The 136,788-nt window shown below is 41.9% G+C and overlaps 1 protein-coding gene across 2 annotated transcripts; it reads right to left on the reverse strand.

The window, feature by feature from the left end:
• Positions 1-41,241: 41,241 nt before the first annotated feature.
• Positions 41,242-84,902, reverse strand: ONECUT2 (one cut homeobox 2). 2 transcript variants are annotated; one of them, XM_015122065.3, is made up of 2 exons: positions 83,317-84,902; positions 41,242-43,244 (listed from the first exon to the last, which is right to left on the reverse strand). In XM_015122065.3, the coding sequence occupies exons 1-2, from the start codon at positions 84,545-84,547 to the stop codon at positions 42,958-42,960; spliced, it is 1,518 nt and encodes a 505-aa protein (XP_014977551.2). In that variant the 5' UTR covers positions 84,548-84,902; the 3' UTR covers positions 41,242-42,957. The 2 variants fall into 2 exon arrangements, with proteins under 2 accessions (XP_014977551.2, XP_077830885.1); XM_077974759.1 differs by lacking the exon at positions 41,242-43,244 and adding an exon at positions 79,018-81,137.
• Positions 84,903-136,788: the final 51,886 nt, after the last annotated feature.

Below are 136,788 nucleotides of genomic sequence, written 5' to 3' on the forward strand. Positions count from 1 at the left end.
ACATTCTAGGAGTCAGAACGCAGTCACATGGCCACATCTAACTACAAGGGAGGCTGGGAAATGTAGTCTTGCTATAAGCCCGGGGTGAAAGGGGAATTGTCTGATGAACACATAGCAGTGATTGCCACACTGTCAACAAGTTACATATGTTGACTATGCTGACACATGAGCACTTAAATATTAAATCATATTAAATAGACAAAGCAAAACACAGAAACACTAATTAGGACTGATTACTAATAACTGTATACTTGCAATTATGTATACTGACCAACTCAGAAGTGATTTTAAAGTATTGTGGGCTTTGTAGTTGTATGTTTTGTCCTTACTGTAAAAAGAAAAATTCACAGGGCAGATAAAACTGTGGTTATGGATTCATGTGACCAGATGTGGAATTGCATTATGGTGTTTACCTTTTTGAAACTTTTTCATTGAAAACATAGAAGCTTGTTTGCAGCAACATGGATGAACCCGGAGGTCATTGTGCTAAGTGAAATAAGCTAGATATGGAAGGACAAATACTGTATGATCTCACGCATATGTGGAATCTAAAAAAGTTGAACTCATTGAGGTGGAGAGTAGAACAGCAGTTGCCAGGGGGTGGGGGCTGGAGAAAACAGGGAGACATGCTCAAAGGGTTCAATGTTAGTTATAAGATGACCAAGTGCTGAAAATCTAATGGACAGATGGTAATGGATGTATTAATTAATTTGATCGTGGTTATCATTATACAATGTCTACATATATCAAATCATCACATTGTAGACCTTGAGTATATTCAGTCTCTGTTAGTTAAATATTTTAAAATAAAAAATTTAAAAACATAAATGGAGTATCAGTATGAAAAAATAAAAAGAGTTTTCTCAGTTCTATTTTTCTGATTATAAAATAAATACCTGTTATTGTAGAAAATTAGAAAAGTGTTTTTTAAAGTATGTACTATTCTTCAGCTCACTGGTAAACACTGATGATACCACTTTACAGTTCTTTCTCCTAGGCATATATTTATATATTTAAGATGCTGTAGACTATTTTGCAGGCAGCATTTGTCATTTATCACTATTGCATAGGTATTTTTCCTTGTCACTAAAATTATTTTTCAATTTTAATGTCTTTACAATATTTCATTATATAGATGCACTAAAATTTAAGCCACTCTCTGGGTGAGGGACATTGTTCCCATATTTTGCTGGTATAACTCACTCTCTAAGGATTATCTTTTACAAACAGCTTAGCCCACATTTTTAATTACTTTATAGGATGAAGTCCTTAAAAAGGAATTACCAGGTCAGAAAACATGAGTGGTTTCAAGGTTCTTGATACACATTGCCCAAACTGCCTTCCGGAAAGGTCATATAATTTATATTCCTCTCTCAGTTCACTTTTATAGTATCCAGTACTATTAATATTTCTATTTTTTGCTGGTTTGATAAACAGGAAGCTATCTCTGGTGACTTTATTTTTAATTTTTTGGATTCCTTTTGTAGCTGAGTAGCTTTCTTATGTGTATTAGCCAAACATTTGTATTTTCTCTTTTGTAAATTATCTATTCATAACCTTTACCCATTTTCTATTTCTTTTTTCTTATTGATTTGTATGAATGCCTTGTATAGTAAGAATATTAACCTTTTGCCTGTCATGTATGTGGCTAATATTTTTTCAGTTTATTGTTTGCTTGTAATTTTTTGACATCTAGATGTTTACAATCTTTGTGTGATCTAATATGTTAGTCCTTTCCCTTGTGATTTCCTTCATTATTTTATACTTAGAAACTTCTTTCAATGCAAGGATTAAATAAATACTTATCTACATTTTCTTATGGTTTTCCAAGTTTTTCAGGTATTATAATTTTAATATGTCAGTTTATTTTATTTTATGATGTGAGATAAGGATTTAGATGTTTACACCACCAAGAGAGTGAATTTTTTCCAAATCACATTCAAATAATTCATTCATTTCTCACTGACTTGTAATACCTCCTTTATTAGCTATGAGGCTCTTATTAAAATGCAGATTTTAGAATCTATAAAGTGAAAAATAACAATCCATCACTGGCCACCCAGAGTTGTCATGAAAATATGCAATTTATTTTTAGATAAATCTATAAATCACATGTATAAATCTATGTGAATAGAATAAGATAAATAGGTTGGGCGTGGTGGCTCACTCCTGTAATCCTAGCATTTTGGGAGGCTGACAGGGGTGGATAGCTTGAGCTCAGAAGTTAGAGACCAGCCTGGGCAACATGGCAAAAGCCTGTCTCAACCAAAAACACAAAGAATCAGCCGGGCATGAGGGTGCACGCCTATAGTCCCAGCTACTCGGGAGGCTGAGGTTGGAAGATTGCTTGAATCTGGAAGGTGGAGGTTGCAGTGAGCCGAGATGGTGCCACTGAACTCTAGCCTGGGTGACACAGTAAGACTCCCTCTCAAAACAAAAATGAAAACAAACAAACAAAAAACCCCAAACAACAACAAAAAACAATAAATGGATGCCACTTTTGGGGGTGGGGATCAGTTTTAAAAAGCAGATGAAAAAATGACAGCAGTAGGTAAGTTCAAATTAAAAACGAGGAGGATGACCTGAATTCAGGTTTAGGTCTGTTTTCCTGGGTAGCTGACCTGACCTGAACGAAGTTCTCCCAAGAAACCTTTGGCCTGGGGACAAAGGCAGCAGTGAGCCGGGCACTGAGGCTGACATGGAGAACGTGAGTCACGGGCAGATTTGTTACTTAATTCCTAGAAAGCTCTTTCCCATGAGCCAAAACGTAGGGTTGGAAATGGGCTTGGGTTGAGAAGGTAGGGAAGGAAATGGGGAGGAGACATGGAAAAGTGGCTGCACATTTTTGTGGCATTTTCTTTCAGCATACAGACTATTAAATGACAGCCGGGCCACTTTGGGATGCTAAGTAACAGGTAGATTGCTTGAGTTCAGGAGTTCAAGACCAGTCTGGACAACATGGCGAGACTCCATCTCTACAAAAAATACAAAAAACAGCCGGTTGCGATGTTCTTCGCCTGTAGTCCCAGCTTCTTGGGAGGCTGAGGTGGGAGGATCGCTTGAGCCCAGTAGGCAGAGGTTGCAGTGAGCTGAGATTCTGCCACTGCACTCCAGGTGGGCAACAGAGTGAGACCCTGTCTGAAAAAATAAATAAATAAATAAATAAATAAATGAATAAATAAATAAATGAAAGTGTTTTTCAAAAGTTGACATGTTCCAAATGTTTAATCAGATCTGGGCTGGTATACTCTTGTCTAACGCCATCTGAGGTTTTTCTGGAATTTTGGTCTGACTTCGGTTTGGACAGTGACTCATGAGTGGAAGATCCCTTACACTCCACTTTCCTATGGATTTGACCACACCTATAGGCTGTAAAATAAACCCCAGAGTTCCGCTGCTCACAGCCTTCCGTTTTCTTAGCTTTCCTTTTTCCATTTCAAAATAAAACTAAGTCATATTGCTTAGTATTCAAATGCTATGAGTCCAGACGGGAGATTATTAAGTGTTTTTTTTTGTTTTTTGTTTTTTTCATGGAGGACAATGGTAAAAGATCTAATATCCATGCCACATAGCCCTGGGTAATTTTTTTTTTCTGTCATCTTTAAGAATGATGCACAATGTGTGAATATGGCCCACAGTTGGGGCCTAATTATGATTCTCCAGCGAGTGCACTGCATTTTGGAGGAAGTCTTAAACGAGCACTTAAGCAGTAATGCCTCTGAGCACACCACTGTGGATCTGGAAGAGGGCTTTGATTCCTGCACCCGGAGCCACCGACGCCCACGCTGCTCCCACAAGCACTTTTATCACCAAGTTATTAGACCATTATGGTCTACGATTGTCTTTTACCGCCTTTGATTTTTTTCTGTTGTCAGACGTGAGGAAAGTGATGTGTAATACGATCCAAAATGCTCTTGTTTGTTTTAATCTGCTGTTTTAATATATTATGGCTTCCTGCCATTACCCTTCTCTAGCAGGGCCCTAGGGTCCCTTGGAGACAGTGGGAGCCTAGAATGTGCTGGGCACTTTGGGGATTTGGTGCAAAGCGGTGGCATGTGTGCTCCTGCCAGGGGGGACCTCAGAGCTGGGAGTAGAGCTGGCAGCTGGGTCCAGAGGCTTTGGAGATCACTGTAAAAAAGAGTGGCCTGGGGACTGGGCAAGTGGAACTTGCTCTCCAAGAGATGTCTTCCAACTGTGAGTTCCAGCAGGTGTTTGTATGGATTTGGGGTCCAAAGCCTTCTTGGGCTTCAGGTGGGTTTAGGGCAGCTTCCCCAAACCCAGCTTGGCAATGGTGAGAAGAGATACCCGCTCCAAGAAGTGCTTCAAAATGGAGCTTTAGGGTGAGGTGTGGTCTTGGGTGATGGCATCTGTGATGATTACACACAAGTACAAAACACTCTAGTCTTGGCTCTGTCACTTAACTGAGCACATCCTTTCCCTCTCAGAGCCACTTGGTCCCCTGTGTCTGAATGAAGAGTATGAGATTAGGCCCTTCATAATCCCCAGCCTCCCATCAGCTCCCTGGCCTTCATGGTATATTAACATAGGAAGCTGTTCCTGTTTCTCTTCCATCTTATGAGAAACCATTGGCTTCTCAAGGTCAGTGGCCAGCAAGCTGGGGAAGGCCAATGAACAGGGCTATCTTTGCTCTAAATAAAGTTTTAATTGACATATAATAATTATACATATTTATGGGCTACGTAGTGATGATGTCATACATATAATGTACAGTGATCAGATCAGGGTGATTAGTGTATCTTTGCTTTTGCAGTGATCACCAAAATCATCCTGGAAAGACCTCTGGGAGAGATGGCAGAGCTTGGTCCACTCTGCATGCCAAGCTGGCTGCTGGCAAGGAGGTTGATCATCTCTGATGGCCTTCAGCCACAGAGCAGCCACACCCTTAATAAGATATCCCTGCCTTGAAACCTTCGTTTAATCAATGAACGAATACTCAGTGAGTACTGAGTGTGTGTCAGCACACCAGCTCTTTTCCTTTTCGTATCCGCCCTGTGAGACATGCAGGAAGGGTGTTTATGTCCTCTTGACAGGTGAGGCTGCTGAGGCACAGTGTTGGGGGCCATCGCCAGAACTGAGAGTGACTATGCAGATACTGGAATCCACTTCCCTTCACCATTAGACCAGTGCTTTCCCACTCTATTGTAGATGGCACATTACAGAAAAACCCTCACTTCTCAATTCCACCAAACACTGATCATTAAGGGAGAAGACAGGAGTCATATCTCTACACATCTCATTAAAAAAGTTTCAATTTAAGAACTCTGGGCTGGGCATGGTGGTTCATGCCTGTAATCCCAGCACTTTGAGAGGCCAAGGTGGGTGAATCACTTGAGGTCAGGAGTTTGAGACCAGCCTGGCCAACATGGTGAAACCCCGTCTCTACTGAAAATACAAAAATTAGCCAGGCGTGGTGGTGAGCACCTGTAATTCCAGCTACTCAGGAGGCTGAGGCAGGAGAATTGCTTGAACCCGGAAGGTGGAGGTTGCAGTGAGTCGAGATTGTACCACTGCACTCCAGCCTGGGTGACAAAGCGAGACTCCAACTCACAAAACAAAACAAAAACCTCCGGAGAGGAAAATTAGAACATACCCATGTGTGTTTAAATTTCTGTTGTGATGGATCACTGTTCGTCAGTGTAAAACACTGTGTCTGGCCACAAGTAGCAATAGAAAATAAAATTCAAAAGTCAAAACCTTGTTCATTATCTTGTGGGTAACAATGGCTTTAGGGGAGGAGGAATAGTTCCCTTAAAGGTAATTGATCCTTTAGTGCAAGATGGCAGATGAATGCAAAATTCCAGTGAAAGGACAGTAAAGATATCTATATCTAAAGATGAAAAATCCATAATGGCACTAAGAATGAAAGTGGGGACAGCATCAACAGCCCAGAGATTCTAGTTTCTGTAAGAGATGCAATAAATAAATCACAACAGAGCTGTATCTAAGAATGAACTGAGCTGCCTAGAGAAGGCTAGAGCTCCCTGTGTGGATGCTGGTGCCCTGCTGACATGGTTTGGCTCTGTGTCCCCATGCAAATCTCATCTTGAATTGTAATCCCCGTAATCCCCATGTGTCGATGAGGGGACGTGGTGGGAGGTGACTGGATCATGGGGGCAGTCTCCTACATGCTGTTCTCATGGAAGTGAGTGAGTTCTTATGAGATCTAATGTTTTTATAAGTGTTTGACAGTTCCTCCTTCACATTATGTCTCTCCTGCCGCCTTGTGAAGAAGGCGCTTGCTTCCTCTTTGCCTTCTACCATGATTGTAAGTTTCGGGAGGCCTGCCCAGCCATGTGGAACTGTGAGTCAATTAAACCTTTTTCCTTTATAGATTACCCAGTCATGGGTATTTCTTTATAGCAGTGTGAAAACTTACTAATACACCTATAAAGCCTTTTTAAATTTGTGGCCCTGGGTTGGAGAAAAGGGTGTAAGGAGGTGCCAGGTATCAAGAGCTGAGTTGACTGTCAGCCACCACAACCATCCCAAATCAGGTAAGAGGTGAGGTCATGTGTGGAAATGTACACCTTCTTGGAGGAAGCCCACCATGCTTCCCATATTAGTCAACTCAGTGTTTCATTCATGCAGATGAATGCGTAGTAGCCAATGTTGCCAATCCAAGGTCAACAGACAATGAAGGATACAAGTTGCACACAAGAGAAGACTAACATTAACATGAACAACAAAACCCAATGGAAAAATGTATTTCAAGAATGGAGAGAACTTTAAAAATCTTCCTAGACTCCTCAGAGACATCCAGGATCTAGATTTGTAAAACAAGAACAGGCTACTATGATATCGAATATTCCCAACACAAAGATGATAAGTGTTTTAGATGATGGATATGCTAATTATTCTAATTTGATCACTGTATTGCAACATCACTATGTACCCCATAAATACGTACAATTATTATGTGTAAATTAAAAAATTTTTTTGGCCAGGTGCAGTGACTTATACATGTAATCCCAGCACTTTGGGAGACTGAGGCAGGAGAATCACTTGAATCCAGGAGTTTGAGACCAGCCTGGGCGAAACAGTGAGACCCTATCTCTAAAAAAAAAAAAATTAACTGGGCATGCCTATAGTTCCAGCTACAAGGGAGGCTGAAATTGAAAGATTACTTGAGCCTAGGAGGTCAAAACTGCAGTGAGCTGTGATCATGCCACTGCACTCCAGCCTGGGTGACACAGGGAGATCCTGTCTCAAAAAAAATTTTGTTTAAGAAGAAACAAGAAGTAGAAGAAAAAAAGGAGCAGGCTACTATGAAAAATAATCTCCAGAAGACAAACAAGAGTAATTGGAAATTAAAGATAAAATTGCCAAAATTGAAAATGTAATAAAATGACTGAAGATGAATTTGCTAACATCTCTTAGAGCACAGAGCAAAATAGTGAAAATATGAAAAGTATGAGATTAAAATTAAGAGACAAAATATTATTCCAAGAGATCCAGCATTAAAGTGATGAGAGAAAGAACAGGAGGAAAGAGGAAATGAACGCATAAATTGAAGTAGTGTGAGCTTAACAGTTAAAGAAAAACAGAAGCTTACAAATTCAAAAAGTGCACTGATTTCTGAGCAGGAAAATGAAAACAGACCCATATCTCTAGGTGAAGCAATGCACCACAGAGATAGGGAGACGATTCTAGACTGGGCCTGTCCAACAGAGTAGCCAGGTGTCATGTTTGGATACTGAGTGCTTGAATGCAGCTGGTCCACATTGAGATGTGATGTGAGAGTAAAACACCCACGGATCTCAGAGCCTTAGGATGAGAAAAATAATGTGAAATATCTAAATAATAACTTTAAAAATAGTGATTACAAGTTGAAATACTATTTTGGATATACAGAAATGGGTTAAATAAAAATACACTATAAAATTAATTTCCCCTATTTCTTTTTACTTTTTTAATGTGACTACTAGAAAATTTTAAATTACTTATGTTGCTCACATTGTATTTCCATTATACATTGCCATTCTAGCAGCATCCAGAGAGAGAGAGAGACAGAGAGACAGGAAAAGAGAGAGAGAGAGAGATTATCCGCAAAAAAAGAATGAGGGTATGATTGATTTCAGATTTCCATAAAAAAGCAGGAGGACAGAAAATTATAGTATTTATTTATTTATTAAATTTTTATTTTTTTATTGTAGAGTGATATTGTTTGGCTCTATGTCCCCACCCAAATCTCATCTGGTAGTTCCTATAATTTCCACATGTTGTGTGAGGGACCCGCTGGGTCTTTCCTGTGCTCTTCTTGTGATAGTGTGTGGGTCTCACAAGATCTGATGGTTTTAAAATTGGGAGTTTCTCTGCACAAACCCTCTCTTTTCCTGCTGCCATCCAGGTAAGATGTGACTGGCTCCTTCTTGTCTTCCACCATGATTGTATGGCCTTCCCAGCCATGTGGAACCGTAAGTCCAATAAACCTCTTTCTTTGGTAAATTGCCCAGTCTCAGGTATGTCTTTATCTGCAGCATGAAAACCAGCGAATACATAGAGACCCAGGCTATGTTGCCCAGGCTGTTCTGGAACTCCTGGCCTCAAGCAATCCTCCTTCCTCAGCCTTCCAAAGCACTGGGATTACAGGCATGAGCCATAGCGCCTGGTCAAAATATTATAGTCTAAATTTATTGGAGGAAGAAAAGATCTTAAATCAAAATTTAATATTCAGCCAACCTATTAATCAAATATGAAGGCGAAATAAGCACTTTTCCAGCCATGCTGGATTCAGAGTGAATTCAGGATCTTTATCTACCAATCATCCAGAGTCTAGGAGAGAAAGCCGCAGCCATGGTCCAAGAAACAGTGCCACGCTTCTAGGTGTGAAACAGAGAGGAATCTCGGGGGACACTTCCACAACAGGTCTAGAAACATGGCTCAAATCAGAATATGAAGTCAGAAGACTCTGAATAAAACTTCTAGCATAGAATGGGGGTCAGTTAACAGGCAGGACAATGAAAAAGGTAGAAAATCCCAGCCCAGTGGGAAAGAAACAGGTGTATTTTTTCCCCCTCTGTTTAGGAAAGAAGAAGCACAATTTGAAATGCCAAGAAAAAAACCCTGAAAAACCAGAGAAGAAAGGTTTGGTTCAAATGTGAAATCAGCAAAAATGTGGCCTGGTTTTGAGCAATTGATGGAATGTAAGAAAAGAGAATCCATTTGACCTTCTCCTGGGAACATTCTTCGAGAGAGAGTCAGCTAGCAACATATGATCATATTTCCTTTTCAGTGGATCTGATTATACTCTTTCTATAGTGATCAATAATTATATAATCACATTTACATAGTTATAACTAAATGTTTGCGAGTTTCAATTTTTATAATCAAAACGGAAGGCAATTATAGACTAGAATGTGCGTCTAACGATTGACACTGTGTACGTGATGCTCAAGCTAGGGGAATTCAAGTTGTGAGCAAGAAGGGGAAGGGCAAGTGTAGGTACAACCTTCTTCATTTGACTTTGGGATGAGACAAGAGATATTGTGTAAAGGAGATGGGACAAAAATAAAGGATTATGTATATTATTTAAAAATAAAAAGACAACTAATTGAAGAACCAAATACAATAATAAAATGAAACTCAAAATCGAGAGAGATGATTGAAAATATTGCAAGTGAACTAAATTCCTCCTCTATTAAATAGTGCAAGTGACTTGATATTATCTAATCATGGCAAGCCCAAAAACTGAAATCTATGCATATTGTTTAGAATTATGGTGGTAACTTACCAGAAGAATTAAAAAAAAAAGCTTAAGAGAGTTTCTTCCAAAGTATAGGACTTGCGTGGGAGACAGCAGATAGGTGTTTGCTTTTTATTTCATATCAGTGTGTACAGTTTAATTTTTTTAACCTTATATATATAATGTTATATTATTTTTGAAAATACACTTATAAAAATTGGTGTTAACAATAGGTATAAAGAAAGCTCTAATTAAGGACTTGTTTGTCTCTGCTGATGACATTTGCTAGCTTGGGTCTTTAGCTAATGACGTATCTCCTTGTCTTTGTGGGTCCCTGGTCTGTGGCTGAGCTCCTGTTCTGTGCACTGACACACTCCATCATTCTAAATCAACATGTGCACTTAACAGTGCTATTTAAGCCTTAATAAATATTGTATCATCATTCATGGGGGGTGGTGTGGAGAGAGACAGCAGCTCACATACAAGAGAGGGACTTTTCTTGTCAGGGCCATTGTGTATATACATGTCAAAGAGATGGACACAGAGAGGAAGCAAATTTTCACTGAGGCTTTTGAAAATGGAATAAGGAAATTTATAGCATCCTCACTCATTTCTTCGGGGAAGGGAGGAAATTCAAGGGCTCTCTGGGCTGTCCAGGGCTCATGCTTCTGGTCCCAAGCTAATCTGCCTTAATGTGTTGGTTCGTCGGCCCTGCATATTCTCAGCAGCATGAGCACTCAGAGGCCACAGTGTCTGGGCACGTCTCCAAGCTCTCCCATGAGAAGGGGCATCCTTGCCCCTCCAATCTAACTCATCATCAGGCCTTGCCTTGGCCAGGGAATGGTGGGCCCCAGCAAAGCTAGGTCTCCAAGACTCAAAACAGAGACTCAGGTCCCCACTTTCCAAGAGTCCTTGGACAATGAGCTGACTGCTGGCACTTGGCTAGTTCCGGACCTCGCTGCTCTTTGTGGGATGGTCCCTGGATCCCCTCTCCCTAGGATTGATCCTTCCCATTCTCATGTTTCCACCTGCCTCTAAACCTCATGCTCCTTCTAATTTGGGGGCCTTTTCCATAGAAACTCTTGCCCTTTCACTTAGTTCTTGCCAAGTGGTTGGAATAAGTATTTGGTTTTCCAAGGTAGCTACTATGAAAGAATCAATACACATTTGAATGCATGAATTCTAAACTGTTTGTTAAAAAATCAGTTACTGAGTTTTTATGTTCCTTACAGTCAGATCTATCGGTGTTCCAGTGTCTTCTGATCATCTATACCTTGTTGCCGATCCCAATACAAGTTAGTGCAAAAGCCTTCATATGTAGAATTTCTCATAGAAGTCTCTTGTATTTGTTAGGACTCTTTTTGATTCCAAGCCACAGAAACACAAATCAAATTAGCTTAAGCAACAAAGGGAGTTTATCGGCTCTTAGCCAAGGAAGTCAAGGTGGATATATATTCAGTCATAGCTGAATCCAGAGGCTCAAACAGGGTTTCCAGGGATCTGTCTCTCTCACCAACTTGGTTCTGCTTTGCTTTGTGCACTGCCCCACTTTCACGTGACTTTCCCCATGTGCGATGGAAGATGGTTTCTGGAATCACCATTTATACTTGTATAGTGTGTGATACAAAAGGAAATCTAATTATCTCTTATTTTCTTTGTATATTAAATCTTTTTATTTTTTTGAGATGGAGTTTTGCTCTTGTTGCCCACGCTGGAGTGCAATGGCACGATCTCAGCTCACTGCAATCTCCACCTCCCAGGTTCAACTGATTCTCCTGCCTCAGCCTCCCAAGTAGCTGGGATTACACGCGTGAGCTACCATGCCCAGCTAATTTTATGTTTTTAGCAGAGATGGAGTTTCACCATGTTGGTCAGGCTGGTCTCGAACTCCTGACCTCAGGTGATCCGCCTGCCTCGGCCTCCCAAAATGCTGGAATTACAGGTGTGAGTCACCATGCCTGGCCTGTATATTAATTCTTTTCTTTTCTTTTTTTTTTTTTTTTTTTGAGACAGAATCTCACTCCTGTTGCCCAGGCTGGAGTGCAGTGGCGCGATCTCAGCTCACTGCAATCTCTGCCTCTCGGGTTCAAGTGATTCTCCTGCCTCAGTCTCCCAAGTAGGTGGGATTACAAGCATGCGCCACCATGCCCGGCTAATTTTGTATTTAGTAGAGACGGGGCTTCTCCATGTTGGTCAGGCTGGTCTCGAACTCCCGACCTCAGGTGATCCTCCAGCCTCAGCCTCCCAAAGTGCTGGGATTACAGGGGTGAGCCACAGTGCCCAACCTAATTGTTATGGAAGACTAGCACCACTTCTTTGTACTAATACTCTATATGGGAAATAAGTAACGTGATAGCCTCCTTGAGCCAGGTGCCCCTCTCTGCAGGCAGGAACAATCACCGACAGCTCCAGCAGCATCACACCTCAGTATTATTTTAGTTAGTTCATTTCAACTAAATTTACTTCAGAATGTATTTGTTGAATGTGTATTGTGAGCCAAGCCCTGTTCTATGCATTGAAGATACAAAGATGAATAGGCAGAACACCTCCTTTCAAGGTGTGCAAAATACAACTAAACACTTGAACAATTACAGCACAATGGGATAAATGGTATGGTAGAAATCTAAATAAAGTATGAAGAGAGCACTGGATTGGGGGGAGGAGATAAGGGATTGTTAGGGAAAAAGAGGATATCTGAGCTGCACCTTGAATGATGAATAGCTCTTCAATTTGTGCCCCCTGCTCTGTGTTCCCTTTTTTTAAAAATTTTTTTCATTTCTTGCCTTCTTTTGGGTTTATTATTAATACTACTGTTCCATTTTTTTCTCCTTATTAGTTAAAAAGTATTCCATTCTTCTTTTCTATTCATGAGAAGCTACTCTAGAAGTACAATATGTACTCTTGAGTTATCAGAGTCTAATGTTAGTTTCTGGTTTTGTCCCACTCCTGGAGAAGCTTGGTTATTTTGACTGTGTGCTGGGCATTGTGTTTGAAAGACTGTTTATAGAAATCTTTATGACCTCATATGATGTTATCTTCCCCCAGAGAGATGTTTGTTTGTTTGTTTCTGCCACAATCCTTGGGGATGCTAGTAGTTTTGGGCAGCAAACTTGATGCACACTCAAGGTTTGACACTTTCTTGGCTGAACAGATGACCACATGTGGACTGATTTACTTCCAGGTATCTAAATGCCTGCAGTGCAGTCCTTAAGCATCCTAGCCATTGGTAGGCCCCAGTCTATCTTTTGTCCCCTTAACTTTTGAGAGGCTGCCGAAAGCACAGCCCAGCATCTCACCTCTTCCGCATCAGCACAGGCTCCCAGGTGAAAGCTTCCCCAAGCGATGTTTATCTCTCCAGGTGCCTGGCCACTCCCACACTTTGGTTAGCAGTTTTTCACCATCTTATTAGGGGTTGTTGATGCTTTTAATACAATATTTCTGTATTTCACCCAGATTTCCTCATTATTTCCTGAGGAAGGATTTGTCTGAACTACCTAGTCTTCCTTTACTGATAGTGAGTGCCTCAATAGGCAAATGGGATAGAGAAGGATATTCTCAGGCAGTGGGAAAATACAGGGAGTTGAGAAAGTGCATAGGAGTTTTTGGGGAGAAGTAAGCGGTGACACATGGCTGAAGCAAGAAGGAGAGAAGTGGGACAGGAGGCTGGGAAGCAGGAAAGATGCCAACTTACAGTGTTTACACTATTCTGTAGCCAACTGAAGAGACTTCAGGTTTTCAGAGCAAGAGAACGCCATAATCAGACCCGTGCTTTGTCATTTTAACTTTAGCTGTGGTATGGATAATGTCTTAGGGGAAGGGAGGGAAGATGAGAAAGGAACAAGACCAGCTAGAAGATGAACGTCCGAAAGTTTGATGAGGAGGGAGGGGAAATGAGGTCAGAAGGCAGTAGACAGAGTCAGGAAAAATCTTGGGGGCAGAAGCTGTGAGACTTGTTGACGTTCATAAAATTCCTTGTTGAGCTTTATATGTTGACATGCAGTCACTGTTGAGTCCCGTCACAGACATAGAGCAAGAGGATGAATTTATCAACTTACCTGTAACTAAAATGTCCTGGCATTGTGAATGGTCAGAAAATCAGTTCTCTGGAGCTCTAAGATCTGCAGAAAATCAAATAACCATAGAGGAGTGAGAAGGTAGAGGGCATACATATACTCATCCTTTGTCTCATTTTGATCTTCTCTGGCAAATGTGGAAAGTCCCCTACTGTGACAAAGCCTTTTTTTCCAACCCCTTATGCTGAGGAAGCCTGAGCAAAGTAAGTTTAAGGTTCTGTGATGGAGCAATCATCCAGCTCATATAGGAAAAGGCAAGAATCAGTTGGAAAATTGGCTGTTGTGAACTGGGGCTTAGTCACCTTGACTCTAGAAAGAATCATCTTTACCCTACTCCCACCTTTCCTTGCTGCTTTTATTCTTCTCAAACAGAGATCTTTGGAAGCATCATTCAGCACAGGTAATTTTAGATGATAACTTCAGTGTTCTTGAGAGGCTGTCTGTACCTGATGGCAAGAGCTGCAAATAGCGTGACATCATCAGTAACCAATAATGCAGTCATTGGTGCAGTCTCTTACCAGGGAGGGAAGGCGGTCCTGGGAATTTTTCTCTTGGAATTGCCTTTTGAAAGCTTGCAGCCCACTGTGACTTGGGGCAGGCTACTTAAACTCTTTGTGAGTCATCTATGAAATGGAGGATAACAACAGTTCCTCTCTCAGAGTTTCTTGTAATAATTAAAATGAGACACGGCTGGGCACAGTGGCTCACACCTGTAATCCCAGCACTTTGGGAGGCCGAGGAGGGCAGATCACTTGAGGTCAGGAGTTCGAGACCAGCCTGGACAACATGGTGAATCTCTGTCTCTACTAAAAACACAAAAATTAGCCAGGTGTGGTGGTACATGCCTGCAATTCCAGCTACTCAGGAGGCTGAGGCAGGAGAATCGCTTGAACCTGTGGGATAGAGGTTGCAGTGAGCTGTGATCACACCATTGCACTTCAGCCTGGGTGGCAGAGCAAGACTCCATCTCAAAAAAAAAAAAAAAAAAAAGAGATACTACATGTAAAGTACCTGGGACAGTGCCTAGTGCATAGTGAGTTCTCTATAAGTATTAGCTATTATTTTCCTTTTGAATGTCCTCATGGCATCAAATCTTTTACTTATGCAGCAAACGCTTTTGAGTACAGCTATGTGGAACACATCATGCTAGATTCTGGGGATATGAAAAGGAGTAAAATTCAGCACTTACTTCCAAGCAACTCACAGTGCAATGAGGACAATAGCAAGTCAAGGGGTAGACCTCCAACCGGAAGGATCATGGAAGGGCATAGGAGAGACCTTCAATCCAAATATAGGCCTTGAAAGGTGACTAGGAGTTCATCAGTCAATGAAAGGTATTCCAGAAAGAAGGAAGAGGGTATATAAAGGGCTAGGGGCAAACAAGTGGTTGTGGCCTGTAGGTACCAGTCAGTGGCTCTAGAGTGGGAGACTGGATGGTAATAGGTGGGGCTGATGGACAGATTTCAGATCAAGAAAAGCCATGAGAGACACACTAAGACTTTGGAATTTATCCTAAAATGTTTATTGGAGAATTATTGGAATTGTTTTAGGAAGTGACAAAATCAGATTAATGATTTAGAAAAAGTGATCTGGCTGCAATGTAGACACTGAGCTGGAGAGAAACCATCCTGTAGGCAAAAAGATCAGTCAAGACACTTTTTAAAGATCCAACATTGAAATGATGGATGAGGGTCCTTGAGCCAGGGCAGTGGCAGAGGGACAGAAAAAGAGGCAGATCTGAGAGATATTGAGCAAGTGAAATGTCGCCAACCAGGTAAAGGATGAGGGACAGAGAGAAGCCGAGGAGAACTCCCAGTTTCTGAGGACCTGGTGTAAAGCCAAGGAGGCAGAAAGTGGGATGAATCCCAGACAAGGGTGTTTCCATGTGCGTGGAATGGAAGCCCACAGAAGCAAAGGAGTTAAGAGCTTGGGCAGAGTGTCACTAGAGATTCAGTTCCATGCTCTAGACTGGATAGAAATCAAGATGGCAGGAGGCTGGTGGATTGAGAATGAAACAGGTTGAAAAATACTCCTTTGAGAATGGATATTATTTTGACTATAGTTTAAAGTGATTTCTAGTCAAAGCTTAAGAAAGTGGGTGATCAAACAGGAAGCTATAATATTAAAAGCAACCACAAAACCAAGCTCTAACATTGAAATAGACAAGCTGGTTTTCTTTTGTGATTGTTAAACAAGCACTGCAGTTAGCCCTATGAAAGATCCATTGATCGGATCTTTCATTAATTGTAATTGGATGGTTCATTAATTGTAGCCAATGTACACATTTTGAGCCATGGCAGTACTGTTGGAATGAGGGCTTTGTCCCATAAGTTGACTACTGTAGATGTGTAAGTCCTAGAGTACTTATTTCAGACACATTCACATGACTTTAGAATGTTATTTAACCATATTATGTGTGTACCTTGACTCCCAATTGGATTATGAGCTTCTGAAGGAAAGTGGATTAACTTTTTGTGTGTTTTTGGCTGTTAACACAGATGTTGGGTCCAAATGAGAGTGCTCATAATTATCTGTGAAAAGAATAAGAAGACAGAGTACTTATCTTGAGAATAAATAGACAGTAAATGCTGTGCTGTCTGGACTTTTCTCAACAGGAAAGCTTTGGAAGCGGGCATTTTTGATAGTCTCTATTGCAAATCATTGAATGCAGCCATTGAAATTCAACTGCAGTGCCAGCACATTTGAAAGAGGCCTGATAAAAATGCAAAGTCTATGCTGCCTCCAGTGACTTCAGCCAAGTAAAATAAGCCTGGAGGGGAAAATAAACCTTTTTCTAAAACTTCACACAGGGAAAAAGTTTCCTAAGTTTTTGAGAAATGACTAGTATTTCCAAAATGGATTTGGAGTGGGAATGCGAGAAGCCAAAGGTAACCACTATGAAAAATAACGGGGCAATTGGGAAGCACAGGTTACCTTAATCAGGCTTGGAGAGGATGTGATAGAAATGTAAATCTAAAGCTGCCTCTAGATCCCCTGGCTAAATAGAAACTCCTAGAGGCAGAATCAATTTTTCACTGTTCGATGATGACTGCGTTTTCTATAGGTTGAAAGCACAGAGGTAGGAAAGTTTCAAAGTTCTCAAGAAATAATAGGTGAATGAATTAAAAATCATTGCTTTTGCCAACCCACCCTGCCTGGCCTCTTTCTTCCCCTGGCGAGAGTTTGGTGTCTCCATACCGCTCTGCCCGTCCTGGACACAGTGTACAATCCCAGCCACTAATTAGCTTGTTATTGTTTCCCAGTTTAGGAAGGAGGAGAGGCAAAGAGATCCAGGGCTACTGGAGAACAGGCCAGGATGGGGGCTTTCATGGGGCGTCTCTAGGGAGAGCCTGAAAAGGCAAGAGAGAGGACATCAAAGATAATTCCTTCTGCTTCAGAATTTTGTGGAGGGTCTGCTCTACATCACACGTGTGTGTGTGAGTGTATGTGTGTTTGTGTGTGCATGTGTGCATGCACATTAATGATCTGATGAATTTTTTTTTCTTCCTGAGCTGAGGATTGGAGCATATTTAGGGAATGCTGGACAAAACTGCTGAGATTGGAACTTCTGTAGGAACTCTGACACCATTGTCTCCATCGCAATGGGAGATATATAGAAACAGGTAGCTTTTCACAAAGGTGGGGCTGCTTCTGCTGAGTCCAAGCTTGGCAAAGCCAAAGGGAGGAAGGGAAGCAGCTTGTGGCTCTGTTCACTGCAAATGAACTCTTCGCCCCTGTCTAGGATTGAGCTGAGCTGAAGATTTTGAAAAGATGGGAAACGCAGGACAGAAGGTGGAAAAGAAGAAAGATAGCCCACTCTTTAAGTGTGGGCTGCACATAGGGACTTCCCTCCAAAGAGGACAGTAAGGAAGGGGAATGGGGAAAGAGTAACTTCACAGTGGAGGAAACTGACAAGCACTACCTCAGCCAGGTGACTAGGTCAACATCAACAATGGTAAGTCATGTCAATAGTGTATGCCGCTGATATGATGTGATAAGAACGGGATTTTACTTCTGTGGGAGCCCCCAAACCCATAGCCTTAGTCTAATCATGAGAAAAACAGCAGATAAATTCCAATAGGAGGACAGTCTATGAAATACCTGACTGGTACTCCTCAAAACTGCCCAGAGTGTCACAAATAAGGCAAGTCTGAAAAATTGTCTCAGCCTAGAGGGGCCTAAGGAGATAAGATGCCTAAATATAACATGGAATGAACAGGAAAGAACATTAAGTAAAAACAAAAGAAATCTGTCTGAAAAAAATATGGACTTGAATTAATAATCATCTGTCATTATTGGTTCATGAATTGTAACAAATGTACTGTCCTAATGTGAGATGTTAATTATAGTGGAAAATGGTTATGGTGTATGTGTGAACTCTCAGTACTATCTTTGCAATTTTTGTGTTTTTGTTCTTTGTTATTGTTGTTAAAATAAACTTTTTTGTTTTGTTATTGTTGGTTGTTTGTTTGTTTTTTGACAGAATCTCGCTCTGTTGCCCAGGCTGGAGTGCAATGGCAGGATCTCGGCTCACTGCAACCTCTGCCTCGGAGGTTCAAGCAATTCTCCTGCCTCAGCCTCCTGAGTAGCTGGGATTAAAGGTGCATGCCACCATGCCCAACTACTTTTATTGTACTTTTAGTAGAAACGAGGTTTCACCATGTTGCCCAGGCTGGTCTCGAACTCCTGACCTCAAGTGATCCACCCACTTTGGCCTCCCAAAGTGATGGGATTACAGGCATGAGCCACTGTACCCGGTCAAACCTAAAACTGTTCTAAAACATAAAGTTTATTTTAAAAATCAATGTCCACATGAAAATATGCTCAACATTGTCAGCCACTAGGAAACTGCAAATGAAAATGAGAATGAGATAAGGCTTCACACCCATTTAGGATGGCTATAATCAGAGAGACAGACAATATCAAATGTTGACAAAGATGTGGAGAAATTGGAATCTTTCAGCGTTACTGGTGGGAATGTAGAATAGTGCAGCTACCAAGACAATGCATGGGGAAAGAACAGTCTTTTCAACAAACGGTGCTGGGAAAATATGCAACAGCTAGACCTCTACCTCATAACATATACAAAAACTAAAGTGGATCAAAGATGTACATGTGAGGGCTAAACCTATAAAATTCGAAAACAGGTGTAACTCTTCATGATCTTGGATTAGGGGATCTTAGATATGGCAGCAAAAGCACAAGCAATCAAAGAATGTGAACTGGGGGGAAGAAGAATGACTGGGAACTCCGCGGAAGAGCTGGAATCCACATCTGCCCCTCCCTGCCTCCTGACAGCCAACTTGCATGATGCTGGTGCTACAGAAAAAGCTGGCACCCTTCATGGAGCTGCTGTCACCAGACCAGGATTTGGAGCAGCTAAAGGAGGAGCAAGGGCAGGAGCTGCAGGGTGGACTGCTGCCCTGCACCAGCAAGGGGGTTGGGGACAGCACGTGTAATCTGTGACAGCACCAGTCACCAGTGCCCTGCACTGTGCTTCCTAGGATTAAAAAAAAAAAAAAAAAAAGCCTGCTGATTTACTTTTGATTTCCAGTTCTTGTGCAAAATGTCTCTTATGTTCATATGAACCCCCAAATAAGCAGGGAAGAAAACTCTGGGAAATCAAGATCTAAGCAGACACAGCCCAAAGCTACCACCACAGGCCATAGCATTTCCTCATTTCTTCTTCTTTTATTTATTTTTATTTTCAAGACAAGGTCTCACTGTCACCCAGGCTGGAGTGCAGTGGTGTGATCACAGCTCACTGAAGGCTTAACCTACTGGAATCAAGCAATCCTCCAACCTCACCCTCCCAAGTAGCTTGGACTACAGGCATGTGCCATCATGCCCAGCTAATTTTTGTATTATTTATAGAGATGGGGTCTCACTATGCTGCCTAGGCTGGTCTGGAGCTCCTGGGCTTAAGTGATCTCCTTGCCTTGGCCTCCCAAAGTGTTGAGATTACAGGTGTAAGCCACGGGACCCAGTTTTCCTCTTCCCTCCCCCTCTCCTCCCCTCCTCTCCTTTACCATTTCCCTTTCTTCTTTTCTTTTCTTTCTTCTTTTCTTTGCTTTGCTTACAGGATCTCACTCTGTAACCTTGAAGTCCTGGGTTCAAGCGATCCTCCTGCCTTGGCCTCCTAAAGTGCTGGGATTACAGGCATGAGCCACTGTGCCCATCAGCATTTCCTCTTTTTTGCAGCTTAATCCCATTTACAATTCCATGCAGTATCCGAATTCTCTCTTCTAGGCCTTTGTTTCTTCCACTGCACTTATAACTTTCATTTATTATTCTACATGCTTATTTTTTTAATGGTTTCTTATATGTCTCTGCACTACTTATCTACAAACTCCCTGAAAGAAAGGACTTTGTCTTACGGACATTTGAATCCTCAGAATCTAGGATTGAATAATCATGATGACAATTATGATGATCAACAATAAGAATAGCAATCACTTGGAGAGCCCACACCGTGTGTGAGGCCCAGTTGTAGTAGTTTATATATATTACCTTTTGCCTGATTGAACATCAAGTCCAATACCTGGCAGAGAGCAGGCGTTCTGCTTTTGGTCATAAACCCCCAGGGGGTTGGAGCTCATTGGGAACCTTAGGGCTCAGCTCAGTTGCCTAATGACCCATGGGAGTGGACAAAAAGGGATTTCCTAGTGGCTACTCCTTGTTCTGAGGTGAAAAACATATTAGAGGCCGGGCGCAATGGCTCACACCTGTAATCCCAGCACTTTGGGAGGCTGAAGCAGGTGGATCACTTGAGGTCAGTAGTTTGAGACCATCCTGGCCAACATGGTGAAACCCTGTCTCTACTAAAAATACAAAAATTAGCCAGCGTCATGGTGCATGTCTATAGTCCAAGTTACTTGGAAGGCTGAGGCAGGGGAATCACTTGAATCCAGAAGGTGGAGGTTGCAGTGAGCCGAGATCATGCCACTGCACTGCAGCCTGGGCGACAGAGTGACACTCTGTCTCAAAAAAAAAAAAAAAAAAAAAAAAAAAAATTAGAACGTAATGGGGTTTTGCAAAATCCCTTCTCTTACCTCAAGGAGCTATGTATTCTAGAGAAGATTTTGTCCTGACCCACCTCTGAGGACATTTGGCCCTCAAAAGCACTGCCATTGAGAGCATAAGACCCACCCGGGGGCTCTGTGTTGTCAGTCCAACCTCTCTGACATCCCCAAATGGTCTTCCCAGCAGTCCAGGCCCATCTGTCTGACAGTTAGGCTTATTGTCCATCATTTGCTAACTCGGTAGGAATGAACTTGAGCTTCAGGACATTGGAGTTGGCCAACTTTGGAATCGAATGCTATTGAATCTTCTTTAGAAGTTGCTTTTAAACACTCTTTGCTAATATATTGCTGATAGGCCTGTGTTATTTGTGGTTCTATCGCTTTATTGATCCTTGTGTCCCACGGGTGAGCTGAATGACTGAGGAAGCAGGAGCAGTGCCATGATGAGCATGTACGCCTCTCAGAAGAGTCTGAACCCTGCGTGCTTCTATTTCTATAGGTTTTTTCACCTTGATTTAGGCTGAGACTGCTTATGGAAAAAGAAAACACCCTTCAAGTTGAAGTTATAAAAGTTAAAAAAAGTTTAATAATGGAAGACATCAAACAATCCATTAAAATGAATGGCAGCAAATTCAGGAGCGAGGAAAATTCTCCCAGAGGGCAGGAGAGGGTCTGTCTTTGGGTCCTCCCACTTTTCTTTCTACTTACATCCCCTACTTGAAGCCTTTCTAGCCTAGACACCCAGGCCACCGAAGCTACTTCCTGTGAGGAAGATGGTCTGATAGATTCATATGGAAGGTAATGGTGATTTAATATGCTAATCTTAGCATAGGTTATGTGCATTTTCAAGAAGAGTACCTTTTAAATGAGGGATCTAGGAAGCATCATGGCCTGCTGGTTTGAGTGCGGACTGGGAAAGTCTTTCTGGAAAGCTGTCTGTCAATATCTGGTCAAGTTTACAATACACCTACCTGATATCCAGCAGTTCCACTCCTGGTATTTACCCCACAGATGTTCTCACTCAGGGCCATATAGAAGCATGCACAAGGATGTTCTCTGTAGCAAAGTTTATGATGATAGAGAGTAGGAGGCAGCCTGGGGATCCCTTGCTGGATATGATGGTTGGGAACAATGTGGTGATGCATTCTGTGGATTTCTATGTAGAACCCAGAAGCAATGCATCACAGTGCACGCGGTAATATAAATGGACCTCAAAAACAGGGTGATGAGTAGAAACCATAAGGTAGAGTGAGATGATCTAACATAATACTAGTCACATAAATTAAAAATACATGCACCCTACAATGTAGATTCTATGTGAACACATACAAACAAAATGATAACATTGCTATGAGAGAAGGAAATGTGTATGGAGCAGAGTGTTTCATTCTTGGACTACTGACACTCGGGGTTGGAGAATCTTTGTAGTGCGTGGTCATCCTGCGCATTATAGGATGTTTAGCAGCATCCCTGGCCTCTACCCTCTAGATGCCAGCAACACTTCTTCAGCTGTGACAACAAAAATTGTCTCTGGGAGAAATCCAAATGTCCCACTGGGAGAAAATCACCCCTGGTTGAGAACTACCTATGTAAAAAACGAGGCTAAAAAGGGAAATATATATATATATATATATATTTGCATATATATATGCAAGAGATGTACTTTAAAAGAAAGATAAACAAAAGTGAATACCCAAAAAGGACAATATTTAATGCCCCCTCCCCCCAATACACTGTGATTGGTAGGGTTTTAGACACAGTATTAGAGCAGGTATCACTTTTATGTCATATTCCATAAAGGCTACTGTCCATTCTGTGTGTGTATAAGGTTTTCCACTTTGCATGCAGGAGATACAAACTCATTCTTTGTTCTTAGACTTGTGGTTTTTGAAAGCTGTCCCTGAAAGAAATGTCTGAGCATAGCTTGATCCTGAGTAGCTAGATGGCCAGATTGGGTTTGGAAGATGCAACTGCTTATCTGACGGGATAATAGTTGCCTCATTGGTACAGTGGACCATGAACGTCCTTCTTCAGCCCATCAAGGACAAGGACCTGGGACCTCCTGTCTTCTGTCCTGCTCTTCCCTGTGGGTAGAGGAGAGACTGGGGGGCTGCTCTAACCCTGCTGAGTAGAAACATTACACGGTCCACTCTCGACTGCTGTTCCTTCTCTGCTGGACCTGCTGTAGAATGCTGAGCAAGAAGAGGCCCAGCCAGAGGGAGGCAGCTGAGGAGCAGCGGGCAGTCATTAAGTATGGGAAGGAGGATGGTTTTGGAGGCTGTCCATGGTTCTGATTTGACCTTCTCACGGCAGATCTTAGAGAACGTTGATATTTTATATTGCACATTTTTCCTTAGGAAATGAATGTCTCTAGTTGTAGGATAGGCCAGTTCTGGGAAGAGGTGGAGTAAGGGGAGGCATGTAAATGGGTGCCTTGGGTTAGGTTCCCTGGGAAGCAGACTCTGAGAGGCCAAAATTTACATGTGGAGGTTTATTGGAAGTGCTCTTTGGAGTAACTCCTCCCCGCCTCCCCATGATGGGTGAAGAAAGAGTTGGCCTGCAGATTTTGGGGGGAAGCTCAACTTGCGGGGAATCAGCTTTACCAATAAAGCTGATTTTTAAAAAGGCTCTCATTTTTGTGTCTTATTTCTATTCGATCTAAACTCAGAAAGAGAAAGCAGGAGTGTTATTTACTGGTCTCCTAAAAATTCAGCCAGGGTGGTGAAGGTGAAGATGATGATGACAACAATGGCAATGATGATTTTTGAGACCATTTAAAGCTCAAATGAGGTTACCCAAAGGGCCCCCGTTTGGAGATGTATTTGTAGCCAACAGTTTATGCCAATACCAGGCTCTTTCTATCTGGTTTCAATGTGACAGCTCTTGCAATCCTGTGAATATGCACAGCCAACAGTGATATCTTACCTGCACTTCTGTATGCTTCCGTGTGGTTTGGGACATCCCAAATCATTGGTTGTAAGCTCCATGGAGTTCCACACACATGTCCTGAATGGAGTTCTCCAACGGTGAAATAAAGACTTGGAAATGTGAGCAAGTTCTGAGCAGCCATAAACCACAGCATCACAGCTGTGAATGCATTTGTACTGGAGATGCTGGAAGGGTGTTAGCACTAGTTACCTTCACTTCTACCCACATCAGCTGCTTAGCAATCAGAATGTTGAAAGAACACATGAGTCAGAGTCCTAAGCAGTGAGTACTAGGATAAGCTCTGCCATTGGCTGAAGGAAAACTCAACACGAATAATAGCTTAGCCTTGGAGTCAGCCTGTCTAGTGTGTGACCTGAAGCAAGTTACTTTATTTCTCTAAAGAGCAGTTCCTTCATGTGTATTGTGGGGATAATTACAGTACATGCCTCACAAGATAGAACAAGATGAGATAAATCATGAAAAGTTCAGCACAATAATTAGCAATAGTAAATATCTACACATGTAAGCTGTTATTATTAGGTGAGGCAGTGGAAGATGATTTAAACTTCTAGCATTTAATTATTCAATGGGAATAATAATAATGCCTGCACTATAGGCTGCAGGAAAAATGAGATGAATAAATGCACACATAAAGTGTCATAATATTGAAATTAACATATTGTCTTCAATCCTTTCTAACACAGGGACTATGTTTTTTCTTTGTTGCAATGACTGTGACTTATTTTAATAAACTTTGGCACAGACCGCTTGGTGTTACTCATGTGTCTGTTTGTTCAAGTTGTAATCTGGGGGCAGTAAATCATCCTAACCAAGAACAGGGAGTTGGTGAACATTACCTCAGAGTGTTCTCACTGCAGGATGGTCACTAACAGTGCTTCAGCCATCCACATCTCAGTCCACTTCGACAGTCACCTATCACTGTATCATGGAAAATGTTATAAATGGATTCTGGTGACTGGAAAAATCAAAGGTATTTGAGATAGGTGGGTTGGGGAAGCCCTAACTCTACTCTCTTGCATGCACAGAGTATAAGACTTCAGTGAAACCCTTAGCCTGCTTTAGGGGATGCAGGAGAGGTTTGATCCCTAAAAGATCCTGTGTTCAGTCCTCAGTCTAGAATATTACCTGTTGTCTGCTGCTGCCCAAGGACTAATGAAAGCCTGCCTCCAAAATGTTCCTAGGTCTATCTGGAATATGGTTAGGACTCCCAATAATACAGAGACCTCACACTTCACAAAACTCCCACAGTGAGTGGTATGTGTGGTTCTGTGACTGATTTGCTAAATTAAGCATGTTAAGTAAATACCTGTATGTGGCAACATTTAGTCTCAGACCCACTTTCTTTAAAATCTGGCAAGAAGTTTGTGGGGAAGTAGTTGACTCTTGCCCATCTCAAAACCTTTGGGTGGCTACCATTAGCTACCACAAGAACCTAAATGTTGTGCATAACCAAATTGGCTTAGTCGGTGCATGACAATTTTTATGAATAGTCAATTCAGGGCAAAACCAGCAAGTTTATAAATTCTTCTACTAGTTGCACTTCCATTGTCAAAGCTAATTGTTAAGAAATGGCTTAGGTCTTGTGGCATGCATCGCCACAGTGCCATGATGCAGCTTTCTCATGTCACTAGGGGAATTCATGTTTAGTTGACACTTTCAGGTGGGCTTTGAAGCTGATGATCCTGGCTCAAATCCTAGCTCCACTACTGTATTACCTAGACCAATTATCCTAACCTCTCTGAGCCTCAGATTTCTCTTTTATAAAATGTTGGTTGTCTTTAATAGCGATATATTCATATATACACACAACTTTGTGAACCAGGCAGAACAGTAGTACAGTTGATATTCTTATCCCCAATTTATAGATGGGAATTTAAATGACCTTCCCAGAGCCACATATCAGTAAGACGTAGGCCTAAGACATGACTGACTCAAACCGCTGGTTTCTCTCTCAAATCAGAGCTAGAAGTACTCCTGGAGGCATGATTCAGACACTTACATATTGATAATCTGAGAAAAATACTACCTGGGGTAGTTAGGTTAGTTACCTGGGAGCAACTACCTGGGGGCAGAAATGTAATCTACTCCTACAAACCTAGATAATTTGGTCATGCATTGAGTTATGCTCAGATTTAGTAATAAAACTGTAGTACTTGGAAATCTTAATGAAATGAGAGAGCCCTTTTTTGACTAGCTCTGTTTAGCATTATCCCTATTTCTTCTGAACTCTCAGCATTTTTTTGTTGTTTGTGTGACTTATTTGGAATATAGCTGATATGGCTCCATAGCAGGAATGGCTTGGTAATGTATGTTCTATCACTGCAACCCGAGGAAGCATGCCTTACTAACTTCCAGGTCTCCATGGTGCAGCACCGAGTGACCAGTTGCACGGGGTCAACTCTGACATCTGAGTTTGAATGCTAATTCTGCCTCTTGGTCCTGACGTTGCTGCACCCTGCCCTAGCCTATGTCCCCCGCATGATTGTTGTGCAGATCAAGGAAGGAGGATTCTGGAGGTGACAGCATAGTGGCTGCCTCTACGGTTGGCAACCACCATCATTAATTCTAGAAATAATTGTGCTCAGTGAACCATCGTGGACTGACCAATGCTTCCTCATGCTTCATGGGTCCACACGGATTTATTTCTTTTAATTTTCTTCTTGCAAATGATTTCCCCCCTCCTAGCATCACTTAAGGAGGGAAGAGTTCAGGGAGAAGAAAAAAGTGAGAGAATGGATTTGCAAGGGCAGTTACCAATAACTTAAAGCATTTTGACTAAAGGAATCTCTTTTCACTCCTACCCCAGTGAGGCTGGACCTATGGTGTCCTTCAGTCAGTAGGATGCAGCAGAAGTGATCATACCTGTTCCATGCCTTGGTCTTAAGGGGTCTTGTGTGATTCACTTGATCTCCTGGAACCCTACCCAGGCCAGCCTGCTGGATGATAAAGGACAGCAGAGCTCAGTTGATTAAACTAAGGCCATCCTAGACTGGCCAGCCCCCAGCGAACTGGGGAGCTGACTACAGATGCATGAGTGAGCCCAGCCCAATCAGAAGAACTACCCAGTTGAGACCAACCCAAATTGACAACCAACAGAATTATGAGTTATAAATACAGTTGTTTTTTAAGCCACTATGTTTTAGAGTGGTTTCTTCCCACTAACTCACTCTAGCAAAAGCTAACAGATACACCAATGTTTGAGGCCCACCCTTATGGAATTGGATGAATTGATCTGGCATGGACTTTAGGTAGAGTATATTGTAAAAGCTCTCTGGGTGATTCTCATGTGCACCCAGGGTTGAAAACCACCAGTCTAGATGAAGACACTCAGTGCTTCACGGGCTGGGTTATAGGTGAGTTAGACCAAGGGTTAACCCAATGGGACTCCTTTGAATCTTGTGGATATCTAAATTTTTTTCCCATAAGTTATTGGGGTACAGGTGGTATTTGGTTACATGAGTAAGTTCTTTAGTGGTGATCTGTGAGATTTTGGTGCACCCAACACCTGGGGAGTATACACTGCACCATATTCATAGTCTTTTATCCCTTGCCCCCCACCCACTCTTCCCCCCAAGTCCCCAAAGTCCATTGTATCATTCTCATGCCTTTGCATCCTCATAGCTTAGCTCCCACATCAGTGAGAACACACGATATTTGGTTTTCCATTCCTGAGGTACATCACTTAGAATAATAGTCTCCAATCTCAGATATCTAAATTTAAAATGAATAGATGGGCTGGGTGAGGTGGCTCACACCTGTAATCCCAGCACTTTCGGAGGCCGAGGTGGGCAGATCACTTGAGGTCAGGAATCCGAGACCAGCCTGGCCAACATGGTGAAACTCCGTCTGTACTAAAATACAAAACAAACAAACAAAAAAATTAAGCTGGGTGCACGCCTGTAATTCTAGTTACTTGGAGACTGAGGTGGTGGGATGATCACTTGAACCCAGGAGGTAGAGGTTGTAGTGAGCCATTGTGCCACTGCACTCTAGCCTGGGTGACAGAGCGAGCCTCCATCTCAGAAGATAAAATAAAATAAAAAAACAAACTCATTAACTTAGAGAATATAATAAGCCAAGATAAAATCTGTACAAATATGTTAATATTTTTAAAAATCTGGGGCAAATGCAAAATGGAAGGGGCTTTTGATAAAACCAGGTTTAACCTTGACCTTGTACAGGTGGAGAAACTGAAGCCCAGAGGGTCTAAATGACTTGCTCAAAGCCATACAACTAATTTGTGGCAGGGTTTAGATTCCGTATGAGGCCTTATTTTCCGTCTATTTTTCTTGATTCTTCCATAAGGTGACAATAACATGATCCTTCTTTTGACTCACCATATGTGACCTCATACAAAATCTGTGCAAAGATAAGTGGGGGACAGGCTATCTCTAAAGTGTTAACAGGTTAAGAAAAAAGATAGTTTTTATGGAGCATCTCTCATCTTTTGTGATTTATAACAAGGATAACAGGTTTGTTGATTATAAGATGTGTCTTGCATACTATCAGAGATAGAAATTGTAGTCTCACTAAGAACAACTTTACTTTTTTTTTAATGAAACCACAATGGGATGCAGTAGGGGGAAAAGTGCTTAATTCCTTCCATGAAAAGAGAAAGAAGGCATCTGAGCCATGGTCAATGAATTAAAGCAGTTTATTTAACATTAATTGCAGAATTTACAGCACTACCATTTAATGATAGGAATAAAAATAGAAAGAATCCAGTGTAAGCGATGTTGCAGACAAAACATTGGGGTGGGAAATGAGCAAAATTGAAAATGCAATTAACATTCGAAGAAATCTTCCAAAAGGACTGGGAGCTTATCAGGGGGTTGGCATCCCCTTGATGATGAAGTGTGATCCTCATCCCCACCAGGATTTCAGGGCAGCCACTGAACATATACCCTGTTGACCGTCCCTGGAAAGTCTTTCAGCACAGTCTGACTTAACACGTTTGAGATGGGGCAAAATCTGGATTATAATATGCTTTGGAAATATAGCTCAGGGTGAAAGATAATAGTGTGGATTTGTGTGTGGGTTTTCGTTCTCAAAACAGAAGAGAGTGCAAATTTTAGGGGTGTGTATTCCTGACTTTAAACATGAGAGGTGATGTCAAAGGGATCAACTGAAAAGAACAGTTTAAAGTTTTTCCCTACGATTTTCTTGGAGATAACACCTGTGAAAGCAAGAAAATAAAACAAGACGTGTATATGTGACTCTCTGATCTCCTGTCCTTTTGGAATCCGGAAAGAGACCTATAAAAAGTAGTTGGGTTTCTACTAAAGGGCTGAGTTTCTAGAATAGCTACCTAGAAGGCAGGTGGCAGAGTACGGTCTTTGAGCATATGGTCAAAGGAGGCTCACACTCTATAGCCATTTTCCCATAATTTAATGGGTCCCTTTTTAAAATTTTAAAACTTTAAACAGATCTGGGACAAATTCTTCTCTCTTCACCTCCTCCTTTCTTCCCTCATTATAGTCACCTTTCAATAACATCAAGCAGTCAACAGTATAGAACAAAGGATGCAAGTCCTGCAGGCCAGCATGTGAAATTTAAAGGTATTTTTAAATAGCAAAAATAAACACATCTGAGGCCAGGACCTAAAGTGAGAAAAGAGCCAGGACTGACTTGGATTCTCAAAACAAAACTGGATGGAAGAAAAGATACTGGAATTTGTTTTCACTCACTTTGGTGGAAGGATAGATCCTCTTGTAATAATTCACTGACCAAGGAAGGATCTACAGTACCTGTGTTAATAAAGTATTATCTGGGTGGAAATATTTGAATAGAAAGAATGAAAAAAATAATGGACCAGCTCTTTCTCTCTGGTCCAGGAGAATACTTTTGAGAAATGCAAAGGAAGAAGAAGAAAACTAATTGAAATGCTGGTCAATCCTTAATTATCTTTTCCTATGAAGTTCTTTGGCATCCCAGACCTGGGAAGAAAAGACTGAACTGCTCTTGGATTGAGGGAAGGTTAGGTGATTGAAGATATGAATTAAAAGAGAAACCAACACCAAGATTTTCCTGTATCATCTCAGTCCCTGCATCTAAACTTCAGTGGTTATTTATCAAGTTATCAATGTGAAGCTTGTGGTTTTGTTTCAGAAATTTCAGTATGCCAGGTGTTTTACAACATTTCATGTTAAGAAGTTTGCTGGCACCACTTGGACTTGTGTAACACAAAATGGTAAAGAAAGGAAATAATATTCTACCTTCAAGGAAGTATCTGTTAATGGTATGATTACCTATCCAATTTCTAGATAGTCTTTGGACTCTTTTCTTCCCAGGTGACAGGTTCCTTGTCATAATCTGAAAAAACTTTCCTAGAGATAAAGCTGACTCTTAAGCTAAAGGCCAAATTGGACCAAAGCAAAAGATATGGGGGGGAAAAACCTCAAACTCTACAACTTTTTGAATAGGACTTTCAAGCAGAGATAAAGTAGGCATTGATGGGCCGTGTTTTTGGCTGGGGCAATAGCTGTGATTCAGCCTGTCCCCTAAGACAGATCAACAGCATAGGCAATGTGCACTGCCCCTGCCCCTGAGATGGGAGCAAAGCACAGGGAGACAGTGGGGTCTCCTTTTCCCTCTTGTATTTTTCCAGATCAAAGAATTGAGAATAGCTAAAATACAACCTAGAAAACAATAGGAAACCCATTCCATACCTTTCTTTGTTTTCTAAATAATCATCTCCAAAAGGTATAGATGGGATAGCTAAACAGGATGCAGAGGATGGTGGGAAGGGGACTTCTGATGTGGAAGAGCCCCACTGGATGGAGGGGACCTGGATCCTCTGCAAACCCAGCTGGAAGAAGAAGCCTTTGGTAATGTCCCAGGTAAACCACCAGATGGGCTGCAACAGCCTTGACTGGGTAGAGTGCAAGGTGGGGAAAGGTGAGTGCCTGGTGGCCCACAGAAGATACAAGGTTACTATTTTCTTTTTCTTGCCTTTCATGTATGAATTGGAGTCTGCCTTCATGCTGGCACATGCTCAAGACCAAGGGATTGCAGGGAAGTGTTGGAGTCCAGAGAGAGTGAGGTTAGAGATTTTTGGCCCAGTTCTCTTTAAAGCTGACAGATAGAGATCTCTTCCTAGGATCAAAACCTACCTTCCAGCCCATGACCTGCCTTTTCCCAGGCCAGGCCCATGTTTCCCCAAGATGGGAGGAGAGAAAATCAGGCCAAGCTGAGGTAATTTCGTAGTTCTGTGTCTCCAAGGAAAAGGACATCCATTGGCACAAAGCATTGAGTAAAAACCCTTTAATAACAAAATAACATTCACGATGTAGCTACTTCAGTTGTCTGGAAAACTCAGCTTACACTTGATTCAACATACCACTTTCCACAATGTTTAAAAAAAAAAAAAGACATAAAATGGCATAACAAAATATACCTTGGGTTTCATAAGACTTCTTGGCAAAGTGTAACGAGCAGACCCATGCATTGCCTGTGATAAAAAAGGGCTGGGTATACTCGTGTCTCAAATACCCCTCTGTTTTCTTTGGATCAAAAATGGATTTGAACTTTGTAGATTCTACAATATCTGCATTAAGAGGAACAGTTTGTGGGTTTGTGAGTGTCAGGAAAACTTTGCTGAAACAAATATCAATTTTATTGTGGAAGAACATATAAAGCTTTCTGTAAGATTAAACACTATTACAATCATCAACTGTCTTAGAAAAGCCAATTTGAAAAATTCTTATATCTGTTCCCATCTTTGGCAGATAAGGGAAAAATAAAAAGACTATATATCAAAGTTTACATTACCACAATCTACTTTATAAGACCAAATAAAAATGTGTTTCTTTGTATTATTCATGAGAGCATGTTCCCAATACACTCTCACAGATAATATGAATGCTATACTGTCAGTGATTTCCAATATTTTGCATAGCAGACTGCTGCTTTTCAACCAAGGTTTCCTAGGCTGCATGCTCCTATGCAAAATAAAGTGTGCTTGGCAGTTGATTTGGCTTTATGTCAAGCATGTTGGTTTGGGAAATATGAAACTCGAGAATGGGTCTTTGAACCCAAGTATAAGAAAGAACAAGTTTGCCCAATCCCCTGCAACTGAAAAACACTTTTGACATACAGAGACCTCAGATAATCGAAGGATTTAAAGAAGATGGTTTTTCTAAAGTGGGTTTGAAAACTTCTTATACTCCCTTTTAGAAGGTAGATGGAACATTGTCAGGCAGGTAAATATTAAGTGAGAGTCACCTCCAAGTCTAGGGAGGGAGAGCCATGATAGCTGCACATGTGAAGTTTTGGGAAATGGCTGCGTATTTTTGCCCAAATCACTGGAACAGTTTGTGGGAATGTCCAGTAGAGTGGACGAAAGAGAATTGGGCAGAGAAGAATTAGAAATATTGATGCCATTTGAGTTTCTACTGTGAGCTGACCTGATCACAAAATACTAGAAGAAACCACACACAGTCAAAAATAGCCATTCCCAAGCAGAGATCAAAGAGGGCCACAGGTGGATGAATTTGCACCTCCATATACATGACCAGTTAGGTCTAAGTTCATGAGCATAAAGCCAAAATAACTCCTTTTGGTGGAAATTAAATACGCAAAGGTGAGTTTTTCAATATTTGCTTTCAAACCCCTCTCAGATATGGTGATATATCTGGGTTATGAGGATCCCAATTTGTGGAATGCAAATTGGCTAACTCAAAAATTTGGAATAATTTTTCTCATTATAAAGTTGGAACCCAATTCAATGTGATTCATTTTCAGATCCCAACAGATGTAAAGGGTATTTTCGAGGTGAGATATCTCCCAATAAAACCAATATTACCACCGTCTGAGGCTGAACTGTGTACATTTTCACAGTTTAATGTATACACAACTGTTCCACAACTGCTAACAAACAATAGGCGCCCATGCATAAAGTCCATTGAACCAAAGGGGGAGATCTAGTTCAAAATGAAAAATGCTGCTATTAAGACCACAATGCATCACACTGCTAAATTTTTAGCCTCATGCATAAAATTATAGCACTGATTGGCAGCTGCTAATTATAATACTACACTGTTAACACAGAACAATTAATTGTTCGGACCAAGTAGCACAAATGTAGAAAATAATTATTCTTTTCAACAGAGCAAATGAACACAGATTGTTTCTTCAGCAAAATATGAAACTGTAAACTTTGGGATCATTCTGCAACTTTCCCCAATCCAGCATAAATAAAATCCAAAGGGGAAAAGAAAACATACATTTTCTTTTTAAGCGCACCTTTTTCGTCTATTACAAAAGCACAACCTAAAACGTATAAAGCTTTTTTTTCTTTTTTCGTTTTTTAAATCACAGTTACCAAAAGAAACAGTGAATAATTTATTACATACGCTATAATAACATTACTCTAAACACTATTGTCTATGAGGTATATCTGAGAAAATTCGGTAAGGAATTGCGCGGTCTGCATTGCCAACATGCCCGGGTTCATAGTAAAGCTTTGGAACCGTGAAGAACTAGAAAAAAGGGAAGAACAAGGGAGGCAGAGGAGGAGACATAGAGAAAGAACCTTTGGTATTAGTACAAATCTTGTTCTTTGCAGGGTTGCATTGCAAAGCACCACAGTACAATAAGCCCACCAACTGACTGTATGGAGGCCCAGTTGAAGCTGAGGTATTCACAGGAAGAATTAAAAAAAGCACAGAGAGGTCCAGACTGGCTAAATCGTTGCTTTGGTTCAAGCAAGGCACTCGTCCCGTGGTTATGTCACACTTTGCAAGTGAAGCATGAGGCTGGGGGGATTGCTGAGGAGGGGTCTGCCAAGTGGGGATGTTTTCTGTGTTCAGGCTGCCATTGCTCTTTCTAGATCCTCTCTCGTATGGGTGTGGCAGTTGGAAAGTTGGGGAAGGTGATGTTCGCTTATACAGAGCTCTGCTGCTCAATGAATTAAGTCATCTTTGCTTTGTCTCCCAGGGATTCTGAGAGTTCTACTTCCAATAGGAATTTAGGAAGAAAACCAAAGCAATGTGCTCTTTGGAAGGAAGGCCTTATGGGTCTGCCTTGTGTAGGGAGAAGATGGGGCTTTGAGCTTGTTTGGACAGGAGGGAACTTTCACATAGGATGGCGCTTGAAAACTTCAGAAAGAGAGTAACAGTGTTTACTACAGTTTGTCAATCTGTCATCTATATTCCTCTACTAGCTATGCTTTGTTGATGTATGGAACTGATGAGTTGATTGGTCTCTTCCTCTCTTTGCTTCTTTGTCTAAATGGTCTCTTTAAAAGCTCAAAGATAATTACATTATGTGAAAGGCAAAATACTAGCACTCAAAAAGAGCTATATGGACTAGAGGCAGATCTTTGCATGTGTCTAAAACCCATTTGGTCAAAAGCTGAGACAGATTCATTGGCTAACACACAAATGACGCTGACAAACAGCTCTTAATAGTGATTTAACCATTTAATGGAATCTAAAAAAACTTGAAGAAGACCAATTAATTTCATGAGTAAGAAGGAAAGAGAGAAGCAACTTTAACCATTTCTTAAACTGGCATATTCCTCTGCAATTTTGGGCTCATTTTTCATTTACCACGAATAACCCTTTAGTATCAAATGATGTAAACCTTAAACTTCTCTCATAGATACAGAGTTGGCTTAGAAATGAAATGTAAACACCTACAACTAGAAAGGAAAAGGCTGAAGAACTTAAAATGTCACAAGTGCCAATGGTGGTCAAGTTCCCTTTCTTGATAAATATTGACTTTAAAGTACCCATAATAATGAAAGCCAACAAGCCAAGAATGAACTTTCTCCTCCCACTGAATTAAAAAGTTATTTATACAACGCTTTGTAATGGAGAGGTTCAAAAGTGATCACACTGTTGGGATCAACATGTTTTTCCTAGGGCAAAAACCCCTGTATGAGCCCTGGTATTTCAAGGCAGACCACCTCCACGAAGCAACTGATCATATGTGACTATGCTGAGATACTAACGGGACGCTGAAAATGCTTGTGACTAATTTTACGGCTGAAAATGTTAAGAGAGAAACCCCAGGCTCCCTGGTCATTGCTAAAGGATTGCCACGGTCCTATTTGTCAGTGTGGGACCACTCTCATGCAGAGGTAGCACTGCACAATAGGTGGAGTACTGGGGCAGGAACCAGGAGGTGTGTGTGGGCTTTCACTCTCAAGAGTTATTTGATTTGGATAACTATCTCATTCCTCTGGGCCACCGGGGCTTAGGCTAAATGATTCCTAAGGTCTCTTCCAGGTCAGCTACTCAATGGTCAGAGCTTCCGTGGTTCAGTAATTGGCAATCTTTACGGTGATAGGTCCCAGCAGGGATAGAGGCCATGGCTAGGACTGAAGGCCATTTCCAACCAGTTTCCTTCCCCAGTTTGGAATCAGAATTTAAGGAATCCAATTATAGCAGCATCCGAACTCACATCCTGAACGTGTGGAGCGGACAGCAAACAAATAAGATAAACACAGAAAACATCCCTTTCCAAATTAGCAGCCGCCGTCGCATAGATAATTATTTCTTTGGGGTATCTGAGCTGTGGCTATACATACCATATGTCAGAGAAAATCGTTCAAATCATAAAAGAGCACAAGCAAAATGCAGACCGCACAGATAAAGAAATCTTTGGTATCTTTGGTGTCATCAACACGATTAAAATTACAAATGGAAAAAGTCAGTGAGGTAGCCTTCTTTGGTTCTCACTAGAAATAGAAAGTTTTTCCTTTTTTTTTTTTTCTTTTTTCTGCTTTTTGTTTTTCTCCTTTTTTGTTTTGTTGCTTTACATACACACAGAGTTCATTCTTGGAAGCAGCTAGTGTAAGGGTTTCTCTTTTTGTTTATGATTTTTTTAAAATTTATTTTTCCAGTTTCTGTATAGAAGCCCCGAAATCCAGGCTGGTGAAGCAGGGTCTCGGCTTATGTGTTCTGAATGCACAGGTTCAGGCTGAATAGTCATTGCTTGTCCACAAAATTTGCTCTGTTGTTCTGACAGCAAACAAACTGCAGTGCTCTCTGTCTTTTTAAATAAAAAATATAAACTATACAGTGCACCTTTCACAGATGCTGAATAAGTTAAATAAATAAGTTACAATATGAAGGCTCCAAGGGCCACAATAATTAGAGGTGGAGTTCGCCTGGCACCAGGTGGGGCTACAAACTTAAGTTAAATAATTTAATAAGTGTTACTTAGACTATTTTAAAAGTTAATTTAAGAGGGAAGAATATCCCACATTCTCTTTTTGTAACCTGTATTTCTTCCCTGTCTGTAACAGAATTTCACTGCTTTATAAAGCAAACTAAACTTCAAGAGTATTCCAAGTAGAATTTTGCATCTCTGATGCACCATTGGTCTAGGTTTTGATAAATAAGTACAAAGAGTAAAATCAAACTAAGGAAGGATGATTAAATACCCAAATCTTATACATTTATGTACTAGAAACTAATTTAAATAAGTTAATTACATTAATGGTACTTAGCTTGTAGGGTCATAACCCAAAGAGACAAGATAAAAAACATTCTGTGGGGCGGGGCAGAGGGTGTCTTCATTTTTTGAATGACAACATGTGTAACTTCTTTTGATAGTCTAAATAAAAACAAAGCAGGAAATTATAACCTCTAAAACTTTCTCATGTTAAAGACCATTTAGATGTGACAAGCATGAAAAAAATCACCACTCCCCACTAGCTAACGCAGTCTCCCCAAGACCGCAGTAGCACTGTCTCAACCCTGGAAACCAGAGCCCACTGTCTCCCCATTGGTTTGCGCTTAACTTTACTATTTTTTCTTCTTTTTCTTTGTTTTTTTCTTTTTTTCTTTTTGTCCTTTTTCAGGTCTTTGGATTTAGCTTTAGTTATGAAAGATCCAGAATAAAGCTATTCAACCGAAGTCATCAAGCATAGGTGTCATCCTAACACAGATAATTAAATAATATAGAAGGTTTCTTGAAAGTTGAGTTTATCTTGGATATGCCCAAATGAAATTAATTCCAAGTGTACAGGATGAAGATGCTGGGATACTTTTGTTTTCCCTGCATTTTGGTTTTCAATGTTACAATAAATAACAAAAACAATGTACACTGTAAAAGTACCACATACATGTTAAATGATGATTTAAAATTTATTTATTGTAACAGATTACAGTATAAAGGTATGAAGCATGTCTGTACACACTTGTATGTACACAGTCTAGACACCTATAGGTAACGTGTGTTGTTGTAAAGTCATCTATGAGAATACATGTTAAAATATGTATCTAAATTTGTATACATCCAAGCGGACAGACTGTATAAGCTTTAGGCACACTTATCTGCCAAGGTTTATGCTACCTGAAATGCCTGCTGCTAAAAATGGAGCAGAGTGGAAGACTTCTATGCGATGAACAAGCTGGTAGCAATGTGTTTTTCTCCACTAGAAAAGGTATTAGCTGGTTACTTCCAATCAACCTAACTCCAAAACTTCTAAGGAAAGCTTGGGCTCTAGCAATAACTGCTACAGGCTGTCAGAATCATTTTGGTGTCTGAGAATAATGAGCCTCATTTAAGGTCCTGTGTGATTCACATAACAGCCCATCAGCCTCAATGGTAAGTTATGTGTCTACCTATGTGAGGTCCTATATATTTTAATAACTACTTTTGTATTTTATAAGTATTCTGAGACTTTCTAAAACAGATAAACCCTCCCCTCTGTCCCTCCCTGACCTTGGAAACAAAGAAATCATTGATAGAAAATAGGCATCGAGACATCCATATTTAAAGCCAACTTCATTATCTTATGAGACTTATACAACCAACTGGGGTGCCATTCTTCATTCAGTAAGGATTTTTGTGGCCTTATTTTAAAACTAGAATCTCCTGTTGTTTCAGGGGTGACTTAGTCTTAGCTAAAGATACAAAATTACTAATCTATCAAGTTTGGCAGACAAATATCAGAAAGTTATAGCTACACCAGCTCTATTCCTTCTTCATCTAACATTTCCACTTACTCTTCCTGGTTAGGCTAAGAAGTCTGAATCACACAGCATCAACAAAAACAAAAAGTCACCTCTAACCTGTTACAAATCTAGAAGGTTATCGCCAAGGTAGTTGTGTCTGGGCCTTGTGGTCAACCTTGACCACATGTATCATCTTTTTCTCCACTTTATAATAGAGTCCATTATTCTTCAACATTGGAAACAGGCCTTTTCTTCTTAGACTTTAAAATATCCAACTATTCAAACTCCTGAAAATCTGAGTTCACTACAAAGGCATACTGTCATCACACTTTGGTAATGATAATCAAACAGACATTCCTATAATTCTACAAACATTTTCAAAAGTGGGGAAGTTTCCCTCTATACCCAGATAACAATGATTTAAAAAATCTGTTCAACTTGAATTTACTGGCACTAGTAGGTGGGTGCCCAGTATAGACAAAGAAAATAACTGATTATCCAAAAGGTATGTATTTTTGGTTTTGAAATAGGTTGTTTGACTTAGAAAAGTGTGTGTGTGTGTGTGTGTGTGTGTGTGTGTGTGTGTGTATCAGATTTACATTCCAAATGTTGATTTTATTTTAGCTTGAATTGAAAATTATTTTGGATTTCCTAAAGCCTACAATTGCCGAGAGCCTGCAGGGGGAAAGGGAGCTTAGAAGCTACTCTTTCTGGATTTCTCCAGAGGAACTGCCATGCTTCCTGGCTCAACTAGCCTGCACCTTTATGCATGGTGCGAGCTAAACACTTCTTTTACATTTTGGAAAAGCTTTTAAATATTGGTGTTGAGTTTTTATTGTTGTTGCTGTTTCCTTTAAAAAAAGAAATGCATTGGCTCTGTTTTGTTTTTGTATTATTTCCTGGAATTCAATCATTACATCCCTAGTACCAAAATCACATTAAAACAAAAACAATGCAAGCCTATCTGTGTAAAGGAATAAAGGAAATTGTTTTTCCACTCAATGGCTGTGAGTATTTTGATTTCTGCTGCCTCAAGAATGTGAAATTTGGCTGAGAACTGTTCCTTCACACTGTCCCTTTTGCTGACGGCTGAGGAATGCCTGAAATTTTCCTTGGATTGAGGTAACGGATCATAAACTATAACCAAATCCAAATGGTTATTTTCTCTGAAATTATTAACTTAAATTTAAAAATCTTTGAGTAAACTCACTGGGTTAAATTGTATTACCCAATATAGAATTTTTTTTCTGTTAGATTTCTAACAAATTGAAATTCTACAGGGCTTAAAATTTTGACATGTAACTATATAGATACACATATACATGTGTGTAAATAATTTTCTAAAAGCAAGCACTTCTCTCTGGTATGACATTATCTGGTATGAGACATTTATCAAAGCTCCTTGGGGGGAAATTCTTGCCTTTCTTCTTCTTTTTTTTTTTTTTTGTAACAATTATGACATGTTCTTCTGATCATCAGAGGACTGGTTTGACCAATGTTGAAATGTCAGGTCACAAAGGCAGCCTCTACTGGTCTAGACATCTTCAGAGGATGCTGGAGACCCAAATGCTGAGATTACTATGTCAAAGAATCACTAACCAAATCAAGCAGGCTCCATTCCTCAATCCAGTCTGGAAAAGAGCAATCATTTCCATTGGACACATGTCACAAGGACTCATTTAGAAATAGTCTAGTTGAAATCAACCCACATGGGAACATTCCTCTGCTGAAATATGCTCTTTTCTTAGTCCTTTGACAAAGGAAACATGGAGTATGAGCAAAGGACAAAGGGACACAAGGGAAAAGCCAAGGAACAATCTCCTAGGCAGGATGAATTATAAAAATTGTGGAGGTCACATTCTCTCACAGCTCCTGCATAGGGAGACCCACACAGCGGGAATGAGGAGGTGGCACAAAGAACAACAATGGGGCTCTCCAGGGGCAGGACTCCAGGAGTCTCCCCAAAACCTGCTTTATATTTTCTCTCCAGGATTGAGACACTCTCCCCCACCCCACCCAACACCACCGCCCACCCCAGTGCCAGCTGTGGTTGCACATAGGCTTGTCAAAATACAAATTGGTAATTACCACCCTGAGGAAATCTATCAACCCATTGCAACAGGAGTTGGACTTCCCCTACGAGAAGTCCCTTTGGTGTATCTGCTCACTGAGGGGGTCTGGCACACCCAGATGGGACAGGGCAGCTCCTGGAGAACAGATTTCTGAGCTGGTCTCATATTCTTTAACTGGTGAAAATGGACCACTGAGCCTTCCCAACAGTTACAGAAGATGAGCACCCCACTGTCAGGGCCCAGTGCTGGGCCGAGCCTGTTGGATGTACTTCACTCACCACCTTAATTGAGGCTGAGGGATAGAATAGAGATGACTCCGAATACAAATAAAACTCATTTACACCATGGATCCATTTATCAACAGGTTAAGTGCTAAAAAGCTTGATCTTGACTTTATACCTTTCCCAGAAACTTCCATAGAGATCTGAATAATTCAAATCATCCACAGTGGCAAATTAACTCTGGAATGGCATGAGAAATGAGAAAAATTCTGAACCGAATACTTAACAAATGAAGCACTGGACGAAAACAAGACATGAATTTGGACAGCAATAATTTTGGTTATCACCAATGTCAAGTTGATCTATATATGTATTTTATATATTATATATATCTTTCTTTAGAAATGCAACTTTACAGCTGATTTTTAAAAAGCTAATAGAAAAGTAGAAACTGGCAATCATTTTTACATGTTTCCCCCCACCCCCAAATGAAGCCCTGTTAGGATGTAGCAATCACGTGAAAACGAGGCTGTAAATTCCTCTATAAACTCTTTGGTTCTGTGGCTCGGGAGAGGATGCATCACCAAGAACCCTATCCCTGACCCTCACTCCCTTTCCCTCCCCTGATGATGAGACTCTGAACATAGAAGGAACCAAGTCTAAGGGTTAAGCAAAGAACATTCAAGTGATAATGTTATTCCCTATTCTCTGCTGAGCAGAGAACTGTTCAATATCCCAACATCTGAAACTTGGAGTCCATGGAAACTTTTGAGAGATTCCATGTTGGGGTAAAAAACCATAAAACAAAATTAAAGGGAAACAATAAAATCAAATAAATGGCCCTTTCCTTTTGTTGCTCAGAGAAACATAATTGATTACCTTTATACAGATCAATGGCGCTATTAGTATTTTAGCCAGGCAAGAGGAGATAATGAACTGAAACAAAAGGTGTGAGAAATCCTCATCTTTGGTATTGTAGCTGTTGAGGTTTCTGTTGCTCTGTTCCGTGTTCTTTTGAAAAACTGCATAGGCACAAATTAAAGACAATCTTCAACTTTAAGATTACCGCGTGAGTTGTCAAATGAAGCAGCAGCCACTGAGGCTCTTCCTTATTTCTATCTTTGTCTCAACCCTTTCTTTAAAATCTGCTTCCAGAAAATGTCCCAAGAGGTCTGTTTGAACACAGTGTGTCTCGCTGTTTTTTGTTTTTGGTTTTCGTTTATTTTCTGGCGTGCTTCCTTCTTATCGGTGGTGATTTCCAATGATTTACAGATTTATTTATTCATTTTAATGGGACAGTTTTGTTTGTTGCAGAAGTAGGTGCAGAAAAAGTTTCTTTGGTTTCGATTAAGTAATTCATAAAAAAGTCAGTCTCAAGTGTCTGTAAAGAATCATTGCAGCGTTTGGCTTGCTTTGAACACCCCCATGTGGCCCCACCCAGGGCCATTCACTGGTAAATATGCACATTGTGACCTCCGCAATCTCTCAGAGTTCTGTGGGCGCTCTTCCACTTGCTATGGGAAGGTGACAACGGGTGTGGCAAAGCCACTCCCCTGGGTGGCTTGGCTAACGTCCCTGGCGTAGCTGGTCCATTCAGCCCGATGATGCGCCAAATGCCATTCAGAGTTGCAGAGGTTTTCTGATTTCTAAAAGTAATCACAGTATTTTTAGGCTAGAAAATGACAAGTCATAAATGTCTTTGGTTTGCAGTATTCTGCTTCTTTGGTGTGCTGTGTTTTCTCCAGATTTATTCAGCTGTTTTGCAAGGATGATTCAACAACAGAAGAGATTAAGGATTAGATGACAGTCATGAGTAACATGTATGCAGGTTTGATTGATTGATTTCTTTTTCTTGCTAGAAAACATGGCAAACATCCCTACTAAATGGGATGGATGAGGAAAAACCCCAAATCAGAAAGAGTGGGAATGGATTACGTGGTGGTCATAACGCACAGTAGGAGGGACCAGATGACTGATCAACCAAGAAAGACACATTAATGATCTTAAAAAAACCTAGATCTTTTAAAATGCTGCATTTGCTCCATGTACTGTTAACAGTTAAATTGGCCTCCTGAGTGTGCGTCTGCATTATGTACAACAGAATTTGTAGCAAACTGCAAAATGTGCTTGAAGCCATATTCTCATCAATTCCCTAATGACTTCACAATCCAGATGTGGTAAAAATGCAGATGTGGTGAACCCAGAACCTTCCTTACTTCTGTTTATCTTTGTTGTGCTTGATACTTTGAGCTCAAGTGAACTGACTGGTGTTTTGACGGATCCAAGACCACATAAGATTTCCAGGAGGTAAAGAAAAAAAAAAATTGTAAGCTGGATCAACTTAAAGCTTTCTAAATCATTTAATGAAAAGATGCCTGGGTTGGAAAAACAGGTCCTTGGATTTTTTTTAACGTCCATATTTAAAACTTGTGCTCAGTAATTACCATTCTGATGTTTTTTTATGTTATGGCTGTGAACTTGGACATACCGTGGTATAATGAGGCTAAGCATGTGGAAAACAAATGAGGTCATTCCTGTTGCTAGATTCTTCTCTTATTGTTGTATCTTGGAAGCCTAAACTCAGAGTCCTTACATAGGCCAAATTCCTATTGTTAGTCATAGGAACTCTGCAAGAAGCTGACAGGACCTGAAGTGGGACGGATGACATTTTAAGCAATCCTGAGCCTGGCTGACACCATACTGGAATTAACTTGCTCCAGGAAGGCCCCATTTGGGTTTCTGGGGTGCTTAGCATGCTGAGAACAGTGTCTGGTTCTAAGAGATTAATTTTTCAGCTTGCACTTGGACTCCATAGCTATTAAAAACAAAAAAAGAACACCTGGCCTATGATTACAGCTAGAATAGAAGTTTCTTTGCAAGATAATTGTGCTTTCAAATCACCAGTGAAGGGCCCCAGCTAGGAATCCGGTGTCTTTTTCCTTTGTTTTCTTTTGGTATCTGTTGTCCTCATTTGGAGGTGACTTGTGCCCAAGTGAGAGTCTTTCCATCATGCTTTGGTACACGTGCTGGAGGTGGACGAGGAGCCCCCTGTGCTCAGATCATCTTGCCACTTCTCCAGGCTGCGGCGCCGGGCGTTCATGAAGAAGTTGCTGACGGTTGTGAGCTCCAGGCCCAGCTGCTGGGAAATGGTGATCTGCATCTCCTTCGACGGGCGTTTGTTCTCCTTGAAGATGGCGAAGAGTGTTCGGCGTTGGAGGTCAGTGAACACCAGGCGGGATTTCTTCTGGGAATTGTTCCTGTCTTTGTTTGGTTCTTGCTCTTTGCGTTTGCACGCTTGAAGGGAAAGAGAAGAAGGAGAGGAGTCAGTGGGCTCACCCGAGAACGTGATCCATGGAAAACACTGACAAAGTTGTACAGAGAGATGTAAACCGTTAAACTTTATTGTGCAAATTGCCCAGCTGTCAATAACCAGCCTTTCCCGTAATCTCCGGGTGATGGAGGGCATCAGTGAGTGAGTGGGGGATGGGAGAAAGGAGAAAGCAGCAGGGCTGTTTCACAGTCTGGTTTTGAACTAACTGCAGTTGTCTTTCCCTTTTACCTCCTCTCTCCTCCAGCATACCATTTATCCAGAGATAAATGAAATTATCTATTTCCGAAATCAGGTGCCACGAAGGCAGGGAGGACTCCAGACCCCGGGGTGGGGGAAGCCTGATGAGGCAGTTCCTCTTTCATATTCACCCTCTCGAATTGTTTACAGCTGAGTTGAAATTACCTTCTGGAGTCAAAACTTAAAAGTGCGTAGTTTTTCAAAATCAAAGCTTCTACCCAGGTGACTCTAAAAATTGTTAACAGAATGAAATTAGAAGTGACAGAATGATGGTATTATCCCAACCCAAATTCCTTTCGTCCAGACTTTTGAAAAATTAGAACAAAACAAAACAGAAGACCAAGGGAGAGAAAGACTAGAAAAATTGGTTTAGCCAGTTCTCATTTGGCTAGTTTGAAATTGGAAGCTAGTACAAGAAGGCAGGGGAAGAGGGTAGGGGAAGAAGCCCAACACTACAATAGGACTTCAGGCTTGTAGATATGTTAGTATATGTGGAGTCTCTTTGATTTAGCAGAAATGAGTATCCATGCCTGGGTTGACATATGCAGTCAAGGACATTATGTGTCACAACCTCTCCCTTAGCCTACAAGTTCCTAGAAGGCAGCAACCGGGCCTCTGTAGTATTCCTGACTGATTCTTTCTGGAGCCATGGATACAATGAATGTTTTGGAAAATGAGGACAAATGACTTCTTGACTCTTTCAGGGAATCTGTACACTTCACAGATGGGTTCGGTGGCTCAGAAAAGTGACCCATAAAGATTAAATACAGTATTATAAATCACAATGTTAAAACATGAGAACATGTGTTACAATCACCTGAAATGGCCAGGTGTGGTGGCTCACACCTGTAATCCCAGCACTTTGGGAGGCCAAGGCAGGCAGATCATGAGGTCAGGAGTTTGCGACCAGCCTGGCCAACATAGTGAAACCTCATCTCTACTAAAGATACAAAAAATTAGCTGGGCGTGGTGGCACACACCTGTAATCCCAGCTACTTGGGATGCTGAGGCAGGAGAATTGCTTGAACCCAGGAGGTGGAGGTTGCAGTGAGCCAAGATCACGCTATTGCATTCCAGCCTGGGTGACAGGGCGAGACTCCATCTCAAAAAAAAAAAAAAAAAAAAAAAAAAAATCACTTGAAATAAGTCCCAGCTCCCCTAGGGGTGTGGTGAGAATGTGGCCTCAAGAGAAAGAACTGGGGAAAGGCCAGGAAGGAGCAGAGGCCCAGATAGGGCAGTCATCCTCAGAATCCATCCCACTGGATATTCTGGCCAGAGGTTGAGAATCCCTTTGCACTGGACTGACATTCCCCCAAGCCTGGCACCCAGGGTGCTACTCAGGTGCTTTCCTATGCTTCTCAAAGCCCTGGCTTGTATATTTTGTTTCCTGGCTTTTGGGCACAGCATTTCCTAATTGTGTTCTGCAGGCAGCATCTTATGTGGAGGGTCTGCTACGGTGTCTGAATGTTTATGTCCCCCCCAAAAATTCATATGTTGCAATCCTAACATCCAAGGTCATGGTATTAAGAGGTGGGGCCTTTGGGAGGTGACTGGGCCGGAAGTTAGAGCCCTCATGAATAGGGTTAGTGCCCTTATAAAATAAGCCTGAGGGAGACCTCTTGCCCCTTCCACCATGGGAGGACACAGTGAGAAAGACTTCTCTATGAACCAGGACCCAGACTATTGCCCAACACTGAATCCGCTGGCACCTTAATCTTGGACGTCCTAGCCTCCAGAAGTGTGAGAAACAAACTTCTGTTGTTTATAAGCGGTAAGTCATGGTATTTTATTGTTGTGATTGTTACTGGAGCCTTAACAGACTAAGACAGGATTTAACCTGAGGACAAACACTTATGGGAGAGATACTTGGAAGCTGAATTTCCTTCTACCTAACTGGCCGCCCTCCCTGCTGGATACCGTGTGCTATAAAGTAATATAAAGGAGTCACTCCCGAAATAATCAAAATGCACTGATACTCTCAAAAGGCAGGAAGAGGTGAGCTCCTGAATGGTAAAGCTGCTAGGCTGTATCAGCTTGGCTAAACTCTTTCTTCCCGATTTTTCCTCCTCTCATTTCTAAAAGTATTCATATTGTCTTCAAAAATTAAACACACACAACACATCCACATAAAAACAATTTGTTTTCATCTTAAAACTCATTCTCTTGGGGCATTTTGACTTTCTCGAATGAGGAGCACTTCCCCTGCAATGGGAGCTCAGACAGGAAGGGCTAAGACTGCTCACTGCCATCCTTCTTCCAACAGCTTACTGGTAATGATTCCTTTTTTGCTCATTCCTGTGAGGACTTCATATTTTTGTTGGATTCTGATGATTTCTGTGTGGTGGTAACAAACAAAAATAACCTTTGCAGGGGAACCTTATTTTGAGGTCTACTCTCTGTTGCTCAATCTGAAGTCCTCTACAGCAGTGCTGCTAAACTTTAAGATGCATAGGAATCATCTGGAGCGCTCATCAAAATGCAGATTCTCATGTAGTCAGCCTGGACAGGGCCTGGGATTCTGCATTTCTCATTAGCATCCAGGTGATGCTGATGCTGCTGGTCCACATGCCTCAATTTGAGCTGCAAGGGTCTGCCTGATTTCTAGTCTCAGAGGAGCATGTTATGCAATGGAAAGCTCTGGATTCAAACCTGGGCTTCCCCACCTCTAAGACCTGGGGCCTTGCAAATTACTTAGCCTCTTGGTGCCTGTGTTCCTCATCTGAATAAGGAAATAATTGCTCAACTCTAAAGAGGCTTAAGTGAGATAACAGGTACATCTTCACTTCACACTTTCCTTCCCATTGTATTACCCCAGTAACTCTGAGCTAGGCAAATCAGGCAAAATGATTTTCATTTAAAAAGGAAATACATGGAGACCTTGGAGTATAAGTGAAGGCACTGACACCACATCCCAGGTTTGCTGCAGACCCGGGGAAAGAAAGAACAAACATTTCTCTCGGAGGGAACGGGACCCATACCCGACTGCACATCAGAGGGGACCTCTTTGCAGGGCAGCCTCTGGGTCTCCATCCCCAGAAATTCTGATTTTCACCATGTGGGGCGAGGTTCTGGAATCTGTGCTTCTATAAACCTCTGCAGCCCCTTTTAAGATGTAGAAGTCACTCTGCTTGCCCCTACTGCCACTTCAGGTCCCTGGACAACCGTCCCTGACCCTACCCCGGGGACAACTGGTGCCAAGCCTTCATCTGGAGGATTCTGAATAAATAGTGAAGCATGATAATCTCCTGATAACAAAATCCAGGCAAATATCTCCTGCAAACATTGGCTGAGATCCTCTGTCAATTCACGCTCCTTTGGATTAACCACATAGCTCTCAATTTTCATACCAATATTGATTATTCTTCAGATAATGCTGTATTTGTGCTTTTAATAGGGTGATTAGACAGTGTGGGTACAGGTTTACATTGGCTTGTCAGATTCTATTTTGTGTGAGATATATATATTTAAAATTAAATAGATATGTATACACACATATTTAATGTAAGAAAAAATTTTAAAGACTTAACGTGAAATTTTAAAGACAAACTGCACAGAGAGCGCAGATCAATACATCCTGCCTATGCCTTCCCAACAGCCTTCGGAAGCCACCAGATGCCACAGCAGCAAATGCAAAGCTATAGCTTGCAGTCTAGAAGTGTATGGCAAGTCCAAATACTCCAAATAATGAGGCAGTATGTCCATATGTTGCGCAGGGTTTTATAGCTAGCAATTGCCAGCCATTGATTTTGACAAAAGCAGTTGGTCAGGAGCTAAAGGAAAATAAGAACAGGAAGGAGAACACCTGCCTTGAAAGTCTAAGAAAAACTAGACAGATCCGATGACATCTGGGAGCTGGCGTGAGGCTTTGACCTCAGCATCCTCAGACCCGGGCTGTGGAGCCAGGTGTGCTTGCAGGCACAAGCAGAGCACAAATGACTTTGGTGCTGTTCAGTTACTACACTCTATAGTTGACATGTGCCCATTTTTGAACAGCTAGGAAAGTGTCAATAGCTCCCTCCAACCCAAAGATGCAACAGAAACCCAACAAAACAGCAGGTGTTCCAGTGGCACTGATGGATTCGGTCTTGACACAGTCACAGGCTGGTCAGGGTCTCCTGGACTCCAGCTGCTGAAAGCCAGTTCTGCCATGGAAGGTGCGAGGTTAGCCCAGCCCTGTCTAGACCATTTGGATCTGTTTCTTCTCCTCTCTCTTTTAGGAGGAAAGCAGGGAGGGCATGTCAGGAGCTGATGTGCCACTGCCTGATGGGGAGGTGGGTGTAGACCCCAAAAGCCCTCAGCCATTCTTGACCTCCCTCCCTCTCACAGGGAAGCAGGTCCTATGTAGGACCACGTGGAACGCCAAGCACTCGCTTCCATTTCAAAGACGAAGAGGAGTCATTTGTTTACCTACAATAAGGCTACCTATGCAGGTTATAGTGCCTTTCCCCACTTTCTGAAATAAATAATATTGACTCAGATTGGTCATGCTGGTTTTGTCCTGTGGCCCAGGACCTCGTACTGGCAGGCATGTACACATCTGTGTATAATCTGTGATTGACAAGGATGGCAGACAGCTACTGCCTAAAAATATAGGTTCCTTGGTAGATAAATTTTTCAAACCACTGGGTTCCCAGGGTAAGATAAGGGAAGCCCTGGCCTCGGGCACAAACCCTCTCTGAGATCTTGAGACACCAACTTGCTTTCTCCCTGGCGGCCACTGGACTTTTGTCCCTCAGGAGGTCAGAAACAGGACAAAGAAAGTGCACTTCTAACTAGCCGGGCGAGGTGGCGGGCGCCTGTAGTCCCAGCTACTCGGGAGGCTGAGGCAGGAGAATGGCGTGAACCCGGGAGGCGGAGCTTGCAGTGAGCTGAGATCCGGCCACTGCACTCCAGCCTGGGCGACAGAGCGAGACTCCGCCTCAAAAAAAAAAAAAAAAAAAAAAAAAAGAAAGTGCACTTCTAAGAATGTGCTGCTCCCCATAGCTGATCTTCCCCAGCTCTAACCTGGAGAGAGACAATGTCTTCACAACTGACCCTTTCTCCGTGCCTTCCCCATCCCAAACCAATCCTGCGGCCAGGTCTACTTTGCCTCCAGAGTGGCTGCTCCTGGGTGTTCTAGGAGCTCAGCTGCCCTCTGACACCCGGACTAACTGGCCCTGGCCCCGTCCATCGCCTACCCACGGGGAGCACAAAGGTGTGTGATCAGAGTAGTGCCGCAATGCTCATCAAGCCAGGGATGATTCCCCTCCAGAGAGGATGCAAAGGGAGGCAGGACAGGGTGAGGGATTGTGTGAGACCACAGAACATCACAGGGGACAGGCAAGGCCCCGTGGGGTCCTGCGCTCTCCCTTCTCTCTCAGCTTGGGAAGGGGCCTTGCCGCCAACTGCGTGGTCAGTAACCGAGTAGCTTCTCTGGCCAGAAAGGCTGCTTTTCACCCATCATGCATTTTCCTTCTAGTAACCAAGGTCTTTGGCTATTTGGATGCTGAGCAATAATGGGGTGTTGGAAGCCAGGGCCTCTGTGCTCGTGGGGAGGGGAAGCAAGGAGAGAGATGAGGGAGGGCCCATTCCCGGAGACAGGGTAGGGTGACTTCGGTTGCGTGTGTGTGGTGTGGAGGGTAAGGTAAGGGGGACGGTATCTGGTTGGTTCAGGGAGGCAGATACAGGTTGGGGAATTACCCTGGAATCATATGTCACCTTGACACCTGGTTCCACAGGTGCAGTGGTGCTAGCTCTTCAAGGCACCTGAACATCTTTTGTCTCTCTTAGCTTGGTCCTCCTCACGGAGCCATAGAACCTCAGTGTTTTGTTCAGTCCAGGGTTGTCAGTTTCACATAGTGAACTGAAGGCACAGTGAGGTGAGTCCCAGCTGAAGCCAAAGTCTGGATCCCCCACTGGGAATTTCTTTCCACAACATCTTTGACAGGAAGGTGGGGCAGAGGTATGGATTCCCATTTTATTCTTGGTGAAGGAAACGGGTTTCTTTAGGGTGACCCAATTAGCACCGGATCCTGGATTTGATCTTGGAAAACCCCTTCCCAGCCTCCACAGTTTCTGGGAAGCCTGTGAAGTAAGAGCAACTCAACAATGGGTCAGAATCCTCCAGTCCTCGCTGCCCTGGAACTGAAACTCCCCACTCAACTTGGATGGGCTGTCCTGGCCCAGGCCATCCTTGACGGGCCAGCCCCAGCTGACCCAGCAGTTGAACAAAGATGCACACTTGAGTCCAGCTGAGATTAGCCAAGCACAGCCTGTATCAGCAGACACACCCAGCCAACAAACAGGCTTCTGGGCAAAAATAGATTTTTATTGTTTTATACCACCCATGTTGTGGTTCTATGTTTTGCAGCATTATTGTGGTGACAGAGAACTGATACAGAAGCCAAGAACGACCTTTGCCTTCCTGCCCAGGGGTGAGTCAAATGGACTGTAAGAAGCCCAGATGGAAGCCAAGACCCTGTTTCCGACTCCCTGTCAGCCACTTATCAGCTGCAGGACTGTGAGCCTTAGTTTCCTGATCCTATAGAGTGGGGGTGCCCAGCACTCCAGGACATCAAGAGGTTTGCTGTAACACTTCGCACACAATAGACACTCAGGAAATGTGCACATTCTTCCTTCCTTCCTTAGAGAAAGCAGAAAGAAGGTGTGTGAGGAGAGGTTAAGAATTCATGATTCCAAGTCTTACTTAATAGTAGACAAACTGCCCAGAGGGCTAATGGCAAACAAAAGGTTAAAGATGTTTGTTTTCTTTGTGAGGCTGTCTCATAGCCAGTTCCCAGCCTCATATAAGAGGTTAGACTACGACGTGTTTTTACATATGTGTCAGAGATGCTAATAGGTTTTGGGCCACTGGAGTTTCCTCACATCACTAATTTATGTCCAAATACTTTCTACATATGATGGGCATTGTTAGCCCCTCATAAATAATGCAGACGTGCTCTATTCTCCCTGCATTCGGTAAATACTTTCCCTCAATAGTTCAATGTGATCTTGCCAGGGCAAGGGTGGGGGCAGGGAGAGAGACCATCTAGGGTGTGCATTTGTCAGCAAACACTCAGCCTCCAAGGATACAGGTTTGAAAAGTATGCCTGCAGAAGAGGCCTTTTCACCTTTCAGCTGAAGAGCTCGCAGCTCCCCTCCTAGGAAGGCTTGTGCAAAGTGGAGAGCATGACCCTTTCCACTAAGGAGGGCACTCTCCCGGGAGGACATAGGGGCTGCAGTTCTGTTGGAAAGATTAACTAAGGCACTCAATTGGGGTTATGTTGGAAAAATCAATTACAAAAGTAGGTTCACATTTGTACCTCTGGGCTTGTTCCCTAAGAAACCTATAGGTGTTTGAGGTAAGAAGAATGGAAATAACCCCCCTTTACTTCCCTGCTGTGAACTGGTGGCCCTTCAGTACTGATAGAATGACAAGACTATGGAGAGGTGATGGTGTCCAGGAGAGCACCCTTCCTTTGGAATGAATCTGCATGATCAAGAGCCTTTAAAATAAAAACCATAAGATTCCTTGAATTCAAACAAGGAAGAAAGAAAATAGAAGAACTGTACCCTCTGCTAATAAATATTTGATGTTCAGTAAGTCATAAATGCTGGTAAATCTCAGCAATGCATGCTTCTCAGGGTCCGCAAATAATTAGGTGCCAGCACATTGCCACAGGGACCTTGGGAGCGGGGGCCTAACACACAAAACTTGGGGCTCAGGTTCTAAGCAGCTCCACTGACCACTCAGGGCCAGCTGGTGCCAGAAGCACTGATCACCCACTTGGGAGGAGCCAGGCCTTGATGCGGGGGGAGGGGCTGTCTTAAAATCTTTATTGGATTATTTTGTGCTCCCTAAATTTTGGAAACTATACATAGTTCCCAGTTAGATGCCTTGCAGGTTTCCTTGCTTCATTGTGATTTCTGATGCATCACCAAAGGTCACTTAGGTTCAGATGACCATGGAGCCAGTACCATGAACCTGCCCTCTGCCTCCAACCACCCCTAGAACTAAACTCTAACTTGGCCCTCATTTCTCCAAACGTGCCTGATCTGAGTGAGACGAGAAACCTAATGCCTTTGTTTCAAGGTTGAGAGCTGGCTTTCCTCAGAAACTTGGTCTTCATGTACCAGATGCCAATACACACAGGCAGTGGAGCCAGTGATGCCCAGACCAACATCCATTTGGGAGGCCAAGGGCAGAGACGGGGTGGATGCTGTGCAAATGGATGTGGAGCCATTCTTGGTTGTTAGGCTCCCCTCCTCCTTTCACTCCCTTCTAATTGTGGGTGTATGCACAGCCCTGGCAAGACAGACCTCTAACCCATTTGGCAAATTATCCTGCACAAGGTACTCCAGTGTGAACCGCCTATGGGCTAGTTGGAGCACTGCCGCTTGGCTTATTAGAGCAGATACTGTGGGCGGGAGAATGGCGGAGCAAGACGAAAAAGGAGAGAGGAGAGAGAAGGAACAAGAAGGCAAAAGGGGCCATGCGCGATGCACACATATACACTCCCCTCATTCTGGAGATGCTGGAGGGTGAGGGTAAAGTCCCCAAGTTCTGAGCTGCCTGGAGCCTGGGAGGCTTGGCACTGCCCTGGAATGTTGGTGTGAGCTGTGTCTTGGGCTTCACCTCTGACACAGGACAAATCTCTGACCCTGGGGGGATTTCCTGTAGTACACTCTTACACTCGTCTAGAAAATGTGGATGATAGGCCAGGCGAGGTGGCTCACGCTTGTAACCCCACCACTTTGGGAGGCTGAGGCGGGCAGATCACGAGGTCAGGAGATCGAGACCATCATGACCAACATGGTGAAACCCCATCTCTACTAAAAATCAAAAAAATTAGCCGGGTGTGGTAGCATGTGCCTGTAATCCCAGGTACTCGAGAGGCTGAGGCAGGAGAATCACTTGAACCCGGGAGGCGGAGATTGCAGTGAGCCAAGATCACGCCACTCTGCACTCCCACCTGGGTGGCAGAGCAAGACTCTGTCTTTAAAAAAAAAAAAAAAAGGGCTGGGTATGGTGGCTTATGAGGCCTGTAATCCCAGCACTTTAGGAGACTGAGGTGGGTGGATCACGAGGTCAGGAGATCGAGACCATCCTGGCTAACACGGTGAAACCCCGTCTCTACTAAAAATACAAAAATTAGCTGGGCGTGGTGGCGGGCGCCTATAGTCCCAGCTACACAGGAGGCTGAGGCAGGAGAATGGCACGAACCCAGGAGACCGAGCTTGCAGTGAGCCAAGATTGCCCACTGCACTCTAGTCCGGGGCGACAGAGAGAGACTCCGTCTGGGGAAAAAAAAAAAAAAAAAAAAAAAGGAAACGTGGATGATAAACGGCAAATCTCTGCTCTTTCTCCACACCGCCGCCTCTGCTTTCACTTGGGTGTTGAGCAAGCTGGTCTTGACAAGCGTTAGAGCAACTCCCCAGTGTCCACTTACTGTCGGATGGAGGCAGACTGCACAGTGACCATTCTGCGTTCCCAAACTTCAAAGACATTCTCTGAAAAAAACAAGTTGTATTTCCTGTCTCTGTTTTTACTTTCAATACAAAGTCACTGAAGGGGACTCAGGAAATGAGGGCTCTTGGATGTCTCACAACTTTGTTATATGGAGGCGGGGCCTGACAAAGGCCCAGAGTGCCCCCGGCGGGCAAATCTCCCAGGGGAAGGTTCAGGCCCCCGTAGCTGCCCACAGGTGCTGCCTGTAGGAAGCACACTGGAGCCTGCACACCAAGTGGAGATGAACCTCTTACCTCCCTCCAGCAGAGGCGCTAACAACCTCTTACCTTCCTCTTACCTTCCTCCAGCAGAGGCGCTAACAAACATGAGAAGCCTCAAAGAACAGGCTTCTAATAGCAGATGGTCCAGGCCAGCTGGTAAAACCACAGACTTCTAGAAAGGCAGGATTTTAAAGAGCACTTGGTCTAACTTTGTTTTTAGAAATAAGAGATCAGAACCCCAGCTAGGTCACCTATGCAGTGACACAGCCCTGAGAACCCATATTCCCTCCTGTCTAGTCCAGTGGGGTTTTTATGTCCCACCTTCCTATCAGAATAAATCATTTGGGGCACTCAGCCTTTGAAATCACAGTTCCTGGTCATCTCTTCTGCCTATGCAGAAGCCTGGCAAAGAGGGATCTTTAGCTCTGCTGCCAAGCTGCATTCTTGCAAGCCATCCAGGAAGTGGTGAATTGCTAAAAACAAATATTTAATTCCAGATATTACATCTTGCTTAAAATGGCTAGGAGAGCATGGGGCAGCTTCTTCAACTTCCTAGTAAAATCGTCTCGAAGTCCTATAACGAAACATAAAACTTAGCACACCAAAATCTAGGACTGCAGTCAGTCTGTTTTGGGAGGTCTGGAGAATTTTTACCTAAACACAAGGCCAATGGAAATAGGTTGAAAAGGGACATCAGGATTGAAAAAATAACACCTGTGTCCTCTAACTGTTAAGAAATTTAAATTCAGCAGCCATCCGTCTACTTGGTAGGTGCTGCCTTTTGAAAGAGCCAGAGTGCTCCCCACTCCCTTCCGCCTGCCAGTTAAGAACTGCAACTCTCAGAAAACAACTAGGAAAAAAAAATTGCAGGGTAGAGGAGGGACACCAAGGCTGGTACATCACTTCCTCAGAGAAGTAGTTTCCAGAGCACTCAGTGTGAGCACAGGGACAAGAGGAACCCTCGACGTGCAGTATACTGGGGGTTGTCATGTGTATTCCATTTGATCAGCTTTTCAGTATCCCAGGATCGGATGCAGAAGATGAGTGCACATCAGTTCAGCAGGGCCACACAACAAGGAAGCTGGTTAGATGGAGGCTTGGTTAGGTGTATCAACTGGCTAAGATTTAGTATAGGGCTTAGAGAATGAGTGCACTAACGTCCAGAAAGGAGGTCATGAGCAAAACATACACCCTTTCTATTGACCATGGCAAGCCAGAATGAGTCTCTTCTCATTTGAGAATGAATAAACAGGACGAAAGAGACAATTGAAAAACTAGTAGAAGACAAAAAGGGATCCTCATCCGAAAACCAGAGAAAATGTAACCGATAATATCTTCTAGAAACTTAAAGAACATTTTAGAGAATCATTTGATATAACGATATGATGCAAAAGAGGTGGCTTTTATGAAACAGAAACAGAAAATTATTAAGAAGAAAACAGACAGCCATTTGTAAGTAACCATATTCATGAAAAAGTAGTAAGATAAAAGATGGGCTAGAGGATGTGGCTCATGCCTGTAATCCCAGCACTTTGGGAGGCCAAGGCAGGTGGATTGCTTGAGCTCAGGAATTTGTGACCAGCCTGGGCAACATGGTGAAACCCTGTATCTACAGAAAGTACAAAAATTAGCCAGGCGTGGGTAGTGTGCACCTGTGGTCCCAGCTACTCAGGAGACTGAAGCAGGGAGAAGGATTGAGCCCAGGGGGTTGAGGCTGTGGTGAGCCGCAATCATGCCACTGCACTCCAGCCTGGGTGACAGAACGAGACCCTGTCTCAAAACAAACAAACAACCCTCTCCCCACTGCCCCCCAAAAAAAGAGGAGTAAGATTTTTAAACTTTGCAAGAAAATGAGAAATACAGTAGTGGCACTGGAGGAAATTAAGAGCAAAACTGACACTGTGGAGGTAATGCTAGAATTTTATGCAGTTCAGGTGGTCTTTCCTGTAGAAAGGCTTTCTTAGTTATTTAATGACTCAAAAATTCTAGCTATAGGCTTTCTATGAAAAGAAAACTAACTTGAAGACATACTCTAGCTTACTAAGAATTTAATCAAACTTAAAAGCTCAAGAATGTGATATTGTCTTAAAAAAGAATTGGCCAACAGCCCTATGTGGCTACAAATATCCCTGAGCTCATTCCAAACATCCTAAAACGTTTTATTACATGAATGAAGAGCACCTCTTCGTTAAGACTACACTAATGAATCTGCAGGAAGGAGAAAGGATCGGTGTCTCCATTCACAACCAAATCGCGATGTTTAAAAACAAATTGTTTCATCATTACTTTTCATCTTTATGTGAATAATACAGTTTGAACAAAAGACATTCCTTTGGAAAAGTATCTCTGTCTTGCATAGTTTACCACCAGATTCAGAAGTCCAGTCAAAGACAATTTCAGATACATCAAACATGAAAAGCAAAACAAAACAACATGCCTGTTAAAAAAACCAAAACCCAAAAAATAACAACAACAAAAAAAACTAGAAAGAAATGTTTCAAAGTGTTAAAATTTCAGATGAGGTGTATAAGCACCACTATGATTCAGTGTTATATCGGAAAAGGAGCCAATACAATAAAATAAGAAAAAATAAATAAGAAGTGAAAATTTAGAAAGAAAATTTATAAAGGAATTTAGGAAACTGATGAAATGGCAAAAGCTTATATAAGTTGAGTGCTTACTATTTGACAGGCACAATTCTAAGTGTATAAACTCATTTAATTTTTACAACCACCCTATGAGGCAGCTTATAATTAATGATACCAACATACAGAGGATTAAGAAAATTACTTAAAATTACATAGTAAATAATGGGCTGGGATTCAAATTCAGGTAGTGTGACTCCATACTTCTTTTACTTAACAGTGTCTTCAGCCAGAAACAGAATCCTCGTAATTATAAGTTAATATGAGGGCTTTTTTTTTTTTTTTTGGTTTTGTAACCTAGAAAACTCAGATTTTGAAAGGCAAATTACTAGAACTAATAAGAAAGTTCAGTAAGGTGGCCAGTTTCAAGATGAATACAGAAAATCAATATTGATTGTGTGTACTTAAAAATCCAAGAGAATACAAGATGAACTGTTAGAATTAGTATGAGAATTTAGTAAGATTCTAAGACTCAAGTCAGTAGACAAAATTGATTGTATTTCTCTATAACACATCAAACAGTAAATGAAAATGATATCATTTACAATAGGATCAAAACATCAAGAATGTACATAGAATACATCTAGCAATAGGTATATAAGACTTTGACAGGGAAAACTACAAAACTTTGTTAGAGAAATTAAAGAACACCTAAGTAAATTGACTGGAAAACTCAATATTGTAAAGAGTTTTAATTCTTTCCATATTGATCTACAGGTACAATAAAATCTCTAATCAGAATCCCAGCAGATTTCTCTCCCTCTCTTCCTTCCTTCTTTCTTTCCTTTCCTCTTGAAAGGAAAGCTTGAGTTTAACAAGCTGACTCTGAAATTTAACTGGGAATGCAGAAAAATCAAAGAATAGTTAAGCTATTCTAGATGAAAAAGAACAATGTAGGACAACTTTCTGTTTCAACTACCAAGATCTTTAATGAGGCTACAACGGATGGTATAATACTGCAACAAGGACATACAACGCCAGACCAGTGGAAAAGAGCAGAAACCCAGAAACAGCTCCATACACATATGGACACTGGATTCAATGACAAGATTGGATATGCAGAACATGAGGAACATGTGTTCTCTCCTGTAACGGAGCTGGAATAACTGGATAGGCATCGTGGCACGATGTAATTCTTGATCCCTACCTCATGTCATACACAAAAAATAAGCTCTACATGGATTACAGATCTTAGTATGGATGGCAAAACAATAAAGTTTTTAGAAAATAACATAGGGTAGGCCGAGTACGGTGGCTCATGCCTGTAATCCCAGTACTTCGGGAGGCTGAGGCGGGCAGATCACTTGAGGTCAGGAGTTCAAGATCAGCCTGGCCAACACAGTGAAACTCCATGTCAACTAAAAATACAAAAATTAGCCAGGTGCAGTGGCAGATGCCTGTAGTCCCAGTTACTCAGGAGGCTGAGGCAGGACAATCCCTTGAACCCAGGAGGCGGAGGTTCCAGTGAGCCAAGATTGAACCATTGCTCTCTAGCCTGGGCAACAAGAGCAAAACTCTGTCTCAAAAAAAAAAAAAAAAAAAAAAGAAAAAGAAAATAACATAGGGTAATTCTTCATAATCACAGGAAAGGTTTCTTAGTACTCAAAAAGTACTACCCTAAAGGAAAAATATTTATATATTCATGAAAATTAAGAACTTCTCCTGGGCAACATAGTGAGACCCTGTCTCCACAAAAACTAATTTTAAGAAGTTAGCCGGCAGTGGTGGTGTATACCTATAGTAGTCCCAGCTACTTGGAAGGTTGAGGCAGGAGGACTGCTTGAGCCCAGAAGGTGAAAGCTGCAGCGAGCTATGATCATGCCACTATACTCCAGCCTAGGTGACAGAGTGAGACCCTGTCTCTTAAAAAAATTTAAGAACTTCTGTTTTTCAAAAGACACGAATGATAGTAAAAAGGAGAGCCACAGATATTTTCAACACATATGACTGCCACAGGGCCTGAATCCAGAATATATAAAATCTTCTGGAAATCAATAAGGAAATGCCAAACATTCCAATAGAAAAACAGGCCAGAGACTTGAATAGGCACTTCACAGAAGAAATCCAAATTTTCAAAAATTACATGAAAAGATGCTCAAAATTATCAGTAATCCAGGAACTGCAAATTAGACAACATTACACACCTACCAAAATGGCTTAAATGTAAAAGTCAATACCAAGAGCCAGCAAGGACACAACCCCATGGGAGTTCTCCTAGGCTGCTGGTGAGAGCGCAAAATGGGACAACAGATTGGAAGACTGTTTGGCAGTATCCACAATGGTTGAATATATATGTGCCCTATGATCCAGAAATTCTGCGCATGGAAAGACTCTCTTATAGCAAACTCTGTCATGTGCTGCCACACTCTCTTGGCCTTCACCACTGTGGGGCACGCCAGCCCAACTTCTAACTGCCAGTACCTTCAGCTCTTCACCTGAGGGCTTTCTCTGGCTGCCAGAGCAGGCTCACATGCAGTGCAGGCCCACATGCAGTGCATGCCCACATGCAGTGCATGCCCACATGCAGTGCAGGCCAGAAGGGCTGGGGAAGGGTCCAGGAGATTCCCTCAATTAGTGAATGATTGGAGCTGCCAGTTAAATACCCCAGCACCCTTGTTCTTCAGCTGGAACAACTCTAAGGCATGTTTTCTATGGAGTTTCACAGAGTTACTCAGCAGGATTAAGCTCCAGTTGCCCACTCTAGTAATGTGTTTCATGCAAGTGACTCTTACTGGGCTTCTTCCCTTCTCTGTCTTGCTTCTCCAATCTTTTACTAGTGTTTTCTGGAATCACCTTTCAAATAAACTACCCTTACTTGAATTCTTGTTTCAGGATCTGCTTCTGAAGAAACTCAAATTAAGAAAACTCCATAGAAATGTATGGTTAAGTACATTAGGATGCATGTACATGTACAAGAATGTTCAGAGCAGCTCTGTAATAAAACTGGAAACAATCCAAATGCCCATTGACAGGAGAATTAATTGTGGCATATGAGTTTAGTGGAATATTATAGAGTTATGAAAAAGAAGGAATGACCGCTACTACATGCAGCAACACGTAACAGCATGAAGACAATGTTGGAAAAAAGAAATCAGATACAAAGAAATACACATATAGTGAGTCTGTTTATATGAAGTTAAAAAAAAAAAAACAGCAATGCTAAACTATAGTGGTTAGGATACTCGAGTAGAAAGAACTATGAAACCAAAGCACAACAGAAAAAAACCTTCACAACAGTAACAAATAACTAGAAATAACTCTAACCAAAAAATAAAAAGGCCAAAACTAAAACTTACTTTTACTTGCTGAGGACATAAATAAAGATTTGGGATCCAGGTATGGTGGCTCACGCCGTAATACCAGGGAAGCTGAGGTGGGAGGATCACTTGAACTCAGGCATTTGAGACCAGACTGGGCAAGAATGTGAGACCCTGTCTCTACAAAAAATACAAAAAATTAGCCAGGTGTGGTGGGTGTGCCTGTAGTCCCAGTTATTCAGGAGGCTGAAGCAGGAGGATCACCTGAGTCAGGGAGGTCAAGGCTGCAGTGAGCTGTGATGGTGCCACTGTACTCAGGCCTAAGCAACAGAGTGAAATCCCATCTCAAAAAAAAAAAAAAAAAAAAAGGATTTGAATAAATAGAACTCTGTGCCCTCTGTATAATTGAGAAGATCAAAATAATATACAAACTCAAGCTGATTCTATAATTCCTATGGAAAAGTGAAAATACAAGGAAGGCTAAGAAGATGTAGAAACAGAAGATGAGGAGAGAAAATGTATTCTATCAGAGTTCAAGATATATTATAAAGCAAAAATAATTTAAATAGTATGATGTTGACACAGAAATTAGTAGATCCATAAAACAGAATGGAGTGCAGAAACTGATAGTAGTACATTTCAAATAGGGAGAAGAGATGAATTGTTCAGAAACTGTTGGATTGGTTGGCTATCCATTTGAGATTTAAAAGAAATAGATTCCAATTTCCTATAATTTATAAAAAGTAACTTCAGACAAATTAAAGAATAAAGATTCAAATGTTTAAAAATGACCCAAGGCCAGGCATGGTGGCTCATGCCTATAATCCCAGCACACAGGCTGAGGCGGGGCGATTGCTTGAGCTCAGGAGTTTGAGACTAGCCTGGGTAACACAGCGAGACTCCATCTATATAAAAAAAAATAATAAAATTAGTTAGATGTTGTGGCAGGCACCTATAGTCCTCGCTGCTTGGGAAGCTTTCGTAGGAGGATCGCTTGAGCCCAAGAGTTTGAGGTTGCAGTGAGCTATGACTGGGCCTCTGCATCTCAGCCTAGGCAACAGAGTGAGATCCTGCCTCTAAAAAAATAAATAAATAAAATAAATAAAAATGACCCAAGAAGCTAAACACATAAAGTAAAACAACAGCAACAAAAATATTAATTTGGGCCGGGCGCGGTGGCTCACGCCTGTAATCCCAGCATTTTGGGAGGCTGACGCGGGTGGATCACCTGAGGTCAGGAGTTCGAGGCCAGCCTGGAGAAACCCCATCTCTACTAAAAATACAAAAATTAGCCAGGCATGGTGGCGAGCACCTGTAATCCCAGCTACTCAGGAGGTTGAGGCAGGAGAATTGCTTGAACCCTGGAGGCAGAGGTGGCAGTGAGTCGAGATTGTGCCGCCATTGCACTCCAGCCTGGGCAACAAGAGTGAAACTCTGTCTCATAAAAAATAAATAATAAAAAAAGATTAATTTGACACATCAAAGTTAAAAGAATCCTTATTAAGTTTCAAAATAATACCATGGAATAAAATGTTTTCAATATATTATAGTCTATCCCCTCTTTAGATCTATTAATGTTTGCTTTATATACCTGGGAGCTCTAGTGTTGGGTGCATAGATACTTATAATTGTTATATCCCCTTGCTGTATTGACCCTTTTTTCATTATATAGTGACCCTCCTTGTCTTTGTTCACAGTCTTTGATTTGTAGTCTATTTTATCTGATATAAGTATAGTTACTCCCACTCTTCTTTGGTTTCCAATTGCATGAAATATTTTTTCTACTCCTTCACTTTCAGTAGATGTGTGCCTTTATGGGTGAAGCGGGTTTCTTGAAGACAACATATAGATGGGTCTTGTTTCTTTATCCATTCAATCACTTTATGCCTTTTAACTGGTGAACTGAGACCATATTTGTAATGTGTAAAGCAAAAATTTGCATCCAGAATATATAAAAAACAATGCCCAAACAAGGATATGAACAGGACATGCTCAGAAAAGGAAATATATATGACCAGCAAGTATATGACTACTCAAGACTCACTAGAAATCATAAAAATATAACAAAATTAAGCAACCACAAAATGTTATTTTTAAATCCAGCAACTACGTGAAAAAAAGTAAACTGGCTAATATATTAACTTTTGGCAAGTGTGGGGGAAATAGGAGCTCTTTCTTCCATTGCTGATGGGGAGCCAATTTCAAAGACAGTGTGGTAGTGTCTATCAAAATTACAGTATGTGCATCTCCATGACCTCTCACTTTGCTTCTCAGTGTCCACCCTCAGAAACATTCCCATGGGTACACAGGGAGGTATGTACAAGGATGTTCACTCATCACTGCTTAGCAAATAATGCAAACAACCAAAAATGGTAAACAGCCTAATTGCCCATCAATACAGAAATGGCTAAATAAATGAAAATAGCCATGCCATGGGACACTATGCAATAAATGTGGGTTGGGAGAACCTCAATTATATGTACAAGCTAGGTAGGCATACTATCGAAGGAAAGAAGGGAGCTTTGGAATGATGCATGCAGTGTGATGCCACTTATGTGAAAACAATGCGCTAATCTATGGTATCTACCTATCTGTCTTTCTACCTACCTATTTATACAATTTATATGAGTGCATATGTAGGTAAATAAATGCACTGGATGTGCCTGGATTGGCAGACCTGCTCTTTGTAGCCAGAAGAGTGATTGCTGCTGGGAAGTAATGAAGAAGATTGGTATTAAAGGAGACGGGCAAAGAGGACTTTATTCTGATCGTTAATGTTTGGATTTTTATAAGTAGAGTGTTTTAATGCATTGCTTAAATAATTAAAAATAATTTTAATAAAAGCAAAATATTAATGTTGTTCTCTTTGAGTGGCAGAACTTTTTTTTATTATTATACTTTAAGTTCTTTAAGTTCTAGGGTACATGTGCACAATGTGCAGGTTTGTTGCATAGGTATACATGTGCCATGTTGGTTTGCTGCACCCATCAACTCGTCATTTACATTGGGTATTTCTCCTAATGCTATCCCTCCCCCAGCCCCCTACCCCACAACAGGCCCCAGTGTATGATGTTCCCCACCCTGTGTCCATGTGTTCTCATTGTTCAACTCCCACCTATGAGTGAGAACATGCAGTGTTTGGTTTTCTGTCCTTGTGATAGTTTGCTGAGAATGATGGTTTTCAGCTTCCTCCATGTCACTGCAAAGGACATGAACTCATCCTTTTTTATGGCTGCATAGTATTCCATGGTGTATATGTGCCACATTTTCTTAATCCAGTCTATCATTGATGGACATTTGGGTTGGTTCCAAGTCTTTGCTATTGTGAATAGTGGAGTGGCAGAACTTTTGATAAAAAATGTTTTTAAGAAATGCAGTTTTAAGCTGCTGGAGTACAGTGGCTATTCACAGGCAGTATCCCACTACTGAGCAAACACAACTGCCCTTTGGATGCAGAGAGAAAGGGAAGCCTGCAGTGAGGACTGGTCCTCCGGAGGGGTCTAGGGAAGCAGAAGGGAGGGACGTCTTAGAGAAAAGGAAGTAGGAGCAGGGGAGGGAGTTCAGGGATTTGAACATCACTTGAACATCTTCCAGAACCTGGGGTAAGGACAGGATAGAGTAAAATCTGCCCTGATAATTTGCACATAGAGTAAGGAAGGTGGTTTCTCTTCAGTTTCAGCAGACATGTGGCCAGGCACTGAGCTGGAGTTTGGAAACCTGGTTCCCTCTCAGAGCTCTGACATCCAGTTCTTCCAATTGAAAGTTTATTTGACCTCATCCCCATTAGGATGGCTGCTGTCAAAACAAAATGAAAACAAAAAATAACAAATGTTGGTGAGGATGTGGAAAAATTGGAACCTTGTGTGTTATTGGTGGGACTGTAAGATGGTGTAGCCACTACAGAAATGGTATGGCAGTTCCTCGGAAATTTAAAGTGTGAATTATCACATGACCCAGAAATACCACTTCTGAGTATATACTCCAAAAGAAGTGAAAGCAACATGGCAGTAGTTGTTTTTTCCCTCAGCAACCTGGTGATACCCCACTCCCAGGAAGTCACCATATTGATGCTGAACTTAGTGTGGACATTGATGGGCTTGACGCACTACAGTCCAGAACTCAGGCTCAAGCAATCCTACCACCTCAGCTTCCCCAGTAGCTGGGACTGCAGGTACATGCCACTGCACCTGGCTTTTTGTTTTTCTATTTTGTTTTTATTTTTAATTTTTTAAAAAAATTGAGCAAGCAATATAATATAAATAACAATCTTTCTTTGAAATTGTGGTAAAATATACATAACAAAATTTACCATTTTAACTACTTTTAAGGTTATAGCTCTATAGTGTTAAGTATATTCACATTCTTGTACAATTTCCAGAACTTTTATATCTTGCAGAACTAAAACTCTACACCCATTAAACAACTTTCCATTTCCCTCTCTCAGGCACCTGGCAAGCACCATTGTACTTTCCATTTCTGTGAGTTTGACTATTCCAGATACTTCATGTAAGTGAAATCATACAGTATTTGTCTTTTGGTGATTGGCTTATTTCACTTAGCTTAGTATCCTCAAGACTCATTCATATTGTAGTATATGTCAGATTTTCCTTCCTTTTTAAGGCTAAATAATATTCCACTGTATGAAAACTCCATATTTTGTTTATCCATTCACCTGTTATGAACTGTTGAATTGCTTCCACCACCTTTTGGCTGTTGTGAATAACACTGCAGTGAACATGGGTGTACAAATATCTCTTTGAGACCCTGCTTTCGGTTCTTTTGGAGTATATACTCAGAAGTGGTATTTCTGGGTCATGTGATAATTCACACTTTAAATTTCCGAGGAACTGCCATACTATTTCCGTAGTGGCTACACCATCTTACAGTCCTACCAACAGCACACGAGGTTCCAATTTCTCCACATCCTTGCCAACATTAGTTATTTTTTGTTTTCATTTTGTTTTACAGCAGCCATCCTAATGGGGATGAGGTCAAATAAACTTTCAATTGGAAGAACTGGATGTCAGCGCTCTGAGAGGGAACCAGGTTTCCAAACTCCAGCTCAGTGCCTGGCCACATGTCTGCTGAAACTGAAGAGAAACCACCTTTCTTACTCTTTGTGCAAATTATCAGGGCAGATTTCACTCTATCCTGTCCTTACCCCAGGGTCTAGATGATGTTCAAGTGATGTTCAAATCCCTGAACTCCCTCCCCTGCTCCTACTTCCTTTTCTCTAAGACGTCCCTCCCTTCTGCTTCCCTAGACCCCTCCGGAGGACCAGTCCTCACTGCAGGCTTCCCTTTCTCCCTGAATCCAAAGGGCTGGACGAGGGTGCAGCTATAATCAGACCCCATCAGAGCTGCCCGAGATGCTCCTGTGGATCAGAACTAATGGCATTAGGCAATCACTCAGGGAATAGAGCTGCAATTACCCTTGGATGCTTTCTCCAGGATGACCACATGCAGATCACCAAGAAGGAGAGAGTAATGAATCACCAAGTGAATTAACTGGAAGCCACTCTAATTAGTGTTATAATTTTTCATGAAAACACTAATGAATATGAAATACTGTGGCCATGAAACCACTAGGACAATTAATGCTTGAAAGTAATTTGGGGTCAGGAAGGGATACTAGAGACTGTTTAAATAAACTTGCATGCTGAGAATTCAGTGGCCCACGGCTTCAAAATATTATCAAATAAAGTTACTACTTCAGAAAAAGCAACATCTGGATGTCTATAGGTTTTCTTTCTTTTCTCTTTCCTTGTAAGGATCCTAATTTGGGAATAAAGATGATGGTATAAACCAAAACTGGAGCTCTCCAGGGAGCCAAGTCAGAACCTAAGTGAATGGATTTGGGGAACAAGATAAAAAAGCAGGGCCCAGACATATCAAAAACAGAAAAGAGGTTAAAGAGGAAGCCATTCTCCTTAGCATTTTTAATCTCATGACCACGTGGGCATCTATAAAAATAACTTTCTGATAAGACCTCTCAAACCTGTGATCATTATAGAGACAGATGATTTGAGCTTTGTTGGCTTAGTTGCCATTTTTATATGAGAACTTCCATCAAATATAGAATGTCTGCTCAATACATACCACACTTGCAAAGTGCACTGTATTCCAATCTAAGCCTGTAGGGATTCAGTCAGAATCTACTGTGTGCACAGTCAACTTCTGGGTTCTAAGCATGAGCTTAGCAAAATGCCCATAATTGTTAAGGGAGTCTTAAAAGGACACTGGGGGTGGGGAGTAAATAGTCCGGCTGCATAGTTGGCCAGTTTGCAAAGAGAATGCCCAGTGATGAGTGTAGAGTCTGGCAATCTCACTCATCCTAAATCTCACCTGAGAAAATGACAAAGAAATTATGTTGAAGTGCAGATGTGCCCATGTGTGATAGGATGTTAACTGCAGAACTGAGGAGGTAGGAGGCAATGTACCAGGTGCCATACACCCTATGGCATCTCATTTAATCTGTACACCGACTAGATAATGTCAGGACCTACCTTGTCCTCCTCCTACAGAGGAGGGAACTGAGGCTCTTCAAGAGTAGTCCCCTGCCTGACATCACAGAGCTAGTAAATGATGGCTCAGATACGAACTGGATCTGTTTGGCTCATGCTGTCATTGACAATGCCAGGCAATATTCTTAATGTATAAAAACTATGGGAGCGTTGGTGACTCAGGCCAAATTTCCTGCTGATATATGGAGAAGTTACAGAAAATTAATCAATCAATAATAATGGCAGCTATTTTAGCAAGTATTTACTATTTACCAGTTGTTCTAAGCATCTATATGCATTAACTTACTTAAGGCTCACAATAGCGTTACAATGTACCTACAGTTATTTAGAGGCAAAACCATAAACAAGAAACCATAAAGACCTTGGCAGACCTTGAAGGTTATAATGAATTCAAAAATGTTCAAAGGCTAATTAACAATGCAACAAAAAGCAGTTCTTTGGAACATTTTTTTAAAAAAATTAAAGCAGCGTTTATGGAATACCAATTCTTCAATTACAGCTTGAACACCATAGATTCCCTTGCCATAGAATTTAATGGAATGGCTGTCTCAAGGAGAGGCAGGTTAAAAGATGAGGAGGGCTTGTTCTTCTGTCCTCAGCAGGGTGGGTAGAGTTGAAAAATAAGGGTTCGTTCCTATGTCTTGTTTCCAAAGATGCATACAGGCATACATCTTCTGACAATTTACCCTATTTGCTTTCAAACCCAAGTTGGAATTCTACCCCTTTGGCCATGCAAATAAGACTCTGGTATGACCCAAAGAAAGCTAGCCACTATGAGCTGGACTGTGAGTCTGTAAAATAAGAGTCCTATGACTCCAGCTAATGCATGAAAGAAGTTATGAATTTAGTTCACAATGCTCAGCATCTGAATAAATCAGTCTGCCAAACCACAGGCATAAAAACACAAGGACTTTCTGGAATTACAGGGTAAACACATTCAATAACTAGGGACAGCTTGTTATGAATTACAGGAGACTACAACTGCCTACTAAGGGTGCCAGTTCTTCACATTCAGGGGAACTGTGAGCACTGGGTATTGATTCATAGGATGCCATTTCATAAGTATGCAGAACGAATCTAGCTAAACAAAGTTATCTGCCCGATGGAACTCAAAAATATTTCTCAATTTAATTTTAAACAGACTTTGACGTGAAGGAAATTTAATTATGTGAGTAATATAGAACACAATGAAATGTCCATCAAAATTGCTTCCAAAGGCTTAAAATGTTTTCCTTTTCAGACAACATAGAGCAGCTAAGATATCTACGTGAGTACAGTGTCTTAAAAACTGGGGCTTGGAAATCAATGTGATCACCTCTCTGAATTAAGTATGCACAAATGACAGCAACTGAGATCCATATAAGTCAGCTCAAGTAGCCCTCTGTGCACCAGATCATTAGGGGCAGGCAGGGAAGAAGGAGGATGCAATAAACACATGATCTGGCGTGTACTCACTAATGGACGGCATCCCTTAACACTCACATTAAGAATCAAGACAAAACTGCCAAGTATTTTTTAACACTGCTTATGATTTTTAAAAAAGTATTCTCCAGATGTAAAACCTAAGGTTAAAAAAACTGAGACATTGTTCAAGTCATAAATGAGTGAACCTTTTGATCTTTTTGATATCACTTCCAACTTGTTTCTATATTCATTGGTAAACCCTAAGCAGTGTTCGCCTTGTTTAGATTTTCTTGACACAGAATAATTGAGATCTGAATTGGATGCCTTAACTTCTGTAGGCAACAGGCTTGGACCTTGCTCCCCTGGAATTTGGTAATTATTGTAGTAGAACAAAATTTAAAAGTTTAAACTGAAACCCTATTTTACAATACAGGTTGAGGCCAGGCATGGTGGCATACACCTGTAATCCCAGCACTTTGGGAAGCCAAAGTGAGTGGATCACCTGAGGTCAGGAGTTCAAGATCAGCCTGGCCAACATGGCAAAACCCCATCTCTACTAAGAATATGAAAATTATCTGGGCATAATGGTGGGTACCTGTAATCCCAGCTACTTGGGAGGCTGAGGTAGGAGAATAGCTTGAACCCAGTAGGCGGAGGTTGCAGTGAGCCGAGATTGCACTACTGCACTCCAGCCTGGGTGACAGAGCAAGACTCTGTCTATAAAATAAAATAAAATAAAATAAAATAAAATAAAATAAAATAAAATACAGGTTGAGCTACAAGCAATCACCTGGTGGGGCTTGAGGGGATCTCCCATTGGGACACTAGAGCAGTGAGATGCTGGGGATCATTTAGCTTTGCATATTTACTAAGTGCAAACTATATGTTAGGCATTGTGGTGGGGCTAAAGGGAAGATGCAAGAGAACAAAGCTCAGGGTCCCTGCTTGCTATGATCTAGTCGAGAAGATCAAGCATGTCACAAACAGTCACAGTACAAAGAGGCATGGTTCCTGTCAAAGTGGGCATAGGTTTGTTACTTATGAATGTGAAATACCCCTACGCTTATCTTCTGTCTGTTGCCAAAATTAGCCCTATACTATTGGACATCCTTGATGTTCATGTATCACTATAGCAGGGGCATCTTCCAATAATAAATGAGCTAAAATACGTAGCATGAGGTAGAATGCAAACAAAACAAAATGAAACAAACAAACAAACAAAAAAACCAAAAATCCCCTCCAATTCCTCATGCTTGCCTTTTCTGTGCCCATGCTTCCTGCCATGTAACTTTGTAGAGCCTTTCCACCCTGTCTCTGGACTCAGGCAGGTGACTTGCTTTCACCAATGGAACCAACTTGCTTTCACCTCTTGCTTTCCAGGGGTGGAATACTTGGATTCTTGAGTTGGTGTAGCTTATCCACTTAGAAAAGCCCACCTGTCTCTGCTGTGAATTGTCCTCCCTTTCCCCTCCAATTCATTACCTATTTACTCTGCACCCTGCTCTTTCAATGGACTTTCCAGAATCTGCCTGTGCAAACCTGAATCTAAGGCTCTGGATGGAGAACTGGTTAGGGAGGAGCAGTGCTAGCAATATGGACTCTTTCTGGTCCCAGTTGCTTCCTTTAGGAAGAGGGCAGAAAAGGAGGCTAAAGAAGGAAGTGTATAGCCTTTGGTGCCAGCCATGTCTAGGCTATGGTGCCGTAGCCAGAGAACAGGGTGGCCTCTGACTCCCACACTGGGAGTCTAAGGCCCTTCAGGGAGGCCTCAGAGCTGCTTCCTGCCCAGCTCAACCCTGCCTGTCTCTGCCTTAGTGTCAAAGGAAACTTGGTTTGGTTATGCAAGGCACAAAAATGACAGTCACACAGGTCAATTGTTTACCCAGTTATCATGCAGCACAGCAATGCATTCAATTCAAGGCAACAGAAAATAAAAATCTGGAATGCTTTAACACTAAATTCTGTCCATAAATGCTTAGTCTTCATAATTGGTTACTCATGTAATATGAATGTCAAAACATAACTGTAAAAAAAGATGAAATATCACAAGGCAATATATAATTTCTGCATGAGATGTATAGCAAATAAATGATCTTAGTTTCAGTTTCTAACTAAAGTTGAGATAATAATAAACTCTGTTCTCACTCAATTCCATATGGATTTTGTAAAAGTAAGTGAGGATATATCCACTCAAATCTTAAATGTACAGTAAAATCAAAGAGGCACAAGGGCTAGTTCATATATTTTCACTCCTAACTACTTAGTTCAGTACAGTGTAGGCAGCAATGGATTCATCAAAGGAAAAGAATAAAATATAAAATAAAAATAAAAACATAAAAATATTAACCTCTGGCTTTTTCCTTCACAGGTAACTTTAAGTTATTAATAACCTAAGCACTTGTAGTATCTCAAGTAACGGTTGTTTAAATGCAAGTTTAGTTTACTGATAATTAAAATGACTTAAAATAGGAAGGTAGTCTCTCTGATTTGCTGATATGATTGCTGGCACCTGAGGTGGGTAAAATTTTGCACTTTGTATGAAGCAGAACAACCTTTGCTATTAACCAAGACATCACGAGCCCTGTATTCTCTATATTAAGCTTATGTCTCATTTCAGATTAACACAGAAATCCATTTTAAATTATGTAAGCCAACATTTCCATCAATGACCAAAACATTTACTGAAAAGAATACCCCTTTTTTAGGTTGGGCGCAGTGGCTCACGCCTGTAATCCCAACACTTTAGGAGGCCAAGGCAGGAGGATCACTTGAGGTCAGGAGTTTGAGACCAGCCTAGCCAGCATGGTGAAACCCTGTCTCTACTAAAAATACAAAAATTAGCCAGGCGTAGTGACAGGTGCCTGTAATCCCAGCTACTCAGGAGGCTGAGGCAGGATAATCAATTGAACCCTGGAGATGGACATTGCAGTGAGCCGAGATTGCGCCACTGCACTCCAGCCTGGGTGACAAAGTGAGGTTCCGGCTCAAAAAGCAAAATAAGAGAAGAATACCCCCTTTCAAGAGAAGAAGCTAGAAAAGAATGATAGATGTAAGTAAACACACCCAACCTATTCTCCCATTGAGTGACTGAAATTAGGGGCTTCCGTAAAGATAGATAGGAGGCCATCAAATGACTTACTCAAAAAAGAATGCCTGGTGTGGGTTCAACCACGGACCAGCAGCTATGGGGAACTCAAAGATATGCTATCTCCCCTCCAGAGCCATGGGGAAGAAAGGGAGACACAGAAAAGACCTAGAGAGCAGTGTAAGACCAGAGTCAACAAGGCTGTTCTGTCATTTGCAATGACTGCAAGTCGAGTTCAGAAATAAAGAGAAAGGAATGAGCCAAAGTTAGCTGGGAAGATTTCAGAGAAGGAGGATTGGAGGTGGCTAGGAATGATAAGACCTGGAGAGGGATTGATGAGATAAGGAATTCCAGGCAGAAGGAACAGAATGTGCAAAGACATGGACGGGACAGTGAGGATAATGTCTGAGCAGGAAAACGAGGAGAACTGACTGACTGGGGAGGGTTACTTTGGGGGAACTAGAGCCAACTGGCAAAATGGGTCCCTAGTCTAGTGTCTAGTGATGATCATTTCACATATCTTGCTCCATTGGCAATAATCTGAAGATTTGGATAAGACTCAACCCTACTTTGAGATTCCCTTTAGAATTAATACATGGTTATAATATCGTAATTTGGGAGGAAAGTCACATTGATGAGAACTTGCCATTGTGAAATGCTTCTCCTAAATGATGTGCTGGGGCTGATGATTCCTTTTCAGATGCCATCTACAATAATACGGGGGAAATACAATGGGTAGAAACAGTGTCATATAAAAGAAAATTATTTATTGACTTATTAACAGATATTTATTGGCTGCCTCCTGTATGCTGTATCTAACCTCCTCTTCTGGATCTTAATCTAATGGGCAACACTGACAAGACAGCAGGCGATACCTATCTATGTTATAAATGCAAAGGGAGGGATGGTCCAAGGAGATCCCAATTTAGGAGGACAGAGAAAACTTCACAAAGGCAGGGACATCTACATACAGGAAGCATGGAGTACTGAGAAGGCAGGAGAGGATTTGGTCTTCAACAGGAAGTGCACCTCTTCCTCTTCAGAAGAATGAAAGAAAGGATGAGAAGGGTTAGTCATTGAAAGTGAATACAGAATTCACTCTTGTCCCTTGAATATGAACTGAAATGAACTCTGGTATACTTAAATGAACTTAGGAGGCAATTGCATCCAAGAAGAATTTTTCCCCTACATCTTTTAGGTTTGGGGATCTATGGCACTAATTCAGAAAAGCATAAAATTATCGTACCCCACATATTTTTCAGTATTTGGAGTCAAAACAGATAATATAAAAGGTCTTGTTTATGCGGCAGTTCTGTCAAAATATCTTTTCAAAAGCATATTGAGTTCATTACAAAGGAAATGCATTCAGTACAAGTCCTTGCAGAGCGTAATGCCTCATTTTAGTAAGATGCAGTGATGCACATAAAGTGGGCCAAAAAGGCTACACTTATTGTTGCCAAATCCATGTTTTACTGGAAAAGGTTTTGACAGTGGAACCCAACAACTCCTGAGACAGGCACATCCACATATTCAAAGATTACACAGCTGGAAGAAACTTCTTTAGTCAAAGCTTACAAAATATATATAACACCCATTTTTATATCTGATTCAGATATGTTCCTGCTCATTTTTAGAACGAAATTTTGGGCATTTAGACACACAGAAACAATTTTTTTTCAACATCAAATTTGAATGCTCTACCAGGTTTGTTTTGTTTTGGGCTGGACTTTCCCTCCTTTTACACAAGAGCCACCTGGAACTTGAAGATAAATTGTCACAGGGGAAAAAAATTCTCATTTATCACACCTTTGACTTTTAAATGAGACACACTTTTCTGTTCCAATGCTCCACCTCCCTGAGAACCACCTTAGCAATAAATTAGGTCTGAACTAAAGTTACTTGAAATAAGGCAAAAGTTTTACATTTTAATTAGCTTTAGGAAGTCAAGGGCCATTTTACTCAAAACCCAAAGAGATGTGAGTTATGCTCATAGACCAAAAGGACCCTCCTATCTCTTTTCTCTGGAATAAAAACAGAAATAAAGCAGAGCAACTGATTGAAAAAGGCCAGAGTCAGGGGTCAGTGCCTACTGTCAGCTCTCATCCTGGCCAGTGCCATATGACTCCACTGTGTGGCCTGGAGGAAGTCACTCAACATCTCTGGCCCTTTGGAGGGGGTCAGGGGCAGAAGCAGTGTCAAGGCTTTTCTTAAAAAGACCCTCATCACTAGGCTCTCAAGAAATCAAATCCAGTTTCTAATCGAAGGTGGTGATGCTCCACAGTTGGCTCCCCCTGTGACATTACTGCTGCTATAATGTGAGAATATTGTTAAATGTAATGAAAGTCATGCTTTCAAAAATCAAGTGCAGGCAACTGGGGAAACAAAAACATCCCTTTGTGTATACCTGGGGGGTGGGGCATGGGGGCAGGCAGACAGTAACACTCGAAGGGAAAGCCTAAATCTAAAATATCCCGTTGAGGGTGGCAATCATGCCTGCAGAAGGCAGCAACATGGAGAAAAACAGTTCAATCCCCCGCCCCCCAGTGGTGGAAATGCTCTTCCTCTTGAGAAGGAAAGAGTCGTTCAGCATCTTTTGTCTTCTCACCTAGACGCCGCCTCCTCTTCCCCTTATTATTGCTGATCTCACACAGAGAACCGAAAAGCCACAGGGCTCCAGAGGAAAATATGAGGCCCTGCACTGGGGCGCTGAGACCTACAGAGCTGGAGTTACTGGTCAAGCTCTTGCCTGGATTTAACCCCAGTAGCAGGTTCATCTCCCTTGTGTAGGCTGAGGTGGAAACTCACTCAGACAGCATTCCTCCATGGCGCTGTTCGTGGTCCTGAAGCCTGCGCCGGGGTGTGGAGGCAGCAACCCAGCCACAGGCGCTCTGCTACCAGGGGCTCCAGGCAGGGGTCTATGTGAAGCAAGTGTGGAAATAGCTGCCACCCACAGAGCTACAGCCAGCTCCACATTCTGGCTCGAAGTCTAGTTCACTGGCTCACTTCTTTGCAATTGCAAAACGGCTGGTTCACTTTTTCTCTTTCCAGGGGATTTCACAAAGCCCAACTCTAGTTTGCTGATTTGGCATATCTCTTTCTCGATGTCCTCCCTGTAGACGCTAATTCTCTCCCATTCTCTCTCCTTTGTACAATATTTTATCTTTGCAGAACACCTTACAGTTGGCACAGCCCTCACTGGCACAATCAACGGAGCCATTTTTCTTCCACACATAATCATTCGTTTTCCCTCCCACGGCTATTCTTTGCTTTCTTTGCTTCTCCTCCCTTAAGCACAGCCCAACTAAGCAGGAGACTATTACCTCAATGTGCAGGATGGGCAAATCACCTCATCTAAGACAGCAGAACTGTTGATTTCTCCTTGGCAATGAATTAGAAGAGGCAGAGGTTAGAGTTTCAAAGGACCAGGAAAAAGCCCTTTAAGCTACTTCTGGGAAGATAATGTTTGCATGGGTAGTGATCTGGAGGGTGGGGAATGGGGACAAGGATATTAGGAACAAAGTGAAGGAAGGGGATTGGACCTTGTGGAAGGTGCAGGGCTTAGTGCAGTTAGAAGACTCCCGGCAGGTGGCACTCTAGTTCACCTGCCGGCGGTGGAAGCCCTGACTGTGCTCCCCGGCTCCACTTGAAACCTTTCTTCCATCAAACAGCCCCCCAGCCATGTTTGGAGGTCTGTCTTCCCCTTGATTCAAGCACTTATCCGAACTGTATTCCTGCTAAAAGCACCGTTTGCACAATTCTGTTTACTGTAATGCACAGTAATGAAGGGAGCATAAATAGAAAATAGAGGGGCAGTGGGGGGATTTTATGTATGTGTGTGATTGATGGTGCTGAGATCAAAACTATTTAATCATCAAAACATGATTCAGCAGTTGAGAAATGTAAACTAGTTATGCAACTGCTTGCTTTAGTCAAAACTCTGGAAAGGGCCCAGAGGGCTGGCCCAAGCCCCTGGGAGGGCAGTGCCAGCAGGATGCGCCCCCAACCTTCCTACCAGGGCAGAGCTGTTGAGCCTACAGACTGACTGGTGTGACCTTTGGCTTTTGCAGCACACAAGCAGTTGGGCCAGGGTTAATGGCACTTTGCAGGGAGCTCCAGTTGAGTAAACAAAAAATGCCTTGCCCTGTTCTAATGGAGCACATTATTCTGAGGCCTAAGCCTTCTTCCAGGCTCCTGCAGCTGCTCTGCAGGTCAGTGCTACCAATAAAGCAATTAGCCAATGAGAAAACTCTTCTTCCCCGAGGGGGACTCCAGGGTTTTGCTGCAGTTACTGTGCTTTGCTTTGGTTTTTTAAACAAGTGATCCAAGTTGATCTGAGCCTCTTACATCAGACCTTAGGATGAAGACAGTGAAATTGTGTTTGCTGAGTGTGATATTTTAAGGGACTGATCCCTTGTTCAACACAGCCTGGAGAGCTCACTGCTTCCTGTTCAATTAACCTGAACCATAGCTGAACTCTGCCCTTTGAACTCACTCAGCAGATAAATACATTAGCTCACCTACAAAATCATTAATATTTTCCAATCACATAAAACAAACATGAATGTACAAAAACAACCCAAGAGATAGTCAATTAGGAATAGCTCATGTACTGTGTTGAAAAAAATCAAAAATGCATGTTATTTAGAGAGGAAAAAAAAAGTCAGGGAAGAAATGAAATGGATTGTGCCGGTGGTTCTGGAGGCAAATGAGACTTTCATTTTTATATCTGCAAGCAAGAGGGATACTGAGCAATATCTGGCAATTCCTATTCCATCTACTCTGCTCTACAACAGAAGTTCTACACCCTGCTTCCCACTTTCAGCAGAACATAAAAACTCCAAATCCTCTCTTTTCAAGTGACTTCGGTGCTTATGCTCATATACAGAGTCCAAAATATTGCATTTCTGGGGACAATCCTTTTTCTGATTTGCTACAAAGGAGCCAAAATAATTGTGGCAACATCACTGCTTTTAAGTGAACCAGCTTAAATAAAGCAAACTGGTGGTTTAGTTGAAATAATTTTACAGTAGAAAATGATGTTCCTGAGACATTTTTACTCTAGTCATATAAACAGATTTCCTTTTCTCAAAAAAAAAAAAAAAAAAAAAAAAAAAGGTGCCAAAATGCACCTATTTTGTCTTTATCCCTGCATGTCATTTTAGAAGAATGAGGAAAACATCCCCAACTGGGTCATTACACATTTCAGTTTGATTTAATTTCACTTCCCACAATTCTGCCTCCTGACCCCCTCTCTTTCCACCCCCTTTTCATTTTTGTTTGGTTTGGAGTGTGGGCTTAATGCCCAGCTATCCTAGATGAGAACACTTAAAGGAATATCACAAGCACGAAGGGTAAATCTATTGAACGAGGGTCTTTAACTATGTGGTTTCCTTAAAGGGAAAGGTTGGATCGATAGGATCAATATGAAAGGTTTCCCTGGCCCTGCATAAAAGGGTAAGGGCTTCTCTTTTCACTGGTTTAACTTTACTCTCTGACAAATGCAAATCAATGGGTCTGTGTTTACAACAGATTCCCTAACAGACTCAACTTGGGCAAAGCCCAGAACCTCACCCTGGGGGGTGGGCACTCCAAGCTTGCTCCAGGGGGACACACTAGCACAGAGCTTCATGCTCAAGGGCACTGGGGTGGAGTGGGAAGCAAGCTGACAATGGCTGCCAATCACCCTTTAAAGAAAAGGCTTGCTACCCACCCAGATCCTGCTGGAACTCAAGGAGCTGCTGCTGCCTGTGGCCTCTCCAAATAGGGCAGAAAAATGAGCTGTCAAACAGGTTCCTTCAAGGATGTCAATGCAACATAAGTAATAAAGCCCACATTCTAGAATTTGGTGAGCCAGTCAACCTAGTTTCCTATCCTTAACCATCTCTGAGGCTGACTGCACAGAGAAAACTGTAAATGAAATATCTACAATTGGAGCAGCACTAGGAATGTGCTCTAGGAATGCTTCTTCTGCCCTTTCTTAAGAGATAACTGGCTCTTCTTAGTAATGACAAAGCAAACCACTAACACTGTGGGTTCTTTTCTCCTTAATTTTACCTTTCCCTTTAAAAATGTGATGCTTTCCAGAGATTACATGACTTCAAGTCAATACCAGTTACAGAGAAATTATTTTTCTTCCTGCAGGAGAAAGTATATGTATATTTGATTACAAGAGCCAAAGTCCAATGCTGATTAAATTACACTGGAGGTGTGCTTCCAACCCAAACAAAGTCTGCTTTCTACAGAAGCGTAAGGGATCCTCAAATGGTGAAAGAGGCGCCGAGGTGGAATGCAGAGCCTCCCTGCCCTCTGGGACAATTTGTGTGGGACAGTTTTTCATAATAAACATCCACAGCTTCTAGGAATCCTGCTCCCAATGTGAGGCCATCTCTATCTGCACAGCCCACAGCCAGACTCCAAGTCTTGCCCATCTGCACCATGTCAGGCATTAGATGGGCTGGGTCACCCAATCTACTTCCCTACCTCTTCCCCACCTGCCCATAGAAAAACCTATGTACATTTTTCAGCCATTGCCTTGAATGAGACTGGGAAATCAAAAAGCCTTTCCCCCGAAGGCACTGAGGTCTTTTAGGGAAAAAGCCTGGGTGATAAGAGGGGATGACAGGGCCCCACAGGGTGAGTTAACCTGATGAAGCTCTGTACCTGACAGCATAAATCACCCCAGAGGGCTTCCTCATCATGGACTCTCCCCTCTAAGTAAAGAGTTGTCTCCCCGGAAGAAGGAACTTTTCCCAAGTCAGGAAAAACAAAGGTCCCTAAAAGGGTCGGAAGTCAGCATAGCCCAGGGAGTCTAGATGAAGTTTAAGGCCTAGGGTGCCTCCATCTTCACCCTCCTCCCCAGGGTCCTTTATCCAGGCAATTATTTCTATTTATTCCCTCCTAATTTCCCTTCATTTGGCAAGAACCCAGAAACTAAATCTCTCTGCTTCTCCCTTGAGGTCTTCCTTGCTCCAGGGATCCCCCTTCATGATACCACTTTTCATGAAGACACTTTCTGCCAAATTCAGCCAGTAGCCATAGAGTATGAAGCCCAGGACTTTCTTCCTGAGAGTTCTTCAGTCCTGTTCCTCTGGTCTCTTCTTTGAAGAGAAGAAGTGTCTAAAGGCCAGAAAACCTGGTGGGGAGGCTCTCTCCCACATCAGGGGGTGACTGTAAAATGAAGCCTCAGTTTGAAGACAGCAGGAGAGGCTGGCTCTCCTTCCCTCAGGGCTGAAGTCTGGCGCTTGGGATGGTAAAACTGGCCTAGGGTGCTATTGCTCAGGGCAGACCTGGCTCTAGAGGAGAGTGAAGCAGTTGCTGGTGCCTTGTAGGGACACAGAATCTGGGGTAATCAGTTTATTTTTTGCCCGGCCCTCACCGTTCAACAGGAATCCTGCCCAATCTTGAAATTCTAAGATGGGAGTGGAAGACAGTCTATGATTCTATCCTCTAAAGGTCCACTTGCTCCTCCCAGAGCCTAGGAGTCTTTCAAGTGGGGGCTGTGGGGAGGGAGCCAGTTGTCTGCCAGACGGAAGGGAAATCACCTACCCTCCTCCTTAGTTACATATCTGATTACCCAGCTATCTTTAACTACATATCTGTAGTTTAAAACGGTCAGGTAGGGCACATTCTGACTAGGAACCAAGGTGGTGTACCAAAGCTCCCTTCTTTAAGGAAGAACACTGGTGGGAAGATGAGGAAGAAACACCAGCCTACCCTCTGCCTCAACTCAAAGCAGAACAATGCACGATTTGCTTTCCCATCTCTCCTTTCCTTCCTCTTACTAATTACTGTTCTTGGAGAAGGCTGGAAAACACTGCTTTCCCTCCTGATCGAGATCCGCTCTTGGAAAAGCTCAGCCTTCTCCAACAGGAGGGATTCAGAATTTCAAAAAAACCAGAACGATTAGTTCTCATTCTATCCCTACTTTGGTCCCTGCTCTTTTATTTTTTTTTTTTTTCATAAAATTCACCTTAGTGCTCCTTCTGGAAAAACAAGCCACCATTTGGCCAGGGGAGTGGTTGGCAGGGTGTGGTGGTGTCCCTCACAAGCAGGAAGGAAGACCTTTAAAGTTGTTTCTTTTCCAGTCAATGCAGGTGTCCCACAGGACGCCTCCTCACCCGCGATGGGCCAGTGACCCAGGCCTCGGCCCAGGAGGTCCAGGGGTTGGCAAGGGGTGGGGCAGGGGTTCCCCAGTTTGCTTCTCTTACTTCCTGTACCAGCCAAGGTCGGACACAAGATTCTTCCAGTTAGACCCGACCAGCCCAGCGCACAGCCTGCTATTCGGGGGAGATGAAGTTCAGGCTTTTGTTACTAGGGCCACGTTTAATTGTCCAACGAATGCACCTGCGTAAAAAGTCTGCGCGTGAGCCTTTTTTAGTACGAGAACCGATGAGGATGGGAGGGGATCTGCGGCTGACTAAGGTCCGCCGTTAGCAGGCAGCTTTAGCCACGTCATTTTCAAACCTGGGCTTGGGAACAAGGGCCCAGTGGCAACGGCCAAGCACAGGATAGTTAGGAAGCCTCGGGCACCGTTCCACGCATTGGCTTCGCGGAACCAGCCGCCCAGGGGGACCGCCGGAAGCGCTAGTAGCTGCGAGTGCGCACAGGGGCGGGGTGGGGGTGGGGGCGTTGAGAGGGACTGGAGCCCCGCGAGAGGAGGAGAAAACCTCGGGGAAGTAGAGACGGGCTGGGGCCGCGCGTGGGAGGAGCTGCGGTCACACGGGAGAACCAGCGGAGAGCTGGCGAAGCGGCTCCGCTGGAAAGCCGCGGGGCCGTGGCGCTGGCGAGCGCTCTGCTGGGAAGAGCGCGCCGTCGGGCTTACTGGAAACGCGCCGGATCAAGTTCCAGATCAATGAAATCTGGGTCCACACGTTTACGTTATTGTTGCCAGCATTAATGCTCTTTTAATCATCTAAACATTATCAGCATCGATCTCCCTCCATATACACATTTGTTTGAGAAAGTGACATAACCACACAGTGGAAAGCCTAGAATAAAAATAAATGCCCAGCCTCTCGCGTCGAGGGCGCCTGGTTGCCTCAGCTGCTTCTCCTGCTCGGGTTCACTCTCCTACCTCGGGTCCCGCCTCCTCTGCCCGCTCCCGCCCACCCTGATGCGTGTTGGGAAGGTGTTCTCCCGGCACCCGGGACTTGACGAAGCAGAGACTGCAGCGAACTTTTCAATTATTCATCCAAGCAGCTAGCAGGCAAACACATCGTCTGTTCCGTACTGGCGCGGGTTGAGTTCAGCCTCTCCAGCTCGGATCCCTAACTAAACCGCCAGGAGAGGTGGGCTGAGTCGGGAGCCCGAGCAGCCACAGACGAGGTGGGAGGTTAGGGGGTGGGCGCGAAACTCTGCGAAGGGGGTCCGCTTTCCTCGGCTTGGGAGGTGCCCAGCGGCCCGTGTCACCCAAGGACGTCCCGGGCGCAGCGGAAGACAAGCACGCACGCGGTGCCCCTAGCAGGAGCCACTGAGCACTGCCCGGGCCGTGTCCCACCGCTGCGGGCGTCAGGTGGCCCAGGCGACATGATGGTGGGTTGGCTAAGGGCCCTCGGCCGCCTGAACAGAATTGGCTTCAGACTGGCCGCTGGGAGCTTGCTGCCAGGAGAAGGCCGTGCGTCGGACTATGGCGGGGACTGGAGACCAGCCTCCGGCAGGCCGCTGGGGGATCCGGGCTCACTGGAGGCGGAAACCTCTGCAGGAAATGTAGTCGGGCGCTCCGCTCGATTTTCGGGCGTCAGAAGAAACCATGCCTGCCACCGAGGCCTCGCTTTTCCTCAGTGGGACGCCCGTTCAAGTTCTCGCCTGGGTTCTCTCACTCCCTTCTTGTTTGTGCTTGGTTTAGAGGTCTCTGGGGCCCAACGCCTGACAGTGTGTGCTCGAACCCGCGGAAATTTGTCCTGGCCGCCTCTTGTCAGGTTGCTGAAAACCGCCCTGCAAGGGCTAGTCTTGGGGAACCTCTGCGAAGGCCCGACCTGGCGGGGTTGCAACCACTTGCCACCTAGCCGCCCTTTCCGAACGAATCCGGGCATTTGGAGTCAATTTCTCTGAAATCTAATGTTGGGGCAATCTGAGTTTCTCCGAAGTTTTCTCCCCTTTCAAGTGCCACCCTTGGCTGTGACTACACCGGCAGGTTGGGGAGGAAGGACCTCCCTCTGTTGTGACCGGCAGTACCTCGCCTAAGGGTGCGCTGGTCAAATCAGACCTCTTCATTCTGAGCCCCCTAAACCCCAGCCTGCTTGGCCGTTTGGCAGGACCCGGGGACGGGGCCAAAATGAGAGAGAAAGGGAACCTATAACCTATGAGAGAGAAACAGAAGAGGCAGGTTTGGCGGTAGCGGGGCAGGGACTGTGTCTTCCAGGCACGGGAGTCCGGCCGAGCCGCCTGCGGAGCCGCTGGGCTTGTTAAACCCCCGAGGCCCAACGGCGAGGGCCCTCTGCGGCGTCCCGGCGGGATTCCGATCGATACTCCCGGCGGATAAAGGCTCCGCTTTTCTTCTCCATTTGCTCCTGTCCCCTAGCACTCCGAGCACATAATACCTACTTACCAGTCCCAGCTTCTGCCTCAGTGTCTGAAGAGACTGATCTACTGACCCCAAACTGAAAAGCCTCCTATGTAATAATAACCACTCAACACACTTGTAGTTGCTGATAAAATGGCCAGATAAAAAGGCTAAAACTCTTGTCCCTTTTCAACCCAGGGTAATAAAACAGACACACATTTGAATGCTCCAGCAAAGCGGGGTCCTCAGCAGGCCTTTTTCACTCGCTGGAAGAGGCATTCTGTCTCCCACGAAGGCGGTTTCAGCGCTTCTCTGTGGAAAATCTAGCGGCGTGGGCAGTGCTCTCCCGGGCCTGCCCCTGGAGACTTGCACCACGGGCGCGGGTGGGGCTGAAGACCCCCGGGATGCCACGCTTTCTCGTCTCGGCAATGCTTGGGGTCATTTTAAAAGCTGAAACTCGCTAACAGGCGAAGCATTACTTTCCACATCACTTTCAGACCTATATGGGCAGAAGGCACGTGTTTTTTAAAAGCTGTGTTCTTTGCGCGACAGGCATGAGGGGGCGGCAGCGCTCTGAGATGAGCAGGAGTAGAATAGCTGTCATCCTGCCTTTAACTGTACCCGTCTAAGACCATCCTTCTGGTTCCCAGTGCCAAGAAGCCGGCGGGTGCTAAAACCCACTGGAAAGGGCCTGGGACATTTGGGGGGATCTATGACAAAGGGGTACTACAATGTTAAGAACTAACAGTAAGCCTCCAGTTTATTTCCCGCCGCTATTATTATTACTCTCTACTGGCTGCTTTATCTTGCCCCGAATCAACAGCAAATCAGAGAAAACTGTAGGAGAGAATGAAAAATAAACTAAAGGAGAAAGATTACATACATTTCTAAATCCACTCAAAGTATCCGGAGTCCGCCAATTTGGGGGAGGCTCTTTGCAGGGAAACCAGGTTTTCTTTACCTTCTTAGATCTACACTGCGGGGCGATTACCGACTGGGAATCGGAATCCACCAGCAGCCGGCAAAGGAAAATGCTGTCAAAGCGGAAACGCCTCTTCCCCAAGCCGGGGTGAACCTGCTGCCTGTCACATTCCCCAGCCCTGTCGGACATCGGTCGAGTGCACCCCACAAGCTGGGCTCAGCGGTGCGAGGAAAGCCCTGGGGATCCGGGGTAGAAACCTGAGCTCGCAGCTCCGGAAGGGAGCTGTGCGAGGTCGGCTCAAAACCGCGCGCATCCCAAGATCGGCGCTATGCAAATCATCGCCACCACGAATTGTTCCCCTAGACTGCCCGCCAATCCTAAAAGATACTCCCCTCCACCCGGTCCATGAGAAGCCGCCCACCCTGGCCTGTAATAGGGTATAGTGTGTCCTCCCCAGTGAGGGGCGTCTGGACATTTTGTCCCTCTGGGCCAGTGGCTGGCTCCTAGAGGTAGCGCAGTCGCCACGCACACGGCGCGGGGTCCGTGCGCACAAAAGCGCGCAACTGCGTGCCAGTCGCAGTAACTACCGCATCTTTCCCTCCAGCTCGCGCACCCGCCGCCCACACAGGAGGTTTCTGTGCTCCTAGAACAATAGAGGGCTGTACCTCGCAGCTTGGCCGCTAGAGGAGGCACAAAGAACCGAGCCGGCTCCAGAACAATGTAACCCGCGCCTCTCCCCGTCCTCTCCCGCGGGCCGCCAGCCCTCCCCGCGGTCGCCTGGCGCGCACAATCAGCACCCGCTTAATGCAAAGGCGGAGCCTGGAGCCCGTGGTCGGGATGCATTAACTAATCTGAATTTTTAATTTCTCGGCACCTCTTCCCGCGAGCGCCCAGTGCCTCCCGTAGCCCCGGCAAATCCCAGCAAACGCTGGGACCGGGGCAAGGGCGGCCGGTGAGCAAGGCAAAGCGCTTTCCACCTCAGTCTCTTCTCCCATGTCCTCCCAAAGCGGTGAATGTGACCGTCTCAACCTTACACCCTGCCCTCGCTGTAGGTAGTGACATTGGAGCTGGCCCGAGCCCCTCAAGCCCGGTCAGAGTGTCCCTGCCCCAACGCCAAGGCCAGAGATGGTCTCCAGGAGCGCTGTTGTATCCTGGCCGCCGGTTCCCCGCGCGGGCAAGGCTGTGCCTTTGGCCAATGACCAAATAAGTTTGCCTATATGGTGGGTGGGAGAGTAGAGAGCTCTCTTGCCTCTGCAGAGCAAAGCCTCTCAACTGCCTCTGCACAGGGAGACTAGCCAGCCCGGAAAATTGAAATGCGTTGTCTGAAAAAGACTTAAAGTGCACAGGGTTTTGAATAAGGGCAGGTTCCGGTTTTTGTGAGTCTTGGAAAGACAGGCCTCCTAGAGGAAAACGCACACGCCCATCCCGCCTTCCAGTACCTGGGAAGATCGGACAGAGGGCAAAGGTTGGCACATTGAGAGGAGGGCGAATATAACGGGGGCGGGCTCGGTCAATGAAAGCTCAGGGACAAGGAGAGAGTAAGAAAGAAAAAGAAAAGGGAGAAGAGAAAGTAGGGGAAGAGCAGAAGAGAAAGAGAAAATGGAAGAAGAAATTAAAAACGAGAAGAAAGAGGAAGTGTATAGGAAAGAGAAGGAAAGAATCAAGATAAGTGATTCGGGGCGCAGACCTGGGCCACAAGCACCGGACCAGGAGCCCTCTTCCTAGCAGCCTGGCCCCTGGTTAGCCCCGGCCTTACCTGCCAGGCGTAAGGCGGACATGCGCTGGAACTCGGGTTCCTGAAGCCACTTCCACATCCTGCGGAAGGTCTCCCTGCCAGATTTGAGTTTACTCCACGGTTTTGGATTCCGGAGCAGGTCGGAGAGAGTCCCCTGAGACCGGCACAGCACCCTCTGCGCGAAGATCGCCTGGGGGATACTGTAGCGCTTCAGCTCCGCGGTGATGCGCTGGGCCACCTCTTTGGTGTTGATCTCCTCCAGCTGGCCCGACGTGGCCACCTGCGAGCCCGATGAGGACGAGGGTGGCCGCTCGCGACTGGGGGCCAGCACCGGCCCGTGAGACTGAGTGTGGCCCGGGTGGTGCAGACCGTTGAGGTGCGACATCATGGCCGCAGGAGGGGTGCCCAGGCCGCGGGACAGGTGTTGCTCACCGCGGGTCAGCATGGCAGTGTGGTGCGCGTCGAAGTTGGGGCTGAGCATTTTGTCATGGCCCGGCGGACCGTAGTTGGGCAGACTCTGCTGCGCATTGTGGAGGCCGCCTAGCCCGTTGCCCAGCGGCGTGGCGGCCAGCGGGGACAGGCTCTGGCTCATGCCGGGCATCTCCTTGTAGGGGCTGTAGAGGTTGTTCATGGCCGGGAGCCCGCGCTCGTCGCGCATGAGGGTGAAGCTGCCGCTGACGTTGCCGGACAGGCGCTGGTGGTGGTGGTGGTGGTGGTGGTGGTGCGGATGGTGGTGCGGGTGCGGGTGGTGGAACTTGTCAGACACGGTGGAGATGGGTGGCAGCGGCTGAAGCGGCGTCAGCGTGGTGTAGGTGTTGCTCATGCCCATGCCAGGCGGAGACGAGTCGCAGGACATGCTCATGGCGTGGTGCAGCGGAATGGAGAGCTCGGGCCGGTAGTCGCCGCCGTCCAGGATCGAGGCCATGCTGGTGACCATGGCCGAGCGCGACGCCGCCGCTGCCGCCGCTGCCGCCGTGCCCAGCTCCTGGTGCGCGGTCGGAGGCGGCTGAGGGCCCCGCAGCGAGCCAGCGGCGCCGCGGCCCGCGTGGTGGGGGCTGGGGCTGGCCAGCAGCTCCTGCTCATGGCCCGGGCCCCCGCCGCCGCCCCCGCCGCCCCCGCCGCCGCCCCCGCCACTGCCGCCGCCGGCCGGCCCGTGCAAAGTGCCCAGACTTTCCATTGTCAGCTCCGGGTTCATGGCGCAGCCTTCTAGGTCTTTGGTGAGGCATCGATAAGCGGTGTAGGCAGCCTTCATTCAGTCCATCGGGGCCCTGGGGCTGCAGGGGCGGCGGGGGCGGCCGGCGGGCGGGCAAGGCGCGCGTGGCGGGGCTCGGCCGCGGGAGTCGGGGCGGGGGGCGCGGGAGTGCGGGAGTGAGTGGAGTGGAGCGCGCGTGCGGGTGTGCGCCCCGGGGCTGCGGGCGGGCTCGCCCGGGGTGGGGGCGGGGTGGGGGCGGACGGGGCGTGTGTGCGGGAGAGGGGAGGGGACGGGGAGGGAGGGAGGGATCACCGGGCCCCGCTGCTTGGGCCGGTGCGCAGCCTCGCCATGTCCGAGCCCGCTCCGGCGCCGACGTCTTCTGTTTGGGTGAGCGGGAGCTGTCCAGAAGGGCTCTGCCGCTCGCCGGGGCAGCCAACCTACCCTCCCGGACCTGGGGCGGGGCCACGCCCGACGGGCGCCACGCGCAGCCACTCCAAGGCCGCATCTACCCCCGGAGGCGGGCCTTCTACGGGAAGCTACCAATGGCTGTGAAGGGGGCGGGGCGGCGCTTTTCAGGTTTGGCTGACGGCTCGGTGCCTTTTTTCCTCCTTTGCTACTGGAATCAAACGTCAAGGAGAGGGAGGGAGGGGAAGGGGGGGTCGCTGGAGAGAGGGAGGCTGGAGTGCGAGCGAGAGAGATTCGGTGAAAGATGCCGCGCTGTGTTCCCCCTGGGCAGCTGCGATCTGGGGGAAGGGGCATTGCTTCAGTCGCCTTCGCCTCACCCCAAAGCTTCCCTGGAGGCGAGTAAGCCGGGAGCAAAAGACTCCGCTATGTGCCAGTGTAGACGAACACTCGTCGCTAACAAGCCACTTCCCGAGAGTCCCTAGCTGGGAGCCACTAGTTTAGCCTTTTAAAGTGCAGGCGCTAATGTATTCTAATGCACGGTAAATTCCCGAGGCCGGGGAGTGCATAATCTATGCGGCCAGAGGAACTGTAGCGCCCTCGCCGCCAGCGAGCTGCGACCGGCCGGCGGCCCACGGGCGGCGCGGGCAGCCGTAACGCATGCAAAGGTAACACAATAACATCATTTAATTACCCGGTGAGCCCATAAATCTCAGTTATGAGGCTTCCGAAGAGCCCTGCTAGATTGCAAAACAAAACTAGAATTCCGGGAGCTGCCGTTTCAAGGTGACCAAGTGCTTTCTGCATCAGCGACTTGGAAAGAAGTGGGGAGAGTGTAGAACTAGGGGGGTGGAGGTGAGGAGGGTCGCTGGTGTCCGTAGTGAGCAAACTTCTCCCGGGGGCAGAGAGTAAGCAAACCAGCTGGGACGGCACCCGCGGACCTTTCTCCTAATACACACTACACACACACACATACACACACACACCCGCTTCTCTCGAATCCCGAGAGAGGAACGGCGGTGGGCAGCCGAAAAGGAGTCCTGGCTGACATCTGCATATTCAAACCTTGTTTCTGGAAAGGCCAGCAACCGGCCAGCCCGAGCACACTCGCAAGCCAAGGCTTTAAAAAGTGCACCAACGTCTTCCTAGAATTTCCGTTGTTTAGCTACCCCAGGTCTGGAGGTGGGAGTGGAACTGGGGGACAGAGGAGTTGGAGATTTCTGCAGCCCGAGTGGGGGTGGAGGGGTGGTTGAAGACAGAGAGGCCAATCCCCCGGCATAAAGCCTTAAAAGTAACAGATTCTTCCAAAGCAGGTTGCGCTCTGTTTGCCTCCGAAGATTCAAGCTAGCTGAGGTTGCGCAGATGTTGCCTTTGTTTAAAGAGACAGTAATTAAGGACAGGGTGGACATAAGTTTGAGAAGCGTGACCTATTTTCTTTTGATCAGCTGTCAAAAGAAGAGCAGGGGGTCTCCTTAAGACAGCCCCCTTGAACCACTTCCAGCTGTTAGAGAAAACTTGATAAGAAAACAAGGGCACAGCTCGGAATACTGTATGTCCCTTCTTGGTGCTAGAGAAAGATTTCATTCATTTGGAAAACAGTTCTTAGCCTCAGTGACCTTTTCTGCCACCCTCCTCTTTCTTCCAGCTTCAGAGCAACACCCCCACCCCCACCCTGTCACATGAATTTACAGTGACGTTATTCATAGATCAACTTTATTGAGCTCTGGCCAATACGCTGCCAATTATTCTTTCAAATAGCGTCTTCTCTGTGTTATCAAAGCCTGAGTAAGAAAGCGGCAGATCCCCTGGTTTGCCAGACATACTTTTCTGGTTGCTCACATTTCTAGTGTCACAACAGGAGACAGGTAAAATAACTCAGGTTTTGGTTTGTCTGTTTTTCCTCTCCTCCTCAACCCCTCCTACTGTCTCTCTTCGCACTCCCTACCTTATTATATATGGCAGCTGGACACTTGGGATGATTTGAATTAGTTAATGTTTGAAATATAATACTGAGTCGAACAAAAGTTCACGAGAGTGCAACCTGCTCTTGGTCCACGAGTGCACAGGGAGAGAAGCAGGAGAGAAGCAGAACTGGGAAGTAGTGGGTCTGATATGCCCCAGCGCTAAGGTAGCCTCTGCTGTTACGCTGGCTTCAGGCTCAAGGAGTGGCCAGTTACCCTAAGCTGATGCTTCCTCCATACAGAAACCTACATATATAAATTGCCATTTAAATAAATTTTCAAAATGTTAAACTTATTTGCCAGGACACCAAGATAAACCTGCTCTTGGGAATTATATTTCGGTGTGCCTGGGAGCAGAAAGGTGAGTTGCATTTTCTCTCTGCCTCGCTTCCTTCCTTCCTCCCTCCCTCCTCCCTCACTCCCACCATCCCTCCGCCTTCCCTCGATCAATATTGGCGATCTCAGGGAAATCATGAAATCGTATTGGCTTCTTTGTGTATAATTTCATTGGGCTAGAATTAAGGCAGATTTTTCACGTTGTTTTTCTAATGGTGGTTTGAGGTTTTATGTTTCAACCCAAAATCCATTTAAAAGGAAAATGGATGTGCTTGTTTAGTGAGCACCCTAATTTTTACTGAATTAGGTTTGGATGCCCTTTTCTCTTTCTTTCTAAAAAAGAACAATATTTATTTTCTACTTCAAGACAATTTTTGGAGTATCAATACTAATACAATTGTAAGTATTTTTTGAAATATTTTTGATGTTTCTTTCTCTATAGTTCTTTAAGAAAATATAAGGGAAAGTTGCTTTCTAACTGCCCCTTGTTTAGCATCCATACTTTAACCTTCAGAAGTTCTGCAACTTGGAATTTTGTCTTTTAATTTGAAGTCACACTCCTCTTCTCCCCCCTCCCCACCAGCATTTGATTTCCAAACACACTGTATAGAAATGTGGTATGATAAGTGCTAGTTCATGGCTATTAGAATCTGGACAAACAGTTATACCAAGCATTATATCAGGACCTGGATTTTACTTAGCATGCCACATTCACAGGTCCAATTTTCTTGAAGATCAGAAACTTAAATGGGTCAAAAGAAGCATGAAAATAAAATGCAGCTTCGACAACAAGGCTATTGTAGGCTATTGCACTGTAAAAGAAAAAAAAATATTCTGAACTTGAGTTAGCAATTGCAGGAAAATAAAAATATTTACTATCGGAGTTTTTCATATGTGTTTTCCATATTAAAATTGTTTTTAGGTACAGAGAGACACACAGAGAGGTGAACATTCAATTAAAAGAGAGACTTTATAAATTATTCACGGAAAAAGATAAACAGACTACAAGTAAACCCAATCTGCATAAGGGGCCCAATAGCTTTGTTTTTAGTATAAAACAGTAACCACGACCCAAATCTAGGGTAGAGGAGGGCTGCTAATTTCTACCCCAATGCTTGAAATCTTGTCAGGTTTTGTGTCAGGGTAGAACACATTTATGCTACAACTAGGTTTATCAGAGCAATACACACACACAAAAACATAATGGTGGGTTGATTTGGACTATTTTATTTTTGCCCCTCCCCAAACCATCTGGCGTGTGAGTGTAGGGGTATTGATCAGGGATCTGTGAGCTGCAGACCCCATGCCAATCCATAGCGTTTCTGGCAATCAGCGTCGCCCATGAATTGCAGCTGTCTGTGCAGCTCCTCAACAGAAATCTTCAAAAAAAAAAAAAAAAAAAAAAAAAAACAAAAAAAAAAAACAAGGTCCCCCCCCCCTTATCAAACACATCATCCGTTCGGGGGTAAGTCAATATCATTTCTTTGTCATTCTGAGGGCGAGGATTATGCAGGAGAAAGTTTTTGTTGTCTGTTGTAGCTGCTTCTGCGCCTGCCTTTTTTTTTTTTTTTTTTAAAGGAAGGAGAGCAATTTTCTAGCCATTGAATGGTAATGGTTTTCCAGAAAGGCCTCAAGCATTTGTAAGAATGGGACAACAAATGCTGTTTCAATATTGTAGGGGAATTTGAAGAGGACAAGGAAACTCTTAGGTCGCTATACACAAATAATAGTAGTGATAACTCAAGGTTCCTTTTCACGACAGAGAATTTTCTCCCCTTTCCTGGGATCCCCTGGTGATGAAGACACGGCAAGTGTCTGTGATTACACGTGCAGATGGGACAGTGGGTGCTTGTGGCGGAAAAGGGGCCCTCGGAATTGTGGCTGTGTTTGAGATCTTCATTAGCTTCAGTTTTCTTCTGTCTGAAAGCTCGGGCTGGTTGAGCCTAGGGAGAATAAAACTAAAAGCGAAGCCCGGCCCCACTAACTCTCTTTGGCCTCTCAGCTCAGAAATTCACCGTCACTTTTCAAATTTGCAGTTGGATCTTGGGAAGTTTTTTGTTTGTTTTTCTAGGTGGTGAGGCCAAAGGCGTCCTTTTTTGTCTCCTGCTTCTCCGTTAATCTTGTTAAAATTCAAAACGCCAGGTTAGCAGAGCTGGCAGGGGACTACCCTTAACTTTTTGGTTGACAAAAGATACTTTGCGTGGGGGCAGGGACAGATGTGGGGTTGTCAGTCTTGTTCTCACCCTCATCCGGCCTCTTAGGGAAAGGAAAAAGAAGCTACAGGAGCCCTGCCTGCTGTGGGAAGGTTCTCTCGGAGCCCCAAGCCCAGCACCTGGATTAGAAGGTGGGGAGTAGGGCCGCGGGAAGCAAACCACAATTTCCTCCGTAGTCCAGACACCGGGAGTGGGCAGGCTTGAGGGAGGGGAAAGGGGAGGAGACCCCACCCCAAAGAGCTTTGGCACCTGCTCCAGGGAGTGTCAGTCTGCAGGGGAAACTGGAATCCCAGCTCTGCCTAGCTAAGCTGCTAGCGCGTCCACCTGTCTAGTTTTAAAGAACACCAGGGCGGCCGACCTTGATCGCCCTCCTCTACCCATATAGATAGGGGACTGTTGAAGTTTTGTGTCTTCGGGAACCGCTTACTTCCCCGACACACACACACATACACACGCGCGCGCGCGCACACACACATACATTTCTTTGCTTCTTCGGCTCCCTGCCCTTTCTGGGTTTCCACAGCCGCCTCCCGTGAGCAGTTTGGGTGGAAGTGGGTGGCAGGACCGGGGGCTGGAACTGCAGTCCCTTCCAGGGACTTTCCTTCCTCCGAATTCGGGGCCAACTGCAGACCCTTTCTGCAACGCCCCACCCACCCGATTTTTCGGCTGCTAACGCTGCAGAAGCTGGTGGGAGAAATAATTCTACTCTTTTGGGAAGATGAAATTCAAAGGAGGGAAGGTTGAGGATTCGAACCTGCAAATACCCAAGGGCTTCTTTTTGCGGAGGCGGGGGGGGGAGCACAGCTCTTGGGGGAACGGGGATTTTGCTCTAGAAGAAAGTTGCATTTTAAATAGGCAACATAGTTTGAGAACGAAGACAAAATTTCTCCTCACCGACTTTCAGTTTTGTTCCCGCTATTTGTCCCTTCTGCCCCAAAGCCCCATAGCTTCGATTTTTAAGTTGTGAGATCTGCCATCACATTTTCTTTTTAAAGGAGCGTTCCAAAAGTATGACTCAAGTATGGTTAAAATAAACTTTTCCTTTCCTCCAGTTGTCATCCCACAAAAGAAAAACTGGCATGATGTCCTTTTGTTCCGGTCAAGTTGTGCGTGAAATCTTTTTGTTGTCCTTTCCAAAGGAAGGCAAAAGTTGCAGTTGATTGTAAAAAGGACAAATTTAACTCCCTGAAAGTGGAGCTGTCTTCAAGTTGCCCTGAGACAAAAAGCACGGGTGTTGCTTTTATTTATTGCCCTCTTAAAACTATCATTTATTTGCTCTGGGAATAATTTTTGATTGAAGATTCAGTATTGTTTAGGCATTAGTACAAAAACGATTACTTCCCCTTCCAATGAAAACCCAAGAGTTAAAAAATCTTTGTGTATAATTTCAATTGTCTAGCTACCATGAAAAAAAATTCATACGGAGTATTAAAAAAAAAAGACTTGACTAGATTTTAAACCTGAGAAATATCTCCGATTTCAAAAGGTGATATTTCTATTTGGAAACTAACAAAGCCAACCGAGAGGTTGAAATAGGTATGCGAATCAGATCGTTTTTAAAAATCGTATATTTTTTCAGATTCCTCGAGTATCATCTCCCAAAGAAATTAAAGAACCAAGTGAATCTGAGCTGACCTTTTGGGGTAACACGATCAAAAGTAACAGAGTACATTCAGATTATTTTAGGATCATTTTAGTTTGGAAAAGTGCCTCGATGTCATTATTACGAATGTTTTGCTTGCAAACGTGGAACGGAAAGCGACTCTGGCGGACTCAAGGGTCGGAGGTGGCCGTTTCGCAGCCGCCGGGGCCGTGGTCGTTGGAGAAGCGGGACCCGCTCCCCGCGGCTCACACGAACCAGCGCCCCGGCCGGGCTCAGTGGGCTCGGCGGCCTCGAGAGAGCACCAGCTCAGAGGGCGTCCCGCCGACCGGGTTGGGAGAGCGACGCGGACGGCGCTGCAGACTCGGAGGACTGTGAGTAACCTGTTGGCCTCGAGGAATCGTTGTTGGCGTGGCGGCGGCGGCGTCGAGACTGCGGGCGCGGGGTGGCGGCGCAGGCCGCTACCTTCGCCGGCTCGGCGGAGCCCGGCGGCCCCTAGGCCCGCTTCTGGGGACCCGGCGGCGCGGCCCCGCAGCTCAGGAGGCAGAGGGAGCCGGCCAGGATTGATGTCTAAATCAATGCGGTTTCTAGGCGCTTCTCCCGATTCGTCTCCATCTTCCTCAAAGGCAAAGCGCCTCGCGAGGGTGGAGTTCCGCGCCCTTCGCGAAGTCTGCGCGAGGAGGGTGTCTGCGGGCCCCACGGCCGCAGCTCCACGCCGGGCACCCGGACCACGCACCGGTCAGGAGAGCCCGGCTGACCAGGGAGTCCAGCCTCGGCTGGGCCCCCGCCTGTGCCCTCGTACTCCCTTTTGCTCCCCACACTTGGGGGCTTACTTCCCCCTACACTCGGAATGGTGCCGGGCCCAGGCGACTCTCGCAGCCTCCGCGCAGGGCGAGGCCTGTCCGCCCTCCGCGCTGCCCACTGGCTCCCCAATTTGAGAGGATCTGAGAGGAGCGACCCCTCGTCTCCAACTCCAGGCAGGCCCGGCGGCCTCTGATTTAATTATTCGCTGATGAATTAGACAGCTGCAATTGTCGTGAAAAGTCAGCGGCCACTATTGATTCCAGGGCCGAGGGGAGGGGCGGGAAAGGGCGGGGAGGCAGCCTGGGCCCTCGAGTGTCCTCGGCCGCGCGACCTCTCCCGGCCCCGGCCGCCAAGCCCCAGGGCCTCTCTCCGCGCTAGGCCCGGCGGGCCAGACGTGGCTGGTGCTCGAGGGGCCGCAGGCCTGGCTCCCGGCTCGGGTCTGTTCTCCTACCCACGCGGCGGCGGAAGCACTTGGGGAACTGAAGACGAGGTGGGGGCAGGAGGGACGCCCCCTCCGGGCTTGCGGGGAAGAGGGCGGCCCCCGGCGCACTCCCAGGGCATCCCCAGCCCGCTCCCGGCCTGGCGCCCGCGGCCTGGAGGCGGAAGGGAGGGCGGCAGGCGCTTCCGGTCCTCGCTGAACCGGCGCCCGGTCTAGAGAGGCCTAGGGAGGCCGCGGCCGGGCTCCAGGCCGGGCCGGGCCGGGCGAAGGTCAGCTGCTGGTGAGGCCGCGCTGGCCGGAGCTCTCCGCTGCGGCACGGACTACTCGGCCCGGGGCCCAGCTCCCAGCACACACCGCCCTCCTTGTAGGCAGGATGTGCCGAGCCGGTGGATCCGCGCGAGTTCCCGCCGGAGCAACAAGTCCTGGTGCGCGGAGAACCAGAGGGCAGTGGGGGGTCAACGCCCCTCTCCCTGTTCTAGGACCCAGTCCGGAATGTCTGTTTTGAGAAGGAGAATCTGCGTGTCCTCAGAGCGATTTGGCACAGTTGCGCGGAGAATACCTGCTAGAGAAGCCACTATAGTTAGAGTCTCACAGTAGACACAGAAATGAGGAAGTATTTGATGTATTCAGACAGCCTGACAAAAGCCTTTTTAAATTATTATGATCTATATCAGAAAAGCACTGGAAGCCGCATCGTAGTCTTTTAGTATATGCATTTGATATCCTCTTCCTGGGTGGTTTTAAAGCCAAATGACTTTTCATTACAATTTGAAATTATTTTTAATACTATAGTTTAAAGAAATCATAAATTATGCAGGAAACATATAGACTGTGTTGTCCAAAAACATGAAAGATTTAAACGCTTCATCCTCAGTGTTTCATATTTTTCTCTCTCTGAAACGAGTCAAGTATTTACTATCTTTTTTGTTGGTGAAATGTGTTCTTCAGACTTTATCCTGGAAAGAGTTGAGCACTGACTCCTTGGAGATCAGATACAAAGAGTAAAAAGGGAGCCTCGCCACTACATCTCCTGCTTCATAATCCATGGGGCTTAGGATAGGTCACTGCACGCAAAATGGCCTTTCCTGTCTCCCTTACTGAGATGGACTAATGGATTTTGTAACGGTTTTCCAACTATCAGACTGGGGAAACCTGGTGTGGGGACTTCGTGTTGACAGAGACCAAATAGGATGCACTGTGTCAAATTCTTTACTTTATCAACATAATTTGATAACAAGGTAGTGGAATTATTAATGGAATTCTGAAACATCAAGTTTTGAAATACCATTTGTAATTATAAAATTTCCCATTTAATTCTTGGAGAAGGGTGTGGGTTATGGTTGACTTCAATTTCTAGTGAAGTGAGGTGGGGTAAGTGGAGACATTTTTAAGAATTCACAACCCTCCCCACCTTGGTTAGAGCTATATGATTAAAGCAAAAATTCTTTGTGTTTTGAAAGGACATAGTTTTTGCCTTTGTAGATGTTGTTTCTCCTTTAGTGTCTGAACCGCTTCTGCCTCCACTGTACCTGGTGAATGCCAGCTGCTATCTAAAGTTTCAGTGCTCATTTCTAGACCTCCACACCGAACCATTTCTACACCCACTGCACCTGATGAGTGGTGGGTGAACCTCCTATCTGAAGTTTCAGTGCTCTTTTCTAGAGCTCTTTGACGCTATTGCATCTGGCGAATGCCAGCTCATATTTGAAGTTTCAGTTACCATTTCTAGATCTCTTCTGTGCAACTATTTGCATATCAAATTTCCTTCAAAAAGCTTTTTTTTTTTTTTTGAGACAGAGTCTCACTCTGTTGCCCAGGCTGGAGTGCAGTGGTGCAATCTTGGCTCACTGCAACTTCTGCCTCCCGTACCTTAGCCTCCTGAGTAGCTGAGATTACAGGCACGCACCACCATGCCTGGCTAACTTTTTGTATTTTTAGTAGAGATGGGAGTTTCAGCATCTTGGCCAGGCTGGTCTCGAACTCCTGACCTCAGGTGATCCACCCACCTTGGCCTCCCAAAGTGCTGGGATTACAGGCATGAGCTACCGCACCCAGCCTCCTTCAAAAAGTTTTAAATTTTATTTCATGCCCTATACTTTCCAGTTCTTACTCCCCAGCTTGTATTCTAAATTTCATTTTTTAGGCTTCCTTTTTCCTTAAATGATACCATTCATAGTGGTACCTAATACCATGAGATTGCATAGCATACTTTGGAAAAATCATGTCTAAGCCTGGTTTAGATTTTTAAAATTTTCTTTAACTTGACTCTTGCATCAAGAAGGATTTGCCCTTGTTAAATATTAATAACTTAACTGGAAGACAAATGAGACAGTAACCAGGTGCAGTAATTAGGATATGAGAGAGTGCTTGGAAATTGTGAAGTGTTCTACAAAAATTATGATAATGATTCATTAATTTTATGTTCATTTAAGACTTATTTGAGTGCTTACTATGTGCCTATTCGAATTTTTGGTTGCAAGCAACAGAAGCTGCCTTAGACAAACAAGTAGGAAAGAACGTCTGAGAAAGAAACCAAATAATTCACAGAAGTGATAGGAAGGCAGGAGAGTCAAGCAGGAACCAATTCCTAGTTCCAAGGGAGACTAGGAATAGGAACAAAGCAAAGATCATGCCCTGCAGGAGACTGGTTAGGGAGCCTCTGCTGACCCACTTGTCTCTGCTGCTGCTGCCGCAGCTAAGAGTAACTTCCACACTGTCCTATGTTTTTGTGTCACTTCTATAAGAGCCAATTAGGGTGTGACCTCTCCTAGAGCATATACAAGAGTCCTAGCCGCCAGGGACTGAGAAGGGGGCACTGCATTTCACCTGTATTGCACACTTTAGGGAGTCACCTCAAAATAGAGTGTTTGAATAGTGGGCAGTAAAAACAAAAACAAATAAATAAAAAGCACCCAAAAATATGTCACCACATAAGTGCTCACAAGAGAACCATGAGTAAGTTAGATATGGTCCCTGTTCTCATGAACCTTACATTTTAGTGAGGTGGTGATGATAACTCCATTTTCTATATAAAGAGAAAAAATATTCAGATCCCATCTCAAAGTAATGGACTAAGTTTCCACCTGTTTTTTGTTTTGTTTTGTTTTTTTGTTTTTTCTTGTTCTCTTTGACATGGTTGGATGTTGGTCAGAGGAAGTTATAAATGACGGTTTAGGAGGAATTAGGTCTATTCCATCACCCTCTCAAGGTCAAGGATGCAGTGGAAACAAGTCCTGGATCAAGAGGCGGGGCCTGCATTCTGGTCCCAATCTTATTATTGTCTAGCTGTGTGACCGAGAGCCTGCATTTGCTTCTGTAGATGCTCTTCAAGGTCCCTTCCACATGTAAAGTCTGATTTGATATGGTTCCCCTTTTATTAAAATGGGATTTTTATGATGATTGGGTTAATTTCCTATGGGCTCTTTAGATATTTTAATTCTTAATCCAGATAGTTTTGGGGGTTATAGCCTTAAAAAGCTATTTCTGATGGGATAAAGGTATAATGATTGACTTCATATTCCAAAAATGGATTCCAAACAAGGATTCTCTTTTTAAAAAATGAATTTTATTTCCAAATGACCTATTATACTTCAGTGAATGGGTTTGTTGCTTTTAGTTTCAAATTATGTACTGAGTTTTTGGTTCCTCTCTGTATTTTCGGACCAAGAAAGGCAAAAGAAACTGAGGACAGAGAGAGGAACAGAAACAGTCATAATTTAAAGTGATCACTGAGCCAGAATTGCTTCAGAGTTATGTGACTTTTTAAAATTTACTATAGATTTTTGAGTGGGTATTTCTTCTGAAGAGATTTTATGTTATTCCCATCCAAGAAGTTAGGAAAAAGTATTTGATGGGGTAAAATCCTTGTTTAGACCTTGTTTCTTCCAAGTGGAACTATAGTGAAATTTACTATGGGCTCATATTACTTATCATAGTATCTGACTGAAGGATGCCAGGACAGTTTCGAGGGTCATGTTTAACATTAGTTTTGTTACACAATATAAGCAAACAGCAGAAACCCTGAATATTTTGTATTTGTATTCTTGGTGTTTTTTTTTAAAAACTGGGTGTCCATCAAATGAACGCATATTAAACCATAGTTACTTGCTTTGTAACTGAGCCCTCATATGACCAATTTTAAAAGTGAGAAATACCTTGGAATACCAAACAATCATTTAAAAATATATATACTTAAAATATTGATTTCTGCATATTGGGGTGGCTTACAGTGGTGGGTAGTTGGGGTGGGGTGAGTACAGTGGTCAGTGAGGGAGTTACATTTTATAGGAATTTATTCATCCTTAATGGGGTAAGATTTTTCCTTGGCTTCTCCTCTCCTCTGTGCTACTTCAAATCCCACTCATACTTTAATACTGTGTTTGTAAACTTTCTGGGTGAGACCCATAGTAGGAAATTCATTTGGTGTTGTGATCCTAGTGTGTGTGTGTGTGTATATAGATGTTATGTTATATATCTTGTATATACATGTTATACATGTAATATATATATGCACAGTATATGTATGTGTGTATATACACACATTTCAGGAAGGAAATAATTTTTTCTCATATTTTTAACTGACAAAAATTTTATACGTTTGTGGTTTACAACATGATGTTTTGAAATTTGTCTATATTGTGGAATGGCTAAATTGAGCTAATTATCATTTGTACCACCTTACATATTTTTTTTTTTTATGTCAAGAATATTAAAAAAATCTCTCTTAGTGATTTTCAAGTATACAATATGTACATTGTTATTAACTGGAGTTACCATGTTGTATAGTAGATCACTATAACTTGTTCCTCCTGTCTAACTAAAATTTTGTATCCTTTGACCAATGTCTCCCTTCCCCCACTCCCACTTCCCAGCCCCTGGTAACCATCATTCTACTCTCTGCTTCTATGAGTTTGACTTTTTTAGATTTCACATGTAAGTGAGATCAGGCGGCATTTGTCTTTCTATGCTTATTTCACTTAATATAATATTCTGAAGGTTCATCCATGTTGTTGCAAATGAAAGGATTTCCTCTTTTTTAAAGGCTGAATAGTATTCCACTGTGTGTATATATATACACACACAACACATTTTCTTTATCCATTTATCTGTTGATGGACACTTAGGTTGATTTCATGTGTAGCTATTGTGAATAATGCTGCAATGAACATGGGAATACAGATATCTCTTCAACATACTGATTTCATTTCTTTTGGATATATACCCAGTAGTGGGATTGCTGTATCATATGGCTGTTTTGTTTTTAATTCTTTGAGAAAGGGAAGACATCTTTTTAAATACCCTATTGTAGCCAGAGTTGTGTTTGAAATTAATTACTAAAGTATGGAAGCTTTTCTGATGGTGGTGGGATTTTTTTTTCTTTTTTTTTTTTATGTCTATGGTTTGTTTTTGCTTCTTCATTTGGTACATGGTATCTAAAGCTTGGTACTGCTATTGATCTATGTGGATTATTGGCTCTTTAGGTAGTAAGCACTTGAGGATACCATCCTGGGGGAAAGTCTCTAGTCGAACGCTGTGATGCTCTTGATCCCTATCTTGTCCAATATTTTTAGCAAAGTCTTTACTGAAGGTTAGACGGATGCTCATCAGATTTTTAGATGACAGAGAGAATATTTTAACCATAGCTAACATATTGAAAGACAAAATCAAGATTCAAAATGGAATATGCATGTTAGAATTACAACCAACATCATGTAATTTAACAAGGACCAATATAAAGCCCTTTATTTAAGCTAAAAAATAGAAATCAAGGGAGGTTCCTGGATTGTGACAAGAATGCATGTGAGAAAGATGGAAGCATTTATCTACTATAAATGCAAATGACTCAACAGTATTATGCAGCATGAAAAAAAAGATAATGCATTTTTAGGCTGCATTACTAGAAATATGGTATACAACTTGCTAGAAAGGTAGCAAATTCCCTGTCTTCTCGGCTGGAGATGAATCTAACTCTAGGTACCTAATTTTAATATAGATATCAATAAACTAACGCTTACATGGGTCGTTAGGATGTGAGGGAAGAGGAAACCATGCTTTACGTGGAAGAGTTAGAGCAAATGTTTAGCCTAGAGAAGAGGCCAATAATGTGGTGCATGGCTGCCACTTCAAATATTTGCATAGCTGTCACGTGGCAGAGGGGGTAGTTTTTCCTGTTCTAAGTGAGAGTTAGGACCAAAGGGTAAAAGTGACAGAGGGGCTGATTTTGATTCCAATGATTAAAGTTGTTTTAGAGGACAGCAGCTTGCCCCATGAAGGAGTGAATTCTTCACTCATATGACTGTTTAGCAAAGGCTAACTGACTACCTGGCTAGGATGCTATTAGTAGGAATCAGCTGAATTAGGCGGCAGGTTGAAATAGATGATCTCTTTGGTTGAATCCCAGGATTTGCTGAATTGAACATTAAAAAGAATAATTAAAACATTAAAAAGAATAATACTTATGAGTTCAACTTTTTTAGTTTCCACAGATGAAGGAGATTATATAGTATTTGTCCCTCTGTGCCTGGCTTATTTCATTTAATATATTATCCTCTAGGTTCACCAATGTTGTCTCAAGTGACAGGATTTCCTATTTTTTTGAAATAGGGGAATAATATTGCATTTCATATGTATAATGCATTTTAAAATCCATTCATCCATTGATGAACACTTATGTTGTTTACATATCTTAGCTATCTGTGAATAGTGCTGCAGTGAGCATGGGAGTGCAGACATCTCTATAGCATACTGATTTCAATTCCTTTGGGCGTATACCCAGTAGTGAGATTGCTGGACCACATGGTAATTCTATATTTAGTTTTTTGAGGAATCTCCATACTGTTGTTTCAAAATGGTTATACTACTTTACTACTTTACAACTTTACAATACTACCAACAGTGTATAAGGGTTCCCTTTCCCCCACATCCTTAGCAACACTTGTTCTCTTCCATGTTTTTGCTGATAGCCGACCTAACAGGCATGAAGTGATGTATCATTGTGGTTTTAATTTGCATTTTTCTGATGTTTAGAGAGCTTTGGCTTGCTTTGAACATTTTTTCATGTATCTGTTGGCCATTTGTATGTGTTCTTTGGAGAAATGTCTATTCAAGTTTTTTGCCCATTTTAAAATAGGATTATTATTTTCTTGTTATTGCGTAGTTTGAGTTCCTTATATATTTTGGATATTAGCTCTTTATCAGATATCCGATTTGCAAATACTTTCTTCCATTCTGCTAGTTGTCTCTTCACTCTATTGATTGTTTCCTTTGCTGTGCAGAACCTTTTTAGTATGATGTAATCCCACTTGTCTGTTTTTACTTTTGTTAATTGTGCTTTGAGGTCTTATCCAAAAAGCCCTTGCCCAGACCTATGTCATGGAGATTTTCCCCTGTGTTCTCTTCCAGAAGCTTCATAGGTTCAGGTCTGAAATTTAAGTCACTTTATTCACTTTAGTGAACTTTATTCACTCTGAGTTGATTTTTGTATGTGGTAAAAGAATAGAGTCTAATTTCATTAATCTGCATGTGAATATCAGTTTTATGTGCTCTTGGTGCCTTTGTTGAAAATCAGTTGGCTGTAGATACATGGATTTATTTCTAGGCTCTCAATTATATTCCACTGGTCTGTGTGTCTGTTTTTATGTTAGTACTATACTGTTTTGGTTACTATAGCTTTGCTGTATATTTTAAAGTCAGTTAGTAGGATACCTTCAAGTTTCTTCTTTTTGCTTAAGATGGATTTGCCTATCTGGGGTCTTTTGTGGTTCTGTACAAATTTTAGGATTGTTTTTTCCACTTCTGTGAAGAATGTCATTGGTATTTTTCTAGGGATTGCAACCAATGTGTAGATCATTTTGGGTAGTGTATTAGTTATTAGTCCATTTTCATACTTCTATAAAGAACTACCTGGGCTGGGTGTGGTGGCTCATGCCTGTAATCCCAGCACTTTGGGAGGTCGAGGTGGGTGGATCACCTAAGATCGGGAGTTCAAGACCAGCCTGACTGACATGGAGAAACCTTGTCTCTACTGAAAATACAAAAATTAGCTGGGCGTAGTGGTGTATGCCTGTAATCCCAGCTCCTCAGGAGGCTGAGGCAGGAGAATCGCTTGAACCTGTAAGGCAGAGGTTGCAGTGAGCTGAGATTGTGCCACTGCACTCCAGCCTGGGCAACAGAGTGAGACTTTGTCTCAGAAAAAAACAAAACAAAACAAAACAAACAAACAAAACTACCTCAGACTGTATAATTTATTAAGAAAAGAGGTTTAATTGACTCACAGTTCCACAGGCTATACAGGAAGCGTGGCTGGGAGGTCTAGGCAACTTACAATCAAGGCAGAAGGTGAAGGGGAGACAAGCATATCTTACCATGGTGGAGTAAGAAGAGAGAGAAGGGAGGAGTGCCACACACATTTAAACCATCAGATCTCATGGTAACTCACTATCACGAGAACAGCAAGGGGGAAATCCACCCCCATGATCCAGTCACCTCCCACCAGGCCCCTCCTCCAATTTGACATGAGATTTGAGCCGGGACACAAATCCAAACCATATCAGGTAGCAAGGCCATTTTTAAAAAAATTATATCTTAAAGATGATTTAATTGATTTATTGCCTTATTCAAACTTATAATAAAATTTTATTTTTTTATTTTTTAATTTATTATTATGATACTTTAAGTTCTGGGGTACATGTGCAGAATGTGCAGGTTTGTTACATAGGTATACATGTACCATGGTGGTTTGCTACACCCATCAACCTGTCATCTACATTAGTATTTCCCCTAATGCTATCCCTCCCCTAGCCTCCCACCCCACTGACAGGGCCTAGTGTGTGATATTCTTCTCCCTTTGTCCATGTGTTCTCATTGTTCAACTCCCACTTATGAGTGAGAACATGCAGTGTTTGGTTTTCAGCATGGCCATTTTAACGATATTAGTTCTTCCAATCCATAAGCACGGAATATCTTTCCATTTATGTCTTCTTCAATTTCTTTCATCAATGTTTTATAGTTTTCAGTGTAAAGATCTTTTACCTCCTTGATTACATTTATTTCTAAGTATTTTATTTTTTGTAGCTGTTATAAATAGGATTTTTAAATTTCTTTTTCAGATCTTTTGCTGTTAGTGTATGAAAATGCTACTGAACATTGTATGTTGACTTTGTATCCTGAAACTTTAGTGAGTTTGCTTATTAGTTCTAATAGTTTTTTAGTGGAGTCTTTAGGGTTTTTTTTAAAATATATATGTAAGATCATGTTTTCTGCAAACAGGAACAATTTAACTTCTTCCTTTCCAACTTGGATACTTTTAATTTCTTTCTTTTGCCTAACTACTCTGGCTAAGACTTCCAGGCTTCCAGTGCTATGTGGAATAGAAGAGGAGAAAGTGAGTATCCTTGTCTTGTTCCTGATTTTAGAGGAAAATCTTTCAGCTTTTCTCCATTCAGTGTAATACTAGTTGTGGGTCTGTCATATAAGACCTTATTGTGACCAGAGGCTGGGGGAGAGGAGTGGAAGAAGAAAGGGGAGACATTGGTCAATAAACCCAAAATTACAGTTAGATACGAGGAATAAAATCTGGTGTTCTATTGCACAGTAGAGCGACTATAGCTAATAACAATGTATTATAGATTTTGAAATAGTAAAGAGGTTTTTGTGTATTCTCATCACAAAGAAATGATAAATATTTGAGTTGCCAAATATGCTACTCTAATTTGATCATTACAAAATGTAAACATGTATCGAAACATCATATTATACTCCCTAAATATGTACAGTTATTTTTCAATTAAAAATAAAACTTAAAATGATATTGTGAAAGTAATTTCATGTAGATAATTTTAAGGGTTAGAGTAATATTAATATTCAAGCTTATAAAGACTTTAAAAGTACATAGTGGAGCATTTTCTATCTCAAAACGCTATAAAACTATCTTTATGAAAAGTAAAATAATTATTTCTTGTCTGCATTTCTAAAATTCCAAAAAGCTCTAAAAACCAAAACGTTTTTTTGAATTTCATATGTTGAAGTAACCATAACTGAACTGATATGAAGCTATTTATAGTCTTTTTTTTTTTTAAATAGAGCCTCCTCAGTCGCCCTTTCGCTCACTGCAATCTCTGCCTCCCTCCTGAACCATTTGCATGTCTCAGCCACTGGAGTGGCCCTGATTACAGGTGCATGCCACCACGCCCAGCTATTTTGTGTGTGTGTGTATGTGTGTGCTTTTAGTAGAGACAGGGTTTCACCATGTTGGCCAGGCTAGTCTTGAACTCCTGACCTCAAGTGATCCGCCCACCTTGTCCTCCCAAAGTGCTGGGAATACAGGCATAAGCCATTGCACTCAGCCTTTTTATAGTCTTTATTCCACTTAGAATTAGTATTCACACATACCTGTGCAGAAATATTGTTGTATTTGATGAGAAAGTGCTGCCCCAGACTTTGCTGGGGGTTATGTAATGTATAATTTTTACCACTAAATTCTTTCAAATATCTGAAAAATTCTCAATTCTAAAGCATCTATCTCTAAAGGATTTGGTTAAGAGATTGTGCACTTGTATTCTTAGTTATCCTATAGTTTGATAGTTCTTGTTTTCTCAGGATAACTTGAATCCATTGGCCAGAGATCTAGACAATAAGCTGTATAACTTCCCCATGATACAATAATTCCCAAGAACTATTGATGAGTCCCTAAAATTTGTCACAGAAGGAATTTGCTCTTTGAGCCAAATTTGTACTATATAACGAAGCAATAAGTTGCTTTGCTATTTCTATACTTATTTTATAAAGAGGCCAGTGGCAAAAATGATCAGTATCAGGGCCTCCTCCCAAAGCATACTTGATATTACTTAAAACTGGTCCTGGGCCAGGTATGATGGCTCATGCCTGTAATTCTAGCACTTTGGGACTGAGGCGGGCAGATCACCTTAGGTCAGGAGTTCAAGACCAGCCTGGCCAACAAGGTGAAACCCCGTCTCTACTAAAAAATATAAAAACTAGCTGGGTATGGTGGCATACACCTGTAATCCCAGCTACTTGGGAGGCTGAGGCAGGTGAATTGCTTGAACCTGGGAGGTGGAGGTTGCAGTGAGCCAAGATCGCGCCACTGCCCTCTGGCTTGGGTGACAGAGCAAGACTCTGTCATAAACAAACAAACAAACAAAATGACTGGCCCTGGATGACAAGATCATACTTTTCTGGCCTATATAGATGATTTATTTGCATAAATTAATTAATGGCTTTCATTTTAGAAATCCTTTCTGTAGTTATTGCTAATTCGGGACCTTGAGGGAACATTTATGGAACACCTACTCCAGACTGGCCTTAAGCTCGGCAACCATGTTACAAAGATGAATGAGAACTAAGAGTTCCTCAAAGTATTCACACACTCATTTGATCCTCAAAACAGCACGTAAGATAAGTGGGAGTGATATTATTGTTCCCATTTTGAAGATGAAAAAACTTAATCTCTGGGAACTCAAGGAATTGGTTAAGGGTCACACATTTATTAAGTGGTAGAACAGGACTTGAATCCAAGGCTTTAATTCACGATATAGTTATATTTCCAACACATTAACATACATCGGGAGCCTGTTTGTGATAGAAAATGTTTCATTTTCTCCTCACCCAACCCTTAGACATTCACTTTTACTTGGCTGCTCAGAATTTGTACCCACTTATTGTGTTTAGAGAATGCACTGTGAAATGTAAAATGAGTTTTTATGGAAGATAGGATCCTATTTCTTACTATGAAATCCAAAAAGCCCAAACTCTCTTTTTCCCCATCCCCTGGTAGCTGTGACTCGGAAATGTCATTTAGAACCAACCAAAAAGATACCTCCTTGGATGTCAGATCTCCATGGTGTGGAGACAGCCTACAACTTGCACTAGTGTGGTGGTGCGTTCTGTGTCCAACAGAGGCAACTCATCAACCCAGCTGGTTCTCTGGCTGTGCTTCTTACACCTGTCCCCCACTCATTTCAGATCATTTTCTGAACTTGGTTCTTATCCCTTTCAGCCTATTCTATGAGTAATCTGGGTTCCTTTTATCTAATATTTTTCTGTGAAAATTAGCTTGAGTCAGTTTCTGTTGTTTCCCACCAAGAATCTCTGCCTAGGAGAGATTCACTTTGTAGATGAGATATTGGTCAGAATTGGTCAGATTGGTGATAATTGGTCAGACTTAGGGCACATTTGAAGAGACAGCTGACAGGATTTACTAATGGTTTGGATATGGAGTGTGAGAAAAGGAAAGGTGTCAAGGATGACTTTAGAGTTTTGGTCTGAAAAATTGAAACAATAAAGCTACCATCAGTTCCATCGGTTCCAGTTCTCTATCACTACAAAATGCCCCAAAATAGTGAACTTAAACAACAGTCATTTTTGCTATCTCCATTTGCTTGGGCTTCTCACAGCATGATGACTGGGCTTTAAGAAGGAGTATTCCATTAGGAAGTGTCCGTAGAATTAGCATTCTAAGACAGCCGGGAAAAAGCTGTATGGTTTTTTATGACCTAGCCTCAGAAGTCACATAATGCCACTTCCACCATATTCTATGTTTAGAATTTATCACAGGCCTATTCCATATTTAAGGAGGAGGGGACATTGGAACATCAAAGAATTTGGGACCATGTTTTAAAACTATCACATCATTTATTAGGGAGCTCCATGAAAGCTGGGGAAGACAGAGAGGAACAAGTTGGGAATGGGGAAAAATCAAGTGTTTGTACATGTTAACTATAAGTGTCTAATATTCATTCAAGAGGAGATATTGGGCAGGCAATTGGATATAAGTCAGGAATCAAAGTGAGAAGTTGGGGCTAGAGACAGAAATTTTAAGAGTTGTCTGTGTATAGGTGACATGTGAAAGCCATAGGACTGGTTGAGATAATCTAGAGAGTGGATCTAAATAGGGAAAATGTAAGGATCTGGAACTCTTTGGAAATGTAAGGAGAATACCAAAAGAGGCTGAGAAGAACAAACCAGTGAGGCATGTACTTAGGATGTTTGCACACAGTGTGAGCAGGGACAGAATGGTAGGAGATAATGAATGTAGAAGAATAGCAGAGGACAGCAGAGGTTGAGTCCAAGAGATGAACATGAAGGAGAGTAAGTGTAAGCCCCGCCTTAAAAAAAATGGAATGTTTTTGTTAGGAAGTAGTGTCAGTTGAGGTGATGAGACTGGGGCCAAAAAGAGAGCCTATGATTTTCCTCTGTCTCCTATGTCCGGAAAAAAAAATGAGAAAAACAAAAAGACTAAATATTGCACAGAAGGTTTTGCATTAGATCATGCAAATCAGAGACTAGGCAATTTCATTGTTATAAGTCTGGTCCCATTATCTTGTATTTTCTCACCTACAGTTTGTGTATGACACCTTTGCATTCTTGAAACACTTTTTTTTTTTTTTGGACAAGGTCTTGCTGGAGTTCAGTGGCATGATCATAGCTCACTGCAGCCTCGACCTCCTGGGTTCAAGCAATCCTCCCGCCTCAGCTTCTAGAGTATTTGGGACTACAGGTGTGCCACCATGCCTGGCTATTTTATTATTATTACTTTTATTATTTGTAGAGATGAGGTCTTGCTATGTTGCCTAGGCTGGTCTTAAACTCCTGGGCTCAAGCATTCCGCCCGCCTCTGTCCCCCAAAGTGCTGGGATTACAGGTGTGAACCATTGCGCCTGGCCCAAAACACCCTTCGACTGTTATTTTGTGACAACATGCTTTTCTGCTTGCATCTCTGGTCGGTCTTTCCAGACTTGCTAGTTCTATCTCCTTTATTTGACTTCTAAATGATGGAATTTTTTAAGGCTTGATCTTAGATTCTCTCTTGTTTTGATTCTATATTCTTTTCCTCCTTATGTAAGGAGATCTTCCATAGCATTAAGTAACATTGATTTGCCAATGATATTCATGTTTACATATAGAGTCCAGAACTATTTTCTGAACTCCAGTCAAATATATCCAACCGCTCACTTGATATTTGGGTCTCTAATAATGACCTAAAACTCAACTTGTCTAAGCACTCTTGATTTCTACTTCCCAAAGTTGCTCTCACAGTCTTCCCATCAAAGTGATTGGTAACTCTATACTTCCCAATTTTTTAAACTAAACTTTTAATTTTGAGATTACTGTAGATTCACATGTAGTTGTAAGAGATAATACAGAGATCCCTTTTACACTTTATCCAGTTTTCCTTAATGAAAACATCTTGCAAAACTAAGTACAATATCACAATCAGAATATTAACATCAATACAATCAGGATACAGAAAATGTCCATCATCACAAGGATCCCCCGCATTGGCTTTTTATAGCCATGCTCACTTCCCTCACATATCCATTCCCTCATTATCCATAGGAAACCAGTAACTAATCTATTTTCCATTTCTATAATTTGTTGTCTCAAGAATATTACACAAGTGCAACCATATAGCATGTAGCCCCTTGAGACTGGCTTTTTATTCAGCTTAATTCTCTGGAGAGCCATCTAGTTTGTTGTGTATATGAGTAATATGCTCCTTTTTATGGCTAATATTCCATGGCACAAATGTACCACAGTTTGTTTAACTATTCAGCATTTGAATATTGTTTCCAGTTTTTGGCTCTTATGAATAAAACTGCTATGAACATTTATGTACAGGTTTTTGTGTGAACATAAATCTTCATTTCTCTAGGATAAATGCCCAGTATTGCAGTTGCTAGGTCATTTGGTAGTTGCATATTTCACGTTTTAAAGAAATTACACTTTTTTCCAGAGTGACTGTACCATTTTACTTTCCCACCAGCAATATGTGATTCAATTTCTCTATATCTTTGCCAGCTTAGGTATTGATACTTTCATTTTAGTCATTCTGGTAAGTATATAATGTCTTATTTTAGTTTTAATTTACATTTCTCTAGTGACTAATGATGTTGGACAGCTTTTCGTGTGCTTTTTTGTCATCTGTGTATGTGTTTCAGTAAATGTTCATACCTTTGCTCATTTTCTAACTGGATTTTTTTTACCTGTTTTTGTTTTTTACTGTTGAATTTTGAGAATTCTTTTTATGTTCTAGATAGTAGTCCTTTGTCAGATGTGTGATTTGCAAATATTTCCTCCTAGTGTGCAGCTTGTTTACTCACCCTGTTAACAGGACCTTTCACAGAGCAAACATTGTTAATTTTGATAAAGTCCAATTTATTAATTTTTTCTCTATGGACCATACTTTCTGTTTTAAGGCTAAGAGTACTTTGCCTGGTCCTAGAGCCTGATGTTCTCACATTTTTTTCTTTAGTTTTATAGTTTTTTAGTTTTACATATTACATTTAAGTCTGTGATCCATTTTGAGTTGATTTTGTATAAGGTGTGAAGTTTAGGTCTTTTCTTAATTTTATTTTTTGCCTGTGGATGACCAATTGTTTCAGCTCCATTCATTGAAAAGGCTATCTTACCCTCCATTGAATTGTGTCTGCACCGTTGTGAAAAATCAATTGGGTATAAATATGTGGGTATGTTTCTGAGTTCCATATTTTGTTCCATTGATCTATGTGTCTATCTTTTCACCAATGTCACACTGTCTTGATTACTGTAGCTAGATAGTATCTTGAAATCAGGCAGAATAATTCCTCCCGCTTTATTCTTTCCTTAAAAAATGATTTTATCTGTTTTATTCTTTTACCTTTCCATATAAATTTTAGGATAATCATGTCTGTATCTACAAAAATCTTGCTGGGATTTTGGTTGGAATTATGCTAAACCTATACATCAGTTTTGGAAGAATTGGTATCTTTTAGTATGTTGAGTTTTCTAATCTGTGTACACATATCTCTTCATTTATTTATATCTTCTTTCATCAGTGTTGCATAGTTTTCAGCATACAAGTCCTATATATATTTTGTTACATTTTCTCCAATAATTTTATTTGTTTTGGGTGACAAAAATTATAAATAGTATTATATTTAAAATTTTGATCCTCATATATTCATTGCTATTTATAGAAATACAATGGATTTGTGTGTTTACCTTGTCTCCTGCAACTTTGCTGAACTCACTTGTTCTAATTTAAAAAAATAGATTCATTGTGATTTTCTATACAAACATTTAGACACATGCAAATAAGGATCAAAGTATTTCTTCCTTTCTGATCTGTATAACTGTTTTTTTTTTTTTTTTTTTTGCCTTGTCGTACTGGCTAGTACTTCTAGTACTGTATTGAATACGAGTGGTGAGAGTGGCTATCCTTCCCTTGTCCCCAATATTAGGGTTAAACACATTGTCTTTCACCATTTAGTATAATGTTAGCTGTTGGGTTTTGCAGATTCTCTTTATCAAGTTGAGGAAGTTCTCTTATATTCCTATTTTTGTAAGAGCTTTACCATGAATGGAGGTTGAATTTTGTCAAATACTTTTTATACATTGATTGATATAATAATGTAATCTTTCTTCTTTAGCCTGTTAATATGGTTGGTCACATTGATTTATTTTGTTTTTCTAGTATTGGACTGGCCTTGTATCCCTGGAATAAACCCCACTTGGTCATGGTGTCTAATTATTTTTATATACTGCTGAATTCCATTTGCTAATATTTTGATGCTAGGACTTTTGCATCTAAATTCATGAGGATATTGGTCTGTAGTTTTCCTTTTTTATATTGTCTTTGTATTTGATATCAGAATAATACTAGCTTCATACAATGAATTGAGAGTTGTTCTTTCATTCTTGAAGAGACTTCACAGAATTGGTGTTTAATTCACCACCTCACACTTATTAGGATGGCTATTATCAAAAAGACAAGGATAAAATTTGACAAGGATGTGAAGAAACGGGAATACTTTTATACTGTTGGTGGAAAGGTAAATTAGTGCAGCCATTATTTAAAAAATGGCTATTCCTTCCAAAATTAAAAACAGAATGACTATATAGTCTAGCAATTGCATTTCTGAATATATATTCAAAGGAAATGAAGTTAATATGTCGGGATATCTGCAATCTCATGTTTATTGTAGCATTATTCACAGTAGCCAAGATACAGAATCTACCTAAGGATCCATTGACTGATGAATGGATAAAGAAAATGTGGCACAGTAGTCCCCCCTTATCTGTAGGGCATGCATTCTAAGACCTCCAGTGGATGGATGCCTGAAACTTTTGATACTATCAAACCCTATAAATACTATGTTTTTCCTATATATACATATCTATGATAGTGTTTACAAATTTGGCACAGCAACAGATTAACAACAATAATAATAAAATAGAGCAATTACAACAGTATACTTAAATAAATGTTATGTAAATGTGATCTTTCTCTACTTCTCTCTAAATATCTTATTGTATATAATATTTTTGGACTGTGGTTAACTGTGGGTAACTGAAACCACAGAAAGCAAAGTTGTGGATAACGAGCAGACATATACGTGTGTGTATATATACACACACCCCCACACACTTATACACACCATATATATATGTGTGTGTGTGAATATATATACATATATATATTCATCCTAAAAAAGGGGATAAATATATATAATGGAATGCTCTTCAGCCTTAAAAAAGAGAGAAATCCTGTCATTTGTGACATAGATAAATCTGGAAGACATTATGCTAAGGTAATAAACCAGACATAGAAATATAAATACTGCATGATCTGGAAGACATGCTAAGTGAAATAAACTAGACATAGAAAGATAAAAACTGCATGATTTCACTTAAATATGGAATCTACACAAATTATCTTATAGAAGTAGAAAACAGAATGGTGTTTATCAAGGGCTTGTGGAAGGTGGGCTGGAGACGTGTTGGTCAAAGGATATAAAATTTCAGTTAGGAAGAATAAGTTCTGGAGATCTATAGCACAACATGGTGACTGTACTTAATAACAGTGCGTTGTATACTTGAGAATTACTAAATGAGTAGATTTTAAAATATTCTCACCACAAAAAAAGATAAGTATGTGAGGTAATAGATATGTTAATTAGCTTGGTTTACGCATTCTGTAATGTATACATATATCAAAACATTTTGGCCGGGTGCGGTGACTCACAAAAATTATCTTATCACGGGCGGATCACGAGGTCAGGAGACTGAGACCATTCTGGCTAACATGTTGAAACCCCGTCTCTACTAAAAACACAAAAAATTAGCCGGGCGTGGTGGTGGCCACCTGTAGTCTCAGCTACTCAGGAGGCTGAGGCAGGAGAATGTCGGGCACCCGGGAGGCGGAGCTTGCAGTGAGCCGAGACCGCCCCACTGCACTCCAGCCTGAGTGACAGAGCGAGACTCCATCTCAACAACAACAACAGCAACAACAACAAAACACTATGTTGTGCCCCATAAATATATGCAATTTTGTCAATTAAAAAATAAAAAAAAAAACTTAAAAAAGGAATTGATGTTAATTCTTTGAACATTTAGTAGAATTCTCTGATGAAATCACCTAGACGTGCAGATTTCTTTTTTGAGAATTTTAAACTTGCAATTTCAATCTTCTTAATAGTTAAAGCACTATTCAATCTATTTCATACTGGATGTTAATTTGCGCTTTTTGAGGCATTGGTAAATTTCATCTAAGTTTAAAATTTATATGCGTAGAATTATTCGTATGATTTTCTTACTATTGATTTCTGCAGGGTCTGAAGGGATATCCACTATTTCATTCCTAATATTGGTAATTTGTGCCTTCTGTCTCTTTTTCTTTGTTAGTTAAAGGTTTGTCAGTTTTATTGATCTGTTTTCAAAGAACTAGCTGTTTGTTTTATTGATTTTCTCTGTTGCTTTTCTGTTTTCAATTTCATTGACTTCTGCTCTTTATTTCCTCCCTTCTGCTTGCTTTGGGTTTATTTTGCTCTTCTTTTCCCAACTTCTTGGGATGGGAGTTTAGATTATTGATTTGAAACTTCTCCTCTTTTCTAATGTAAGCATTTAGTGCTATAAATTTCCCTGTAAGCACTGCTTTATCTGCATCGTACATCTTTTGATATATTGAATTTTCATTTTCATTTAGTTCTGTGTATCTTTACGTTTTCTTTGGACTCCTTAATGAATTGTGTATCATTTAGTTTCCAAGTGTTTGAAGATTTCCTGTTACTTTTGTTATTGATTTCTAGTTTACTTCCTTTGTGAACAAAGAACACACTCTATCATTGCAATTTTTTTAAAATTTTTTTTTTTTTTTTTTTTTTTTTTTGAGATGGAATTTTGCTCTTGTTGCCCAGCTGGAGTGCAATGGTGTGATTTCGGCGCGATTACCTCCACCTCCCGGGTTCAAGCGATTCTCCTGCCTCAGCCTCCTGAGTAGCTGGGATTACAGGCGCCCACCACAACGCTGGCTAATTTTTGTATTTTTAGTAGAGATGGGGTTTCACCATATTGGCCAGGCTGGTCTCGAACTCCTGACCTCTGGTGATCCGCCCGCCTCAGCCTCCCAAACTGCTGGGATTACAGGCGTGAGCCACATCACCTGGCCAATTGTTTTAAATTTTTTGAGGTTTGCTTTATGGCTCATGATATATTGTATGTTGGCTTATGTTCCATAAATGCTTGAAAATAATGTGTATACTTCTGTTTTTGAGTGGTGTGTTCTATAAGTGCTGATTAGTTCCTCATGGTGGATGATATTACTGAGTTTTGTATCCTAGCTGATTTTAAAAAGATGTTCTATCAGTTATTGAGAGAGAGAGAGGTGTTGACATTTCCAAATACAATTGTGGACTTACCTATTTGTCTTTCGGTCCTATCAGTTTTTGCTTAACATATTTTGCAGCTCTGAGTCTGGTGAAAACTTTTTAGGATTGCTATGTCTTCCTGTTAAATTGACCTTATCATGATGTAATGTTCCTCCTGTTGGTAATTTTCTTTGCTCTGAAATTTACTATATCTGATATTAATATAGCCATGTCTGCTTTCTTTGATTAATATGTACACGATATATCCTTTTCTATCATTTTACTTGCAATGTATTTCATTATATTACTATTTGAATTGCGTTTCTTGTAGATAGCAGCATACAGTTAGGTCATGGGTTTTTTTTGTTTTTTGACAGAGTCTCGCTGTGTTGCCCAGGCTGGAGTGCAGTGGCACAATCTTGGCTCACTGCAACTTCAGCCTCCTGGGTTCAAGCAATTCTCCTGCCTCAGCCTCCTGAGTAGCTGGTATTACAGGCACACACCACCATGCCCAGCTAATTTTTGCATTTTTAGTAGAGACGGGGTTTCACCATGTTGGTCAGGCTGGTCTTGAATTCCTGTAGTCATGGTTTTTAAGCCACTCATCCAATCTTTGTCTTTTAATTGATATATTTAGATTATTTACACTTAATGTAACTATTGATATTGTGCTTAATTTTTTGCTTTCTGTTGTCTGTTTTTCTATTTGTTCCTGATATCTTGTGTGTTACTTGAAAATTTATTAAAATTCTATTTTGATTTATCTACTACATTTTAAAATTTGTATCTTTATATAGTTTTGGCAGTTGCCCTAGGTATTATATTACATATATATAACTTATCACAGCCTGCTATTGTTGACATTTTACCAGTTCAAGTGAAGTGTAGAAAGTTCACTTTCTTTTACATACCTTACCTTCCCCCATTTATATTTGTTTTGAATATTTCATTTACATTTACTTAATACTACTTCAGAATGTGTTATAATTTTTGCTTCAACTGTCAACCATAATTTTGAGAAGAGTAGAAGAAAAATTTAATATATTTATTCATATTTTTGCTTTTTTGTATATTTCTTTCTGATAATCCAATATTTTTTCTTTTCTAATAGTATTTCTACTTAGAGGATTTTTAAAAGCCATTCCTGCTGGCAAAAAAAAATAGTTTATGTTCATCTGAGATTGCCTTGATTTATCTTTCATTTCTAAAGGATATTTTATGCAGATATGGAATTCTGGGTTGACAGTCTTTTCTTTCAGCACTTGAAAAATATTGTGCCATGTTTTTTTCTGGTTCCCATCATTTTTGATGAGAAATTCACTGCCAGTTGAATGATATTTTCTCTATAGGCAAGATACATTTCTCTCTCTGTGCTTTCAAGATTTTTTTCTTTATTTTTAGTTTACAGAAGTTTGACTATGATTTGTCTTAGTGTGGATTTCTTTGGGTTTATATTGTTGGGGTTTACTATGTTTCTTGAATCTTTAGTGCATGTCTTTTGTGAAATTTGGAAGTTTTTGCTGTATTTCTTCAAGTACTTTTTCAACACTGCCCTTTTATCTCCTGGGACTCTAATTGTATGAATTTTAGCTCTTTCGTTTTAGTCCCATGTGTCCCTAGGGCTCTATTTATTTTTTTCCAGTCTATTTTTTTCTGTTGTTCAGATTGGGTAATTTCTATTGTTTTATCTTCTGTTCTACTGGTTCTTTCCTGTACCCACTCTACTTTGTTGTCTAACTCATCCACTGAGTTTAAAAAAATCCATTTGATTGTCTTGCGTTTCTTTCTTGAGGTGATTTGTTCTTTTGTTTCAAGCATGTTTATAATTGCTCAGTGAAGAATAGTTACAATGGATTCTTTAAAATCTTTGTTATACAGTTCTAACATCTCTGTCATCTTAGTGTTGGTGACTATTGCTCTTATTTTAAAATTAATGTTGATATTTTCTTTGTTATTTGTGTGAGTTTTCACTGAAACATGGATGTTTTGAGTATTGTGCTATGAGACTTTGGATCTTATTTAAACATTTGTTTTAGCTAGTTTGTTCTGACATTTCCCAGGGAAGAGTAGGAAGACTGCCTCATTATTGGCAGGTGGTGGTAGACATCCAAGTCACTCTCTTGGGGAGCCGAAAGACTGGTTAGTAGAAAACATTTAGGCTAAAGCATGAAAGGGAAAAAGGATGTAAATGTAGAAAAACATGTATACAAAATTTACTCAACTCAATGAAAATGCCTAATACATGTATTATTGGATTTCCAGAATATAATGAGGGAAAAATTGGGATAGAAGCAATATTTGAAGACATAATTCCCCAAATCCTCCAAAACAGATGAAATGCATCAAGTAACAGTTTTAAAAGCTCTATGATCTTTGAAAAGGATAAATACAGAGAAAACTCTCATCTAACAAATTTTTTGGAAAGTCCATGAAAAAAATGCATAAAAATAATTCAAAAATATAATTGGCAGAATAATAATATGAATGCTAGAGGCAATGGAATGGCATCTTTAAGGTGCTGGGGGAAGTAGCTGATCTATAATTTTATACCCAGTGAAAAAATATCCTTCAAATGTGAAGGCAAAAGAAATACAATTCTAGAGATTTTGTTGCCCTCAGACCTCTGAAGCTCTTCAGGCAGAAGGAAAATGATGACATCTGGAAACAAATGCAGGAAGGAGTGAAGAGTATTGGAAATAACAAATATGTGGGTAAATAAGTGAACATTGATTACACAAAACAATAATGTGTTGTGAGGTGTAACATATATTTACGTTAAGTATTTACCAACTCCAGGGCATAAAGTCACTTATCCTCACTTCATCTATAGAATAAGAGGATTATACTCCCTTCTAGCTTTCTGCATTAGGAGGCAAGCTGTACTTATCCCCATTTCACTAATGAGGTATATAACATCCAGAGAGGATAAGTCACTTGTCTGCGACAGGACTAGAAATAGTTCTCCTGCTTCCTAGTCAATTCTCTCTCTCTTTTGGATTTATTTATTCATTTGATCAAGATGTAAACATTTTTAAATTACTCTGCTGATCATTGGAATACAAAACTGAATGAGACAAGACAGATTTTACTGTGAAAATTCCAGGTGGTGACAGTTTTAAAGTGCTTTGCAATAGGAAGGAGACTCTACAAATGTGAACTATTGTTATTGAATGTAATTTACAAGTCATATAACATTCATTCTGAAGCAAATACCCTCTAATTGAGGAAACTTTTCCCTTATCTGGTGAGACAGAGATAGATAGATAGATAGATAAGTAGTTAGTATGTAGATAGAGAAATAGATAGATAGAGAGAGAAGAAATGGATCTCTAGGTTTGAATAGCGTCCTGCCAGCTATGGCTGTGATAAGAACCTATTGCTGGAGATTTAATAATAATAATTTTTTATATCACTTTACAGTTTCAAAGTATTATGGCATACTTTATCTCATTTATGTACCACTACAATCCACTGTGGTAGAATACAGGGCAAACATTATTATTCATGGTTTATCTGTGAAGAAACTGAAGCCACGAAAGGTCAATGGGCTAATGAAACTCACAGCTAGTAAGTGGCAAAGCAAGGACTACTATTACGTATTCTATTCCAGTTCTTGGTCTTGGCTCAGGGATTCCCCCTGCCTCACACCCTCAGCCATCTCGAAGACTAAAGTCAGACAAGACAAGACTGATGATAATTTTGCAACTGACATATTTTGGTGGTGGCTAGATTTCTGAGTGGCCAAATGTTGGCTATAACAATGCAGTGATTCAACCCATACTGTGAAGATCTTGTGAAAAAACAGGCACTATCCTGAAAAGGAACATAGACTCAACCATCAAGACTTCAGCACTAATGCTTCTCTCATGTTGTTCTGGCATACAGCAGTAACTCAGGGAATGGAACTCTTCAAGGATATGTTTTCAGGTGCTATGCAAAACTCAGCTTGAGATATGGCTGCTGTGATTCATGGGTATCAGTGCCTCAAATTAATCAAGTATGAGTGAATTTTATAGGTCTTCCAGGGTAATATCGATGTAGATCATTAATGTGAAGAAACAACATTTTATAATAGGAATGAGTGAAAAAAATTCTGTAGTATGTTTCTTCTGTGAAATAGAGACCTGTCATTCAAACACCAAATGCTACAGAGTATCTTAGGTAGTTATTCTATAATGATTACAACTTTTTCCATGATAACAGGTGGCAGCTCATGCTTTGGTCTCAGTCCTGTGGGGGAGAAATCAAGCTGAACAAAGCTCCTGGCATTTGCAGTGATTATTTATATGGGGGACATTCCAAGTTTTGCAAGTGAAATGAGTTCTGGAAATTAATGTGTATTAGAAAGGCAGTAGAAAGTAAGATTTGAGATAACTCTGGAAAAGAAAGCTGTTTGGTTGATGCAGAGACTGGGACACTAATAATAGATAAAGAGAGAGAGATGAAGGATAAGGGAAAAAGTTAGCCTCACTCATGAGAAGGGAATACTTAGCTTAGGGCTGTCTAAATCATCCTTTTCTAGAGACATATTGGCATTTATTTGAGGGTTTCTTGAATTTCTATCAATGTGTTTCCTCATAATATATATGCCAACATTGAAGTGAATCAGTGACACAGAGATCCAAATTCATGGAATCACTTTAAGGAGACAGATAGACATGTTTCTAAACCACCCAGCTATTTGGCTAAATTCAGGTCCCACTTAAAAATATTACCCGTATTTAAGATAATCTTAGAGGATTTTGATTCCATTAAAAAGTTTGAGCATAGGATAGCTACAATCCTTGATTTCTCATTTAATAAAATGCAAAGGAAAACGGGTGCACATATACCAGCACCCTGAAATATCAGGTGGTTAGAAGTAACTCTTGAATAGAATACTTTCAGACAAATAGAAGTACATTTGAAATCATTGTGTGATGTCTCAGGTGGTTTGGGGAAATGTAGCTCTTCTCCCCTTTTCAAGTCTAATGCAAAAAATAAAAAATCTCTCTTCCACAGAACATTACAGAAGCACTTCCTAGCAGTGACAGGTTACCAAGGCATGGTATTACTCACTGATTCCTGCCTTGTAAGTCAGGCAAAAGGTTTTAAGCAATTATCAAGTGGCATACACTGCACTAGTTGCTTTGTAGTTAAAAGAAACGGAAAAAAAGAACCGTATTCATATTAGAGACACAATGCCAACCCTCTGAAAAAAGGTAAAACATTACATATTAAATATGTTGCATTGTTATAATAATTACTGTCATTTTTGTAGCATGTTTGAGTTTTCAAAGTCATTTGCAGGCATTTTATCATTGGATTTTAGCCATATGTGGTGTGTTTACCATGTGCCACATATTGTAACATATGATTTTAACTAGTCTTTCTAAGAAGCCCATGAGGTAGGTATTGTTATCTTTACCAAGAAGAGTCTCATGAAAATTTTGAGGGTAGTCAGAACAAGCCTCTAAAATAGATTAGAAAACAGGGTCATGGAGGTTAAATGACCTTCACAGTGTCATTTGACTTTAATGAACTAGTCTTCTTATCCCTTTCTCATGAACCAGTCTGTGATGACACCAGCATGTGAACTTTCTGACATTTGTCCTTACCTTACTGTCTTACTGGCCCATTTTGTTAGAAGGAGCAGAGTGTTTTGCAAAGTGTTTATTTAATAATCTCTGTACCCTCATAGATTCAAAATGAGGCATGGAGGGAGGATTACCCACCTAGGTTTTGAGAGGGTAGGTAGGTTTGAATAACGGAGAACTTAAAGGAGACGGGGCCAAGATAATAAACTCTCCTGCTCTCCGTTCCAGTGCTGTTCTGCTTGCGCCATGTGGTAATGGGTGTGAGTGAGGCTGCCTGAGACTGGGTACTGGGAAACAGACTTGGAAACAGAGTTGAAATAGACTTGACACAGGAAGTTATTGCAAGTGTTTTCAGGATATACATCTGTAAGGTGATGAAGCAACTGACCTGTATTCTTGTGGCAAAAAAAGTCTCGGGTGTCTCTACACAGAGGTTTGGAGCTGGGACAGCCTCTTAGAGCTAATCCTATTTGAAGCATGGGGCCAGACCTCCGTATCCCTTCATAAGCCAGTCATTGGCCATAGGCTGTTCCCTAGGAGGGGCCGTCATCCTGGATGAGGCAGTTCCCTGCAGCAGAGGTAATTGCTGGTGGGTAACTCAGCTGTGAGTCCCCAGCACTCACTATTCTTAGCAGCAAAGGGTTGAGTGTGTCTGTACTGAAGAGGGGATCTGGGTGGAGATCTCCTTAGTGTGCACCCAATCCAGCCCTCATGTCGCTGAAACCCACTTACTTCTTATAATAACTGCGCTATGTTTGGGAACATCTTCTATTGGATTTTGATTGGTCTGGTTTCCTGGGAGCTTACAAGTGAAAGTTTAGTGAGAAATACTACAGCGTTTGCTGCTGCAGTTTGGTCTCAAGGTTTATTACTGCCCTCCTCCTTTTTTAAAAAACATACTCATTCCCCTCAACTCTGGCTACTCCCTGTGCTGGTCTAGGTAACTTACCTGCTGGAAGTAATGAAACCCTCATCCCAGAGGGCCCTGAGCCTCAAGTTACTGTGCGCTTCTCAGTCTATGGTTGCTATTCTTATGCATTACCGTTACATGGTGAGCATGGAAACATCAAGACACCTCTTAGTGGACCACCTGACTGCCAAGCATATTCTTCCCTACTTCTATTGTGTGGCAGAAGCAAAGCCCCTCCTGCTGGGCAGGGTCGATTACCCTTGCTAGGTGGTTGGTTGATTTCTTTACTTTATTGCTAGTTTCTTGGTATGAGGATCCCAAAGTAACTGAGTGGCAGCTGTAGCTTAAAGTTCAAAGGGACTCTTTACTATGTCCCTAGGTACAAGTGTTCCTCTTTAGGGAGTCAGAATATTTAGATTGACAGAGGTTAACCCTGAGTGGATAGAAAACAAATATCCCAGGAGGGTTACTGGATGCACTGTTGGTAAATCATTCCATTTCTTGGTTCCTGGACCTGTTTATTCTACCTGCTGGGGACACAGAATCATATAGGTCATTTAAGGTATATGATGAGTCCTAGATGATAGTGCACCATCCTTCCACGGTATAATATCCAAAATGGCCCCTTTGCTGTATCATTAAGAGGGCATGCCACTGGTCTTTCAGGCCAGTGTCTTCTCAGTAGTGCAGTATGTGATAGAACCAGTGGATTCCATGGTCATGTATCCCTTTGTAATACCACCTCTGCTGTAAAATGGGTCACTGGGTCTTGAGGTAGTGTTTTGTGAAATCCCATCTTGGTGCATTAAACACCTTGCAAATCATTGGATAGCAGTACTGTCCAGGCCTAATGGCAGGAAAGGAAAACACATAGCTGCAATAGGTGTCTATCTCAGCCAAGATAAATTGCTGCCCTTTTCAGGGTAGAAGAGGTCCAATGTAGTTGACTTGACACGAAATGCCTGGTTGATCTCTTTGAGGGATGGTACCACCACTGGGGGCTCAGCACTGGTCTCTATTGCTGGCAGGCTGGACATTTGGTGATGACAGTGGCAAGTAGCAGCTGCAAGTAGCTTTGGTAAGCTGGGGCCATGCATAGGCTTCATTCGTGCAATTACTGCTACTAAGTGTGATCAAGCACCGTCCCAGCACTGGGGTGGCTGATGAAAAAAAATAGGCTGAAGTCAGTTGGCCAATTCATTCTGTCAAGTTGGTTGTTTGGTGTCTTCCACCAGAGATGCTATGTAATGAGAATCAACAAATAATATAAAGATTTTCATCATTCATATTCTTTTCCTATAGGTTATTCACATGCCTCTTCCTAGACCTTCTTGTCCTCAGTCTTCCAAATGATCTGCCAAACCTCTGAATAACCAGCTAGGCTATTGTCCATAAGTTATTGTATAGCCTAGCCTTGGATCACTTATTTTCCCATGTAAGGTGGGTGATGGGGCAACACCTGAAGCTCTGACTGCTGGGAAGATTTGCCTTCATTGCAGGCTTCTGGGTCACCCAAGAGTGTGTTGAAGTGCAGCAGTAACTCAGCCTTTTTTCTCCTACATCAGCTGGTCCTGAAGGACTCCCTCACAGTGAATGAATGATGCTGGGGCAGCAGGGGTGGAGGACATGTGGGCCTGGACCACCTGTTCATGAAGCTTACATGTGTCCTCTGAACTTGTTCATGCCTCATCCCTGTTGTTCCACTTCCATCTTTTAACCAATTATTTTTTGTGTGTCTCAGAAAGATATGATACTGATAGTACTATGCCACCTGCAAAGGCTCAAGGACCTGCAGAAATATATTCCATATTTCCTGTGTGGAGGACTTAGTAATAGCTTGTGAAACAAATGTTGGTACAAGTTGTCCATAGTTGAGCTACATCTGGGAAATTTGACAAGAGGAAAAAAGAGAATTTCAGAAGTAGCCAAAATACCTCTAGTCTTCAAGCAGGTAGGACTGGCTGATGGCTAGATGATGAAGGAGGCAAAGTTTGATTTTGCTTTCTATATAATTTTGTATTTGAATATTTTCATAGTAACAATTAGAGAGTGCTTGGGCTTTGGTGTTCAAAAGACAGAGATTAAAATCCTAGCTCCACTGTCTTCCAGCTGTGTGACCCCAGGCAACTTATTGAACCTGCCTGAGATTCAGTTTGCTAGCTAAGATTGTAATGACTAGTGCCTATCTCATATGGTTACTGTGAGGCCTACAAGACATATTCTTTATAAAGTGCTTAGCTTCGTGCCTGACACACAGGAGGCATGAAGTGCTGAATGAATGAGTGGATAACTGGTATTATTTTGAGCTGGTATGTGTAGGGTACCCAGTGCAGCATCTGTTATGAAGAAAAAGTGAAGGGGATGAGAAAAAAGGATCAAGATGAGTTTAAGTACCTCAAATGTTAGCACCTCTGCAAACTGGAAGGTGATAGGTACTGAGTGATGGGCAAAGGGTAGCCTGGTGATGTTTATGTGTCTTACAACTCCTCTTCCCCCAACTCTCTGTGTTTGAGGTGTCACCATCCCCAGTCTTGATGCCCCACCCCTCCTCAACTACTCCCTAGTTTCCCTCAGTCCTCCCCGCCCCATTCTTCCTCTTTTCTGCACTGATTTGGTTTGTTTCTCCTGATGGGCTCGCCCTCCCGCCTTTTCTGCTTATCAAAATCCTACTCATCCGACCTCCTCTATTCAACCTCCTGGGGTAAATCAGCCCATGTAAATCTTTGTCTTTGCTACTTTGTATCAAATGGTCAGGCCTGCAGTTAGTACAGAAGGCGTCTCTGCTTACTTCACTTGTGTATTTCTCCTTTTCCTCTGAAGAAGTTAGAGTGGGCATCACAGTGCTCAGAAAAAAAAAAAAAAAGTATGGGCTCAATACATGTTTGTTGAATAATTATCATTTTGTCTGTTTAAGCCTTCTCTCAAATAAACAGGGAAGTCCCTGTGTAATTTTCAGAGTGACTTTGGAGACATCATGCTACTTGCCTGAGTCTCAATTTCATTATATTAAAAAAATGGAATATTGAGGTTGATCACTGAGGTCCCTTTCAGTAAGAAAAGTACATGATTCTATGAAACCTGAGGCAAGAACTCATAGCTGTCACCCAGATGTTTGCATGGCTGGCTGCTTGTCATTCACGTCATCTAGTCACTCTAACATATGACCCCAGCTTTTAATTTTAGGTAGTGATGCATTTTGCCTCCCTCCCTTTGTTCTTTCTTTTTGTCTTTGTTTATTGTCTGTCTCCTTGCTAAGATATGAACTCCAAGAGATCAGAGCTTATGTTTGATTCACAGTTGTATCCCCAGCACCTACACCAGTGCCTGGCACATAGTAGGTGCTCTATAAATATTTGTTCATGGAATGAATGAGGTCCATTCAACTGGATAAAGACAATTATACTTGAACTGTTAGTAGTCCAGACTCCTTACCACTGGGGAAGTTATTCTAGTTCATCCCATTTTCATCTAGAACTGGACATAAGTTGTCGTTCTGATTTACGTTTCTCTGATGGTCAATGACATTGAGTGCCTTTTCAAATGCCTGTTTGTCATTTGTATGTCTTCTTTTGAGAAGTGTCTATTCAAGTCCTTTGCCTATGTTTAAATTGGATTATTAGATTTTGTTCCTATAGAGTGATTGACATCCTTATATATTCTTGTTATTAATCTCTTGTCAGATGAGTAGTTTGCAAATATTTTCTCCCACTCTGTGGGCTGTCCCTTTACTTTGTTGACAGTTTCCTTTGCTGTGCAGAAGCGTTTTAACTTGATGTGATCCCACTTGTCCATTTTTACTTTGGTTGCCTGTGTTTGTAGGGGTATTACTCAAGAAATTTTTTCCTAGAGCAATGTCCTGGAGAGTTTCTTCCATGTTTTCTTGTAGTAGTTTCATAGTTTGAGGTCATAGATTTAAGTCTTTAATCCATTTTGATTTGATTTTTGTATATGGCAAGAGATAAGAGTCTAGTTTTATTCTACCGCATATGGATATCTAGTTTTCTCAGCCCCAGAGTATGTTCTTGGCATCTTTGCCATAAATTAGTTCATTGTAGGTGTGTGGATTTGTTTCTGGGTTCTGTTTTGTTCTGTTGGTTTATGTGTCTATTTTTATGCCAGTACCATGCTATTTTGTTACTGTCATTCTGAAGTATAAATTGAAGCTGGGTAATGTGATTCCTCCAGTCTTGTTCTTTTTGTTCAGGAGAGTTTGGGCTATCCTGTTTTTTTGTGGTTCCATATAAATTTTAGGATTGTTTTTTCAATGTCTGTAAATAATGTCATTGGTATTTTGATAGGGATTACATTGAATCTGTAGATTACTTTGGGTAGTATGGGCATTTTAACAATATTGATCCAATCCATGAACATGGAATGTCTTTCTATTTTTTGGCATTTTTCAGTTTATTTCATCGATGTTTTATAGTTTTCATTATAAATATCTTTCATTTCTTTGGTTAATTCCTAGGTATTTAATTTTATTTGTGGCTGTTGTAAATGGGATTACTTAAATTTTTTTTTCAGATTGTTCACTGTTGGCATATAGAAATGCTACCGATATTTGTGTATTGATTTTGTATTCTGCAACTTTATTGAATTTGTTTATCAATTCTCTTAGTTTTTTGGTGGAGTCTTCAGGTTTTTCCAAATAGAAGATCATATCATCTTCAATCAAGGATAATTTTGCTTCTTCCTTTCCAGTTTGGGTGCCTTTTATTTCTTTCTCTTGTCTGATTGCTCTAGCAAGGAATTCCAGTACTATGTTGAATAACAGTGGTGAAAGTGGACATCTTTGTCATGTTCCAGATCTTAGAGAAAAGGTTTACAGTTTTTCCCATTCAGTATGATACTAGCTGTGGGTCTGTTGTATATGGCTCTTATTATGTTGAGGTATCTTCCTTCCATACTCAGTTTTGAGGATTTTTATCATGAAAGGATGTTCAATTTTATCAAATGCTTTTTTAGCATCAGTTAAAATGATCATGTGGTTTTTGTCCTTCATTCTGTTGATATAATGTATCACACTAATTGATTTGCGTATGTTGAACCATCCTTGTATCTCAGGGATAAATCCCACTGGTAGTTATGATGGATGATCCTTTTAAATATATTGTTGAATTTGATTTGCTTTTATTTGGTTGAGGATTTTTGTATCAATATTCATCAGAGATATTGGCCTGTAATTCTTTCTTTCTTTCTTTCCTTTTCTTTTTTCTTTCCTTTCTTTCTTTTCTCTTTCTTTCTTCTTTTCTTTCTTTCTTTCCTTTCTTTTCTCCTTCCTTCCTTTCTTTCTTTTTCTTTTCTTTTCTCTTTTTTTCTTTCCTTTCCTTTCTCTCTCTTTTCTCTTTCTTTCCTTCTTTCTTTTCTCCTTCCCTCCCTCCCTCCTTCCTTCCTTCCTTCCTCTCTTTCTTTCTTTCTTTCTTTCTTTCTTTCTTTCTTTCTTTCTTTCTTTCTTTCTTTCTTTCTTTTCTTTCTTTCTTTCTTTCTCCTTCCTTTCTTCCTTTCCTTCTTTCCTCCCTTCCCTTCCCCTTTCCCTTCCCTTCCGTTTCCCCTTCCCCTTCCCCTTCCTTCCTTCCTTCCTTCCTTCCTTCCTTCCTTCCTTCCTTCCTTCCTTCCTTCCTTCCTTCCTTCCTTCTTCCTTTGTGTCTTTGTCTGATTTGGTATCACAGTAATACTGGCTTTGTAGAATACATTTGGAAGTATTCCCTCTTCCTCTATTTTTCAGAATAGTTTGAGTATCACTTGACTTTGCAGAATAAATTTGGAACTAGTCCCTCTTCCTTAATTTTTCAGAATAGTTTGAGTAAGATTGGTACAAATTCTTCTTTAAATGTTTGGTAGAATTCAACAGTAAAGCCATTGGGTCCCAGGCTTTTCTTACTGGGAGACAGTTTATTATGGCTTTAATCTCGTTACTTGTTATTTGTCTGTTCAGGTTTTGGATATGTTTATGGTTCAATCTTGGTAAGTTGCATGTGTCTAGGAATTTATCCATTTTTTTCTTCAATCTTGGTAGGTTGCATGTGTCTAGGAATTTATCCATTGCCATAGAGTTGCTCGTAGTAGCCACTAATGATCCTTTAAATTTCTGCAGTATCAGTTGTAATGTCTCCTTTTTCGTCTCTGATTTTATTTATTTGGATCTTCTCTCTCTTTATTTTTAGGCCTGGATAAAGGTTTCTCAATTTTAGCTTTTCAAAAAAACAACTTTGCATTTTGTTGATCTTTTGTGTTGTTTTCTTCATTTCAATTTCATTAATTCCTCCTCTGATCTGTATTATCTCTTTTCATCTACTAATTTTTGGTTTGGTTTGCTCCTGCTTTTCTACTTCTTTAAGATGCATTGTTAGGTTGTTTGTTTAATGTTTTTCTTCTTTTTTGATGTAAACACTTTTATAGCTATAAAGCTATTAATTCAGTTTTTGAAGTTTTAAGCCTTCTTTTGTGACCTGACATATGTTCTATCTTTTAGAATGATCCATGTGCCGAGGAAAAGAATGTGTATCCTGCAGTTGTTGGATAAAATATTCTGTAAATATCCACTTGGTCTACAGTACAGATTCAGTTCAGTGTTTCTTTGTTGATTTTCTGTCTGGAAGATCTGTCCAGTGCTGAAAGTGGAGTATTGATGTCTCCAGATATTATTGTATTGGGGTCTATCTCTCTCTTTAACTCTAATAATATTTGTTTCATATATCTGGGTGCTCCAATGTTGGGTTCATACATATTTATAATTGTTATATCCTCTTGCTGAATTATATTGTGACTTTCTTTGTCTCTTCTAATAGTTTTTGTCTTGGAATACATTTAGTCTGATATAAGTATAGCTCTTTTTTTTTTTTTGTTTCCATTGGCATGGAGTATCTTTTTCCATCCCTTTATTTTCAGTCTATGTGTGTCTTTATAGTTAAAGTGTATTTCTTCCAGGTAGCAGATCAATGGATCTTTTAAAAAAATTATTCATTCAGCCACTCTATGTCTTTTGATTAGAGAATTTAGTCCATTACATTCAATGTCATTATTAATAAGTGAAGACTTACTCCTACCATTTTGTTATTTGTTTTCTGGTTGTTTTGTGGCCTTCTCTTCCTTCTTTCTTTCCTTCCTATCTTCCTTTTAGTGAAGGTGATTTGAAGGTGATTTTCTCTGGTGATATGTTTTTTTTTTTTTTTTTTTAGACAGAGTCTCACTCGGTTACCCAGGCTGGAGTGCAGTGGCTTGATCTCGGCTCACTGCAACCTCTGCCTCACAGGTTCAAGCAATTCTTGTGCCTCAGCCTCCCAAGTAGCTGGGATTACAGGTACATGCCACCATGCCTGGATAATTTTTTATTTTTTAGCAGATATGGGGTTTTGTTGTGTTGCCCAGGCTGGTCTTGAACTCCTGAGCTCGGGCAGTCTGCCTGCCTTGGCCTCCCAAAATGCTAGGATTACAGGCATCTGGCCAATATGATTTAGGTTTCCTGCTTTTTACTTTTTGTGTGTCCATCACATATTTTTTAGTTTGAGGTTATTGTGAGGCTTCCAAATACTATCTTATAACCCATTATTTTAAATTGATAACAACTTAACACTGTTTGTATAAACAAAGAAGCAGAAAGAAAACTAATAAAGACACTAAACCTTAACTTTGTCCCCCTGCTTTTTAACATTTTATTTCGATTTATGTCTTATTGACTGTTTTTTTCTTGAAAAGATGTCACAGTTATTTTTTTGATTGATTCATTGTCTATTTAAGAGAAGAGTGGTTTACACACCACAGTTAAAGTGTTATAACATTTTGTATTCTTCTGTGTACTTACTATTATCAGTGAGCTTTGTACTTTCAGATTATTCTTATTGCCCATTAATATCCTTTTCTTTCTAATTAAAGTACTGCCTTCAGTATTTTTTGTAGGACAAGTCTGGTGTTGATGAAATCCTTTAGCTTTCATCTGTCTGGGAAAACCTTTATGTTTGAAGGATATTTTCACTGGATATACTAGCCTAGGGTAAAAGGTTTTTTCCCTTCATCACTTGAACTACATCGTGCCACTCTCTCCTAGCTGGTAAGATTTCCACTGAAAAGTGTGCTGCCAGACATACTGAAGCTCCATTGTATGTTATTTGTTTCTTTTCTCTTGTGCTTTTAGGATCCTTTCTCTCTGTTGACCTTTGGGAGTTTGATTATTAAATTCCTGAGGTAGCCTTCTTTGGTGTTCTACAACCTTCTTGTACTTAGGTACTGATACCTTTCTCTAGGTTTGGGAAGTTCTCTGTTATTATTACTTTTAATAAACTTTCTACCCCATCTCTTTTTCTACCCCTTCATTAAGGCCATAATGCTTAGATTTGCCCTTTTGAGGCTATTTTCTAGATCCCGTAGGTGTGCTTCACTGTTTTTCATTCTTTTGTTTCCTCTGTGTATTTTAAAATAGCTTGTCTTCAAGCTCACTAATTCTTCTACTTGATCATTTCTGCTATTAAAAGACTCTGATGTATTATTTCGTAATCCAATTACATTTTTCAGCTCTAGAATTTCTGATTGATTTTTTAAAAATTATTTCAATCTCTTTGTTAAACCGATCTGGTAGAATTCTGAATTCCTTCTCTGTGTTACCTTGAATTTCTTTGAGTTTCTGCAAAACAGCTATTTTGAATTATCTTTCTGAAAGGTCATATATTTCTGTTTCTCCAGGATTGGTCCCTGGTGCTTTCTTTTTTCCTAGATAGTCTTGATATTTGTAGTTGTCTGCCTGTATCTGGGCATTGAAGGGCTAGGTATTTATTGTAGTCTTTGCAGTCTGGGCTAGTTTGTACCCGTCCTTCTTGGGAAGGCTTTCCAGATATTTGAAAGAACTTGGGTATTGTGATCTAAGCTGGGATACCCCAAGCCCAGTAAGGCTGTGGTTTTTGCAGGCTCACAGAGGTACTGCCTCGATGGTCTTGGACAAGATCCGGAAGAATTCCCTGGATTACCAGGCAGAGACTCTTGTTCTGTTCCCTTACCTTCTCCCAAACAAATGAAGTCTGTTTTTCTGTTCTAAGTCATCTGGAACTGGGGATGGAGTGACATAAGCACCCCTGTGTCTATCACCCCTAGGACTGTACTGGGTCAGACCTGAAGCCAGCCTAGCACTGGATCTCATCCAAGGCCTGCAGTAATCACTCCTTGGCTACTGCCTATGTTTGCTCAAGGTCCTGGGACTCTACAATCAGCAGATGGTCAAGCCAGCTAGGCCTGTGTCCTTCTCTTCAGGGCAGCAAGTTCTCCCAGGCCCAAGGTAGGTCCAGTGGTGCCATCCTAGAGCCAGGGACTACAGTCAAAAACCTTAGAAATCTACCTGGTGTTCTATTGTACTATGACTAAGCTGGCACTCAAACCACAAGATGCAGTCTTTCCCACTCTTCTCTCCTTTTTCCAAAGGCAGAGGAGCCCCACCCCATGGCCATCACCACCGCAGGCCCATGGGGAGTACTGCCAGACTACTGCGGATGTTCCCTTAAGGCCCAAGGGCTCTTCAGTCAGCTTGTAAATGCTGCCTGTCCTGGATCTCACCCTCTCACCCTTTAGAGCAGTGGGCTCCCCTCTGGCCCAGGGCAGGTCCAGAAATGCCATCCAAGAGCCAAGTTCTGGAATTGGGGATCATAAGAGCCTACTTGGTGCTCTACCCTCCTGTGGCCAACCTGGTACGTAGGTGAAAAACAAAGTTCCTTTTCCTTTTCCTTCTGCTATTCTCAAGCAGAAAGAGTCTCACCCTGTAGCCATCACAGCTGGGAATGTGCTGACTGTCACCTGAAGCCAGTGAGTCTCAGAGTCTTACCCAAGGCCTTCTATATAGTGCCTGGGTATTGCTGCTGGTTATTCAGAGCCCAAGGACTCTTCAGTTAGCTGGTGATTAATCCTGCCAGGACTGGTTTTTTTTTTCCCTTCAAGGCAGCAGATTTCCTTCTGGCCCAGGGTGTGTCTAGCAATATCATCTGGGAACTAGGACTTGGAAAGGGAGCCTCAAGACTCTGACTTGAGCCCTATCCTGCTGTTCCTGAGCTGGTATCCAAGATGCAAGACAAGGTCCTTCTCACCCTCCACTCTCCTCTTTACAAGTGGAAGAAAAGAAGGGTCTTCTTTGGAGCTGTGATCTGTGCAGTTTGGGGGTTAGAGGAGGGGTGATTCCAGCACTTCCTTAACTGTCCCAGCTAATATCTCACAGTAAGTCACGTTCCCTGTCAGTCCACTGGCTCTGGGCCCAGTTCAGCACTAGCACTTTCCCAGGAGTTGCAGTCCTTGTGGCCTAGACTGCCTTTCAAGTTTATTTAGGTACCCATAGCACTTTAGCCTGTGGCGGTGAGGCTAGTAGGAGCTCAAGTTCTGACTACTGGGATCGGTGATTCTCCTCTGGCTAGGGCTGGTTTAAATGCCCTGTCTGTGTGTGGGTATCAACTGAGTTTGGTCTGATTTCTCTTTCTGCACCGGTGATTTCAGTGCTTCACAATTGCTGTACCCTCCCTCTCCTCAGCAAGCAAAACTACTCTCCACACAACACCACTGCTGCATGGAGAAGGGTGAGGGGTGGCAAGCGACTATTTAAGATGGTTTTTCCTACCTTTTCATGCCTCTTTCATCAACGTGAAGTTAAACCAGGTACAGTGCCTGCTCATCTGGTTTTTTATTCTTATGAAGGTGCTTTTTTGTGGGTGTAGATAGTTGTTAAATTGTTAAATGTTAAGTTGTTAAATGTTGTCCTTGCAGGGGGGACAATAGGTGGAACCTTCTATTCTGCTATCTTGCTCAGCCCCTTGTCGTTATTTTCAAAGAAAAATAGTATTTACCATTGAGCATGGCTGCAGGACCGCTCTGCTGAGATTTTGGAGATGGATGCTTGCTTGAGGCCCAGGGCTAGTAGAATTTTGCACCTTCCTGAAATTGAGTGTGCTTTGGGGAGGGTGCTTGTCTGGAACAGCTGGAACCTGTAGCAAAAATACAAGAGTCAATTTTGTCAAATTGTAGAACTAGGGTAAAGGGAGGGTGAGAAAAATGACATGTATGTGCCAAGGACTATGTTGTGCACAATTATCTCATTTAACCCCCTGGCAAAACAAAGGAGAAAACCAGAGCCGATGGACTTAAATACCTGACCATGAGTAAGCTGAGTTAGTGAGCGAGCACAGACCTGGCTGACATCAAAGGCCATGACCTTTTTCAGTACACTGTGCAGTACTCAGAACAAAGTAGCCACTCCGGAAGTGTTTTCACTCTACTCCAGAACTGTTGGCTACTCAGCTCCCCTCCCTTACTTTGATGCTTCTCATGGCTTTGCCATTCTCTTAACTCTATGATCCATTTTTCACCTTGCATACTGGCTTCCTCCCCAACCCTGCCCTCATTTAGATCTTCTGGTCTTGTTACCAGTCTTTTCAGAGCTAGACTTTGGATGCAAGGGAATTTGCATTCCTTTAAAATCATACCAGGCTGTCTGCTGCCTATTCTACTTATGCTTCATAGGGTGGAATTGAGAGGGAAACCTAGGGACAAAGGGAGTGTGTGTTTGGAAGATTGAACAGGGAGTTTAAGGATATTCCAGCTGTAAGGAAGGAACCATTAAGTGACAAGTCAAGGCTTTTAAGATTCTTGTGCTGAAAAATAAAACAAAATATTTTCTCCAAACCTCTTCCTCCCTTGGTGAAAGGATTTAATGAATAGAATGATGTGACTCTGTGTATAACAATCTACTCTCTCATATGAACCTAGACATAATTAACAGGGAAGCGCAGTAGCTTCTTAATGGCTCCAAAACTACTGCTTCAAAGGTGCTCACTTTACCTCTGCCTCCTGGCCTTTCAGTGGTGCCTGCTTACTGAATCTGAGAAGGTTGAAGAACCCTAAAGGCTGGCCACTTCTGTTTTCTCCCAATGCAAGAGTCTCTCCAACAGTTCCTGTCATTATCATCTTGAAAATTTTGTTATCTCCCAAGGCAGCCTATTCTATTGCTTTCAGGCTAGTAGGGTTAGAAAATCGTCTTAGCACTGGTAACTTCCTCCTCTTGGTCTCTATTTGGCCCTCAGGAGAACAGCCTCAGTCTTCCACTTCTACTGGACAGCTTCAGTTACTCAGCCTGCAGAGGGTTAATTATACATGCAGCACTGGTCTGCAGAAGAAAAGCACAAAAGGCCCCATGGAATTAAAGTCACAGAAACAGTTCTTTCTAGCTGATGGCCCTCTGCCTGTCATTCCCAAATACACAAAAGATACAGACATGGGTCGGGATTTTTGGTTGACTGTGTGGCAAAAGTCCGGTAGTCTCTGCCCCTGCATATTCCTTTGAAGTTTCTGGCTCCCCATGTAGTGAGTCAGCACCATTGACTCAATCTTGGCTCTATGTATGTGTGCATGTGTGTGCGTGCATGTGCATTTGTGCCTGTCATGGGGACTAGGTGCAGTAGGGTGTTAGGAGAGAAGAAAACTGGAGATCTAGACTTTTATATAATTGGCAAAGAAGGAAGACAGACCTGTCTGAAAATTTTGCAGAGTCCTTGAGTAAAGCCTCTGCACACAGCGTAGCCGTAATCACTAAATTTGATAAATCACTGAAGATGGAGCCCAACTTTTAAATGTTCTCCTGGTGGATGTAGCATCATTCATACATTTATTTAGTGTTTACTGACTGTCCACTGAATGAATTATCCTATTGCTGAGTCTACATAGAATGCATTATCTAAACCGCCTGTGACTTTGAGATTGACTAAAAGAGAAAAGTCAGCAATATTAATAAAATAATAATAATTATAACTACCTTTGAGTGCCCACTTGCTGGATAGATATTGTAGAATTTGCATAATCTCTCCTCCACCAATCCTTGCCCCTGTGTCATTCTTGCAAAGTGGCTATTATCAGAAGTTCTGGGACTATTTGTGCCAGAGCTGAGACTGGAATCCAGGCTTTTCTGACAGCATAGTTTTGGTTCTCTCCGTGAAGCCACACTCCTCCCCACAGGGACGGGGGCAGAAATTAGTCACAAGGCAGGAACAGCAGCTGTGTGCTGAAATCCTGTGAGTGGAGTCCAGTCCACACAGCCTCATTGAGCATGCAAAGATCTCATGGGGGTAAATGTAATCTAGGCAGACATCCTGGAGGAGATGTCTCCTTGGCTAAATGTTACAAGGAATGGATAATTTGAATTCATAGGAGAATCAAGTTGGCCTTGACTTAGATTTGGTTTGCACAGAGATGGAACAAAACTGACTTGGAAAAGTGACCCTCCTACCTCTTCCCTCCCTTTGTCATTCAGTCATGTGAGTGTCTAACTTAAAGGAAGTGGGAGAGGTCCTCTGTCTCAGGTCTCTCTTTAAGCGTGTGCTGAGGTAGCAAAACTAGTCTCCCTATGCATCTTCTTCCTCCCTCTCCCCTCAGACTCAGACTGGAGTTCTCATCCTGCACTTTGTGGTTTTCATTTAACGAATGTTAATGAGATGGCATTGTAATCACCGGATTTTATAAATATCTCATCCACAAATTGGACCACAAAACCCAAATGAGCCAGCTGAGCATCTATATTCCATGAGCCTGTGTTTTCCCCACAGTCTTAACCAAAGGATGTAAAACGTGTTCTTGCTTTGAAGCCATTCAGGCCCATGGGTGTTAGATGCTGGAGACAACTGCTGTTCACTGGGCCCTAACTCAAGTGGCTTGCTGGGTCTGAGCCTTTCACACAGTCCTGGGTGATATAAGGGATTTAGGCTTGATCAATTATACCCTTTTCAAGTTAACGCTAGAAAAATGAGAAATTGATTTTTTTGACGAAACAATATTTTAGAAATTCAGGATATAAAAATGGGATTTGACCTCTCTTATCAAGTCAGCTATCATCATGATGATTACAGTCTACAATTATACCATATTTTGTATGTCATGGCCTAATGTGATCAGCTTGTCAGATCTGTTCAGGGAGAGGGTAGAGCAATGATAAAGCATCCAGCTGTGTCTGCTTTGTGGGGTGAGGGGGGAAAGACTGCAGGATCCATCTTGTTCAGCAGATCTGCTAGAGTGAACATCCTCAGACACAGGTATCAGATGCTAACAATCTTGCTTAATCTCTGCACAGATCTAATAAGCAAAAGCTATATTGAATACTTTTTCTGGAATTTTAGATTTTTGCCTAGTATTTCATATTTTTACCCAATGAGCTCTTATTATTATAACCAATGTGATCTAACAATGAGCAAATTGGTGATGATATCGCAGTCTATTGACATAATTGATGGGTTAAACAGCAATTTGAAGGGAGGACTGAGCCTTATCATTTTTGTATCCTCAGGACTTAGCACACTGATGGACCCATAGAATGAGTTTAATTTGTGTTTGTTGAATATTTGCAAATAATATGTCAGTCTTGAAAATATCTAAAGAATATTCCCTCGCCTTCCCATTGCAGCTTGTACTATGAAAGAAATCCCAATTTGTAAAAATTTGCCAGTAAAAAACGTTGCTTTCTTTGGGTGACTATTTACAAGGTGATTCGTTATCTAAATGTTTGAGTGATCTGGTAAAAATTTCCTGGTGAATGAAACAAAAAAAAAAAATAAATACAATGGGACAGATTATATTAATGGAAACATGAGAGATTGTGTTAAAAGCAACAGTACAATGAGAATGGCAACAACAACCTCTCTTTAGATATGGAAACCTGAATGACCGTAACATTCTTATTATTCATTCCCAGGTGCTTAGCCAATTTTTCTCAATACCGTTTGTTTAGTCACTGATTTAAAATGTCATTATAATCAGGTACTGAATTCTTGGATCTACTTTCATAATTTCTGTTCAAGAACAGAACATATTGATTTTTCTGTCTACTCCTTCACTAACAATACACTTTTAATTATAGTAACTTTTTAATATGTTTTAATATCTGCCAAGGCTAGTCATTCATTACTAATTGTTTTTCAATAATTTTTGGATTTTTTTTTCATGGTTATTCTTCGGGCTGAGCTTAATAGTCACTTTGTCAAGTTAAGTTGGCCTTTGCCTTGATCTCTGCCTTCTATTACCATTATCTGGTTGAAATTTCTATTGGAATTTTGTTAAATTTACGTATTAGTTTATTTAAAAATGGACTAATTGGTGAAATCATGTCTCAATTTGATGTTACATCTCCCACTAATGCTATGGAGACAACACAATGTTGCAGGAGAGCAACTAGACTTAAGAATTGAAGCATGTAAATTCTAGCTTCTACCCAGCTGTGACCGCATACCTATTTGTGCTGCAGGTATCTCATCACAGACACTGAAAAACATAAACTCTTTTAGAAATTGGAGGCTTTATTACTTACGGCTTTTTTTATGATTTGTTATTGTTCTTTATTTGATAGGCCATGGATATCTTTTCAATTCTAGGATTTTGTGCCAGATTAAAAAATGAGATTATGACTCAATATATAGAGGACTTCTAATTCTTGTCAGGGAATAGAAGGTTGCAAAATACCACTGTTTCCACCTTAAAAAGAAGAATAGTCCAGATAAGCTACAAAACCATAACTTAAAAAACTCTTCAGACATAATAGACAAAAAGTAGAGCCACCCAAGTGTTCATCAATGGATGAATAGATAAACAGCATGTGGTTTGCATACAGTGGAATATTGTTCAGCCATAAAAAGGAAGGGAATTCTGACTCATGCTACGACGTGGATGAACCTTGAGGACATTATGCTAAGTGAAATAAGCCAGCCAAAAAAGGACAAATATTATATGAGTCAATTTATATGAGTTACCTAGAGTAGTCAAATTAATGGAGACAGAAAGTAGAATGATGGTTGCCCAGGGTTGGGGAAAGAGGGAGATGGGAATTGTTTAACAGAGACAGAGTTCTGCTCAGGAAGATGACAAAGTTCTGGAGATGAATGGTGGTGATGGTTGCAAAACAATGTAAATGTGCTTAGTTCGACTGAACTGTACACCTAAACATTGTTAAAATTATAAATCGTATGTTACATAAACTTTACTATAAAAGATCAGAGAGCCAAGGATGGAAAGAAACCTAAAGGAAATATAACCCAGAAAGTGATGAGCTTTTCCTAGGAAAGAAGAATAGGGCAGTGGCAGGGGGAGAACACACCAAAGGCAGGGATAAGAAACCAACTGGACTCCAAATAACTTAAAAAATATATTAGAGTTTCATTGATCTATAATTGACATAACAATAAATTGCAAATATTATAGTATAAAATTTGTTAAGTTTGACATCAGTATTCACCCATGAAACCTTCACCACAAAGTAGTGAATGTATCTACCATTTCCAAAAGTTTCTTTCTGTCCACTTGTAATCCTCCCTCTCAACCCTCCTCACCTACCCTTCCATTCCCAGGCAGCCAATGGTCTGCTCTCTGTCACTATAGATTAGTTTGTATTTTCAAAAATTTTATGTGAATACGGTCATGCAGTATGCACTCTTTTAGGTTTGGCTTGTTTCACTTGACATAATTACACTGAGACTCATCTAGGTTGGTGGTCCTATCACTAGCTCCTCTCTTTTTATTGCTAAATAGTATTCAGTTGTAGAGCTGTACCACTGTGTTTTTATCCATTCATCTGCTGACGGGCATTTTGGTTATTTACAGTTTCTGGCTGCTACAAATGAAGATGCTGTGAACATTTGTGCACAAACTTTTGTATAGACCTGTGCTTTATTTTCTTGGGTAAATACAAAGGAATAGGATGGCAAGATCATAGAGTAGATATGTGTTTAACTTTTTAAGAAACTACCAAACTGTTTTTTGAAGTGATTGTATCATGTGACATTTGCACCAGCAGTGTTTGAGAGAACCAATTTCTCTGTGTTTTCACCAATATTTGGGTAGTGAGCTTTTTTGATGCTAGCCACTTAAATGAGTATGTAGTGGCATTTCATTGTGTTTTAATTTGCATTTCCCTAGTGGCTAATGATGTTGAGCATCTTTTCATGTGCTTATTTGACATCTGCATGTCTTCTTTGATGAAGCATCTGTCCAAATATATTGTTTCCAATAAACTTTACATTAAATGTAAATTATCTGAATATCCTACATAAAAGACCTTTGTTGTTAGATTAAATAAACACACACACATGCAATCAGTGAATTTTTGCATGAAACACACTTTATGAAGATATAAACAGATCAAAAGTAGAAGGTTGGAAAACCTATACCACCCATATTCTAAGCATAAGAAAGTTTGTGTAGCTAATTAATATATTACTTATTAATATATTAAAAAGTGACTTCAAGTCAAGAGTATTACCAGAGGTAAAGAGGGATATATTATAATGATAAAAGGACCAATTCATGAAAAAATGTAATATTCCTAAATGTACTTATGCCTAATGAGATAACTTAAATATTACAGCATAAAATTGACCTTTTAAGGGGAGAAACAGACAAAGACACAGTCATAATTGGTCATTTTATACCCCCTCAACAATTGACAGAAAAATCAGTGATAAAGTAGCAGAACTGAACAATATCGTGTTCTCTGAGTTTCCTAGATATGTGGTTTGGTGTCATTAATTTTGGAAAGTTCTCAACAATTGTTACTTCAAATATTTCTCCTGTTTCATTACATTTTTATTCTCCTGGTATTGCAATTATGCATGTGGTGCACGATTTGATATTGTCCTAGAGTTCTTGAATGTTCTGTTATTGTTACTATTGTTTTCACTCTTTCTTTTCTTTGTATTTCTGTTTGGGAAGTTTCTATTGACCTATCTTCAAGCTCACTGATTCTTTCCTTGGCTATGTTCAGTCTACTGATGAACCCATCAAAAGCATTCTGCATTTCTATTACAGCATTTTTGATTTCTAGCATTTCCTTTTAAAAATAATTAATTATTTTTAGTGGACAAATAAAAGTTGCGTATGTTTATTATGTGCAACATGTTGTTTTGAAACATATATACCTTGTGGAATGGCTAAATTGAGCTAATTAACATATGTATTACCTCATACTTATCATTTTTTGTGATGAGAAAACTTAAAATCTCTTAGTGATTTTCAAGAATACAATACATGGTATTAACTATAATCACTATGTTGTGAAATAGATTTCTTGAATTTATTTTTCCTATTTAACCAAAATTTTATATCCTTTTACCAGCATCTCCTAAACCCCATTTCCCAGCCCCTGGTAACCACCATTCTACTTTCTAGTATTTCCTTTTGATTCTTTCTTAGCGTTTCCATTTCTACCATTACCCATTTGTTCTTTGAGGTTGTTTTTTATTTCCATTAGAGTCCTTATCATAATAATCATAGTTATTTAAAATTCCCTGTTACTCAAACATCTGTATTATTTCTGACTCTTGACCTAATGATTGTCTCTTTGGATTCTGTTTTTTCTTCATTTTGTTTTGCTTTGTAGTTTTTTTCTTGAAAGCCAAGCATGCTGCTTTGGGTAATAGAAACTGACCTAAA

Source organism: Macaca mulatta, chromosome 18, assembly GCF_049350105.2.
Source record: "Macaca mulatta isolate MMU2019108-1 chromosome 18, T2T-MMU8v2.0, whole genome shotgun sequence".
NCBI lineage: Eukaryota > Metazoa > Chordata > Mammalia > Primates > Cercopithecidae > Macaca > Macaca mulatta.

Bases quoted from the DNA above. Each gene is read 5' to 3' on its own strand.
- ONECUT2 (XM_015122065.3), bottom strand. From the start codon at position 84,547: ATGAAGGCTGCCTACACCGCTTATCGATGCCTCACCAAAGACCTAGAA. The intron at 43,245-83,316 runs GTAAGGCCGGGG...TTTCCCTTCAAG, and splicing joins GTCCGCCTTACGCCTGGCAG to CGTGCAAACGCAAAGAGCAA.